The following is a 144,179-nucleotide window of genomic DNA, read 5'->3' on the forward strand; positions in this document are numbered from 1 at the left end:
TGTGCGGGTGGGTGTGTGTGAGTGTTGGGGGCGGTGTAGACTATACTCTGCCTCCCCACGGAGAACATCTATCACCACACACGGCTTGTGTCAAGATAAAAGCTAAAGCCAACGATTCTTTTCTTCAGCACCAACATATCTTCCTCTTAATCTCATACAATCTTAAGCTTTCTTCCTTAATTCCAGCTTCGCTAATGGTGTCGCCGTTGTCGATAATATCCAATTATCAAGTTAATAGTTAGCAATTTGTAAGGTGCCTCTTTTCTTTCTGTTCTTTTCCGTTTAGGAAAGTTGGAGCCAAAATTTCCAAGATGAGTTTACCCATCAAGCTTGGGTATATGAGGAAGTATCATCTTCAACTACAGCTGATTTACTATGCCAGGACAATGTACGCAGCCATCATCATATGTGTCGAAAATAGTATAACAAGTGCAATATGGTGGAGTCAGGATCTGTGGCACTCAGTGTATTGACTATCTTTAATTCCAAAAGATTTCTTAAATTCTGGCTAAATTTTGTCAAAGTCTGCTTGACCCGCGTTATATATGGGGAGTATAAACATCCATTATGTAGGACACGTTATTAAACATTTTACCAAATTAATAAGCACTTGATAACTTGAATACGCTGATAACAAAGAATTTCATTTTTTGGGATGATATAGTCTTAGTGCATTATACTTCTAAAGCATACCGAATGATATATGGATGAAAACTGTTGGACACTTAATTCGAGCAAATAAAGATTGAAACCAAGTTAAAAAAAATCCCCTTTAAAAATGCACCAGTCTACCACGACATTCCAACTGGGAAGAGAAAAAGCCATTCTTTCAGACAACGATTTTAATTACTTATAATTTGTATTATAACCGATGAAATCCTGGCTTTTGTCAGTTTACCTCAGTTAGGATTTTATTCCAAATGTTCATGTAAATGCTTAAGACGTAACAACCAGCACTACAACCTAAGCCGAATAAAAAATGCAGTGCAATGTGTTAGACGCCATAAGTCCATAATCACTCTAAATGCTGTGTTGTCATCGCATTTAGTAAAAATGTACCAAATTAAAGGAAGCAAGTCCTGACGGATCCAAAGTTGTATAGTATGACCGATGGGAGCTGGGTTCAATTCTGCTCCCTCTATGGAAAAACGGGATAGAGAACTTCGGACAGAGCCATTAGCTACGCTGATTAGGTTGCCAGGCAAATAGAAAGATACAATATTCATCTTCGATGTTAGATTTTGTACTAAGATACGTTTTTTTCATTACTGTCTGGGTCTGTATCTATACCGCCTACACTGCATGCATGTTTCATTTGGATACAAAATCGTGGAAGATGAATCTTGGCCTCTTTTTTATGCAGCAAAGCTCAAAATATCCTTACAAATTTGGCCTAATTTTTGATACACCGGTACTAAGGCACATGTGTGTAAACGATTATCTGCAACTAGTGGCTGTTCTCCAGGGTGAAGACACATTTTCTGGCTCGGTCGTTCGCATTGAGGTATTTGTCCGATTCAGAGTTTACAGAATGAAAGTTGTTGGAGGCTGTATGTCTAGGCGGTATCGTGTATAATTCGTCATTGGGCGGGCGTGAGCTAGGCGTTCCGGGTCGCTTCATTCTCCGTCTGTATACAAATCCAACGAACGTTGTTTCTTTTTGTCCGGTAACCTATATCTATCAATGGATCTCTTCTGACATCAAAAAAGAGTTTTCACAGTCTGACTATAGAAAAAAGTGGGAGTTTGTCGAAAAGCTCTCCACTGATGATAAGCTCTGTCAAGACGATGTTCTCGCAAAAATGGGTTTAAAAAGATTATTTCCTGACGGTGAAACTGAGACTTTTAACCTTGCAAATCACAGAGGGCGCCTTTTATGAAACTCTATCCTACTGAGGAAGGGGCAGTAGCTAGAGGCAATCCTCTTTAGGTTTGTGCAACCTGCTACGTTCAAATGTCACAACTCTATATAACCTTTCAATATATAACAAAATAATTCGAATAATAAAGTTCAGCATCGATGGGCTGGACTTTTAATGGCCACTGAATGTAGAATATCATACACAAACCGTAAAAAAATGAGGTCTTTGTTCTCTCTTTGAGGTTGCATTCGTAAGTGTGCAATGTGTTTTCTGTGATAAATATACGATCATTTAGAAAACAAAAATTATAAGACTTGAGAGTGAGAAAATTATACAATACAATACGCACGGGCATGTAAGGTTGTACCTAATTCTGCAGGAGCCGTTGAGACTACTTTCCTACCTTTTAAGCGTTTACATGAACAGTTAGAATAATACCCTAACTGCAGATTTCATCGGAGATATGTGATCGTTTTGCCTATCATACTGTCGCAGCTGCTCTCGTTTTACTGCATGTTGTAGCTTATTTGTATCGATTTGTATGTTGCTACTTCATAAGCAATTACATGGACATTTGGAACAAAACCTTGTATAACTGTAACCTTTTCCCAATTATCACACTGTCGTCCCTGCTCAAGTTTGACTGTCTACATCTGTGCTAACTGCATGGAATGTTCCACAGATTGCCATGTATGTTTATTTGAAAAGCGTTCAACGCTGTACCTACTGGTAACACTTTTTTCTCTTGCACGAAGGCTGTCAGGTTTTTAAAGATGTTGAACCACGACACGGTCCTGAGAAGGTCCCCCGCCCATCGCCAGCTACATGACTAACCTCGTGGTACGCCGCAGGGATTTGAAACTCGCGACCTCGTTGATTAAGGTTTGATGGGTTAAAGCAAGGGCAAATGAGGCAGCTAGTGCCATAGAGTAGTTAATCAATGTTTGATCGGGTAAAACAATAACGAATGAGGCAGTTGCCATGGAGTGGTTGATCAGGTTTTGATTGGGTAAGCAAGAGCGAATGAGGCAGTTCTGTTTCTTATCCGTGTTTGTAATTCCACTTAACACAGGGTTATAGAAACTGTATCTGTGTTGAAAAAATCTCAAAATTGAAAAAAAAAATGCATTCAAAGCATAACTGGGATATACAATTTTGCTTAGGGGCAACTTATAGATTAACTCCTTGGTACACGATTTGGTTACTGGTTAAAAACATACGCGTCTACAGAACAGAGTGACTTCCAGCATCATTGAAAGTGTTAATTATTTCTCTTTTTATGACTCCATCCTAATGTCTTAGTTTCTTAGTTCATTGGCGGTTTGAGCTGCACACACTCTAAGATATGTGTGAATGACCTAAACACAAAGCCCCACACAATCTTGCTTTCACTTTTAAGCACATAGTTGGCTAAACATGTAATGAGAAAAGGTGTTTAGGTGGAAATGTGGAGGCATTAAACCTGTTGATGGCACAAAATATTTTTTCTCCGTGAATCCTAAACATGTTTATCCACAAAAGCTAAACATGTTTTATACCTATGCACAAAGCAACTGCAAACCTCCACGCATTACCCCCTTTCATTTTTTTAACATGTCATGGTCTAAACATAAATAAAAAGAAGGTGCTTTGCTTGTTCTACTGTGGAATTATCTTCATTCAAATTAGTATTTAAGGAAGGTTTGTAAAAGTATGCAACATTTAGCCCTTTAATATAAAGCAATGAAGTAATGTTGAAAATGACATTAAACCGTAGCTAACAAACAGATCTCTTACAAGACTTACAACCACTCTACGTGAATAGTACACCACTATTGTACTCCAAACAATGTCCAATCACAGGATTGTTTTTGCTGTGAGTTAGTGTTTTCATATAATAACGAAATAATTAATGCAATAGGAAAATAAAAACGGACCAAAAGATATCATGAATGGAACTTTTAATCATGTGAAAGTAATGAATAAACATTTGCACGGAACCATATTACTATGGAAACAACGATACTAACGAGGGATACATGCCTACTCTGTTCACCTAAACTGAAGCTTAAATTAATACATTTATATGCAGTAAACAGAATGTAATAATGTACATGCATTTTGTGCACAATCCCTAACCTCAATAGGTGTCAGTCTGCAACTATAATGTTTCCAGACATATTTCAGAAACATATAACTCGTAGACATTGTCAAGGAAAACATTATTTGCAGGTAATTAACTACTGAAACTATAAGTCTTGTCCTGATATTGTGATAATGAACTTTGTATGCCACAATTTACCACCCTCACAAATCCTACATCACGTTCGCTTTGCTACAGTAGGACCCTTGGTTGAGGTGAACACTGCAGGTACGTGCTGGTTGACTCAGTTACAGGTTAGCCTTCACTAGGTCAATCACTGAAATCTCTCAGGCTCAGCGCATATCTTCAGTCACATGTCATGTTGTTCCTATAGAAATCCTAGGGTGATTGTCGGTCAAAGGTGCTTACTTACGACGGATAATCAAATTAGCCACAGCACCGCCTTTGCTCTAGCACTTCATTAGTTGAAGTGTACTACGTATATTTGAACTGAACCCAAATTACCGATGAAAGATGCCGGAGCCAACCCTGAAGAGATGAAGAAATGTGACGTTAAAAACTTTCAACACAATGTATGTGATAAAGAACAGCCAATACAAAACAAGATATAAACACTGAATATTGTAATCCATGAAATTATGCTATAAACATGTGCCAAAGCAGTCACCAGCATTAAGAATTAACATGTTTCTGGTATCTGTTGTTAGATGGAATTATCAGATGTAACTTACTGGTAACATACAGTAAAATTGTTTATTGTTGGTAAATATCTTACTAATTTAAAGAGCCATCTGGCATGGAATTTATTAGCTTGTATGATTACTGTGCGGTATATGCACAAATAGCATCTCACAAAATTCTCAATCTTCAGTAAATTTTGCTTATTCATTATGTGACCTGTCAAACCCTTTCATGTGTCTCCAATGTGTGCTAATCATCCACCCCACATTTAGAGTGTGCGATATTTTATTCGAACTACATTGTCTTGCAGTTATTCAGCTGCTTGGAAAATTAATTATGGTTGATTATTCTAAATCGTTTTGTTTACATGAAAGTCACTAGATCCTTTTACAATTAACGGGAATCCAGATGTTAGGATTATAATAAGTGATACTCCTTACAGCACTTCTGGAATACCTTTGTCCCATTCATATAGATAACGTGTCACATTTATTAACATAATTACAGAGCAAAACAATGAACAAGAATGGAATTTTTTGCGCACAGGCTCTGTGGAGTTCTCTGTTGTATGATGTGACAGAATGCCAAGTCGGGACAAGTTGACGCGCCTACGTTGTGTCTTGTCGAGGACAGGGTCGACCCGGGCCATTTTAAGGTTGAGTTGAGGGTAACCTTCATTAATGCCGGTGTCAAATCTTACAGAACGAAATAGCAAAATCACTTGACACTAGATCTCTCCTGTTCATTGAAGAGCAATGAAGAGAAAAGCAAAAAAAAAACTGAACGAATACACGGTTGACCGTCCCCATCGGTAATGAAGTCACAGAAAGGCAGGAAAATCATCGTCTTAACTGTCCTGGGGGGGCTTGCTGAAAATTGAATAGCTCCTGGAGTCGAATTACTTCCCCTGCCTGAGCTGGCATAGCTTTCAACCAATCCATGAAACTAAGACTGCCAACAAATTAAAGGGAAGTAAAGTAAGAATGAACAACCGATCAGTCGGAACGGGGCTAGTTTCATAAACCTACGTCAAACTTGTCAAAATCTATAGAACGTGTCAGAAATTTATGACCGCCCCTCGGGAAGATACCGTTAGAACGCTGGTGTCTTCTCGAGGAAATTGGAAACCAGAAAACAACCACTGGGCCAATTAATAGTGGTAAACCTCAGATCCACGTTCTGTAAACGTTTTCTTTTGTTCTCCGTGTAGCGATTCACCCAATGAGCGCATAACAGCACTAAGTAAGAAACATTCTATAGCGTCACATCACTCGCAACAGCACGCCGCTTAATCCTGAAGCAGTTTCTTTTCTGGCTTTAACTTTCTATAACGAAATACTTTTTGCAAAGTTTTTGGTAACTTTTGAAGCCATTGATTACATGTGCCAGCAACAGCAACTTAAGTTATCAGTTGTTTTTATCCTCAGCGAGAACTACCTTTAGCAGTCTTTGGGACCAACATACATAGCACATTTGCCATCACTCATAGGACATTTCTCATTGACGACAAGTGCTGCCGCACGGGGGAAGCTTCCAGTTACATATTAATTGGTAAGAAACCTTCACGTATTTTTCTTTAATTTTTTTTTCTTTTTTTACATATGAGCTCTTCGTGTTGCAGACTATAATTATAGTCATTTGAGAACAGAACATCGTTTAGAGTAAACTACTGTTGCTATTGCTTGCCGAGAAAAAACAGGATTCTGGAGGCTCTCTCTGATTCAAAGTACCGGTAATGATTTGGTTTTGGGTACCGAATAGGTCATCACTTTTTCATCACAAAAAAATTTAGACCACTTCATGTCGATTCGGTGTTAACCCATATCACAAAAGTAGTATAATGGATTAAATTTTTAATATTCAACGAACGTTCAATATTTTAAGTGATCATACACATCATATATTGCTTATGAGTTTTTAAGTATCAAAAATTACCATGTCTCACAAAGAATAAGTAATTTCCTTTGGCATAACGTTTATTAGTATCATATGATGAAGTATATCGGTAATTCCAGCCAAAATAATACAAGAATCACACTTCTTAGACACGATCGTTCCAGCCGGAATCGCGTTATATGTTATACTCAATAAAAAGTTCAACCAACAGTTTCAGCTTTTTGTAAGAAAGCTGAAATTAATCTTTTCATCTTGGAAATTTTCACTGTTTGTTAATTTATTTTTGAGACAGCTACACATACGTTTCTCTCCCACTTTGAAGAGAAAACTGCTTGAATACGTGCCCGGTCATATTGTCCTAATTCGGCTAATATTTGACACGTATAAGCGCACAATAAGGTAAAATCCGGCCAATATTCGGGCTTTTAAACGTAATGGTAAATGAATTAAACGTCCTTGCAGACGGCATATTGTGACATTTACCATGCCATACACGCATAAAGCCCAGCTACTTTATCCACGGTTGAAGATGGTTTTTAGGTAACGAGTTTGTGGCGATTTCGTGCTGGCAAACAACTAAGATCTGGGAAGAGTTGATAAACAGAGTGAGTTTGAAGTGTATAATACCGCGTGATCTTGTAAACGGTTTGCACGACAAGTGCCTTCAAGTCTCACTGAACGTCATATAGAGGCACTCGGAATTCGCATTAGGAAGGAGAATGCAGGGCTGCGGGCGTGGAGTGGCAGGGCGATATTCCCGTCGATCCTCCATGCGAGAATGTAGTGGTGATTTCCCCTGACATATGTCGTGTCGATATCAGTCGCCGGAAGTACCCTTCACACAACCGAATCGAGGAAAACACTCGCTTTGTTACCATGGAGACGTTATCGAGAACATTTCCTGTGAAAGGGTCGGCGTGGTCAGACTCGAGTCTTTCTCCATCTGCGGGATTAATCCGCCATTTCATCTGCAAGTGAGAATTGTAAGAGAAAATTTACAATAAAGATAAAAACAATAATGTCCTGTTTTGTGTTGAGTTTATTATTGCTTCTTTCCAAAATAAAACTGTTTCTGTTTTGTCAGGAGTGAACAATATATACAAGCATTATAAAAGTAATATTTCAAACATTGTACATGTAGAAGTCCAGGTCCCGGGATCACGAAGCGATCTTAGACTTAAGTCAAAATTTCAGATCACTTTAAAATTGTTATTTCTTACGTAACAAGGTCACAATATTGTTTAACCACGTAAATCGTGAGTAAATTATTGTAAAACAAATTTCAGCTAAAATAACGGAAAAGGACATACCAAGTTTTATGACTGAAATTTTAATTTTAGTCTAAGATCGCTTCGTGATCCCGCGGCCTGAACATCACTTTCAGGTTTTCACCTTTAAGTTTAGGTATCTACTTTTACTCTAATTAGTATGAAGAAATCTTTCGTCCATTGTGCGTGACTGTACTACAAATTGTAATTCAATTTTCAAAACATCTGGCTTTTGCGTCCTCTCTGTTTGCATAGAGAAGACATTATACCGGCCAAGCTGTGTTGAGGCGTAAGCCTCCATATAGGACCATACATCAAAATAACCGTTCAAGCCCGATGATCGAGTTTACATTCCGAAATAAAAAGAGAAAAGATTTGCCTCGCTTTCTACAAAGCAAGGACTTCATAGAGATTACCTACCCAGAAATAAATTGACAGTGTATCACCCCGATGCCCCCGCACTGTCCCTGTTCCAGGTAAGCTGCCTACCTGTAGATAGATTGATGAGGTGTGCTTAAGCCTATATATGGACAGGTGAAAGCTATATTCCGTGATAACATGATTAATATAGTGGGTCAGTTTGTAAATGCCAAGCATCTGAGGGGGGGGGGGGGGGCGCAAAAATATGTATTAATTTACATGGAATAGACGAATATATATACTTTTATTTATCGTCTAACCATATATTTCCTCAACCATCTTATGTTCAAATAGACTTATTTATTAGCCGCATTATTTATCATGCTTTATTATTTTCATGTTTCTAATGAGCCGTTATTGCGCTAGCAAGGGCAACAGAGGTGATCCCAGTTATGCTAAGGTTATCCACTGAGAGCTTCCTGGCGGGTCGAAGAGCCGTGAATTCCACAGTTAGTCCCCAAGACGGGTCGACTTAAACACAACAAAACAAACACTCTTAACTATTATTACCTAACGCGTGTGTATATTTATCAGGTCTTCTTGTCATATACAGCCCTAGGTAATACACACGGAGTAAAGGAATGTCCATACCACTTTCAGGATGAAAACACACTTATAAAACCTGTCTCTTATTTATAACCCTGTTCCCTGATGTAATTTTGTTCTCCATGGGACCGAAGGAGAAAGCCGAAGAGCCCGAGGTTAACAACCAAACTTTGGCAATTTACCGACAAACTTTCGGATTATTCTCCACGATGTGGCGAACAAGGCATTTATGGTTTTCAATGAATGTAACTTATTCAAAGACAGGGTAAATTAACCAACAATGCAATCATGTTTTGTCACCAAGTCTCAGCGAACATTGTGAGTTGAGAGAGACATGAAGTTCCCCGGGATTGAACCCCATCTTGTGTGTACGATTGAGTGGCTACGAATTGATCGCACAACTTGCCACAAAAAACCACAAGCAGAGATCGTGTCTAAAAATAAGTGTCTTAAAAACATTTATGCCGTTTGGAAAACTTGCATTGGAACCAAACAACTCCTCCCAACATGCTTATTTAGTTTTTCCCAGTGCCATTCTGCGCTTAAAAATATAGTCCTCGTCTTAATAGTGTAAAAATTACTTCATTATGCATATGTTGTATTAACAAAGCTCATTATGCGAACAAAACACGAGAGCTCATCTGTGGTTGTTTTACAGGGTCAAAGATCAGATAACGATTTTATTGGCAATTTTGTTTTGACAACACCTAAACAGTATGCATGTGTTTAGCAGACACAAAGAGACACCTTACTGCGCCCTCACTGTCACTTGCTTCAACGGACATACTCAACAATGTCAGCTTTAACAGTGGATAGCTGTTATCGCGCTTTTCGCCTCTGTATAACAACTATATCCACAACGATAGCAAAATTGTTTATAAAATATCTTTTATTATTAAGTCTGTGTCGAGAATAAGACTGAGTCAGGTGGGAATGATTCGCGGGTGCAGTGATAAGACCATACTGTGGTTAGGAGGGAGTAAGCTATATGTCGGGGAGTGGCATGGCATCAGTATTGGTATTCCCTACCATTGTAGAGGAAACTCAGCACTATCTCCCCCATCTGAAAAGCAAAAGCCCCTATGTGGACTATAATCATATAATTCGACATTTTTATAGGCGTGTCAAACACTCTAATTGTTTCTTCTGTTCTCTGCCAGAAAATGTTGCAATAATTAAAACACGCAACAGTATTCCAACTCACATTAAACATCTATTACAGTATACTGTGATATATTACAGGTTCGTACAATACTGTACTGTATACTCAGGTATGCAGGCAAGAACGTGCAACACGGTATCCCGAGAGTTTAGTGCGGGAACGCACAATATATGTGCTGTATACTCAGGTATGCCGCAAGAACGTGCAACACGGTATCCCGAGAATTAGTGCGGAAACGCACAATTTATGTGCTGTATACTCAGGTATGCAGCAAGAACGTGCAACGCGTATCCTGCGAGTTACAATACGTGTAGGGATGAAGCAAGAACGTACAACAGAGTATGTTATGTTACATACTCGTACAAAACTGTACACTCAGCTGGAAAGCACCACACCATGTGGAGACAAAGCAATCAATTGAGCAATATAAATAGCCACTTATAACGTTTCCAGTGTTGTTTTCACGCGTATTAATCACATTGGTTTTTCCTCGTATTTGTTATTTAACCATTGTGACGTAAATGGCTTTAATATAAACAAGTATCATTTTACAAGATGTTGATTATCTTGTACATTTTCTGCAAGATCTCCTCTAACTTTTTGAGTACCTCACCAGCCTTTCAGTTTTCCACAATTTTGACAGCTCTGATAAAATTAATCATTAACGAGATAAGACATTATTTAGATGAAGTTTGTTGACATGATAAGATGTTGAATCCCGTCATTGTAAAGTATAGACAGTGTATTAGTGTGCGTGCGTATAAAGGCGTGTTGTATGTTGTATTGTAAGTGATAAGTTTGTATAGTGACGGGGACTGTAAAGTCGCCCACATGTCGAGTGGCCGGTTACCAAATCTCAAGTGCGTATAATGTCAGACTGATCACCGGCATGCAGGTAGACAGAACGGTTACACTTCACCTACAGCCCACGACGGACGTGCGATACTGGACTGGGAGGACAGGGGCAATTTGCCTCTCGCGGATACAGGAGGAGGTGTTAAGATTCCCACCGTCCCCTCCCCGCCGGCTTTTCTGGAGGGTGTCAAAGACTACAGAGATATAGATAAGGACGATAAGCGCGCTGCAGGGCTGTGACAGGCGGGTGGAAGGGGCACCAATCGCTGGCTTGTTTGTACCTGTAATCAATAGAAAATCAAGCCCTTTATCTCCCCTCCGTGTGGATACGGACAGAGCCACAGGACGGCCCAGTGAAAACAATTATGTGCCTTATTGACAGGGAATGGTTAAGACCAAACCATTTCAAAGTTCAGTTTACTCGGTGATAACCGGCACATCGACTATTCTTGCTTTCTGGCTTGTTCGAGTGTTAGTTATTGTCAGGCGGCACGGGAACAGGTAGACGTTTAGGGAGGGTGTCCTGGGCGACCGCAGGGCGTGTACAGAGATACCTACAGCGTATGGGGCCGACCACTGTGCGCGGGCTTCTAAACCATAACTGATCCTGGGAGAAAGGTGTAGTATAAAAGTGACCTGCCCTGCAGTCTGAGCTCTGATATGGCGATTTGTACCTGAGGCTATAGCATCACTCGCAGACAATCCGACCAAAGCGGTAACCAATGCGGGACAGAGGTAAAATTTCCCCTTATTATTACACTATAAAACAATTACAACGAATTATGCCCGAAAATGTAAAAAAAACAACAAGCTTTCATGAACCCTTTTTGTGAAATTTTGTCTGATTTTGATTTTTGTGCGATGAACGATACTACTCATAGACGATTAGGGCATTGCTGAAAACCTAGGCTAAATTGTAGTAAATGAAAGTGCTTTTAGGTTTAACTTAATGTTTTGTTTCATTATCTCACTTTATCAAATTTATAAAAATTTCTTCTAGTATTATTTGCAAACAAACTTACGCAATTTTCAACATTTCATCACAATTAAAGTTAATGATTGCCTTAAAACCGCCGGTACTAATTATCCCTTATATAATATGAAATATTTATTTGAACTCAGAATAAATGGCTGATCAGAAGTGGAGAGTAAATTTTTTATTCATATCATGTCATTTCATAAAATTTTAAAGAACAAGTTTTGAGAATTATTGTTTTGTTTTTTGGGGGGTTTTTTGTTTTTGGTAAGAAATCATTTATTGTAGTTTAACAATGCCCACTAATTCAAGGGTATGTTGATTTTCATCTGGTTGTACTATACCGTTTTGTTGTTTAGCCCTGCTGTTGACGCTTTTATGATCTTTCGGTAGCTACCTACCGTTAAAGATGGCTTTTTAATTGCCAGCCTCTGAGGATTGCTAAAAAAAATGTTAAATTAAAAGATTTGTATAGGAAAGTCTGGGAGCCAAATCTGGTGGACTATCTTTGGTTATTGATGTTGGAATCATTGTCGTGATGCTGTTATTGTGGGTAGCGCGTGGTCTCCAGGGATTTGATTAACAACTCTATACAGCCAGGAACAAGAACTATCTCTAGTCGGCATCTTGAAATCGCTGATGTTCAAATTAGATTTTCTCATACTGGCCACGCTTTCCGTGCAGACCACCTCCATTTATCGCAAATGTTTATCTCATTCTTTTCACCTTCGATCATGGATGAGAAAAACCAAAATAACTCGCCTTTTATTTCTTAATGACCCACAACAGCTTGATCGGCGTCACAAAACAAGTTAAGTGTCGTTTCCTTAGTTCAGTAACATATGGAGGGTTGGAGGGCGTTTCTTTACCCTGACTGTCCTTGTGTACCCCCATTGTCTCCATAATACGGCTTCACCCCTGGGGAACGGTTAGGGTACCACTTTAAGGATCTTCGTTCTCTGACTGTGAACTTTTAACTACTTACATAACACATCATTTGCAAACGTGGGAAGTTCGCCGAAAATCGTGCACAATTTGTTATAAGTCAAGATTTCCTTTTTATCAGAATGACACCTCAAGAACTGTATATTACATGTATGTAATTATGGGTTACTTGAGTCATTAATGGATAAATTTCTTTGTGTTATCTGACTTCCTCTGAATGGATGTTTGGCTCCAATTCACAGATCTGTCTAGTTTAATAGGTATGTACATGTGTAATTAACCTCACTGCAAGTAACATGGTATGTGTAACCTGTCACTGGTATTACTTCAGGTTTTGAGAAAAAATAGATGTCGGCTTAATACAGGCCAAAATAAACTAATACTGCTCAATAATTTGGGTTACCACGGGATTTTTGTCCATCCGGAAATTTGCTAAACCTGAGCTTCGTCATACTTGTTCAACAAATTAATGTTCAACAAATAATTTATTCCTAAACTTGTGTCATAGGGGAAACAGCATTCTATAACCTTACAATACCATTTATTTTTCGCATAACACTAAATGAAATATAATTATGTATTATGTTTTTCTGATTATATTATTCCATTGAACTACTATGAAAAATGCTCTTAAGATTTATTGTTAAGATTTTCATAAATACACTGACTCAATTTTGAATCAGTACATTTATATTTCCAACTGATTTTTAAGAATATTACAACATGTAAATGGCCATTCATATATATTGTTGTAGGAATACACGATTACTTTCGAATAATATATAAATATAATACAAAATGCCAAAAACTGTTTGAATATGGTAAATCTATTCTTACAGATTTTAAGACCATTGCCGAAATTGAAAGAGTGCAAATACGCTGTGAAAATATATTCTGCTGCATTTACCATAATTAATTATAACTTCACAAATTTGAGGACTTTGTTGACTTTCTTCTGTAGTGCTTTTTCGGCTAACAGGATAACGGTTTGCACAATGCAAGTGATTCATTGCCATGAATTTTCAAAACACTACTTTTCTGTATGACACAAATTGACGATATTTGTGACGGGATCAGAACTGTTATAGAGGCAGTCCCCCTCGGCGCCAAGGAGTGTGCACAAAGCTGTTACAAAATGGCTGTGTTCGTTGTGTGCGGCAAACATAACCCTTTTGTCAATGACTTAATCCCTGTGTTGGTAAACTGCCTTCCCACATACACACACGTGCCACATCCCACCAACCGTGACCGCGTACAGTAATTAATTATCTATAGATTAAAGAAATAAATTTACATGTGTCGAAAATGATGAAAAAATAAAGCATTTTGACTGACACCGTAGTGGTAAAATTGAAATAAAATTCCAGCTTATCGTCACTGCAGATGCTGTGCTCCCTTACGCTTAACGAGAAATAATTTCATTTGACGGCGGTCAGCATTATGATTGGAAGAAACCGGGCAGAGACCGAGGGAAAACCAAAACTTCTGCAGGGTGCGGTGGTTAAACGTACCGTACATGCTCCTTGCGATATGCTTATTGTCCTTGAGATACAACACATGTTTAATTCTGATAAGTAATCATGAATTGAACAGGTATTTCCTATGGACATAAAGCCATCTCCCGTCTACAGTAGGAAGAATATAGTCATGTGATAAATATAAGGAAGAACCTGATATACATAAGCACTGTATACTTATATGACCCGGATTACCCGTAAACACCTTTGTAATCTGCTTTTGCGAACTGCATTTCATCCAGATGTACAATGTTAAAGTCAATATAATACAATCTGCGAATGTAAACTATGAAAATGGTTTAGTAGTGAATACAAAGTGATGGGTACGGCTGAATACACACGACTCTCCTCAGAGACAACAAACGGTGATTCAAACCATTGATCCGTGTATCGGTGCCCCTAAGTAGGGCTGTCCCACCCGCCACATGACGTGGGCCGGCACTCACCTCAGCTGTCCATGAGCGAACGCGAAAAGTTTAAAAAAAACATGTGAAACCAAACGTGCCAAATGGACTGAGAATGTTAGTCAATAAATACCTTCTGTTTTCTTCGGGGCTTTTTAGATCATCGCCGTGCAATGACATCACGAGATGAAATAAAATATACAAAATAAAATGAGTTTTCTCATGACCGAGACTTCAAAATTCCCAGTTACGAAACCACTTTAAAATATTTCGATCTGATTTTTTCTAGTTGTATTATATCGAAGTGTTTTGTGCTAAAAATTAGAAGACAGTTGTGCTATCTCAGTTGTGCTATCTGAGCTAGGGACATTCGGTCAATTACTTGTATTTATTTTCATAGACTTAACTTAATATGTCATGTGGCCTAAGTCGTGAAGTTACAAAAACTGGTTTTGGAAGTTGTACGGAATGGGTCACATGGCGTATAAGAAAAGGAAGAAGATACTAGCAGGAATCGCATCTGAAACTTATTCTCTTTAATATATTTAATAAATAGGATTTCTCATAAGGTGAAATAACATTGTATAGGCAAACTACTTTGTGAAAAGGGTTTTCCTATAATACATCCTTTTTTTTACTTCCCTGAATGCTTTTTAATTATAGGCCTTTATTTCTGATTCACCGTTGTCTCGTCGTTGTGATTGATAATAGTACACATTTTCGCTGATATAACTAACTGTGTCATTCCTTCTAAGTGAATGGGTATATCTTCCATTTTTTTCTTTATACTGGGAGATTGCGTTGATAAATTTTATATTTGTAAGTAGATCTGGTTATTTATTTCTGGCCGACAATATTTATAGGTCAGCGTCGGTTTTGAAGGCGGAGGAATCCGGATATGGTAAAGTGGTAGCATCGCCCAGTGTCAGTTAGGTCCTTGTTATTCCCCCTTAAAATTCATTCCGAAGATGAACTTGAAAAGATTCGAACACGAAATCTAACAATGTAATTGAGCGCTGGTTAGTGGTCTGAACCCCCACGGAGTTCCCGATCCGGAAAAGCCTCGTACGCCGTAAAAAAATCACACTTCTCCACCTGTTTCTGTTGTCCTGTCAGTGACGATGGGGGACGGTTGGGAAGCCGCCACTCTGAAGGAAGATGAATTCGAGGAGTTTTGCGTCTATGTTGTCAATGACAGACCATGTGACCGGGTGCTGACTAATCGAGCTCAAGCTTCACTCCCCAGAAACCTTACCCTAAAGCCATCGCAGTACAAGCCAGATGTAAGTAAATCCTGTTTTGATATGATATTCTCTGTATTATATTGCTGATTATTTGTTCTCAATACGTAAATAACTGCTGAACATATATTCTCACTGTTTAAGTTACTTCTCAACATTTATTTTCACCATTGAACTGACTACTCACTATTTAAATCACTAATCAGGTGGCTGGCATATAGCAGTGATACCTAATATGTAAACATCCCCGCACAAAATATGGTGTATATTTATTTAAATATAAATATTGCAGAAGCTGTGATCTTTTTTCTAATATGTATTCTCCAGATTGTTATAATAAATATCCATGCGACCTCTGGGTCAGCCGTTAGTTGTAAGTGCCCTAAATTATCTATTAAAAGTGTTTTGACAAAATCGATATCACAAATAACTTACTAAACTAACCATCTCTTTTGACTAAAGTGTTGTCACCCTGACCAATGGGGTCGCGGTTCGAACCAGCTCTTGTGCATTGGGCTTCGGGTTGAAGCCAAGATGTTGGTGAGTCAGGTTGTACTCCGACGACCACTCCGGCTTCCTCCATTAATAAAACTGCCCGCCGTCGTGTAATGTGAAAATTCTTCCATACGGTACTGAACACCAATCAAATAAATCAATGAAGAGAAATTAAAAGAAACAGATAAATAAGTGCTGTTATTCGTGTTTGATATCAACGGTTAGGACATAATAGCTACATAAAATATGAGAATATTAGATGTATTACATTAGTTAGAGGTCATCTGAACTACGGAGCATTCAAATTAAATGAATAGAATACAAAGACAGAAAGGAAAATGAAACTACAGTTAGTGAAACAAAGAGCAAAGACAATACAACGGTTGCTATGGTCATGAAAAGTAGATGAGAAATGTAACCACGTGGCCCGATTTCAGGAAATCGAAAGTTAAATTAATATATAGAAAAACTGGGAAGATATATTTGAAGAAATTGAGAAAACATATCTGTATATACATGTATGTCAGGAAGGCACTTCAGCTATGAGTGTTGACCTGAACAACCACAGGAGTCGAGAGAATGTAACAAACAGTGCAAATTCACCATGAACGGCCTTAGTTATCCCTTCAGACTTCGAACCCTGTAGACATTGATCTTGTGCTGTCTCATCTGTTATCTTGATCGTAGCCGTTTAAACTTTTTTATTGTTTCACATTTTAGATTTAAACATTTCTCAAGAGATTCCGGTTTAATTTTCTTTTTATCTTCTTTCTTGGATGTATTGTGAATATAACTTTATTCTGTTTGCCAAGATTGGTATACACGTATTGTTAATTTACCAAAGACTCGCTATTAAAGGGTCTCTCGTAAAACGCAAGTATAAACTTATCAACACCTTCCAAGTGTTAAAATAATATCTCTTATATCTGTGTTGTAAAATGTGATTGACAGTATCTTAAAATGTACGTCACGCGATGACTGTTTGCTAGTTTACAAGATTTTTAACATTTATAATGTCCGACACAACATATACAATTGTTCATCTGACATAAGATATAGTGTATTCATTTTCTCTTCTTGTTGTAAAGTATTAAATTTTTAGCACATTACAAAGTGTTAACCAAACATTACAAAGCCATTTTCTCTTCCACTAATATCAGTGTTTATGATTTAACATTTTAAAAGTTATATATGTATATATAACATTTCAGTTTTATGAAAGTATGATATACCGCTATATATTGACTATTTATATATTTACTGTATAGTGTTTATGGTAAATTAGTATGAAGTTTAATTGTGCGGAACACTTTCCGTTATTTATATTTTTTGTGATGTCTACAATATAAACTTTACAATGTCAGTACAGAATATTATCAGCCGTACCCAAGTTGCCAGTAACGTTTGCAAAATTGCAAAGTTCCTTTGTAGTACCTAACCTGTTGTCGATCATAACTTTTATTTCCAAGATAGCAATGGCTGTACTGACTTGCTTTTTGCACCAGGCACTGTTTTCACACCATATGCATGTCTTTTTACCTCTTTATAATTTGCCGATCTAAACTGGTTTATCATTTTAATAGTTTATATGTTATGGATTTGAGAGTTGGATTCTATGTCGTTGTTCTCTGCCGGTTTTGTCGCTTCTGGGCACGTTTTCTATACTCCGTGCGTTAATTATAAAAGTAAAGCAAGTGAAATATCTGATTTTCTTCTGGCTGGCTCGCTGTTGTTATGCTACTGATTGCTTTAGGTGGTGATAATCACTAGAGAGCTTGCACAAACAATGAAAAATTCATAAGAGAGAGCTGTAAAAATAGCTGAATGGTTTTGAATATTTTGTAACTACTTTCGAGATAATACCCACAAGAGTGCAACGCGTCTCTTTTCAAAGAGTATACCTGTCTGGCTAAAATAAAATACGGGCTTCACCTCTTTGTCAAGGTTAGGCTACATGCCGGGTGTTATCGCCTCAATCAGGACAGAGGTTACATGTCTCACCCGTGTGACGTCATAACCTGACCACACGGTTAAGACGCCGGCATTGTCGTAGGGATGGATATGTGTGGACACTTTTAACATCGCCTGGGAAGTTTAGCCATAAATCCCGTTCATAGATTTTGTCCTGTATACGGATCACTCAAAGCTTAATCGTTAAAGTAGATAGGATCAGCGACTGCTATATTAATACACGTATTAAAAACATACTCAAAGCATACAGAAGCACAACACTTGAACTTTTAAATGCAGTGAAACTTTTTATCTTGGGCTGTTTGAAGCCTATGCTTACAAACAAAGCAGCCACGGCTTAAACCACCTTATCTGCAAAATGGCAATATTCAGCGGTTGGAATAAGTTAATTTTCTCTCTTTTCACACGTTTTCTTAACCTCTTAGTTGTTGAAAGATATAAATCTGTAAAATGTCAATGGCAGTGTCAAATTTCGGACCGTTTTGTGCCGCGTTTCCTCTCTAGTGTTAAAAAAATGTTTTGTTGGTTGTAACTTATTTGTTTTGTCTTTTAGAATCCGCGTTTATTATTTACATGCTTGACTGCGTATCTAGGAGAGAGCGGTGACGTGAACAGACTGAATAGAGAAAGTTCAGCTTTACTTACAGTTTCCATGCATTGCCCCAATGTGAATTTTTGATCTATTTGTTTGTATCCGGTGTCCTGGTCCCATCATCGCTGCAGGAGACTGGGTGACTCCCAGCTAGCTTGGATAGGCCACAGTCTCCCACAATCGTCTTTCATTTCATGGGTCTCGTAAAGTATCTCCTCCTGAAAAGCTACCCAGCGGCTTTTCCATCCGAAAAACAAGCCCGTGTTTTGACCCTCTGAAAACGATCCGAAAGGCGTCAGAAACCCCATGAACGGTGTGAGAAATAGAGATGCATGCATGACGATCATTTCTTCACAATTTTTGTTAAGCACCTATGTTCTGGTACTTCTTCACTGGTTAGGCCTCTTCTATAGTCCACCATGCAAATACGAGTGTCGCTTACGTAAGCATGTTTTACTGAAGAAAAACGAAGCCATGCACATTTTCTACGGTATCACCGAGTTGCGGACTTATACTGTTACAGTTTGGCCCAGAATATGATTAAATGAAAGTATTTAAAACTACAGGTAGATCGTAGAATTACCGATAGTGGTTTTCTTAAATTAGACTATATTCGATGTATTTAACTCATTGTCATTCCGTTTTTTCATCAGCAAGTTTTGCTAAGTACTCTATCTACACAAAACTGCGCTATTTTGAGTCTGTCTGTCCGGTACCTTATTTACAATAAGCTAGCGTTTCCATATGGAAGTACATATTATCCTGAAAGGAACATTTTGTTGTATGTAAAAATAAACTTTCTTTGTGATTGGTAAGGATTTAAACATGAATAAAACTTCAATAGAGTTTTATTTGGAGCTGACATCTCCTGTAAGGGTCAAAAAAATTGTGTTGCACTTCAGTTTTCATAAATTGCGGAATTAATTCAGTTGACTGAATCACTTCAAAGACGTGAATAGAAAACCAGACATAGAGCTGTTGTGAATCCGCGGAAGCCAGTGACAAAGAAAAATTGTACATCCATCTGGTGTCTTGGTACTATGCAAAGCGAGCACTTTTCCACCTTGTGCCTCCTACTTGAGGAAGCACTCAGTTCTTTAACTATTAACTTTCCAATGGTAAACTGAACATACACGGTGACTTTATAATCATGTCATTATTTCCTTAATTGCTGCTTATGTATTCTTAAAATAAGCTGAAACTGCAAATAAAAACGTTTATGGGAAATTATCATGGGTATATACATTTGTAAAATGTCTATCATCGCATGTCATACATAGATTTAGCAAAAGTACCACCATTTTCCAACGATTGGATTTGAGTTATCTCGAATGGCGTCTTAAGGCTTGAACAGGGATGAGTCTCTTCTGCTCGGCGTTGGTTGCGCTTCCTGTAAGCATATAAATAAGTAACCCAGTGTCAAGTGTGTAGAGATGCCCTTATTTGGAGAATACGTGTGCTAGGCTGCGCTTGGCTGGTTGTATTATCTGAGACCTTCATATAAACCAAGATAGGACGAAACATCTTATAACGCCGGCATTGCGCTGCAGACGCCGTACACGTTTTATTTTATTTTTCCTTTGTTGACCACATACAATCAAGTCTTTAAGTTAAGTCCAAAATATACCAATGTCTCGGTCTAAACAAAAACTATGTTCTCCTGCGAGATGTGTATTGTTTTCAACAGCCAGGAATTTCAATCCTTAGTATTTGACGTTAGAAAAGAATATTTTTTCTTTATATATTCAAAAGTTCAAACATTTGAAGCCGTGTTTTTGTAGTAAAACCAACAAGACAGAGCGAGAACTGAGTACAACAGAAACAGGATTAGACTCGTAGTGGAACGGGAAAGGTAGTGTTAGACGTTGAGCCGAGCTTTTGGCATCAACAATACACCTTCAAGATTAATTACTTTAGTACACAAACGTTATACGATATGTTGTGAGCGCATATAATAAACGAACCCCTACCGCCTATTTTACTCAGCGTGTGGTACATACTATATGTGCATTACATCGAGCTCAGTACATCAGCCTAGTCAAAGTGGTTACTGGATGTGTAAGAAATAGAGCTACCTGAAGCAATGTGTCTGTTTTATTTACACCTTACCATCTGTGACGGAGAATTTAAAAAATGGTTGCAGGCCCGCAAACAAATCACACTTCCTTCAACAATCAGTCCCGTTTTCTTTAGACTTAAAGCTGCCAACTTTTGACAAAGGTGAAAGGAATTGTTTGTCGAGGGCAAATCGCTTGGTTTCAACTCTCCTATTTCTGTTGCTTTCATTGTACAAACCCACTGTCTACAAAATGAAGCCCATTCTGTCAGGCTTAACGTTAAATAAGGCCCTTCCCTCACGTTCCCAATATTTCACTCTGCTTGGTCGTAATTGATACATACTTGGATATGTTTGTCATGAATGAATATCCCCATACTATTTTTCCTTTGTATAGTGTCTGAACACAGAAATATCTATGATGTTATGAAAGGCCATCACATCATATCTATTGTACTTTCCAAGATGAAAAATATAAAGGTTTGCGGTTTTTGATAAATCGACTTTGGACTCTATAACTGAGGTTACTCAACCGGAGTCCAGATTTCACCGGTTACATGTGGCCATTTGCCAGCAGTCATACTCTCTATCCTGTAGTCTCTTATATCACTCCATTTGTTGTAGGTTTTTACAATGTAAAACCTGCCAATGAAATCATTATTAAGTCTGTTCTGGAAAGGTAAAATGATTGGATCAAAACGATTTACAAGGCCTTACTTTGCTGGGTATGGGTAAGTTTTGGATTCATGGCAAACATATCCAAGGGCGTGTAAAAATGTGTATGGTATCTATTTTTGGGTTATCTCAATAAAAAGTCACACACTCAAAATACCCACGCTGATTCGACTGCGACATTTAATTTTTTCGTGCATTGTCTGGTTACTTCCACCGACATGGCGTCGTCGTATAACGGTTATCGAGTGCTGTGTATAGAATCAGTCATTATGTGTATATATATATATATATATATATTATGTGTATATTATGTGCATTATGTGTATATATATATATATATATATATATATATATATATATATTATATATATATATATATATATATATATATATATATAGTGAACGGAATAGGTGTGAATCGAAGCATTTATATTATATTATTTTTACTTTTTATAGTTATGATCAGTTTGTTAATTTCCTTATTGACGAACGCGCAGGGCGTGATTCGCTGTAGAGATTCTGTCTACTTGTGTCACAGTTATTTAATGAGGCTTGGTTGTTCAACCAAGCCATGTTAAGGTCCATTTTATTTGCTTACATATACATATAGTACTGGTGATGGTATAACACGATCGCAGTATAGTATACGCCTTGTGTACGGTATCCGGAGTAACGTTTCTCTTACAATCTATGGTCCTTTGACGACCAGCACAACAATATGAACAAAACCATTTAAATCGCGATGCGTAAAAGCCAGCACGGTTCAGTTCATTACAATCACTTTTTTCATGCCTTCCTACTGATTAATTACAAGGTATACACATCACCTTTAGACCCTCAAATCGCGTCGCTTCGACAAGGCGCAAAAGTTTAAACCTGTTTTTCAAGGGGCGCAGAGCTAGGAGGATAGGCAAACCGTTACTGACACGTTTAATCATCTTTCCCAGCAGGATTGTGCCGTTATTCTCTTCTATTCAAGTCTAACGGAGTTTCTTTGGCCGTTCAAGCGAATATTTAAATGTCGCTATATTCATCATGCTAATATCAATCATACTATCATGCACAATGAGAACTTTACCTGTTCTTTGTCGGATATCCCATAAGCGTATCTTCTCGCCCATATATGACCACTGATAAGAAGATTACTGTAACGGGTTCTCTAAAGTCTGAGAAGCGTGCTGATAACATTCATTATGTTCAGGCGAGATTTCTACCCCCTTTATTCCTTTTTTCATATCCTTTGGCATGGTGGATATGTTAGGGGCGTGACAAGGCATCTGTAATGCAAAATTCCTTAGAAGTTACTCTTTTTTAAGTATCTGTTTTTTGATGAATCAGCAAAAATGTGTTTAATCGATTATGACCTCTTCGTCAATATCATTATTCTCACTGTTTTTTCCTCCTGAAAATGACTGAAATCACTGAATTCAATTACACTTTTCTTTGATTTGGTATTCTGGTTTGTATGTCCAAACAGATGGGTACGAAGCTTTCTTAAATTTGCTCCTTGAACACTGTTTTGAACATTTCATTGTCCAATGTTCTTCTTGTTCACACAAGAGTCATTGAGATTTGTTTGTGTATTTATTTGCTACCGACTTATATCTTATCAAGGGAGAAACTTGGATGCCTTAGCCGTCCCAAATTCACCAGGACACAGTGTTTATTTAACGGGTCTGTATATGTGATAGAAATCCTGCACAGGTGTGAAAAAGATTAACGATTGACAAGATATCTGTCAAACTTGTCCACTCTGTGCACCTGGTTTTCACTTGGAGATTTTTATGTCCGGCTAATAGTGCAGCGCAGTCAATATACTAAACAATCTTCACTTACTTTTGTAACTCACTTTAACAATTCCTGATAGTAGTGGACTGTGAATAAGGAAGGAGGAACCATGGTACGCTGAGATATGCACAAGCGCAAACAGACACTTTGTGAGGGATATATCGCAATGATCTTTACCTTTTAAAAAAGTATGCTAGAGTTAATTTAAAGTTGTGCTAGAAATTATGATATGCAAATATTTTCTGCATATTGTTTGAAACAAGCTTATTAAAAGCTCAGAAGTATAGTCTATCATCAATTGTCTTTATGGTTATCTCTTGATGGCATAGACTTTGTATTGTCAACTCTTGCAATTTTGACAATGGTCTAATGATCGCTGACTGGAAACAGATACGGGAAATATTCTGGTGTCACTTAGCCTGACAAAACGAAACTACTCAGAAGTTAAACACTCTTGACCGGAAAGGTAACGAGTTGACCCTAGAACGGATCTTTATTGAGTAATATGGATATTAGAAGCAACAACTGAAACGAGCTGAAAGATTCCTTGGTAGTTTAATGGGTGAATAAATAACACTTGGAGTTGAAAAGCAATTGCATGGGCGGATAGATACTCTTGCCAGTGACGTGCTCTTATACAGCAGGTCCTCTAAGGTCAGGGATATTACTATACAAGACGACGATGAAAAAACCAATACACAATGGGGTACCTCACACACGATTCCTCATTATTGTCCTTGAGCGACCACGTCAAAATGTCGTTAACTAGGCAGTTTTATGTCCGCAGGATTTGTTCGGAAATCTATCTGCTCTCTTTAACTGTAATTATCTAGATATCTGTTTTCTAATGATCTGCCACCAACGAAACCTTTCCGAGAGGGTAATTTGTTCAGAGATGCCTTGTTATTTTAACTATGTGGTATCTGCTCAAAACATGTTAAATTCATCAACAGAAAATGTGTGTTAATCCGCAATAGTATAACCCAAGGTCTTGTTATACATATATGTGGAGGCTTTCGTTTCTCAGAGAATGAGTAAAGGATCGTCAAATCTGTAACATGACAAACGACGGAGAGTCAATTTTATACTGTACCTGTGAAGCTATCGTCATAAATTGACCTGAATATCTTTTTTATTTTAGACCATGGGCGTGTGGAGTGTCGATCATATACCACGTGGTACACGATTCGGTCCTCTGATTGGAGAAATCATTTCCAAAGACGACCAGCTCCCCCACTCACACAAACAGTATGTTTGGAAGGTAAGCGTAACCAATATCTCGCCTCTGAACTTCCTTGGCGTTATCTCAACGATACTCAATGACGATGATTTCCATGACATTCAAAATATCTTTGGGTCATGTTAATAAACTGATAATAACTTTCTGACAAGTTACAGGTATCCGCTTCTCTAGATCGAGTGTATTTTTGAAAACTGTCTCACCTTAATCCTTACTCTTGACTTACGCATTTGTACAGGAGTATTCTTGTCTTACGCACTGTTTGTAAGGAAAGTAACTTCAGAATGAAGCGAAGTGTCTATATGATTTACGGGCATTAAGCGTCTGACTGACACACTGTTGTGCAGACAGAAACGCTAGTTATCTGCTTATTAATGACACCATTGTGGTCTCGCAGAAAACATCTGTGCAACGCTGTCCACAAAAGAAAGGATTAAACCAACCATGATTAAACTTTTAAGTACGATTTGTCTTTTTAAATGGGGAACGCAGTAACGAACGTGATGATTTGAACGGAACTCAAATCCACCAGGCACGTCCGGGAAGCGCTTCGTCCTGCAGGCTATTCAACCGGTTATCGCTGAATGCGCGCGTATAGGCCACATGACTACGAGAGTGCGGTTTTTGACATCTCCTATCTGAGTTTATGATTGATTTTAGTCAGAAGTAGCAGACAAGAGTCCTCTTTGTGAATGGAAAATGATAAATGAAACTTGTTATCAACATTACTCTTTCCTTTGGACATTTTTTAAATACTGGTATCTTGAATTATTTGGCAAGAATCGAAACTTGATGTTGCTTGCACAGCATATGCTTATCTCACGACGTGTTGCTCCTTTGGTCCGTGAATCTGTGATGAAAAAGAGAGTCCGCTTAATATGCAAATACGACTCAGAGATTCACTATTTTCATAGTTTTACTTTTTGTAGGGGTTGTAAATATTTAACGTTACTGGCTGAGGGGATGCCAGTGAGTATAACATAATGGAACTACAACAGACAATCAAATGATTTTAGGCATATACTCAATTTTTTGCACTAAATCAACAATAAGTCATGAGTTGGAGTGGTTAGATTCGAAGTAATGGAGAGAAAGATTCATCGCATATTGCTTTTACTCATTTTCTAACCTGATTTAGTACTGATGCTAATTTGCGGACATTATGCAGAAGTTGTTTGTACATTGTGAATTTTGGAAGCTTCTACTCATGCACATTTTAACTCCTTTTTTGCTCGATGATGCATTTAAATGTCATATTTATGATTAGAAATGTGTAAAAGAATGTTCCTGAAGCTCCGCATGTACTTAATACTTTGACCAAAAATATTGTGATTATAAAACAGTACTACTAATAGTAATGTAACAATGTTATTTCTGCTCTGTTTTAGGTCTTTAAGAACAACTGTCCATATCACTGTGTGGACGCCGCGGACGAGAGCAGAAGTAACTGGATGAGGTTTGTCACTCCTGCCACGTGCCCGAATGACCAGAATCTTGTGGCATGCCAGCTAGACCTCGACATTTACTTCTACACCACCAAATCCGTGCCCCCGAATACAGAGCTGGTGGTGGGTGCATGTCGAGAACTGGAGGACCGAAAACACCAAGTGAAGAAAGGCTTATTACAGAGGGACAGACCCAGTGAGTTTGATGACAGGGGTCTTGCTTAAGCCTTTAGCACCTATAATTTTGGCTTGTTTGCCGACTCTGACGCAAATGATAGTTTTAGAAATGTTCCTCTCTTAACATCATCCAAGCACTAGCTAGTGAGTAATTCATTGCTAGCACATTGGGTGTCAGTGGAAATTCTGGCAACTCTATTCAGTACGACTTTGTATGAAACTAAGCGTTGAGTCCGACATTCGTATGCCACAGTCCAGATGTGACTTGTCGAAAAGGTGTTCTTCGTGACCCAGTAGCAGGCAATTGCATAATCTGAAAGTTAGCAAACGACACTCTGATCAGATGTGGATCAAGGGATACACTGCCACGTTCCCACCAATTATGACCACGTGACTGCGTCAGATGTATTGTTAACATCCCAGTTCTAAACTTTCATTCTCGTGCGTCACCAGGGTGATCTGAAGTAAACCTATACCTTTACAATTGCGTGTAGACTGGCTTACTGATTTGAACAGCTCTCGCCGCGCACTGCTTTCAGTAAAAACACTTTCAAAAGAATTTTATTGCTGTAACTTACCTGTTTTGTCCATGATACCACACTGCCAGCAGTTTATGCTTTCTGGTGCGAAAGTTGTTTTTGATTCGGCCTCGTTCAAATTCGTCTGTGCGTTTTCTGAAGATCATCTTCATAACACGAGAACACGCAACGTTAATCCACCGAGCCGTGGTGTCTCAGAGAAAACAACAAATAATACTCAGAACAGGATGTGTCTTTCGTAAATTCTATACCCGCTAGTATTATATAGTCGAAAATAATCTCTCAACTTTCTACTACATTGTCAATCGGTGATGCGAAAGGGTTTCAAATATCATGCCAGCATATCACGGTTCAGAATGTTTATGAAGGCCTGAATGTCTGGTTTACTAGTCATATATGTTGTGCTTACAGAGTGATATCTTAAAATGTCCACTGGTCTAGAACATGAGCCACTGAAAGTGTCGTTTGAAAAAGTGACATGAAAGTGGCTTTACAAAAGGGTGGTGTATCCTTGCGGTTGTTAAGACTGTCACGCCCTTCGTAGAGGCAAAACTGTAAGGCTTACAGGTAAACGTTAGGATGACTATTAAGTTTTTAAGCCAGTGTGTACTGTTGTAGTACTGTTGTAAGAAATTCGGGTAACACCTGAGGGATATTATATTGTAGCTGACAGCTGATGTCATAGTTATGTTAATGTTTGTGTCGTTACAGGGCTACATATATTCCCTCGGATCTCCTCAAGGTTTCAGCCACCACAATTACCAGGGATGTCGAGTCATGACTGCCACAGCCTTGCCCTTCAAGACAGTGTGTTTAAAGAGGACAACAGTGATGGTAGTATAGACAGCGAGGGCAGTAGTAGTTACGTACTAGACTTCAGCACCAGGAAACGGGATGGCAGCATTGGCAGTGACACTGACATTTATAAAGGCTGCACAACAGACAATGTTAGTCCAAAGAAGGAGCAGTCACTACTGTCGTCCGTTCTTCTCCTCCCAAAATCGCGACGCCAAGGTCAAACTTGGAACGGCAAGCCGAAAAGATGGACCAAACCATAAATGGCAAGCGTGGTCATTCAGCTTTCCTATCCTCGACACCAAAGTCTCATTCTTCCGGAATCATTGAAAATCTGCTTCTGAAGAAAATGAAGGAAAATGGTGAGAACACTGAGCAGTTGACAAGGAAACCCAAGTTACCCAAAACTGACAAGGAGAGTTTGCCACTGGTTGAAACGTAATGATTCTCATGAATCAAAACTAGCTCATGACAATATTACGAGTAAGATAACACTTGGCTCACCTAAGAAATCCGACCGTGGCCTTCCTCACCAAGCTTTTCGTGGATCCATGCCAACGGACATTTTTTCAAGCGGACTTCTTTCTCACAACCTCGGGTTCTCAACAGCCATTCTTTCTGCCATCTCATAAATTAGAAAGTGGTATGTTGCCGGGGTTTTCCAAAGACTCTGTCCTGCCAAGACTTCCTCTGCGTCCACAGTTCAGTACATCGCAACCACGATGCTTTTCCCTCCACACCCTTTCCACAGTATATATCCTGTGAACCCGATGTTCCAGTATTCGTTTTCCGGTTTCCCGCCTTACCCGTGGCCTTTCATTCCCCCGAATTTCCAGAACGCTCCCGTTCCCTCGGCTTACAAGCCTATCCCATCCCGGCAGCTCCATCCGTTCGTCAGCCCCACCCTACGGAACAAGCCCTGAACCTGACCAAACCAAAGATCGAGCAGTTCTCCACGACAAGAGGCTACCGCTCACTCCCGTACCCATTACGTAAAAAAGATGGCAAAATGCACTACGAATGCAACGTGTGTTACAAGACATTCGGTCAGTTGTCAAACCTAAAAGTGCACTTAAGGACTCATACCGGCGAGAGACCGTTCAAATGTCAGACATGTGGGAAAGGCTTCACCCAGCTGGCCCACCTGCAGAAACATCACCTTGTTCACACAGGTGAGAAGCACTCATCAATGCCAGGTGTGCAGTAAGCGGTTTCAGCAGCACAAGCAACTTAAAACACACATGAGACTCCACAGCGGTGAGAAACCTTTCCAATGTAAACTATGTCCAGCGAAGTTCACACAGTTTGTTCACCTGAAACTGCACAAGAGACTACACACGAACGAACGACCATACGAATGTCCAAAAGTGTCATAGGAAATACATCAGTGCTAGTGGTCTGAAAACTCACTGGAAGACTGGGAATTGTATCCTCCCTGAAGGGTGCTTGGACTATAACAGTTCCTTATTTGATGCTAAACTCGCCAGCATGTTTTCAACTGATGAAAATCCTTTGTCAAGTCTTCTTCAGATGACGTCAGAATCTGGCCCAGGTCATAACTTGAGCGACTCGGGAGATGAAGGTGGAGAAAGTATTCGAGGCGGCCATCATTCCTTACCAAGTTCACCGGAAGTGACGTCACACTCACCTCCGGATCCGCTCAGTTCTCCTTCAGATGGTTCTCCAAGCCATTCGGGGCTATCTCACTAAAAGACACACGGACGCTATCCGTATAAGGAAGAATCGCTATACTTGCGGAGATGATTTGCCTGTGCTTTACAGCCAGCTATGTTCCATACAGTTTCCACCCTAAACTACTATGCTAAAACAAGTGGATATTTGTGCGTTATAAGATGATGGTGTAGATATAGTATACCAAGGAAATGACAAAGATATACCTATCGTCTATATGGGTGAAGATCGTTTTCTCTTTCCAGAGCAAAGACTGTTTGAAAAAATATTCTTACAGACAGTAAAACAAATAATCTGAACATCGCAACGAGAAGACCTGTAGCTGTTTGAAGTCCCCCTCTGTCACTGCCTCATTTTTATGTCTGGGGATTTTGATTTCTTTGAAACTTTTATAATGGTGTGCGTGTGGTTCTTTTTATATATTTTGTTTAAGTTTCGTATTTTGTTTGTCTTCTGATCTCGTTCGCTTTCACCTGATTATGAAATTTACTGACATTGTTAATACGGAAGCGCTAACATCCTATTTTTAGTGTTACAATGATGGTGTGCCTGGTCATAAAATACTTATCAAAACGACAAAATCATGTCTGATTTAAGAAAAGCCTCTCAATTATTGATGCATTAAAGTATTATTAGTATTTTGTCTGACAGAATTTTGCTCATATTTTGAAGAAGTGGGAATTCTAGATCCGTCCAAGCGAATCTCCAGCGGCATTATTTCGTCGACAAACGTCGCTAGCAATGCATGTGACAGGCTAATAATTTTTAACACTGACTTCGACTTACCGTACTAATTGTATTACATGCCATTAACTGCGTGGTCCAGCTATTATGAGCGACATAATTAGTATATCAATTTTCTGCAGGCAATAGTATTTATTTGTAGACTACAAAAATTGTGTGGTGTGCTTTATGGAAGGTTAATGCCGCTTTTCTACTGAATGGGTAAGTTTGTGTGCTTTGTCTAAATAAACTGTGTTTTGTTTGACAATAAAGTTTATTTTTAATAATTGAAAGAAAAGTATGTATCTTTGTCACTATTTTATTTAATCCATTGAATAATTGTCAACCACCAATCTAAGGTGTAAGAGCAAATCCCGGTGAATGACCATACACAAAGGACTTATCGTTTAATCTTATAAACTCTGGGCGCTATGTTGTTAACGAAAAGAAGGTTAAGTTTGAGACAGAACAGCATGAGTGGTACCTGCACATGAATATCAGATGGCGTATGTTGTGTAAGAGACTAGTCTCAATTAACCAATGGAATCAGGTAGCGAGTGCCTGTGATCCGAGGGAAGATGACGCTAAATAACAATGTTCAGACCGCACTGTAAATCAACAAGAACCGCTTAGAACTTTTGACAAGGGATTTTTTTATAGCTTGAAGAGTACAAGCTGTGTGCAGCGTTTCTCGTGTTCACTTTAATTACAGGAGCAGATGTTATTATTTCTCAATTTTCTCATTTCCATTATATCCACCGTGGTAAATATAGGTGTGGGTACCATGTCCCATCAGGGCGTTGTCGACAACAGGCCGCATGTATATGGGGCCAACCAAATGTCTGCCCGAAATAAGTTCGGAAACAAGGGAATTGAGATGTCATTAAAGGCCGTGTCACTTTGATAAATTCTCCTCCGAGATGAGCCTTTCTCTCTTCTCTGTGTGGAATGTTCGGGTGAAACCTGAGCACAGCCATAAAGCCCGCGTGTTATGCCGGGACGGGCTGAGCTTGAAGTGACCGCGGAGAAAGGATACACTGTTGGCCACTCACCTGGCCTGTTGCTAAGGGGCAATCAAGGAAATCGAGTGGAATTCCTCCCTCTCAAGTGACGCCATCATTTGCTGTCAGACCGCTTCCACACCGGGGTTTACTTTCATTTAAACCCTTGACTCTGAACTCTTGCATGCGATTGCACCATAAATTCTTTTGACAGCGACCGCATGCACGGTTAATTGAACAGCGTAATAGTCAGCGGGATTGTACAAATAATAAACTTTAAAACCTAGGAAAGCATGAAATGTCCGCCAAAATACACGATCATTAAATAGTGCATCTGCCCAAATACGGTGGAAATCTGTAAACTATCAGTTGGATTCGTCGGCCCATTGTAGATCACGCCAATATAAACTGCTCACATAGACCAAGTTCACTTACGTCCCACAAATGGTTCTCTCCGACATACACTGAGTGCACACTGACAGGCCGTATGGCAGCATAATGGCGGAATTTTATCTCGTTTCCTCCTCTGAATGGTTTTATCTGAACGAGTAATGCTACACCAAGTTATTATCAGTTCAAAATTATCCTAGAAATAAAGCGAATTGATGAACAAACCGTCGAGTGAAGTGAAAAGATAACTCAGAGAGTTGACGTCAAGACAAATCAGAATCATAACCAAAGCAGATGGCCTTGTTGCTATGGATTTCTGTTGTTATTTTTTTTTATTTTCACGGGACTCTGTAACCTAGTCCCGAGATTACTCATGAATTGATTTTTGAGGTTATTGTAATGAAAGTGAATTTAGCTGCTACACCGTGATATGGTTGACAACCCCAGGTAAGTTGATATAGCATGGCTTTTAGTCCATTGGGGGAACGGGGTCATTAAGCACAGCGTATGGGATACATACTGGTCCGTAGATGGCAGCAGCCTCTATGAAAGGTTAACCGGTGAATACCCCAACCGACTTTTAATTGACCTATACGCGTCACTCTGTGTAGTACGAAGCCCATTCCAGTAACTATCTCCTAGAAGACTGACAAAAGTATAACCTGCTATAGACACAGATTTATTTAAACAGCAAAGAAATACTGAGAGAGAAAGAGCTCATGTATTTTGAAAAGGCTAATGGCACTTCAAATCTGTACGTGTCATAACAAATATGTATATAGAAGGAATAACAATTAGACCAGAAACACAGAGGTCAAGAAAACCATAAATAATCCTTGTAAAACATACATGTAATGATATTATGAGTGTTCGTCATCTGATTTTTCCTTGTTAAGACCATATCTAGTTGAATTACAATGATGTAGCTGGTTACAAAATGGCATACATTGTCTAAAGCAATACAAAAACAGCACACTGTCCCTACCTCCACCAACTCCTCAAAACATCAAGAATATAACTTTTGTGGCTACACTGCCAAAGGGCACAATTAGGTTGACAAAACTTCGTGGATATAACTTTTGGAGAAAAAAAAAACACAATTATGATCGTAAACATCGATATAACTTTTGAAATCATAGTGCCAAGAGGATAAAAACGTCGAAGATATAACGTCTGAGAAAGATACAAAGATACTCAATGAAGATGATAAAACCTCGAGGATGTAACGTTTGGGGCCATGTTGCCCTGACACAAGATTATGAGGATACAGCGTCAAGAATCTTTTGGAGTCTTTTGGAGTCAAGTGCCAAGAGTGCCAAGAGACACGTTGCTGCAAGAAAACGTTGTGGTTATAACCTTGCCAAAAACGGTGCGCAGAGACACAGTTATGAAGATAAGACGTCGAGGATATAAGTTTTGGGGTCACCGTGCCAAGACACACAATTATGAGGATAAAACGTCAAGCATATAACTTGTTGTGCCATATTGAAACAATTAAGATGATAAAATACCGAGGCCTATTTTTAGGGGTCACAGTGCCAACAGGTACAATGATGAGGATAAAATGTCGAGGCCAAACTTTAGGGGTCACAGTGCAAAGGGGTACAATTATGACCATAATTCATTGCGTATTTTTTGTCCTAGGAGTTCTTTTTTAAATATAAATATATAAATATATAAATATAAGCGAAAGTTTTAATGTAATGACCATGGCAAAATGTCTGTTCATGGATTACACTTTTGCCTTTCACAGCATATCTTCACCACCCTGGGTGTAAAACTAAATATTTTACACTCCAGAAACAAAATCATCAAGCACTATTCTAATAAATGGAGCACACAAAGAAAATAATTTCAAAGGCATTTTCAGTCTTCCTTTTTCTTTCATGTTCTGCGTGTCGCCTGTCCCATATGCTACTCACTCAAAGTGGTTAAGATTACAAGGTAAAGCTCACGAAAGACACAAAAGCTCACAAAACCTGTAATTTATTGGTTTTCTATACATCGGTTTAGTAACCTTGTTCACGCCATGCTTACAAGGTTAAGCCGATGTGCTCCTAGCGTTGGAGTGTTTTCTCCGTAATATTTCATTTGGAAAATGGTACATTCAACCAGCCAAGCGTTACGTGATTTGAGGCTACAACTGAATCGTTGACGTCCGAGCCGGCTTGATTTAGTGGAGCCACTGTGTTGGAAGCCTGCAAGGTTCGCTGAAAAAACACCATGATACAAAATACGGTTTTTACTCGGGTGACCCGAATTGCCCTTTTCTTGGCTGGTATGTGACATGAAATATAACTGAAACAGAGAGAAGTCACAATGAGGGCATTATTGATTGATTTTTCTCATGGGGGTTGTTTCGTACACAGTAGTTAAATGTATGAACATCTTTGGCCTGATCAAGACATAAACCGTTAGCCTTCAGTGGATATAGACAGTTGGTAAGGGCAATGGCGTGAATGACGGTCCAAACTTGTACCAGGTCCAATAAAGGTACTCCGCCTGACATGTTCAAATCTGACCGCAACCTGTCTCGTTAAGAATGTCTAATAATGCGGCGTGTTCAAATCAGTCTACGGCTGGATCAGAAATGCATGAATTTATGTGTTGAAAGGTTTTTTTCAGGTTTGGTTTGTCACCAGTTTTATCCACTGATATAAGAGAAATATCCTTGAGCTCGATCTAAATCATGAAGAATGAAATGTACAAGTATATCAATCAAATCTTGAACACACATAAAATGAAAATTAGAACAGCCTAAAAACTGTACACAGTTTATATTCCACACAACTCTGGCTTACAAATGGGTTCCATCAGAGTTTAAATTGAGGTCAAATCCTTTCATCACCACATTCATCACTTGTAAGATAAAAACTAAAAAACCCGACGAAATTAAATCCAACCAATCCAAACCAGGAACTCGTTTTAATCTGACAAAACACAACCTTAAAAACTGATTTTAACAGACTAAATATCACAAAATCTGGCCTGGAACGGGTTTTGGAGTCACCACAAACTTAACATTACAAACCTAACAAAACCGTCACAGTTCATATCCGACAAAACCCAGTCTGGAAAGGGTTTCATCACAGCTCAATAGATGACAAAATATAGCCTAGAAAGGGTTTCACCACCGTTCGTAACTGACTAAACCCATTATCAGCTTTCTTCCTATTTTGAAGTTGACAAAACCCAGTCTGGAGACGGCTTCATCACAATTCAAAAACTAACAAAACTGATTGGGTGCGGTGCAAAATATTAAACAAATAAATTCATTAATCAAAATATTTTATTCAACGAGAGCTCCAATATATACCCTGTACTCAAAATGTGTATCTGTTCGCTTTGACATTGAAGTTTTACGCCGTACTCAAGAGTATATCTGCCTGTTTGTCGATCCTTTAATTTTTTTTTTAATAAAACAGTGTTAAAAAAAATGTTCATTTACACGACGGTGGCCAGCATTATGGTGTAAACCGGAGAGGAAGCCAGCATTAGGGAGAGGGGATTAATGTCGTACTTAAAACTGGTCCACTTAACAAAAGAGCTTCACCAAAGGCAACAAACGTATATTCTTAGTGACCGCCATCGCACTTCATGCAAGGCTTCATGAGAAGTCTTCATGCAAGCTACGAGACATGGCTGGCAGCCATCAAAGCCACTACTCTCTAAAAAAAACAACGTGTACCAATGATATCATGATGATCCAAAACCTCATGTTTTCTAGCAATTAAAAGACAAGCATCTTATTCATTGGTCCATGACCGGGAACTAAAATATAAAATGTTTTAAAATAAAAAGTTGAACCTTTAGCCGCAAAGGGAAGATGAATTATCATCTCTATTACTCTCGTTAAACAGAAGTAGAGGTGTAGGTTCACATGGTATTAAAACTTTTGATATATGCTTTAGAACGTACGCATATCGTACATAGTAATCGCGAGGGTATACATCGCGTAGAGCAACATAGAGCAGATATTCAACCGTTGACAAGACATATATCTGCACGAAGATTCACAGCTTTTAAAGAAGCTATACGTGAGATTTTTGGCAAAAGAAAATCAACATTCGTTGATAAAATCAAATTTCCTGTCATTACATATCAGTAAATAGCAGACGCTACTTGTACTATTTACAGTGTTAAAACGAGTCTTAAATTTGAAAAAGTTTATATGCGACCCGTTTTATACTTTATTACCGTTTTGGACGGCAACACGTGCACTGACGAGGCTGATACTTGGTGAAAGGTAAATATTTTGGTTATTCCAAAATAATGGTAGAGATTGATTCCAATGGATTTGTACTGATCGATTTTTTGCCAGAAATCTTCGGTATTGCTTGATTAAGTATAACATAAAATAATCAAACTTAATACCATTGCATAGACTCAACAATACAGAGAGTTAATTTCAAGTGTCAGGCTAGAACACGTCAATTTCAAGTCACACTTATAGAATTTATCTTTATTTGTACTGTATACTTTCTACACCGATAAAGTGCCTTAATGGTGAAACGTTATTTTCGTGAAAAATGGGGGGTTTATGAAAGTCCGATTTCACGCCATTATTTTTGCACAAAGAATGCACAAGAGAGTCACGTTATCATACTCCATATGGCCTCTGTATGGACATATTGTCCCGCTGATATGAACAGATGAATATCACAAGGGGCGTCTGTCTCGCACCTTATCACCGAACAACAGCTCATGGTCATCACAGTTTGAAGGGAAATCATCCCTTTCCAGATTTACCTTCATAAATCAGTCTTCTGCCCTTGCTATTTCTTTCACCTTTCCGTAGTTTTCAGTAACTTGATGCGATTTAAACAGAAGGGCTTGTTTATAGCCTGTATGGACACACAAAAGAGAAACAAATACATTGCGCCCGTGGCAAACCGCGTTTAGCTTCATTGAACGATGGGAGAATGTCTGGTCCAAGTTAAGAGTCAGAACCTATAAAAGAGAAAACTGACATGGCGAAGACTTACTGAAACGGTTTCAGTTACAAGCTGTGTGATTTATTTCAATTTGTTGACAATGAAGGCGCTGGAATACGTTACATGTCAGGTTGTCCACCCGCAAACACGTGTGCTCATCGTAAACTGGCCCGCCTTTCCTATATACCTACGCCCATGTACTAAGCCATCACAAAATTGACTCTCGTGGAAATATGTCCAAAACATGCCATGCAACTTTCAACCATTCTTTAAAGGCAGAAAACAAAGCTTCATATAGAAAGTAAGGCATGCTTTGGCTACTATTTTATTCATCTTTATCTGGTTGACGATGCGCTTTTTGATAAATCACAATTACAAAGTCTACCGATTCATAAGTACCACGAGAAATCTGTGCGATTTTTGCCCTTGTGAATGTATCCATCAGTGTGTTCCACAGCTGACTAGTAAATCTATGAAAAAAATCTAAACTAAACTATGTTTATTAGCAGAAAATTTATTATTACATGTACCTAATTGGTAGTATACATGATAAAATATCTGATAGCAGTGGGGTGTGTGAGTAAGGTTCGATATGCAAGAGTATGTAAAGTATTCAAGTTTTCATTACTGTAGAATTTTAGGGTATAAACTCTAGATTAAATCAAAGTGAAAGTTAATTTTACATACAGATGTATGAGGCATAGCATTGGGTACACTCCCTCCACGATATTCCATTCGAATTTATCGACCCGAAATTAGAGCAGAAGTTAGGCTAGGGGACTACTGGGTAATGTATAGCTCTATACCCTTTGTGTCAAGGGTTTCGTTTCTATATTACTTAATTGTATTCTGTCTGGGCTTAGCTGTCAAATCTATCTTTTCAATATGACTTATCTAATGTTCTAAATCGTCTTAAATATCGATATGGGAATCTGTTGCATGTTTGGCAGAAAGGTCAGTTGTAAATGAACACCTTTTTATGTGCATTTCGCTTTGAATAAAATCGCGCTCTGTAATTTCAAAACAAAATGACTTCATAATGGTATAAAATTTTGTGATTCAAAAGAAAACACCACACAGGTAATAGACAGACAGATTCGTATCTATATAGCGTGGGACTGAAATCACGCTTTCCAGTCGTTGAGAACTTTATGCCATGTGTGGGTATGTCTTCATTACTTATGGCATGGTCTGTGTATTTATGTATAAAGACGATGATGTTACCTTTTTCAGGCGAACAATACACCTGTCCTTCTACCAAATAAATGACATCGGGTATGTCCTGCACGCCAAAACACTGATAGTTATCGGACGAGACAGATAAGTTTATATCACGCGTTTTGTTTAGCTGTCGTCTTGTTTTCTTGTGCGTTGTACCCAATATTTCTTTCAACATGAAACTTTGTACTGCAAAAGTTTGCCCAAGACGGATAAATTTACTGTATCATCCTGGAACTTTTAAGAAGTAAGCGATATAGTGACGTAAAACACACACACACACACACGCACACACACACACACACACACACACACACACACATATATATATATATATATATATATATATATATATATATATATATATATATATATACGACGCAGTTTTAATATCCGTTTTAATATTGTACTCTAGACCTATACATCGAACATCATATTTTACTTCACAACCGGACACGCCATATATATAGATGTTCGCCTGCTTTTTAATACCAGTATCGGATTCGTTATTATAGTGTAATTATGTTCTAATTTGTCTTACTCGTAGTCGTGTGGTCGCCAACGCGATTTGCTCGCCCTGATATAGCTGTACACTAAACACGTGCAATTTGTGGGAAAGGCCAATAAACTAACGGCTTCTTTTTAAGATTCCACCCACATGTACTCACAAAGAACACAATGTGAAAAATATAAGGCTTGAAGTGTGGTGTGTATATGTTACATACATTTTATCTTTTTTTGAGAGAGAGAAAAGCGTACAACATGTTCACTGATGCATTGAATTCTGGCCGGAGACGTGACACCTAGCCCGAGACACGTAGTCATTGCGCACGTGGTGTAGCATTGAATTATGGTTAATATTGTAATACAAGTTAAATGGAATTTGGTGAATGTGGAGCCTGGTGTATGGTGTGACCTTGTAATGCCCTTCACTATTTACCCGTATATATCGCGGTCCGTTAATTTAGAAAAAAAGTACCGTACTGTTCTACCGCACCGTACTATGTTCTACCGTACTATTGGTTTTGAAGAGTTCGTTTGGGGAGAAAAATTTGATTTCACCTAATCTGCGGATGAAACATGAATGTAAAGCCTTGCTTTCAGATTCTGATTGACGGAGCACTGACTTAGCCTCGATCTAAAAAGACATTCTTAACGTCGTATATTCAGAGGCTGATTTGAAGTGAGAATAAGCTACAAGAAAAAGTATACTAGGCATAAAATACATTAATATGCAAGGTCAAACTATTTTAAACATTTTCAGAATTTTAAATTAAACTTCTATGGTATGTCTATAGGGCTGTTTGGCTTTTTGGAACTGCATGTAAATCACATAATCACAATACACTGCATCTGCATAGTATTAATACCTAAATATTTGTTAATTTTTTACTTATTTGATGATGATCAGTTCCATAGGGGAAATTATTATTAATGAAATGTGTGGCTTCCAACAAACGTGAGACTGCATAAGCTCACCAGACGAGCTTCGTCGCCAGCTTATTTTCACAAAGGTCTCCACAAACAGTGACAGCGCGGAAATCTAAGAAGTCCTGGTCCAGTGCTAGGACTGAACCCGAATCTCATGTTCAAGTGGTTACCGAGGTCGCGCATTTTATTTCTCTTATGATTACAGGATACCAGGCTGAGCTCGAGGAAAACCCAAGATCATCTGCTCGTTGCTGGAAGACCTTCCCATGTAAGACAGGAGAGGAAAAAAGCATGGACTCACAGTGACCGCATTGGTGAGAGGCTTCTGATTCATTGTGCTGCGCTAGCACGCTTAACTACTCGGCCAAGGATGTGTTCCATGTATATTTCTCTGGACACACTGTACAGACTTCTCCGTTATTAATTCTTTGTAATGTTAAAATGAAATATAACCGATGTGCTAACTTATATGTGCTATATGCATTCTCACTCTCAGCTGCTATATACCTAATTATAGTAAACACAAAGCACATGCGATATAATTATTTGCAAATATAAAGTATACAAAAGGTTATTTTTCTCATTATTATTCCTTTTATCATGGACGAATAGTGTAACACTCCAATGCATAAATTCATACAGCTTCGATTTTAGCCTTGAAATTGAGGCCGAACTAGCTGTTATTTGTCCTTCCTGTGTGCGAAAACAAGACGTGAAGGTGAAGTTTAAAGCCTTTATATTCACTGCTGAGTCGACATTCGTCCCTAATCCGACCATGTATTTTTACTGGGATAAGTCGCATACATCCAGAGGGCGTATCAAGTCCAGTGTATATACTTAAACTACAAATCTGTTGCAAGAGAACTGAATTAATAGGCGTGGTTTACCTATACTATGACATTGTGGGAGGCATCGGGCGTGACTGTCCACTAGCCTACAAATTTACAGCAGAGTGACCGTGATGTCTTTGGATCTAGATTAATCTTTGTATTTTAAGAAGCCACCATGCTGGATTAAGTTAACACTTAAATTTAGGCCAGCTAAATTGAAATACTAATATGCCAGGCAAATCAATGTATTAAATGCAACGTGAACCTTTTCATGGAACCATGCATTGAAGATTTCTAGTCCGAGACGGTTCCACATACAGGCTTATAATAAATTCCACGGTGTCAGAAAAAACTTGCATCAGCATGAAGACTCAGAGTATTTATTTATTTATTTGATTTGAGTATTTGGCCATACTCAAGAATATTTCGCTTACACGACGAAGGCCATGGAACATTGTGGCGGGAGTAATCCGGGCAGAGTGAAGGATAGTCACATACATCTGTTCCCACCATCGTATAAGACAAAAATTCTTCATACGTCATAAGGATCATCTATATCCCTTTTACTGCCACTGTTCGCTACTGTCACTCTAAGAAATAGCTTTTGGAAAGTTAACTGGGTTCTTCAGGTTGCCCAGGCGTCTAATGAGCTTCATACCTGAAGACCATTAATCGAATTCTACTAGTATTAACTCGGCTACGACTCGCCAGGTACATATCAAGGTGCATCACTTATACCAAAAAAAAAAAACAACATTTATACCAATCAAATAAGCAAATAAAATCTAACATAATTTAATATAAATGTAAAATATAATGTACAAGGAGTAGAGCAGTTAGCATTTCATCGACTGAACACACGAGGTCGACGCCAGTCTTCGATTTTTTTTTTTTTTTTTTGATTGGTGTTTTACGCCGTACTCAAGAATATTTCACTTATACGACGGCGGCCAGCATTATGGTGGGTGGAAACCGGACAGAGCCCGGGGGAAACCCACGACCATCCGCAGCTTGCTAAGAGACCTTCCCACTTACCGACCAGTCTTCGACAGGGATTTTCTAGATTCCCCCGCTGTGTGGCCGTGGTGACAATCATCGATCGACAACGATCGTGGACATTAGCGCAGTCTACTTTCCAACAATATTTCTTGCCAAAGGTCGGTGGTTTGTCTTGGGCATCCCGTTTTCCTCTGATGCTATCATAGGGGCATATAATCCAAAAAATTCAAAATGTAGATTACCAATTAGAAGCTGAAACATAAGGAAACCTATTGATGTGAGAACACTATTGCCTTTGTACAAATAAAACTGACACACTGTCACTTTTATGTACAGTTTAATACGTCTGTACAAAAATACGTCTGTAAAAAATATAAAATGTAAGAAAACTTTTGTAGACATCTTGGGCATATCTAAAGAAACCACTGACAGGTGAGTGAGTGAGTGCTTGGGGTTCAACGTCGTACTGAACAATTTTTCACTCATATGTGACGAAGGAGTCCTTAGAGTGCATGTTACGTGCCTCCTTTGTTGCAGGGCGAATTTCCACCGCTGTTTCATATAGTGCTGCTTCACTGGGACGACTTACCGAAGGCAAGTAATGCACCCCGCCCGAGCCATTATACTGATACAAGTAAACCAGTCGTTGCACTATCCGCTTCATGCTGAACGCCAAGTGAGGAAGTTACAACTTCCTCTTTTAAGGTCTTAGGTGTGACCCGACCCAGGATTGACCCTGGATGTACGGTCCCCCGAAGCAGATGCTCTACCTACTCAATGCCAGGTTAAATGTGCATGATGAAACCGTCATTGCTTTTCTAAGGACATAATTAAGACGCCATGTATCGCGTTTCTAAGAAGATAATTGAGAGATGGGGAATGATTATGTTTTAACGCGACATCATCAGCGATATATATATATGATATGATATATATATATATATATATATATATATATATATATATATATATATATATATATATATATATATATATATATATATATATATATGTGTGTGTGTGTATGTATGTATGTTTATATATTGCCTACATAGCGTGGCAAGAGACGTGACGAACCCGCCATCGTTTATGCTACTAAAATAAGTGACAGGTGATGAAAAGGCCAGTAGCCTATCACTTTTTAAGGGTTTATGCATTCGTTAGCTTGCTATCACAGCACAATAACTCAGGTGCCTCTCAACACATTGGTACTGTGAGTAGCTGGCTTCCTCTCCTGGCGTATAAGGGTAGCTGCCCGGTTTCCTTCCATTCTAACCGCCGTCGTGTAAGTAAAATATTCTTGAGTACAGTGTAAACTAATGAAATGAATAAAGTATATTTCACTGACATATAGTAAGCGGGACATGATGAATGGCTCATGGCGTTTGCCAATGGAGATAGGCCAATCTGACAAACGATGAACCGCCATCGCTTTTGTACGGAAATACGTCACTCGTGATGAAATATAGCTTTTGTGCAAACATAGGTGACCACAGGCACGGATGGAAGTGAGACACAGTGAGCCACCATCGCTTTGTACGGACATCGGTGACACATTATGAACTACCATCGCTTTGTACAGACATCAGTGACACATTATGAACTGCCATCGCTTTTGTACTGACATTGGTGACACATTAAGAGCTACCCTCGCTTTGTACGGACATCCGTGACACATGATGAACCGCACGCGCTTGTTGTATGGAAAAAGGCGAACCACCATTGATTTTGCAGTGGTACGGACATGTAGCTGACAATTAGTGATGCGTCACTGATTTTATACGGACATAGGTAACACAGGATGAAAGATAATGGTATACTGCCATTCTAGGTCGGACTGCAGTTGAGCAGTTAACGGCTACCGGTACAGTTTTGGGTCGGATTTTCTCTCGAGGTGACCTCTTGCTTTTGGGTAAAACAGAGGACACGTGGAGCGGTAACAAGATCATGATATTTGTCGGGACGTTCTCTGCCCAAATACTGAGAACAATTTCTGAATATATAAATAATGTCAGAGTTACTAAAGGCTGACACACCTCTACCAATGGTGCTGATGCTACTGTATATCATATGCAGTTACCAATAGTAAATACAAGTATATAACAGGCGAACCGGTTTAAGCACTGCCTTGTCCTATATCACAAGGACGCAGTGTTTTCAACAATGACAACCCAAGAGGTGCATTCGAATAACAAATAATTACAAAAATGTAAGCATACGAGTATTAGAAGCTTAAACGTACATCTACCAGCATTCAGCAAACATGCGATTAAGGGGAGGCAATTGTGTGCCGTGCGCTAGACAGACATCGCAGACAGAAAAATATTCTTCGCCATGCCCCATGGCCTAGAGCGGTCAGACTCGAAGTCGGAAAACCTGGGATCAAACCCGCAGGTCGGGTCATATCAAAGATTTCAAAAATGGTACTTGTTGCTGCCTCGCTTGGCGCTCAGGACTGAGAGGTTAGAGCAAGGAAACGGGTTTGACCAAATGTCAGTATAATGTGACTGGGTGGGGTATCATGTCCAGCTTCTTTGGTGACAGACAGTTATGTACACACGCCTGCGATTACTCCTGCTCGTCATATGAATGAAAAGTTGTTATGCATGACGTAAAACCCCCAAGAATACATAAATACAACCTTGAGATTACCGTGTGTGACTTTAAGCTGGATGAATGAACAGTTAGCTCACATTTTATTAAGTTCTATCAGTATCCAGTTTTGCCAGCTAGAGTGTAAATGCAAAGGCCCATGTTTGCTCATTTGCTGTTTACGCCATCCTCAAACTTTTCTTATACGATGGTGGTCGGGTTTAGGAGTAGAGGGAACCGTAGTGTCCAGAGTAAACCGTCGTTGAAATTATATGCATCCATTGGTGTTTATCCTTCAGGGCCAACAGTTCCAAAAACGAGCCTACTTGAACACTATTGACGAGTTGTCCTGATAAACCTGTAACTTGAAATTCTTCAACTTACTTATTTATTTGATTGGTGTTTTGAGCCGTACTAAAGAACAGATTTGTTGTATTGTTGACACAAGTTGTAGAAAATATCATACTGCAAACAGGCCGATACTGTAGTAATTAGCAAAAAGATAACTTCAAGAATACAACTTATATAATAACTAGTTAGTACATACAAATAATTACATATTATGAAGAGAAGTCATACATGTGGTCGTACTCCTTACTCTTCCAAGCTACTGTTATAGCTCTTAATACTGAACTTTCCGGATAGCGTTTTTCGCCGGTTTTCTAGAAAGTTGCAGACGCTCTCCATTAGTCGGATATATGACATCATAAAAAGTTTTGCACGTTTTATGGAACTTTTCATGCATCGCAGTGAATTTTGGGCTGTTAATTCCGGCTCTGCTTTTGTACTTTGTCTATGCAATTTTTGAGACGTTCTCAAAAAAAAAGTTTCAATAGCTTGTAAATGGAAATCTAGGAAAGCTAGAAATTTGTATTTGCGATTAATACTCTTCACGAGTGTTCAAATGATATTTCAAATCCAAAAGACAACACCAGACCAAATGTATACATGCATCGATAGAGCATTCCGAATGAAGTGTAACTTTTTGTCTTTGTAATGTTGTATCGCTGTTCACGGTAAGCAAAATCGCAGACATTGCAAAAATCGAAAGCACCGTCATGTTCTCAAATTTGATCAATAAGGCACGAGTTATCTCCATAACCCTGGAACGCTGCTGTTTCCGTTCACGTCACCCCAACCCTGGTTTTCCTTTTTACTACGTGCGTGTGTACTAGTGATGCGACATCAAGTTTTCGGTTGCTTTAACCTGGCGCATCCCATGGCCTCATAAGAATTCCAGAATAAAAACTGATTTATTGTGTCACCAAGCACGTCACAAAAAAAAAAAAAAAAAAAATGGCTGCGGCCGTTCAGGTCTTATATATCCTGGTACTCCTGTTATATTTGTTGTATATTCTTTTAAGCCCATTCATTTAACACTTCTCCGGCCGTACATGGGATGGTTGTGGGTTTCCCCCGGGCTATGCCCGGTTTCCTCCCACCCTTATGCTGGCCGCCGTTGTATAAGTGAAATATTCTTGAGTACGGCGTAAAACACCAATCAAATAAATAAATAAACTTAACCTGAGGGTAATTAGACGATGACGTCCCCAAACGGACTGTGTATCTTAATACCAATATTGCGGTGTTGCTGAATGACTGTTACAAACACTGTCATATGGCAAACTGCTCTGTATTGAAGCAGAAGCTGAAACCCATCATTGCAGGCTGCATGGAAGCCAAAAAACTTTTTGTTTTCTTACTGAACTAATTGAATGAATGAATGGTAGTGGATGCCCAACACCACATGGGAAGTGTTTCAGCCATATCCTACAGGGCAGAGAGAATTTTCACTCCACTACATCTGGAGGGCAGGGGGCTGCGAGACATTGGCCAGGGTTAAAGCTCCTCCAGATTATCCATCATTCAACTTTTGTTGACTCAACAAGAGTCAACAGCAAGTTGAATGCTATTGAGGTAAGTTGAGTGTCCACTACAAATCAGATTGGTCAACTTTGTCCAACACTGTTGACGTGTCCAACAGCTGTGTATTTTTTTTTTTTTTTTTTTCGATAAGTTTGAGGGAAGTCTCCATATTTTCTATCCAAAGCATGATACACTATGGCGAGCAGCAATCGTGTTGTGGGTTTATCGGCTGGTCTCGTTATTTCTACACGCCCCTAATTGGCTACTTTCACTCAACTTCACTCAGCTTGTTGACAAAAAAATATACATGCACATTGCCGATTCAACCGTGTTGGATAGTGTTGAGTGTTGTTGACAAAGTTGAGGAACCCGTCCAGACTACTCAACACGTCTCAACTTTAAGTTGACTCTTGTTGAGTCAACAAAAGTTGACTAATGTTGGATAGGTCCAGATGGGGCTTAAAGGAGAAGAAAATGTAAATATCAATCAAATACAATTGAAAAGAGTATGCATTTCCTCGCAGGTGCATGCCATGAAAAAAATTCTATGTACCTTGAGTTGATAAATTATAAACAAAGTAGTGGGAGCCTACATTTTGCCCAAGAACTAGTCCTGAAGTCTTCTGTGTTAGAAGGAAAATTGCCATCGGAAACCGCCGAAGTGCAGTTCGTACATTTCCGGTAGAACTCTTCTTCCCAGAAGCTAGCGAACAGTACAGCTAGTTTTCCGCTCGACAATTGGGAAACCGGAATGTTAGACGTAGGTTTTGAGTTCGCACGAACAAGCCGACAGTTTTAACGACTCTCATTGGCTGAGAGGCAACACATCCCCAGCATAAATTACAAAATGTTAAAGATGGAGGACGTGATGGACTCAGCGATTTATGTCAGCTTTGCCGTTTTCAGGCTTTACGTGTATGGGAATGAAAAATCGTAAAATTATGCAGCAGGCAACACCAGATAGAATAAAATGTGCTCTTTTCAACCTATAGTGTCATTTTTATTTAAAGTTTTCTTCTCCTTTAAGGGACAAAGAGCATCCACAAAAGTACCTCAGAAAGTGAGCCACAAGGAGGATTCCTGCTTACTCCTTGGTTATTCCTGTGTCCTTGAAATGGATGTGATGGCTCAACATTTCCCACCCCGACAAGCCAGCTCCAAGACTCTATCATTTTCCAGTGTTTGGCTACAGTGCTTGTGAACTACTTCTTTGCATTTCCAGCACAACCACATAATCATTGACATATTACAGAAAACAACAAAGGAGTACATCGATGTACACTGCTTTGTAAAGCTCCGTAGTACAATTCATAAATGTTATCATCAGATTACCTCATAATTGTTATAATAAGACATAAATGTATCTAAATTTCAACAAAAAAACTATGAACTTGTGATGAGGTGCCGAACATGAGAATGGATTTGTGGAATCGTCATATCATAATTTAGCATTACTCAACACATGAACAGTGAGGACCAAATAGACCTTTGACATTTCCAAATCCCTCTGACTACATATTTGACTCTGGAGACATATCTGGTGTAAAAGTAGCCTAAAAATTAGCACTGTGAATGAAATCTGAGGACAGATGGCACATGTTTTCAGCCAATTACAATCTTCAATTGATTGACAGTGGTTTACTTTGGATACAGTTACAATCACAAAGATATTTCATGACAAACTCCATCCTATACAAAAATCACAAATCCAGAAAGCATCCTTTACAAACAGCAAATTGTTGTAAGATAAAACGGATAAAAGTTCATGATATTTGACAAAGTGTATTTTGAAATTCTAAGATATCTACAAACACAAGGTGATTGAAACATAATTATTATCACTACATTCGGTTTTCCTTCTTTTTGTCATAATGTCTTAGTTTTAACTTCCTGACAATCCGCCCTCTCCAGAGACGTTTTTCATGGTCTGGATTTTCCTGCTCTCCAAAGTTACACTCTTGTTCCGTCAGTTTACACGGAGGAATAAACCCATCGTCTTTCAGAACAACTGTTGGACGGACAATGTCTACATCCCTATGTAGAAAGTCAGACAGTTCAGCAGGTAAACTTGGAGAGCTGTCAAAGTTCACAATGAAATAGCTGGAAAATTCAAAACAAAGAAAACCAATTTATAACTCATGATACATATCTCCTTACCAGTTGTTTGTCTCTAAATGATGTGAATATGTGGTGAGACTTTTTATACCACAACTAATCTTAAAATTTGACAAGATTGATCAAACTCATACCCTATATTATACAATTCACCCTGCTGAACTAGATGTTAATATGCATACTTTTACCTAAATAAACTGTTCGTTGAGGTAAAAAATGAGACTCCCCAATTTTACGTGTTGGGTGAGCTGTGCACCACCCTTGGGAATAATTGGTCAGTAGATCAGAATAAAACGTTAATGGCTTTCTCAACTAATGAAAAAGTTCTGATTCATAGACACTTTGATAACACCCATTTTTCATGAATTCAAATTAAAAGGCTTGCTACATTAAGTTATTTTTTTATTAATAATGTAGATATTTATTTCACACTTCTTTTCAATATCAGAGCAAACTGTTTGAAATATATCATGCTAATACATTAAAAGTCAAGCAGCAAAATTTTACCTAAGAAATCAAAACTTTGATGGCGCGTCCATGAGAATACCAAAACAGCAGAAAATGGTGCAATTCATGAGAAATGTAAGCATTCAAAACAAGTTAGCAACATGACTTTATCTAACAAAATATTCACAGACAATAGGGTAATTTAATATGGACAAGATGAAGGAAATTTCATCTGAACAATTAACACATTACATATTTAAACCATATAAAAATTATTATTTCAAACAAATGAAAAGATAGTACTCACTTTCCTGTAATATGCCTCTGTCCATGTTTAGACATTTTAAAAGGCAATGTCCTGTGGCCAAGGTTCTCAAGATTTCGAACTATACCTCCTTTCTGCATAATATTTTCACAAGTTCTTTTTAACACAATGCCGAGTTCAGGCTACAATAATAAAATCGATACAGCACACAATGATTATGTCAATGTCTACCCTTGTTTACCAAGTTCATTTTTAAGATGCCTTACAGTTCGATCTGTTTACCAAGCTTAAGACCAAAAGTGTGTTGTATTTACCCTTGTTCCATAAAACGAACAGAATAGATCTGTCTTACATGTAGCATGAATATTAGTTGGATAAAAACACATTTTGACATTTTCGCCACAATCAGCTTCTGAACTACTGTATTTCAACTCAAGTTTAGAATGAAAAAATGCACTACATGTATCAGAGGTAAATAAAGCCCTTAAAATGACACCTTTGTTGCCAACAATTAATTTGGCTGATTTGGCAAAGCACTTTTATTTTTGGGTTGCAAGTATTAGCCGTCTTTATATATTCTGTAAGACAGATCGGAAGCTAGAGACCACGTGATCTCCATAGTAACAAGCAGCATGGGTGAAGAAAATGGTCCTCCCAACGGTATTGTATAGGAAAATGCCTATTATTGAATCGCTGTCAGCGATCTTGTATTCGTTGGACTTGTATAATTTTCAGCTTTCCAGATAGTCTGAGTATTTCTACAGAGCTTCTGTGATGCTATTTTTTACCGCTATTGACCTTCCTGGTCAATAGCGAAGTTGCAAAAAGTGAATTTTTCCCTAATGCTTTAACACTAGGTGGCCATTTTGTTTTCGACACAAAAGGGTGGTCACATGACCCCCAACTTCCAACCCATCTTACTACTAGTACTATTCTACTGATCAAAGATCAATATAAAATCCGGGCCACACCACTTTAACTTATGTCTTTGTGTGCTAATTTTCTTCCTATTTTTAACCTTGTTAACTTGTCCTTCTGTTCCACGTAGAAGTGGTAAATGAATTGATTGATTGATTGACTGATTAGTGTTTAAATCCATAGTCAAGAATATTTCATACACATGATGGAAGTCAGTTTTGTGGGCGTAGGAAACCAGACAGCCAGTAGTGAACCATAGACTTTTGCCAACTAACTGACTTTCCCCATGTGCCTCAAAGAGAGCTCACTGATTGGTTGGAGAAATGTGATCTCTAACCCACTTCATGAATGGCAATGTTTCAGACCCAGCAGGGCTCCCAATTTATTAACACTAAGGCACTTGGATGTGGCCCATGGAAAAGTCAGCTTAGCCCTACAGACTTATTTAACAGGCATGACAAAGGCAAAGACTGTAACTGATATACCGCAGATAACCCTACACCATAGATCAGTCACTTATTTACTCAATTCATATCTGAGTATTTCACATATTATCCTGGCAGGACTTCCACAACACTTCATACATCAATTTTTCATGACTTGATTCATAAATCAAGTAGCTTTATGGCACCATGAGGAAGTTATGAGAATTTCATGAAGTTTTGTGAAAGTAAGCCCTTGCTGTCAAGTCTGTCTTTTAGCACCCTTCTAGCTAGCAGTTTAAATTCTTTACCTGCATGTATTTCTGTGATAAAATGAATTTTGACAGCCTTCACATGGTTGTGTGCTTTGTAAACCCAGAGATCTTTGAGTACACCATCACAACTCTCTGTTCAATTTACATTTGAGGATGAGGATCGCCATGCCTTCCATAGCGTTTAGATAGATTATGATGTTTTTAGAACACCAAAAATTGGAATGATTCCATGTAGGCAACTATCTACTACTCATGTATGGCACTGGTACACTTTGGTACCTGTATACTTTTGCTGCTACGCTGCACTTACCCGGCTTAAAGCCTTAACAATCAACGCCAGTTCGTAAGATGGCATTGTATTCACACCAGAAGATTTTGATAATCAGAATGTCATTTAACTTCTTTCTTAAATTCACGCTTTCAACACATGTTCTCAACGTCATTGGTTTATGCCAAATGATAACAGCTCTCTATGATTTCGGTTTTCCCTGTTTTTACGTAGTGTTATAAGGCTTAGCGTGACAATGACCGGGGCTAGGAGAATACCCTTCCAGTCCCACAATTCCGTGGCCATAAAGGCACTTCCTTCACGATCATGGCTTCGTTCAAGCTTGGGCAGTTGGTAAATTTAACCGGTGTTTGAAGTCTTGTTTGTGAACTATTTTGTCTACCTGCTTTTATTTTCAGCAAATAAGGGATATATTCGTTCAGTGCAGCTGTCTCTTGTTTATAGCTGCTAAAGGATATATTACTGACCTTGACTGAACTTCACCAGTGTTGTTGTTGCATTCATGTCAGAAAACGAAGTGATGTTACCGTCAGTACTAGCCCACTGTTAATACATTTAATTATTTCATGAAATTTTTAAAGTTGCGGTTGTTGTCACGTGGTAGAGTTGCGTCATTTCATTGAAGTACCAACTTTTCACAGTGAACATACGAGAAGGGGTTCATTGCCCAACTAGTTCAGTTAAATTAATAATCCGAGTAAACTGACTGTTGGTTGAGAAATATTTGGATACGCCATATAACATAGCTGATCAGCCTACAGTCAGGGAAAAGTGCATTTGGCTAAATTGTGTAGTACAGGTAGTGGCCTGAATAATCACTTCACCTACCTGTAGCTGGTCAAATCCACAACGTAACATAACCCCTTCCAATTACCACACAAAATTTTGTAATAATAATCCAATAAAGTATCGTTTCACGTGTACAATGCCTTCAGGCCATGTGGTACCCTCGTGTTTTCAAGACGGTCGCTCAGTCGGTTAGCGCGCTAGCGCAGCGTAGTAACCCAGAAGTCTCTCACCAATGCGGTCGCTGTGAGTTCAAGACCAGCTCATGCTGGCTTCCTCTCCAGCCGTACGTGGGAAGGTCTGCCAGCAACCTGCGGATGGTCTTGGGTTTCCGCCGGGCTCTGCCCGGTTTCCACCCACCATAATGCTGGCCGCCGTCGTATAAGTGAAATATTCTTGAGTACAGCGTAAAACACCAATCAAAAAAAAAAAAAAAAAATCAAGGCGGTCGCCATGTATTAAAATAGGCAAATACAAAAGCAGACTTATTTTATTTTTGTATATTTTTGTAACAGTGATAACCTTAGTTCAGTGCAATATTTTTGCAAATGCAGAATTTAATTTTTTGGAATTGGGTATCTGAAATAAAGTCAACTTTGAATTATGGAGATCAGGAGTTCAATTTGGTGACGATTCATGTTTTCATGTGATCCGGTCGAACGATGAGGCAAATGACAGTTATGTTCAAATCACTGGTGACAGTATGGCCTGGTGGTATTTTATGTGTGAAACGATACTTTAGTGGACTATCATTAGAAAATTTTGTGTGGCAATTGGAAGGGTTTATGTTGCAACGTGGATTTGCCCTGACAGAGGTAGTTGAAGTACTTATTCGGGACGCTACCTGTCCCACACCATTTAGCCAAATGCACTTGTCTCTGACAGTAGGTTGAGGAGCCATGAATATGGCGTATCCAAATATTTCTCAACCAACAGCCAGTGTACTCGAACTATTTAAATTAAATGTTCAGGTCTGTTTTGAACAATTTCTGATATTTACCTGCACCAACGTTTAATCATTGAACTGAACACTCCAGTCAATCCTTTCCTCAAAGTGAATAAAGTGGGCCTTTTAAATGTTCTCTAAAACGGCTGCACATGTCAATTTCTTGTGTCGATCTACTGAGTGGAAAACGATCTTTCCAATCACTCATAAACTTGTAAATCCTTTTCAAATTCTGTTCTAAACCATGGTTCAGTTCATTGAATAAATTTGAGGCTGGTAAATATCAAACATCGATGAAAATACACCTTAACATTTAACTGAACAAATATTTTGTGTAAATATGTTCTTGTAGATGTAACTAAGTACTATGTTCATGCTGTGCTATCACCATTAAGACGTCTTCACCAAAGTTATTATGAGAGTGGCATTCTTAAATTCAGGTCACTGGCTCAGATAGCACAGTTGGTAGAGCGTCCGCTTCAGGAGCGGTAGATCCATGGTCAATCCTGGGTCGAGTCACACCTAAGACTTTAAAAGAGGAAGTTGTAACTTCCTCACTTGGCGTTCAGCATGAAGCGGATAGTGCAATGACTGGTTAACCCCTATCAGTATGATGGCTCATGCGGGGCGGCTTACTTGCTCTTGGTAAGCCGTCTCAGTGAAGCAGCACTAGATAAAAGAGCTACGGAAATCCGTCCTGCAACAAGGAGGCACATTACATGCACTCTAAGGATTCCTTCGTCATCATATGACTGAAAAATTGTTAAGTACGTCATTAAACCCCAAGCGCTCAGTGAAATTCAGGTCTCAATGTTTAGTCTGCAGTATTAAGATGAGGCTTGTCAGGTACCTCACTAAGGCCAGTGGTTCACTTCAAGCATTTTAGATTCCTGCACCACTGAACCTGCATGCTATCGCATAAGTGAAATATTCCTGAGTGCGGCATTACACATTATAAATCAGTCCATCATGATGAGCTATCTTTTTCAGGTGCGCCAATTCAGCACGTCCTCTGTTTCCAGAGCCCTGGTGAATGTAAGTAAGCCAAGCCAAATATTGCAATGGACTCGAAAATATTTATGTTGAAAGATAAGTAAATAAAAATTTAACCTGGTCAAATTAATTGCTATTACAGGGTAGCTGGTTAAGTTTTGTTACCTGACCTCATCACATTGTTAGAAGTAAGCCAAAATTTGTTTACGTGTTGAAAAGTGACAAAATGGAAGCCCTGGTCCCAAAAGTTTTAAATGTAATGCTCTCCAAATAAGGTGTATGACATCCTATGTTTTTCCATTTTAGCCCTTGGGTTCTCACTGGATTAATGGTCTAAAGGCTAAGTGTCCATTTCTTGTTGTATTACAGCCACCAATCCAGGTGTATGGTATAGAAGGGAGATATGCCACTGCATTGTTCTCTGCTGCTGCCAAAGAGAAAAAACTGGATGCTGTGGAGAACGAAATCAAATCCTTTCAGGTAAACCAGGGGTATGACTGTGGATACACGTATGTAGCCAGATATTAGCTCCTTTTGTAGCAGTGTATACTTCCCTTGATAGTTTTATCAAAAATGAAATTTCAGTGAATTCCAGTATTAAAGGAGAAAAAAGAATATAAGAAACAGTGTAACTTTCTACTGGGAAAGTGAATTCATTTTCCTGGCTGTTCTGTCCATATCCTGGCTTAATCCTGATTTATACTTACCTTTTACAGAATATATTAACAGTTATAGTTAACACTATGTGATGTAACGTTTACAATTGTCACTTGAAGACAGTCACTGTGAATTCAAGTCCGTTCAGCTGGCTTCCTTTCTGGTCATGCATGGGAAGGCCTGGCGGAGCCCGGGGGGGATCCATGACCATCCGTAGTTTGCTGCTACCATAATGATGGCTGCTGTTGAGTACAGTGTAAAACACCTATGAAATTGAAAAATAAATGAAATGTGAACAGTAAAAGAAATTTGTAGTTTTGTAAGGTGGCTTTTGTGTTCTTATGTTTTATAGAATTTATTGAGGAAGGATGTGCATTTAACACAATACATTCTTAATCCTTCTCTGCAGAGGCAAGAAAAGAAAGGTAAGCGTTCAGATTTTTATCTGTGTTGGAATGTATTGTGTTCGAAGTATGGCAAATGACCTAAAGTTTCACCCATTGGTGACTGTCATTGACTCTCGCAGGGTCTGATTAGGCAGAAAGATGATAGAAGAGTGTGAATAGCCCACCCGTTTTATTAGCCTGAAGCGAAGTGCGCAGATCTCCCAACTAGTCAAGTGTAGATCTGGCTTCTACACTGAAACCAAAGGCAGTAACTGACTTACACAGTGGTTTCATTGTTTGCCAAGTGTCATTCATTTCATGAAATCACTGTTTTAGTGATTAACATGTGACACATACAGTATGTACAGGTTTGTAAAGCTATATATGTCAATAATTTTAAACTTAAGTAGATTTAGGAAGCAAAATGTTGAAACATTGACAGGATATAGAGCGAATACATCATATGTGTATTTCTTTGAGGCTGTACTGTGACTATTTGCAATGTGGTCTTATATGAAGCTCTTAAGATGTTATCCATAACACTGGTACTGTGACAAATTACACAGGTATACGACATGCATTTACTTTGCATTATCCTTTATTTTCGCTTTAAACAATTTAGTAAGATGTTTCAACAGAGTTTTGGATATCAGGCTGTTGTTGTTGTTGACAAGTGTCAGTAGTATGGGAAAGTGAGTATGATGGTACAATGGTACGGGAGCAGTTTCTAGTACTTATACTAGCACGAGCATGGGAGAACTACAAAATAGTTTAGATGGTAGAGTGTTGGTGATTGAGACCCATGTTCAAATCCTTGTGAGTGAAGCAGCTAGTTTTCAAATGGAATCAGTGAAATTAGTAATTTACTTGAAAACCTGTTATAGGTAACTTAAACACCCAGTGCATGACACTTGAACACCTGGTATGCATTACTTGAACACCAGGTACATCATCTGAACACCTGTTGTCTGTTGACAAATGGGTGGATACGTCGGATGACTCGTGGCAAACAAAAGAGCCAATGTGTAAACTTGTTAATTACATTCATGAGCTGCTCATGTATTCCCCTGGCCAACCCTGATGCTCTCTCGCAGCACTCAGTAAGAACGACAATTAACGCAACAAATCCTGGCCATTATGGGCTGAAACTTTGGGTCATTTACAATATTCTGATTTCTCCTTGCCATGCTATATTTCACCAATTTTATCACTTAATAAGACAGTTTTTAATTTGATGTGTAAAGTGTGCAGTTTTAGAACTGAACTTTTGCCTGAAATAAGTGTTGTGGTGTCTTGTTGTGTTAGTATGGTTCAGATCTGCTGTTATGTGTCAACTCAAGGTGTATTAAATCTTGCTTTTGCAGCTGTCCTGGGTGACGTACTTACTAAACAGAAGATGTCCAGTCTTCTTATCAACTTGTGTGGTGAGCTTTTCAATCTTCTCTTGTGTTTTAATAACCTTTGATCATACATTCATATAAACATATTAGATTAGATGCCTTGAATCTGAATTTGTTTTCTTTTTTTGGTTTTATTTTTAATTCAGTTACTATGGCTGAAAATGGCAGGTTGAACAAACTACAGGGTGTCCTGGGTGCTTACCAGAAAATGATGAGTGCTCATCGCGGAGAGGTCACCTGCACTGTAACAACTGCCAAGGTTTGTTTCCCAAATTGGTACCATTGCTAAACCGGAACCTGTCCACTCTGAATGGGATTATAGGGCATTGTGTTACGCAGAATGAAGTTTTTCATGTTCAAGCCTCCATTGGAACTTATTTGTACATTCAGTTGATGTACAAAATCCCTTTCCTGTGATGTGTCGAGTATTATTCTTCTGTATGGTGCGCAAATAGATACTGTTCATTTAACTCTTTAAGGATAGAATTAGGAATATGGTGGTACTGGTTGATCAGCATGGTTTGCTATAGGTGAAAAGCAAAGATAAAGAACTAAATTTATTGTTTAGTAGTTTAAGGTGAGCATAATTTCTTAAGCAGATACACTTACATAATGCTGCTATTGTAAATTCCACATTGATCTCGTTCTTTTCATAGCCCTTGGACAGCGGAAATCTAAAAGACCTACAGTCAGCTCTACAAGGATTTCTTAAGAAGGGAGAATCTTTACAACTTGAGTGTCAGGTAAATATACACAATACCCATTGTACGTGTAAGTTTATGAAAATGAATTTCACTCATTGAATGTAAGGATGGCTTTGGTGGCCTAATAGGGTTTCAAGTTTGAACTCTTCTGTCAATGAAAGTAGAAAAAGTTCATCTGTATCATGTGACCTGTCAAAAATATTAGGCAAATATTTTTGATCACATTCACTATAACATAGACATCAGAAAAAAGTGTCATAAAAAGTTATTTAGTGTAGACGAATGATGAGAAAATTGAGAATCTGAATGTTTGTGAACTTTAAATGTTCCTAAAGGAAAGAGGTATCATGAAAAGGGTGAGACAGGTGATCAGTAAATTAATGTTAACAAATGGTGCCCAATATTTTTGACAAGACGCATGACACAGTAGGACTGTTTTACCTTTGACAATAACAAAAATCCAACTCGAGACTCGCCTATTACAGTGTCTGCCTCGAAGTCCGGAGATCTGGGATAACACCTAAGTTGGGTCATACCAAAGACTTACTATATTACTTGTTGCTGCCTCGTTTGGCGTTCAGCACTGGGGTTAGAGATGTGGTGTCATGTCAAGTGTCTTTGGCTTGATACTTCAGTGGATGAAGCTCACCTTGCCACAAGAAGACACAGTATATGTACATACACCTAATGACTCGTCAACATAAAACACGAAGCATACATACATACAATGAATGTAGTGGCACCGCATTAACAGTCATACCCCAAGGTTTGTTGGGCTATGGTTTAGATTCTTCACAGCAGTGTTGAGCTTCCTTCACATATAATAATGATGTCTAATAGAGAAGTGAAATAATCTGGGGAGCTGTTGGAAACTCTAATCAAATGCTTGATGAATGGGTGATGAAGTATTTGAACAAGATTCAATGCACAAGGTTGGCATTTCTTGAAAACTGCGTTCACAATTTTTTTTTTTCTTTGTGCATTTAAAATCACACTTCATTAGAAACATCTTCTCCATTCAGATTTGATTTTTGTTGAAGAGAAGTGATATAGGCAAAGGTTGTGGGGTATATTTGTGGATACAACATTGAGGTTTTTCCATCATAGTAGATGAAAAGATAATTCTTCCCATGTACGAAAACAAATTTTTTCAGTTTGTTTGAACTTTTACAAACAAATAATTCATTCTGATGATGTTACAAAGATACAATTCTGTTCTTTCAAAAAACAATTTACCACCTGGCCCACAAGGTTACTTGTAAGATGAATTAAAAATGCCAAGCCTCTGCGTTAGACTGGAAATAAATGCATATGAAGTGCTTATAGAAAAACAGATACATGTACTTTTGATTGCTGTTTTAAGGTTGATCCCAGTCTGATTGGAGGCATGGTGGTGAACATCGGTGACAAATATGTGGATATGTCCATGGCTACCAAGATAAAGAACTACACAAACCTCATCAAGGAGGCAGTGTGATGACAAGGCCATTAGTCTCCAGCATCTCAACATTTACACTGTTACTGTGTTTTATTGGACAAAAGTCTTTATACCTGACATAAGATTTCATTTCTAAAGGGTTCACGATGAACATAGAGTTTGTAGGCAGAGTGCTATTATATTTGACAGACCCAGGATTACTGTGATTGACCAACTTGTGTGCATTATTCACAATAAAATAGCCAGGAAGTGAAAACAAACTTTAGTTGCTTGTTTTTGTATGGTTGAAATTGTATATAAAAATATAATTGTATATAAGGTTGTGTATAGAGCATTGTCAAGTGGTTAAAGTGCATGCCTTTCAACCCAAAATGAAGAATGCATTCAAGCCTGGCCTTGCATAAGGGGATTAGTAACAAGCATAATTTCACAATAACTGAGAATCCTGCAAAAGTCCATGCCATCCAGCTCCTTGTTAAGTCAATGACCCATCTTTAGATGTTTCACTTAATCGACAGCTATATGGTTTACAGATGTTGGAAACCAGCTTAAAATACCACCTTACACTGATACGTAACAAAGCTCCTGACTGAAAGCTGCAGCTGACAATCACTTGATCACTGTGGAAGCAATCATTATTTTGCTTGACAGCACTAAAACAGAGCAGCAATGATGTGATCATGTTTGCAACCACAGCTCAAGAGGACTAGAACAGCAATGACACGATCACAAGGCCTTGCTAAAATATGGCTGTAACAGCACTGGTAGGTTCACACAGGGCCTCACTGAGTACCATAGCTGAAATATGGCTGTAACAGCACTGGTAGGCTCACACAGGCCTTACTGGTTACCACAGCTGAATATGGCTGTAAGAGCACTGGTGGGTTCACACAGGCCCTCACTGGGTACCACAGCTGAATATGGCTGTAAGAGCACTGGTGGGTCGACGCAGGGCTTCACTGGGTACCACAGCTGAATATGGCTGTAACAGCACTGGTGGGTTCACACAGGCCTCACTGGGTACCACAGCTGAAATATGGGTGTAACAGCACTGGTGGGTTCACGCAAGGGCTTCACTGGGTACCACAGCTTAATATGGCTGTAAGAGCACTGGTGGGTTCATGCAGGGCTTCACTGGATACCACAGCTGAATATGGCTGTAACAGCACTGGTGGGTTCACACAGTTCCTCACTGGGCACAGAGGCTGAAATATTGCTGTAACAGCACTGGTAGGCTCACACAGGGCCTCCCTGGGTACCACAGCTGAAATTTTGCTTTTACAGCACTGGTGGGTTTACACAGGTCTCACTGGGTACCACAACTGAAATATGGCTGTAACAGCACTGGTATGCTCACACAGGGCCTCACTGGTTACCATAGCTGAAGTATGGCTAAAACAGTGCTGATGTGATCACACTGGACCTTACTGGACCAACAGTGATGAGAACCCACAGCACTTCACTGGACACCACAGCTGAAACATGGCTGTAATAGCACTGATAGGATTGTACAGGGCCTGGCTGGACACCACAGCTGAAATATGTGTGCACCAACACCGCAAGGAACTTTGCTGGACACTATAACTGAAACATGGCTCTACCAGCAATAATGTATTAGTTATAAACTTTGGTACAACTATTCTTAACAAATGTATTTGTAAAACTCCCACTTAACTGGAACTCAGTACACAGTGTTCAACATCATATATCTTTTATAGCTATATGTTACATACATGTACATATAAAACAGGACAGTGACCAGCTACTAAGATTAAGGTTTGACAACAACTTTCCCAATTCTAAAATCGTTCAGCTTTTGAAGAACTTGAACAGCATTGTCCAGGGACACAGTCTGAGCAATTTTCACCCTGAAAGCAAATATTTTGATACTTCACAAGGATGGTCTAATAATGAAGAAATTGTTCATCTTCCATGCATTTTTATTTGTCACAAAATGGTTGGGATATTGCTGATGTGGCGTTACAAAGCCCTGTTCTATAATAATTTCTTTAGTCATTGTTTACTCACTGTTTTGAATAATAAATACCCTAAATGACCCCAATTTTTGCCCTCAAAAGCGCATTTTCAGAGGAATACCATAAAACATCATTTTTGGTGCTGAAACATATATTTTTCCAACAGGATATGATAATACCATCCAAACTAGCCTTAACACACTTGTCTAGAATCATTAGAACTCTCAGAATACAGTAAACTGAGCAAGTTAAGTCATAAGCGAAATTTTAAGTCACTGAGAAGTATGAGCCTTAACATCTTTATCACTAGTCTGACTTAACTGAGTACAAAAGTTTTGGAGGCTGCAGATATATTGAAACAAAATGAAACGAAGAGAACACCTTTACAGATGTACCAAGTTCCCGATTACTTACTTGATGAGGCCTCTGTCTATTTTCTCTGCAGCGTCCTGGAGTATATCTAAATGTGATCAAGGAACTAATTCCATTACAACTATGACATCTTGAACTTTTAAACCAGGACCATATTGGAGTGCTGGACCCACTTTCACTAACCTCAAAATAATTTCTCATCGAATTTTCCTAAATGAAGTTACAGCATTATAATAATTGTCTAATTCTATTTGTCAGGTGCAGACATCATAGTGCAAGGATACGCTGGTAGCGTCCATGCTGAGCTCGGGACAATGTCCATATTTGGTCAAACAGGAAACAAATATTGGCCCCTCGTAAAAACAACTGCTGGGAATTCGGTGGGTCAAGCTGAAAGGATAAATAATTCATCCATAACACATAATATAATACACAGTTTCACATCTATTACTGCAGGACGGAATCATTGCCCTTTCTGAATACCTCAAAAAATAAACCCAGTGGAGATGGGTGCAGAGAACTTGTTGCATTTGGTCAGCAAATAGCCTCTATATGGATACCAAATATGACAATGAAGAGAATACAACAAACATGATCTTGCAAACTATCTGACCTACCTGCAGAGACATCTGACCAGTGACCCAGCGAGACCCAACAGCCAGGCAAGATATCACATCATTCTTATGGGGCACTGGATATTTGTACCGCTCACCCATGGATGTTATATCTTCTTCTGTGTTGAACAGACGTACTGTGGAGAGAACACAAAAAGTATTCTTGACAAAAACGTGGTTTTATTTTTGTTTTGAAACATGCCTTAATACTCAGTTTTCTTGAATGGATAACAATACATAAACTTCAGCATAGGCTAGAAATAGCCCAAATCTGCTTTTCTCTCACACCAGCCAATTAGTACAATTTTGTATATATGTAAGATTTTTTCACCTGTATCACACCTGCCAGGATAACAGCAGACAGAGGGCTGGAGAAAAATCAATGGAACTTGCCACGTGCCTGTCAAACTTTCACTATAAAGTGGAATCACAGCCAGCATGAGACAGATCCAAACTTCACATTGGTCATTAGTCGTAATGTTCATCATTAGAACTCATAATGATACGTGTGACATTTCTTCTCTGTAAGATCATGACCTTTAATTTAGACAGGATAAAGAAAACAATCATGGATTACATAACACACAGGTCTCACCTCCATTATCTATAAAACAGTCCACCCCCAGCCCTCCAGTCTCCTCCATTACACTGCTTACCAGCATGTTACTTTTATGACCCAAGTCTACAACATGGGCTGAAACAGAGAAATAGTGAATTTGTGTTAATAGTAGAGCAAACATACAAACGAAGTAAACCTCAGACAAAAGAATATGAAGAGTTATTTGTAAATATAACCATCAACATTATTTCCAGTTTTTCTGGAAAAAAAAACACTCGGAAATTATTCTTTTTCAATTGTCCCAAATACCCACCATACTAAAGTTATTTTCAAATGTCCTTTTCTCCAGAAGGAAAAATGGAAAAGACAATATCTCTTCAAATGACTGTTAATACTAAGTCACAAAAAAGAGAAAAAATTTGTTATGCTGTCAAACCTGACTGGCCTGCTAAATCTTGGGCCAAATAGTAGCATATATGCATATATGCCGTGCTCTTTGAGACCTACAAATACCAAAATGTTTCACTAGGGACATGTTTAATCTAGCTGCTGACCAATTTAGGAGTTTTGAGTTGTGATGTTCCACATTGTGGTGACATCCCTTTCTGAAGTGACGTCATGATGTGATGTTGTCACTTTACGATTCGGTGGAGCAAATCAGTGCATTTTAACATGGATAGGTATATACAATTATAGATTGTCCATAAAACACAACTTTAATTACCTGATTTATCCCCTAAAATAAATATTACAGGTGATAAAATTTATCGATTATGGATAATATTAATTATTGTACATACTCGCACATTAAAATGCACTGATTTGCCCCACCGTGCTGTAAAGTGACAACATCACCACACAAATGATGTCACCACGATGTTGTAACACCACAACTCGAAAGCTCGGTATTGTGATCATCACAATGTTAATTCATAATCAAATACTGACCTAAAGGAGGCTGGAAACTGTTCAGATAGTCCTTTTCTGCCTGTGTGCTTGAGGTGGCAAGGACCTGCCATAAAACCACATGACAGATACATGTATCACAAGTATGTAGGCCTATGTACATTGACAGGCCGACTACCAACTTTTACAGACCTTGATAACAAATTTATTATTTTTGTCAAATTTACATAAGTTACAGCATGTATGACTGATAGCAGTTTCTCATGCATAGTATTACTGAATCTCACAGCCGTTGATGAGTATTGGAAAAATGGCATTCCTTTTAAAATTTGAAATAAACTCTTTTCAGGCCAAATTATTTAACATCAGCACTTGAGGATTACATGGCTGAAGTAGATACAAACAGCTTCACAACATACACCATGGTTAGAGTTTCTCGTTGAATCATACATAAGAGACTCATACTGAACAAAGATTTATTATCTGTTTGATTCTTGCTTAATGACATACTCAAGACTTTCCCTTCAAATGATGGCAGTCAGGTTTATTGATGTATCTAACTGGAGAGCTCAGGGTAAATCACCAATGTATGGCACAACACCGGCAAACTTTCCCATGTGCGACATAAAGCTTTCCATGGCATACTGGTGAAAGACAAGTGGTCTTCCATGGATGACAGACATTGCAAACAGCCACATCAGAATAGTAAACAGCTTAATATTGTCAATGAGGCTCCAGCAAACTGCTCTAGCAGTGAAATATTTATGTATTTGATTGTTCTTTAATGTCATACTCAGAAAGTCTTCACTATTCAAGTTTTATGGTTGGCATGCATGGTGGTTGGAGAAGACTGGCGTTCAACCCACTAGTACCAAGTCATTGAAAAACTTTACCACATATGTCATACATTCAACAAATGTAAAACAGTACACATGGGCCCCATGAGCGTGTTGCCAGCTTATCGTCACCAAGATCATATGAAGAACAAGAGAAGGTGAATCTACAGACTCTGTCCAAGGCTGGGGTTGAACCCATATCTTGTGAGCCTTGTGGTTAAGAGTTGCACACCTTTCTCACTAAACCATCTCTCCTAACTCCCTGTTCAGTACCAAGGCAGGACATACTTGTATAATACTAGCTCTACATTATGCAGTGCAGTCCTAGGTTGCTGATGGTTTACCTTGGCTCCCCAGTGCTGGGCTAACTGTATGCACACAGTGCCAAAGGGAGTGGCCCCATCCACAACCAGTACTGTATCCCCACCACAGATGTGAGCTGAATAGTGCAGAGCTGTGTATGCCTTCACAGCGTCTCCCAGCAACCCCGCAGCATCTTCAAAACTCAGCATGTCTGGCTTCTTCACTAGAAGGTAGAAAACATCTTATAAGAATGAGACATTTGTTTGTGGATGTATACCAGCCAATAAGAGAATTATGCATACTGCTTTCAGACAGCATAACAACAATAAAATGCTTGAGAGAAGAAATTTATCCAACAGTTCTTTCTGGAATACATATAAGTAGTTTTCAGCTTTTTTGTTGATTCCATTATTTCACTTTAATAATACCATGTGAAAACACTTCCCACATAAGTTTAAAAGAAGTACATTATTCTTATCTTTGCCCTTTACTGTTATTACTACACGAGAACAGAACATGGCTGATTGCCCCTTGTCTAGGTAGTACAATGGAATGTGGTTGCCTAATCCAGTGGCATGAATTTTCCTACTAGAGGAGATTGTAAGCCTTCAAATGGCTGGCTCCATAGGCTTACCCACATCATGTTCCTGGAAAACTGTGAATTCAGCACATCCACTGTAGTGACTGTCAAGGGACACAATTCCTACAGAACAGTCAATTGGGAAAGTGTCAGACAAAACATTCAGACATCCCTCACATAGCTAATAAAACTAATAAATACAGACATCCTAAGTCATATGAGTTGGTGTATCATATTAAAATGTGATCTATGCTTTTCAACTGCTGTGCTTGTTTACCTACAACCTCCTGTCCGACCTTGACACTGCTGACATTTGACCCCACCACAGTGACAACCCCTGATACTCCATGACCCACTGGGTATTGCTGTCTAGGGTTCTTCTGAAAGACTTCAGTTATTACCTGAAACATGGTCAAAGAGAAAAAGTAAATTATATTGTCCAATCTTTGAGAACCAAACACAGACATATTTGGAAAGGTGAGCGTATAATATTGTAATGTACATGAGACACTAATTGCGGTGGCTGGAAGAAGGGGAATAACTCTTCATCACATAGTCCTCTGGGTGGAAGAAGGGGAACAACTCTTGGTTATAAATCGTTCTCCAATAATAATTCAAATATTAAATTGCCAAAAATAATTGAAATATTTAATTACTTGTTTAGGGTCACGTAAAGTGCATGCATATGAACTCTTTGAAAGATCGGATTATGAACGTTCCAACCACTTGACCAGATACCAGAGGCCAATCACTTACAGATGAATATGTCTTTTCAGCATCTGATAAAAATGGGACTGTTTTTAAGGTATTATGAACTTTGTAACTAAGAGTATTTTCATTAACTTTTCATTAAAAATGATCCTATATTTTATGCTTTACTTTTACAATGTCCTCGTTTTAACTATAATTAATTGAGTGTTAAACTTACAGACAATTAATCGAATCTACACACCCAATTTTGACAATTTAAAGTAGAAGAAAACTTTAAAAAATGACCACTTTAGGCTGAAAAGAGCACATTTTTTTCTATCTGGTGGTGCCTGCTGCATAATTTTGCGATTTTTCCTTGCCATACTCGTAAAGCCTGAATACGGCAAAGCTGGCATAAATCGCGTCCTCCATCTTTAACACACTGAAATTTATTCTGGGGGTGTGTTGCCTCTCAGCCAATGAGAGTCATTAAAACTGCCGGCCCGTTCATGTAAACTCGGACCCTACATCTAACATTCCAGTTTCCCGATCGTCAAGTGGAAAACGAACTGTACTGTTCGCTACCTTCAGGGAAGAAGAGTTTTTCTGGAAATGTACGAACTGCACTTTGGCGGTTTCCGAAGGCAATTCTCCTCCTAACACAGAAGACTTCTGGACTAGTTCTTAGGCAAAATGGACGCTGACTTTATTTATAATTTATCTACTTGAGGTACATATTAGAATTTTCTCATGGCACGCACCTGCGAGGAAATGCATACTCTTTTCAATTGTATTTGATTGATATTTACATTTTCTTCTCCTTTAAAATTTGAATTATCTCTACTACACTACAATGCATATGTACTACTTTCATTTTGGGTGAAGACAGGTGAAACTGTAGGTGAAACAGGGATAAATCTGATTCCGCATACTTTTTGTCAGTGTTCACAATTTTACATCGTAGGGTACAAAAATAAGTATTAATATCACTTTAAAAACTTTTACTTCTATGAAAAATGTCTTTGTGGACTCAACATTTAGCCTCCAGACAACTAACACAGGGATGTCAGCTTGAGATAAACCAGAATGATTGGTAATACTATATGTATATTTATGCCTTACCTTTACGTTAATGGGTGACAAAGCACATGCCTTAACTTGCACAAGGACATCATTTTTCTCTGGAACTGGCTCCTTTATCTGACAACATAATATCAAGCCCATTTAATGCATTATATGAAACAATTTATTTACTTATCAAAATTGGAGTTGCACAGCACATAAAATTTATTATTATTTGATTGTTGTTAATGGCATACTGAAAAATTTTTCATTTATATGATGGCTGTCTGAAAACTGGCCTCAAACTGCACATTGTTGACAGAGTATTATCACTATTAGGCCTCAAAGGGGGGAATCTACAACTCCCTGTCCAAGTTTGGTTTTTGAACTCACACCTCATCTCTTCTAGCGACTGAAAAGCAAGCACCGATTTGCACAAGATTATTCGCTTTTTTGCACTGAAACAGGAGGCTTTCATTTTTATTTTTACATTTTTCTTCCATAACAAAAATAACAATACTCCAGCACACGTATGCTGATTAGTGTGGTTTTCTGAACATTACCCATGATTTCTGGTACCTTAATCCATAAACCTTTTAACATAAGCGCAGCTTTCAGTTAAATTTAAGCACATTTTCAATTTGATTTTTTAGACAAAACTACACTGTGTGGATTGCCCAATTTCAGGACTTCACAAAAAAATTTTCAGTCCACACAGAATAATGCCTTCTCAATATGATTGAATAAGCACCTTGTAAACATGAGAAAAAGTCAAAGAAATACAGTCAGTGTCAACCAGCATTTATTACAGACCTGGGACCAGTTTCACAAAGATATCCTATATGTATGATAATGGCACATAGAGGACGATGGTACGGTAATAGTAACGTACAAAATATTAAACGACAAATGTACGATGAAAAAATTTTTTTATGCCACTTTGTGAAACTGGGCCCCATACTTGATTTCTCATAAGGGACAATTATATAAATACAGCCGTATACATAGAGGGTATTACACAGTAGGGGCTGAATACCGGTTCCATAAATCTTGTTTGGCATGTGTGTACTCTATTTGATTATTTGGCTACCTACATTTTCAAATTTTGGCCTATTCGTCAATTACGTTTGTTTCCTGTATAACCTCAGATTGAAATTATCAGCTCTCAAAATAAAATAAAATTTTGTATCAGTTTAAACAACTTTATTTTCCTAACATAGACTACATGCATGATGCGTTGACGTTCTGATTTCAGTAAATGTCAGTCATGTTCTCAATGACAAGAAGCTCGGAATACATCATTGATAACAATCATGTCTTAAAGTTAAACGGCTTAGTTACACTGTCTTTGAGAACAAATTTCACCACGGTTGAATCTGTCCCAATTTCAAGGAAAACACTTTTCATGGTTGTTGTATCTTCATGAACTTGGCACCTCCCACGTCTTGACCCTCCCACAAAATACGAAACGATGGAGAATGCAGGATAGATAATTAAGGAAAGAAATAGGGACAATTTTAATACGACTGACAGATATATGAAAATTAAAGATAACTGATGCGTATTGAATTTAATATTCTCCCGTGAAAAGCGTACCCAGTAGATTAAATAAGTACGAAGTAGAATGCAGACTACGACTTCCGGTCAATCACGCCCCCTATCAAAAATTAATGTCGGCGAAAATAATTATTTTTTGTTTTCCAAGGTTTGGTCTAAAATGCGTATTTTATCCTTCGATGTTTACGTCTGAGTGGAAAGGGGGAGGCACGGATGTACAGTGATTGTCTTGTGAGGAGAATTCCTGTATTATTTGTATATTCTTGGTAGTAGATCTCTTCGAGAAGCAAGCCGAGGCGTCGACGACGCGCCAGTCGCTCTGACCTGACTGAAGATGCAGTGCACTTGCGCTGCAGCATAATTTGATAATGATGTGATTTCATCAGTGAGTATGCCAGTGTGTAGATATTCATGTGCACATGTAAGCAAAGTAATTATTTAGAAAGTTTTTTGGCCTAGTGACTTTTACAATGCAATGTAGGCGTGTGCTGTAAAAGAAAACGTCACCGCACAAGCTGGATGAAAAATTGTTGGTGACGAAAAATGGGTGCTGGTTAATACCAGTTTATTTTGACAGATTGGCACAGCTGTGTCCCTTTAAACAGACAGTGTGCTGCTGATCTGGGGATAATAAGTTGATTTCTGTTGTTGCAGCTGGTTATTTCCTTTAAATAGTTTGTACACCACTCACTGCGTAGTTACGTGTAAGATATGCAAAAAAGCAGTTTAAACATGTCTTAGCTGTAATGCCATGACCATTGAGAATTGCATTCAGTTAATGATTATTAGTAGTTACATGGTCGTCTGAAATTTAGACCCAGTATGGCTTTTTCGTGACATTTGTCGCTTTGCTTTGTCGATTTGTAGCTTTACGGGTTACACAGGTGAACCTGTTGTTTGAACTCTGGTTTGACAGAATGTCAGCTCAATGTAAAAGATCCAATTTCTCTTGAAGTAGAACCCAGCACTGGACTTTCCAAACTTCTTTGCATTTGTGTTGAATATGTCCCCTGAATCAATTCTGATTGCCTAAAAAGTTGAAAACGGAAGAAAAATGGTGGAATTTGGTGACCAAATGCCAGAAAATCTACTCTACTATGATCGAGCCACCATTGACCTTGTGATGTCACGGTAGTACATTCGCTGCAGGCATTGAGACTTCCGTGTATGTATAAGCACTGGAGACAGTCGCTATACTTTTACAGCTAATTTCGAGAGTATTCCATGCCCAAGTGTGGCTTGTGACTACAACGCAGGGTACTTTAAAGTTACAAACATGGCCTGCAAATGCCACAGATTGGGGAAATATGGAGCAGATCTCATTATAAACTCCCTCCGATTATGGAGGACTCGACCGTAGTGGTATGAGACTTGCTAATTCAGCCATTCCTACTAAAAGAAAAGGCCGATGAACAAGGCTTATATCCCTATTGTAATTCTTCACTAATCTGTATGAATTTATGTAGTGAATGGTCAACATAATGTCTGTACTGTCATTTTAACCACACTCTACAATAGGAGCTCTCATCTGCTCATACTCTAATTTGATCTCTCAACACATAATATTCATACCATAATTTGATGTTTTTGTAGTAACAAGATGAGAGCTACTGTGAGCTAGACACTTTCTCTTACACACACTGCTGACTACACCTGTCAGAATCACACATCAAATTTTTCCATTGACATAAATGAAACAAAATATGGTTCGTTGTGCCGTAAAACCAATATAACATTTCACTGCAAGTAGTTCTGTTATAGTTCAGGTAAAAATATCTCCAAAGGCTGTACATTTCTCTATGCCTTTCCTCGTCTTTCATTACACCATCATGGCACATCAGGTAAAATGTATTTGTATTGAATATCTCTGGAAGGAGTCCATGGAAGAGAAGGTGTTACTACATAATCTTTCAAAAGTGAAAAGTGATGAAATTGTTTGAATTATTGTCTGGTTAGTGTTCATTACTATCTGTTGTGACTAGAGTAAATTCATGTATAATTTCTATTTCTGTATTATACAAACTATAGTACAAAGGGGTGATTAGTGTCTGAAAAATTGATCAACTAAATTTTCGCACAACTTTGGACAAGTTTGGAACAGCAGAAGAATAATTTGCAAAAAATATTCCATGAAACTATAAGTGGTTTTATGTATATATGTTTGATGCTTGAACTGGGCCTACCCAAACTTTCAGTAACTCCATATGAACACTCGCATCTACCATCTGTTAGTAAAACATTAGTCACTGATGTGATCAGTATTGTTGCAGTCAGCAATTTGTCTGTTGTTTAGTTCTGCTTCCTGCTAAATTGTAGATCTGTTTTATGAGTAAAACCACTCTTAAAATGCTGTTGGTGCTGTTTCTTTGAACATACGCAGAATTTGACATTGAAGTTGGCTTTCTGAGGACAGACTTCAAGATGGCTGGAGGGTCACAAGGTAGATGTTCATCTTGTCAAATGTTAATTGTGCTTGCCAGTCTTGAATTATATAAACAGTGTTGATATATGTTAACACTACCTTAATTTTAATTTGATTGCATGTAACTGCTGAATGTTTGAACTGTGAGCAATCATCTTTATAATGGATTTTGTTGTGATCCTGTATGGGTATGATTGAAGTAAAACTAAACTAAAACTTTAACTTTTTCACTTTTTAGTTATTGCTGGAAAATCACAGCCAACCTTAATTTTAGGTAAACAAATGAGTTTGTGAGACAGGTATTCAGAGTGGCTGATATCTCACATTTTTCTCATATTTAATTTTGTTGTGTTGTATTATATTTTTATACTGCAGTGATCTTGTCAGTCAGATGTTCACTACTTCTGTAGAACACAATTATTGATTATTTTTTTGGGTGATCTACATTTTGCAGATTGTTTGTTGTTGTTTGGCTGGAGAAAGATGTTTACAAAGAGCAGTATGAGCAACATGAAAGTGCTATTGTAATTTTGTATTGTATATTGTTTGTTATGTATTTACAGCTGATTGGAGGGTGACAGGTGATGAGCGAGTCAAGCATGATGCACAGTTCTTTACACTGAAGCCTGTTAATGGATTTATCAGTGGTAAGGATACAACATAGTTTTTTACCACTATGTTGACTTCTTATTTGAAAAATGTAACAGCTCGCTCTGTACAAATAATCTCCAATTTGAAGAAGGAACACTATTGTTTTTGTCTTTGTTCTATTAAATAATATGAATTGGTAACATGATATATTATAAATGGGATACTTGTACAGATTTCAGTGGAATTTGTTGATGGGACATTTGACTTTCAAGTGTGTTAATGCTAAGCATGATATGTTAAAGAGAGGTGTCATTTTAAACTTGTTTATGCATTCTTTACCTTCAGGGGAACAAGCGAAAGGATTCTTCATGCAGTCTGGGCTTGCCACTGCTGTTCTGGGTCAGATATGGTATGTCTAATGACAAGCTTTGTGATTTCAAGTAAACTCTGCATGTTTAAGTGTAACACTGATATTCTTGGTACATACGAATACAGGGTAGATGAAAAAGGATGAATTACACCTGCCTGATGAAGAAATGTAACTTCAAATTCCTCTTTGAAATCTTTTTCCTTCACATGCCTTACATGTCTTTTTTACTTTACTAAAGTAGAACTTTTGGGGATAATATTGTACTTCCAATAATTGCAGGTTTTGTATCACATGTTCTAATTGTAGGAATCTGGCAGATATCAACAACGATGGGAAAATGGACAAGAAAGAGTTCTCCATTGCCATGCACTTAATCAAAAAGAAACTGCAAGGCTATGAGCTTCCCAAGACATTGCCTGCATCCCTGAAAGCTGACCCAAGCCCTGTGATAGGATCTTTTGGAGCACCTGCCCCCATGGCAGCACCCATGGGGGGAATGGGTATGGGAATGGCCATGGGGCCAGGTATAGGAATGTCCCATGGCATGGGTAAGTTTTGGATATCCATGTATCTGTTCTGTTACTGTTCATTCCTCGTCCTTCCCCTTGCCTCAGAATATTATAGAAAACTATGTCTACCATTCAGTTTCTTCAGCTTTTTTGTATATTTAAGGGCTATTTTTGGCTGCAAACCACAAACCTGAAAGCTGCATTTTATTTTGAAACTTATGAAATGCATTTTATAAAACCAAGATCTTTGAAGGTTCCAGGGAGCCTCTTTTTGGTCTAGTGGCTAGTGTACTAGCACAGCATGATTCAGGAACCTCTCACCAATATGATCCCCATGAGCTCACATCCAGCTCATGCTGGCTTCCTCTCTGCTCCTACATGTATGTGGGTATGTCTGCCAGTAGCCTGCGAATAGTCAAGGGTTTCCCTGGGCTCTGCCTGGTTTCGTCCCATCATAATGCCTGCTGCCATCGTAAAAATCCAAATCAGATAAATAAAGAAATAAATAAATTTAAGGTTCCAGCCAAATTTTTTTTGTAATAATATACATGTATACTGACTGTTGGTTTTTATTTTTTTTTTCTGTATTTTGTTTTTTTGTGTGTTACCTTTATTTTTGTTAGTGCAATTTGTTTTTGTTAGTGCATTTCAGTTCTTTGGTGTTGTTTTTCACTCGTAATTCTTCATTTCAGAGAGAAGGCATGAGTGTATTATGTGTTTGTATATTTTTGATGTCTTGTATATTGGTGTTGTATGATCTGTGTTGTTACATTAGGGATGCCCCCTGTGGCTATGGGGATGGGGCCAGGTGTAATGGGTATGCAGCCTGGAATGCACAATGGTCTGCCCCAGACAGGCTATTCGAGTGAGTATTCACCGATATCACAACATGCTACTGTATAAGCTGCAAATCTTTGACACTTTTGGCTTCTGTCATAAATGCATGGTGCAGTGTACACATTGAGATCATTTTGTGAAGTTTGAAAATAGCTTTTGTATTCAACATCATCTGACAACAAGGTTGTCAGATTTAATTGTGTTTTTAGAAGTATAATACATGCAGTATGATCCTTTTTGCATTTCATTATGAAGGTTGTAAATAGTACAGTTGTCTAAGGTTACTAAGCTGTTCACAAAATTGCTTTATGCCTCTGCTTGAGTATGCATTCATCATGCTTCAGATGTACTTCATTTACCAGATTTTTCATTAAATATCATATTGATATCATTCTTTGAAACATACATTCTTGCACATGTCATCACTGATATTATATTGTGTCAAGCGTTGCGTGTGGCTTTTTTTCTTTTCATTCTGCATTATTGTGATCGTATTGTAATCAAACCATAGTACTGTTCTTTGAATTTGTTACAGGTCTGTATGGCTGTTCTAATCAGGTTGAATTTGGCAATGATTATTGCATTTTTTTATGGCTGAATTATCTGCCTGTGTAAATCTAATAAATAATTATATTTATTATTTGATGCATGGCTGAATAAAGATTTACACAATATCAATACCTGTATTCTTGTTATACCTGAGTCATCATGGGTTTTGACTTGAGTTCTCGTGCTATTTATAAGTGGGGTCTGACTTATGTTCCATTTGCAGCCATGCCAGGAGGGTTTGGTGCAGCTCCTAGCACTGGATTTGGCCCAGCAAAACCAAGAACAGACTCATTTGGTGCTGGTGCAAGGTACAGCATTGTTCCACAGTCATTGATTCAGTTTATAGCTATTGTAAATATAGAAATCTGTTGTTCATAGTACCACTTTTTATCAATGAATTTCAAGTATTTTAAGATTGAAATACCATTGGTTTTCTGGCAGCAGGCTTCTGACGCCATTTTATTCATGTCAAACATTCATTTCCAAGTTCATCATGATGATGTGATAAAGTTCAATGTTACAGGAGAAACTGGTACATTGTAACATTGTAAATGTTACACTACAATCAGTTTTTGATGTAACTCAAAGACCCTATTAAAGGGATTAAAGATTAAAGGTTATACCTCCTTGTTGAAGAATGATTAATTATGGGCTGTATAGTGGATCTCACTGGTTAATCTGGAACTTTACGGCAAAAGGTTTATTGGTCCAGTTAGCGAAGAGAAAAGTTCTTTTGTACCATGTTGAACTTCAATAAATGGAAATAAATATACTTTTACAGACCTGCTGGAGATTGGTCCATGTTGCACCAAAACAAACTGAGGTTTACACAGATGTTCAACATGCATGACAGAAACAAGAGAGGATTTTTGACAGGTGAGCCATTCTGCGTTGTCAGAATCAATACAGTGGAAGAGACTGACATCACTATCAAAGAACAAAAGGCAAACAGTATTGTTTCAACACTTTATATGAAGGAAGAATATTTCAAACTAAATTCAGTAATTGAAATAATGTTCTCATAATTGCAGTGAGTTGATGTAAGATTTTTACATTATTTTTAAGCCCCCTGCACATTGAATTGTGCCTGGTCACATGCAGACATTTTAGGCTTACTTGGACAGTGGCAAACTGCTGGCTAAAACATTTTACTCCACTTTTCAGGAGTTGAGGCTAGAGCAATACTGATGCAGTCTGGACTACCCCAGCCCATCCTGGCTCAGATTTGGTAGGTTTTTGTTTAGATGTTCTTGAACTGTCCAATACTGAGGCCAGTAATGATAACTTTTTTTTTCTTCAAAATTTGATAGAATGTTTTCAAGATAGCTAAACATACTTTTGCATTAAACAAGCAGAATAATAAATAAATCAAACAACAGATACTTGATATGATTTAAAGAGTAATAATCTTTGTTTTTAATATTGTTTACTTCTTTTGATCCTGTTTTTGTCGCCAGGTACATTTACCGTGTCACAGTACTGTTTGTTATTATAAAACATAGTGTTTACGTATTCCCAAACAGGACACTTTCAGACATTGACAATGATGGGAAGCTGACATGTGATGAGTTCTGTATATCCATGCACCTGACTGAGCAGGCTAAGGCTGGTCGCCCCCTGCCCTCCAAACTCCCCCCAGAGCTGATGCCCGCCAGTGTCAAGTCTCGCACCGGTAGCTTCAGTGGGCCGGTCATGGGCTTTCAGCCAGCCCACAGTCAGCAGCAGATACATGTACAGAGTATGCCAGGTATGTCAGATCTGTAGCAGATACAAATGTACGAGTGTTGAATTCACATTTCTTTTGAAACACAAAAACTTGTGTCAGTGTTCTGATGCTTGGATAAATAATGGATATTGGCAAGATGAAGAAGTCTTTTAGCTCAACCGAGGAGCCTCTCACCAATGCTGTGGGGGAACTCGTAAAACTCATTCTCGCCTCTATCAAGACGTTCAATATATCTGATGTCATTAATTCTTCCCTTTGTTACTTCACAATTATCTCCTCATCATTAAGTCAGGTATAGGGCACAATGTTATAGTTTTCTGCAGCTTTGAACTAGTGAAGTAGTATTGAAAACAATTCGATTGAGCAATTTAATCCTCATGATATGTTAGTAAATCATTTTTATCCCAGTTCAATCATCTTTTTTTTATCAAGTCCTGTCTAAGTAGTTCCTTGGGGAATCAGGACTCGTACCTGAATATATTATGTATAGATTTGAGTCTAATTTCTTTGAATCATGTAGCTGTACATCTGTGTTCTATGTACTTTGTTTACACTGACAGTTGCTGCACCACCTGCCCAGAAGGACTCGTTCGGGGATCTGTTAGGAACTATGGGATGCCTCCTCCTATGCCTGTCCAACCTGCCAATGGGGAAGCTCAGCCAGAACCAGAAATATCTCCAGGTGTGATAAGCTCAGAATCTCTCTTATAAGCTGTTTGACAATCCATTTGTCAGTGTGAAATGCATGTAAATCATGTTCCTTGAAATATAGCTCCCAAAGTGTGTATCTTGAATGTCATCAATTGCTAAACATCGGCTTTATTAGGAGAAATTACACGTTAAATTTAAAATTCAGATTACTTTGGTCCATTTTCCAGAATCAAAGTGAAAGAGATTTAAATCCATTTAAGTGTTTAAATTCTAAGATTGGCTTTATGGGCCATACGGCTTGTGTCATATCACTTTTTTATTTTATAATGACCTACAAGCAGATCTTTTGAGAATATTATTTAAATAAATATCTCCCTGTGATTTAGTTGAGCTATTCCTACATTAAAAGCAATGTTCAAAGCAGAAAAAAATTCTTTCATAGAGTTAAAATAATTGAATGCATTTAATTCTTTAATCTAAACAGGTAAATGAAAGTATTTTTATGCACAATTTAATTGTCTTAATTTATTTTTTAGCTTTCCTTTGATTTAAGAACTCGTTTGATTTACTGACAGATGTCAATGCATTAGAGACATGTACTGAAGTGCAAGCCTTGTAGAACACTTGTTTTATCTGTATTAGTCTCACAGCTGTGCATTGATAAGATTCTTTTGTGTTAACAGCGACATTTGAAGACAAGAGAAAAGAGAACTTTGCCAAAGGTCAGGCTGAGTTAGATCGTCGTCGTCGTGAGCTTCAAGACCAGCTGAGACGAGAAGAAGAAGCTCGCCTGGAGAAGGAAAGACAAGAGGCAGAGAAAAGAGAACGACAGAGGTGAGACCGTACATTGGTTTACAGCTGTGGTGATTTACTTATTTATTTATTTATTTATTACGCCATACTCAAGAGTATGTGAGAATTGAGAGAGCTGTTGGAAAACTTTCAACATTCCTACCCACAAAAATTTACATTTACTCAGGCATCAGCAAGATATAGTTTAGATCAGCATGGCTTTGCTTCATATTGCAAAGCGAAGTCATTCATTTTCTTTTTAGCTATAAAGTTATATTTGCACAGGTACTAGTTAAACTGTTGAAAGAAACTCTAAATTGCGAGAAAATTTGTTTTAAAATGTTTGCGTCAGCAAATGTGAATTATGGTGTAGTTTTGCAACTCTTTATGCTTTCATTTCAGATTGGAAAGGGAGAGGAAGAAGCAACTCGAATTAGAAAAACAGATGGAAAAACAGAGAGCCATTGAAAGGGAACGAGAAGAACAGAGGCAGAAAATGATGGAACAGAGAGAGGTTTGTCCATCTGTTTTAATCATTCCATGTATGTTTTGACAAATTCTGTAACTTTGGCAGATATATTTACCAATGAAATAAGCAGATTTATCAGATTGTTATATCTGTGTACAGTGTTAACCAATAATTAGTTTGGCACTCAACTCCTGTTTCCTTTTATTTGCAGGCTGCCCGTCGTGAATTGGAACGTCAGCGACAAATGGAATGGGAACGACAGAGAAAGGAACAATTGATGGCTGAAAAAGTTCGTGAATATCAGGAACTGGAAACCATCAAATCACAAAATGCTAACATTAAATGTGAGCTTGAAGCTCTGGTGAGTGATCTCTAAAACTGGACTACGTATATTTACTAACAAACAATGTATTTTGTATATGTGAGTCGTCCCCCTTGTCTTTTAGGAATGCTTCACAACACCACACAGCTTCGTGAATAGTAGGACATGATTAATGCATTTATTGGAATCCTCCCCACCAGTTCTATCCGTAATCTCCACTCATTGCAGAAAGCTTTGAACTGTGGTTTCTTATAAACAAGTTTAAAAATATTAAAGAGTTGAAACTTTAGTTTTTTTAATAAATATTTACGGAATTTATATTTATGAGGGGCCTCCGTGGCTCAGTCGGTTAGCGCGCTAGCGCAGCGTAATGACCCAGGAGCCTCTCACCAATGCGGTCGCTGTGAGTTCAAGTCCAGCTCATGCTGGCTTCCTCTCCGGCCGTACGTGGGAAGGTCTGTCGGCAACCTGCGGATGGTCATGGGTTTCCCCCGGGTCCTGCTCGGTTTCCACCCACCATAATGCTGGCCGCCGTCGTATAAGTGAAATATTCTTGAGTACGGCGTAAAACACCAATCAAATAAATAAATAAATATATTTATGAATTATGATGCACAATATGATTGCTTTCAGGCTTTGGGAAATTGAGTTTTTGATATTTCACATGTTAACGTTGTCTTTGTTCAGGCAAACATTCCATTGCACTGATAAAATTCAGGTTTTTGTTTTAAAATTGACCAACCCTGCTTTTTCAGTTTTATCTGAAAAATCATAGTACTGCAGATAATTTGTGCATGTAGTGTCCATTTATGTTCAGATATATATAAACAGCTAGAATGATCAAGTGAGAAATGTTTGAAGTTACCTGCCCATTTACCTTCCATTTAATAGGATGGTAAAAAGACCGAGATAGGCACAAAGGTAACTCAGGTGAGGAACGGGGTGTCAGAGATAACCTCAACCATAGAGAGGATGAGACAGTCTCGTGACCTGAAGCTGGCAGACATTGAGAAGTTCCAGGTTAAGCTACAGGTAAGTTAGCATAAAGAACTCTGCATAAGGTGTTTCTGTTTGACAGCTAATAAGAATGCAAGAAAGAATGAATGGTGTGTGGCAACACATGCATATTCCAAAATAACAAATACAATACCTTCAACAACAGGAACAACATCAACAACTATGGTATATTCTGATAGAACAGCTCATTGCCCAAACATCATTTGATAGAAACATTAAAAGAATGACACTTCCCAGTGGTGCTGTATCAGACTTCAAATCCGACAAAATGTTGCTGGTAAATGTATGTTATTTTGAAAGTCGATTTGTTATTTTGTCATCTCTGTTTTACTGAAGATGTGAAAGCATTAATTTATGCTGATGATCTGTATGTATTTTTAGGAACTCAGCCAGAAATATCTGCTGTTGCAACAATCAAAAGAGCGTACAAACATTCAGGTGCAGACCACTATACAGAGTAACCCCCTGGGTAAGTTGCCATTCCAATGCACCCAGATGAGATATAGTTTAGGTGATGCTTGACTTACTTTAGGTGGAATATGCCACACTATTTCTTGTCCGATGCCTCGTATTACATCACGTAATCGTATGACTTAGGGCACACCTCCAGTTTGTGGCATCTTGATCAAATAGATGCACAATAAAGTATACATCTGTCATAGAAGGTACTACATGGCATAAAACATCCATGGTACATCGGCACTATGGACCACTGTGGCTTTTTCATGGAGATGAGTTGGAGGTAGGCACTAAGTGGTGATGAATTGGTGTTTGTTGTTGAACTTACTGCCAGCTGAGGCACATTCAGTGGACACAGTGGAAAGTCCTTGTGAATCAAGTTGAACGAGCTAAGATTATACACAAACACAGGCAACAGGCTTCACTAGTGATAGACTCTACCAGGGAGCACATAGGATGTACCTATTGTTTCAACACAGAACTTGCTGGTTCCTTACAGTCATTTGTGACATTTACATATTTGCAGCTGACACACACAGAACAGTCCAACACAGTATTGACCACAAGAAGACCACAATACAGAAACTAAAGAAGGAATTAGAGCAGATAGAGAAGACAACAGCCAAAAAGCTTGAGGAAATAGATGAGAGTAATAGCCAGTTAAAGGTGAGTGTACCATTATCAGGAAAACGCTGTCCATGTTTGTTTCCCGGCCTGATTGTGGTAATATTAAAGTGAAAGAAAGCTAAAACATGAAGTAAGGTTCATTGTACAGACAACTGAAAACAATGCATAAAAATACTTTCATTTGATTTTTCAGAATTTTTTTTTAGAGTGTTGAAAGGCGTTCAAATATTTGAATACTGTGATGGGCTTTATGTGCCATACTGATGGTATCTAGGAACTGTGACGCCACATCACCATTTTTGCTGATGTTCACGTAAAAGAAGGAATTTTTGGGAACATTATTTCAGTAATGTTTTACTCATGCATAAAAAGAGTTGTTCTAACCTGAGCTCACCTTAGAATTAAAATGTTTAAACACCTCTGACTCTTTTCACAAAAATTCAAAAAAATAAGTGAAAGTATATTTATGCATAGCTTTAAGTGGTCTACTTAATGATGAATACTTTGATTTTTTTAGGTCTTTCCTTTAAACAGACATTTTATCTCCGCTGATCTTACACTTTATTAAGTAATGAATGATTAATGGTCCACTTGTAAACATTGTAAATGATGAATACTGTTGTTTGTCTTATAGGAGGTGGGAGAAAGAATAACAAACATTGACACTGATATGAAGCAACTACAGGTCAAACAACAAGAGACGAAACGTAAACAGATTCTTGAAGCACAAACCCGACAATCTCAGGAGAAAGAGAAAGCCAAAATGAAAGAAACAAGTCAAAAACCTAGTCTTAGTAAGTTTTTATTTGCCTTTGACTACATGTAGAATGTGTACAAGCATGATTGCATTTACGTAAATTATCTTCCTGGCCTGATTTTGTTCAGAAATTAGAATCATTGTGTTCAGTATGAATGAACCAGTCAGAACCAGTCATATGTATACATTGTGTGGATGTTAATGATAATCATAGAAGTGGTAAATCCTTTCTCTTCCATGGCTTGAGAGCCTATTATTTATGCAGAGACTAGTAGTTTTTTAGCTCTCTTTTTATGTGCCGGAAAGGACAAGAGAAACCTCCTGATTTTGTGCAATTCAGTAAGAACAGAAATCTACCCTCAACTATGTAGTGTCCTCCCACCATAATTCCGTCTGCCAACGTATAAATGAAATATTCTTGAGTACAGCATAAAACATCATTCGAATAAATAAATAAGCTTTCTTTTGTATGGTCAATAACATCAGTTGAACAGTAGAATCAACTTTAATCTACAAATCAAGACATCACAATCATTTTAAACATTTTAAATTTTTTTTTTTTACCCCAGAAAAAGATAACAGTAAGTCTACAGATAAGTCTGATTGGTTTGATGATGCGTTCAGCAAGGCCGCCAGTAAGCCCGTCTCTGGTGTTTCTAATGATGCCTGGGCTTCAGCGTTTGGAAACAGTTCCTCCACTACACAGAAAGCTGAGGACAAGTGGGCAAATGCCTTTGGGTCAGAAGCCAGTCCATCTAAAGGTCAGTGGATAAAGTAGTGCAGGTACAAGAAGCTGGGATTGACCTTGGTTTCTTTCTCCACACCAGCATGATAAATTGCACTCTGCCTGTGAAGGTGTTTAGATAAGTAACACAAAATGATTAAATAATCAAATTAATACTCGTTATATCAGCATGGGTGGTGATTTTAGGTGATACGACTAAAATAGTGCTGTGAATGAACTGCATCCTGTGCTTGTTGTGACATGAATGTTCAGTTTTCATTACATCATTGATGTTTCTTTCTGTTTTAGCTCCTCTACAAAAGGCAACAAGTGTCAGTGGAGATAAGACAAAGTACAAGGCACTTTACCAGTTTGAGGCTCGCAATGCTGATGAAATCTCTTTAGCACCTGGGGATATTATTTTGGTAACTGATTTTTGATTTTCCATAGATCAAGCACAGTGCAAAGTTTTGAATTTTTGATTTTGTGTATATTTGAAATAAATGCTGTTCAGGTTTGGATGAAATCAGTTTCCTCCATTAGGTGTTCAAATCCAGTACTTGCCAGATTAACTATATTTTGTGAAGTTTGCCTGGTATCGAGTGAGGTTCTGATATTTCAGTCAGGTTCTCATTTCCAACAACTATAAATCTTACCTCTTTTGTGAGATGTCCTTGCCAATGAATTAAAAAATGAAATGTGATCCTGGAGTGTTTTTAGTAAGTAAGTTGTTCTTGCAGGTGGGATCCGACCAGACTGGGGCTGAGCCTGGCTGGATGGGGGGAGAGAAGGATGGCAAATTTGGCTGGTTTCCGCAAGCCTATGTTGAGGTGTACTCAAACACCTCTGCAGATACCAGGTAAAAACCCAGACTATCAACCAAGAGTGTAAAAACTACCCAAACATCTTGGAAAAGAGCCAATATACTTTTTTATCTTTTAGACCTTCCTGCATTGGCTCCATTATCCTGTGTCAGATTTGTGAATGTACCTGTTCATCCTTTGTTCAGCATTCATTGTTGTTAAATATCTGGTAAGCTGTAAGAAGTTTGTATAGGTATCAGGAGTGAATGAAACAAGAGGATATAGTTCATACATTGAATATAAGTTCTGTGGCCTGAAATTGTATGCAAATTTACCTTCTTAAAGATCACAAAGTGAACCACAGGATTGTGTGCTTTGCTGTTTCTGCAGTGATAGGACAAGTGGTGAGCTAGACCGGGCGAGTTCCCAGTCCACAGGCTCGCTGTCAACATCTGCTGACTCTTCATTTACAGCTGTACAGGCCAAACCACCCTCCATGTCACCCACTCCAGAGCAGGTCAGTCAATATCACAGGAAATATGGACATTTTCTCTACACAAAGCAAAGATAAGCAACACGGCATTCCACAATAAAATCTGATGACAGTGGAGTAGTTTCTGTACATATAGTTGGGTGTGAATTTATTTGATATAGCTTTCCTGTAAAGCCAAGGGGCATAATGCACCAGAAGTGATGTTTTGCCTTAGGCTGAACACATCCACAATCAGCTGTGTCAAAGATGGACAGGTAACCCCTGCATTCATACCTGCCCATATATATTCTGGCCATTTAAAAAGTTGGCCTTTTCTGCTTTCAGTATAGAGAATGTTATCAGATCATTGATTTAATGCTCAGAAACTTCCAGCGCCATTGGAAAGAAGCTCATTTTAATTAGGTCATTACACCAGCATGGGTAGCAGACAGCAGGATGGTTACAGAAGCCATGACAGTGTCAGTACAGATATAAATGTGAACTCTGTGGAGGTTGCTTTTGACTTCTTTATTTGCTCAGTATGAAATATGAAACTAAATGTACATATTGAAAAGAGGATTTTCTGCAAAGTTTAAAGAAAAAGTACAAGCCATTCAGTGTCACCTTATGTAAGTATTCGACATCTTGTAGTGGTGCATGGTTAAGTTACAGGCTACTGGACTGTTGTATTTGTAATTTGAAAGGCTTCCTCCAACCAGATTGAATTCACAATGTTTCATATTTTCCAGAGTGAGGCTGCACCAGAGGGTTTATTAGCACAAGCATTATACCCGTGGAAAGCGAAGAAGGAAAATCATCTAACATTTAACAGAGGTGATGTGATATCTGTGAAGGAACAGCAAGATATGTGGTGGTCAGGTCAGCTGGATGGAAGGGTAGGCAGTTCATTTACAGTCTTCATATCCACATTGAATATAGACATAGTTTAAATTATCTAAAATTTCAATCAGAAAAGTGCATTTTGTTCGGCAAATAAATGTCATAAAATAGTACTTTTGGTTCTGAAAATTACATTTTTGCAGTAGGATCTGAAATCAAAAATCACCTTTCTAAAATTAACACAAAATCTCAGAATTGAGGAAAATGAAAAATTAGTCATTGACAAAAATTTTAGGTCATTTAGGTTAGCCTTTAGTAATTGATCCTTTTTCGAATGTGAGAAGCTTTAGTACAGCACAAATGGCTTTATTTCTGTTAAATTTGGAGTTTGATGATGTCCACACTTTTTATGTGATGGTCCATCTTTATGGGCTGACTGTGTATCTCTGGAAGACTTATGATGTGGTGTTTTCTGTGCCTTGCAACAACTTTCCTCTTAGAAACTGAACAACAACTGCATAAAACATCTGCGTTGTCATATTCTTGTGCTTAGGTTGGCTGGTTTCCCAAATCTTATGTCAAGTTGATAGGAGGACCTTTGTCAGCAGTTAGCAAAACAAGGTAACGAAGCGATATATTGTTTCAGTGCTAAATTCTGATTGTTTAGGTGAATTTCAACAAATATGTTTGCTCTTGTTTTAAAGATTCTCTCTTCAAACAGATTTTTTCCCAGATAGCCCAAATGGGGAAAGGGACTAAATTACTGTGTACTGTCTGTAAATCAGTAATATACAATATGAACTAATACATGACTATGCTTTTCCCACTTTCTGCCCACCATAATGATGGCCATCATCGTAAGATTGAAATATTCTTGAGTAATTCGTAAAACAACAATGAAATAAATATATGCATTACTGAATGCATGAATAAACAGGTATTGTTTCTTGCTATCAGTATGTAAATAATTTGCTGTGATAATGTGTTTTGTGTTAACAGCACACCTCCTCCAGCTGTGGTGGACCAACCCCTAGATAAGGTCACTCCTCAGCTTACAACAACAACAGAAACACAGGGAGGTAAGCTCATCAAATCATCAAATGTTTAACCACTAAATGGCTGTTCCATCATAAACTGGTGTTTACATGTAAGTCTTGGAAAGTTTTGAAGAGGTCTTTAATATGTCCTTTGGCTTTATTTGACTATTGTTATCATATGTGTGAATGCTTACCTGGTGAAATTGGATGACATTGTAATCAACAGAATACTATGTGGCAATGTACAACTATAAATCTGGGGAGCCATCAGATCTGACATTTGATGAAGGGGAGGTAATCGTTGTCACCAAAACAGAGGGAGACTGGTGGACAGGCCACATTGGTGAACGATCAGGCATCTTTCCAGCTAATTATGTGAAAAAGACAGAATTACAGGTACTTTTTCAATTTTTGGCCGAATTTCGTATTTCGTTTTCATATTTACGAGGTTTTGGGATGCTGTAAACTTTGTGGGTTTTTAAATTATCTTCATTTCTCCATTCTTATGGATTCTGCATATTGGAGAAGTGATTTACATTTTTTATCATATTCACAATTTATCTTTATGATGGTATAGAATGGTGTTATTGTGAACTTTTACTGCTGCATCAGTCTACATTCTCAAGACATTATGAAAGTAAATGCAGTTTACATTTTATCCCTGAACTTTCATTTTCATCTTGCAATACCAAATTTAGCTTGTTGCTTTGTTGCTCATATACTACTCACGCATGCTTTTTTTTTACTAATTAACGTTAACAATAGGTTAACAACTCTAACCTTTTGACGAAACCATGTATCTTAGGCAAATCCCAGTAACAGTGAACATGCTTTTACCAGCCAAACTGGTTAATTTAATATTTGCTGAGTATAGATCCAAAAGATACATGTACATTTATAATCAAATATTCTAAGCTACAAGTAGTCTTCATATTTTAATTTACAAAGATGGTGGAATTGTTATGCCAACCCCTGAACAAATCAGTTGCCATTGGGTTCATGAACAAATTTTGGTGATACACACACACAGAAGTGAAAGTTATAATCAAGTTTGTTGATTTCCCGTGATCATTGCATGATTAATCATTCCCATATGTTTTGCTGACACAGTCAAAAAAGCCCAAGCTTAAAAAGACATGTAAGGCAATGAAAATAAAAATTTTTTCCTTGGTTTTGTAACTAACCAGTACATTTTGAAAGTAAACTTCACGGCTGAGTTTATCTGTATATTTGCTAAACCATTAAAACACAGCTTCGCCTCCCCTTCCCACAATTCACCTTCATCCAATTACACAGCCACTTGAAATTTTTTGTCATGATAGCCTAATTTAAGATGATGACTGTTACTTCATTTTTCTGTTTAAGTGGCTTCAAATTTTAATAAGCTGTCTTTTTTTTTTTTTAAATTGAAGATTTAGAATTGTAGTGTTGCAAACCAAGATTTGTTAAAGAAACAACAAACAGTACCTAATGATATTTCCTGGCATGAGTGCATGATTTCTCTACTTCTAACCTAGTTTTCTCAGCCTGACTAACAAGGCTGACCAGCACACTCTGCTGACCTGGCCCATGGGTCTGGGATGATCCTAAGCACTAAGCTAACCCGATCCCTTACTTTGTGTTTGGTGCTTCTGGGATTGTATGTTTGTGTGTGTCTTACCTGTGCTGTGTTTTGTCTTGCCCTATCTCTGGCTGCCCATAAGGAGGTGGAGGTGTTAGTGGCTGAGACTGAAGCACCCCAGGCGGCTGTACCCCAGGAGGAGGAGCCCTGCCCCACAGACATTAAACCTCCTGATCAACTCCTATCAGCCATGGCTCAAGTACGAACATACACACTTTCTTCACAGATCCTTTCTCAAAACTTTTGTAAACCTAGCTTCTCATGTGAGGTCAGGTGATTTAAGTTAAAAGTTTACATAAGTTTTGTAGAGAAGATTACCTTGTCTTCTATGTCCCTGTCTACTGTGAGCACTTACATGTACCTACCTGATATTGGTTATCTTTACATATAGAACTCCAGTAACTGAAAGAGAAGTATATGAGGGGCTTTTTGGCTAGTGTGCTAGTACAGCTAGTACAGCAGTGACTCCGGATAATATAGCCTCTGAAGACTCTCCGCAATTCCGTCATCGTGAATTCAAATCCAGCTCATTCTGGCTTTTTCTCTAGTCATATGTGAGAAGACTGCCAGAACATTCTTGGGTTTCTCCCGGTCTCCACTTGGTTTTCTCCAATAATAATGCTGGCCGCCATTGTATAAGTGAAATATACTTATTTGAAATACAACGTAAAACACCAGACAAAAATTTGTTTAGAAAATGCATGCCCAGTCAAATGCATCCTTTACATGTATTTATCACTTTTTATCTGCTCAGCCCTTGTTCTGTATTGCTTGTTTTAGCATTGGGCATGTGTTTTAAAGGACAAGGCATCATAAACATGTATAGGAAGAATTACAACCTTAAGATGATTTATACATATGGAAAAAACCTTCTTCTTTCAGTTGAATTTTGCCTTTATGAGGTTCTTGTCCTTTAATATTATCATTGATTAAGGGCTAGGTAGATTTTTGTTGATTTGGCAGTGCTTGCATTTTTCCATTTGTATTAGCATAGAATTAAACCACTATGAAACATTTACATTAATATGCCTGATATCTGCAGTGTTTTTTTTTTTTTCGTAGAAAGTTATACCATTAACGTTTTGTTTTTTTTTCACTAATATAAGTACATGTACATGCATCTAACCAGTATCAATACTTCCAGGCTAGAATCTTTCTCTTTCACTTCCAAGTTCCATGACCATGTGACTGTCATCAGCTTGTATGCTATCGAGCTTGAAAACAAAAATTAAAAGAAACACCACAAAAATCCTCATAGTTTAGGTGTCATTTACATGTCCACTGAATGCAACATAGCGTACTAACAGATGTTATGGGTATTCCTGTTAAGTGTGGGTCACATATATGTACGTGAACGTTTGCGATAAGAACCGCTAATGGATGTTGACTGCAGCATGCAACACATATAATTTACATGATATTCTTCAAAAATAAGAAGTATGCCTCTTCATGTCAAGTTATGCTTTATGATTTATCAATGTCTTGCATGTCTCATTACTGTTAACTTTTTTTGTTTATGTGTGCTCATTTTCAGTATCAGTATATTTATTTTGATATCTTGAATATTTGTATATTTTCCATTTTGTGTTTGTTTCCACTTTTAGATGGTTTTTAGCCATCAACTTCCAGTAACAGTGAAAGTAATGTTAAGTTAAATGTTATGGGTGATCTCTCAATAAGTACTGCATATATTGAGCTCAGAGTTTGCATACATGTACTTGTAAAGCGTAATAACATAAAGGGCTGCGGTGTTTCATTACAAAATTGAAGACGTCATCTCGCATGAAAATCAGTATTGAGGTAAATGTAATTTACCTCATCTAATTCTAATTTTCAGATGGTCTAACCATGTGAGAAAGCAGAATCTTAATATTCTGGCTAAAATTACGTTGGCTAAAATGTTCAGACCAGAGGTCCAAATTATTGGAAGAAATAGGGTATCTCAAAAAGTAATGCCTGTGTTGAGCACATTTTTTGCATAAATTTAAGGGGAATGTTCCAGTGCCGATGCCCTGCATGTGTGTTAATTACTGAAAATTACTAAATTCCTTACCTCCACATTTCTTTTGTGTATTAGAATACCTGTAAAGGTACATATTTAAGTCCTTTATGTACAGAGCTGAAATTTTGTGTTCATACAGGCTTTGTGATAGCCTTGCTACCAAGTCTAAGTCAACACATGTAGGGCTGAGCATTTCATGCAGATTGAATTACATGTGCTGTAATGATGTAAATTTCACAGAAAATACTTCCTGCTACATATATGTACCTGTAGCATGTTTCCTGTTAGAAACACTGGCTTATTCCATCCTTTTGCCAAAAGCAGAAAAACTAAATGAGAACAAAAATGTAGTTTAATGTAATATAACATTAACAATAGCAAAATTGGGGAAGGCAGGCTCTTACTCTAGTGGTCAGTCACTGTATGGCCTGTACAAACAAGGTAGCAAATGTGGCAAAAACACATTAAAATGAACTTCACAAAATTTTTCCTGAACTAATCATCCTGCAGTACTAAGTTGGTGAATAATCTTGCACAATTTTATGTGATTGACAGTTTATCACACGTAAGTGGGAAGGTTTTCCAGCAACCTGCGGATGGTTGTGGGTTTCCACTGGGCTTGCCTGTTTTTTTTTTCCCACCATAATGCTGGCTGATGGTTATTAGCTGCTGTCGTATAAGTGAAATATTCTTGAGTATGGCGTAAAACACCAATCCAAATAAATAAATCCCCAGCTAATCATGCTTCTGTACTTGAGTTGATACAGGGATTACAGTGATTACTATATGGTACGTTTGTAGTATTATCCTCTTCTGCTCTACAGCAGCTGGCTCTCAACAGCGGGAATATATTGAACAAAATTTGATTTCCTTCATTTAATTTGCAGCCTGCGCAAATAATGAAGACAAACAAGAAACCTGGTAAGTGTTTGTTTCTGTAACTGTTTTGAAAAGGAGTTTAATTTCTTTTAAGATTAAGCATGTTCATTATCGGTTGTATTGGGCTTAAAAATGAAGATCCAGCCAAACAAGGAAGTTATAATAAGTTATGTAAAGTACTTACTATTCGGTGGAATTTTATTTTTGCATATTTATTTTAAAAATAGGTTCACAGGAAATAAGTTTTGTGTATTTAATCAAGGCAGTACTAAAAAAAAAACTTAAAACAGTTTAATTTTCCTAGTTATAATATGTCTGAAATTACTCAAGCACAGGTAAAACAGGTGAAACAGGTATTATCAAGGAGGGTTTTAATCCTGTAATATAGGATCCAATATTCATGTTTTTTTTACACTGAAGCTTTTTCACCGTAAATTATCGACCACAAAATCCACAAAAATTAGTTCCACCTGAAAAATAAGTACTTCACAATAATCTGATTGTGAGATGAATAATATTGCCTCTAAAACACATTCTGTTACAGTGATAACCTAATATTTTTATATGTTATAATTAGTTTAGCACCTACATACTTTTAGCCAGTATCATGTGTAGTAAGTAGGAGTAAAAAATTTGTCAGGTTTGCATTTTATTCGTATATATGCATCAGTCATTCAGAGTACGAATAGTTAAAATTTCCCACAAGGTTGAAATGCATAATGACCAGTTGGTTGACAAGTGTTTCTGTCCATGTTGCATTCTTGTAGAAATCGCATCTGTGATAGCAACATACACAGCAACAGGGCCAGAGCAGTTGTCCCTGAGTCCCGGTCAGCTGATCTCTGTGAGGAAGAAAAGTCCCAGTGGCTGGTGGGAGGGAGAACTACAGGTAATCAGTCTTCATGTACATCGTAGTGCTCCTGTATCCATATGTAGAGGGCTGTGATCAGGCTTAAACAAATAATACTTATTTATGTTACTGAATTAAATACAGCCATATATTTGAATTTTAAGGTGGGCTTTATTGACAGTTGGTATTGGTTGTCTAAACTAACGTAATGAACTGAATCGGCTACAACATAGATATGAATGATGTACAGTATGTAGCCCTCGGGTTATAATGTGTTACAGGACAGATCATGTGCTTCAGAATATATATGAAGGATGTACAGTATAAAACCATTAGGTGATAATGTTCTACAGGATATATATGAAGGATGTACAGTATATAATCATGGGGTAATAATGTTCTACAGGATATATATGAAGGATGTACAGTATATAACCATGGGGTAATAATGTTCTACAGAATATATACTGTATGAAGTATGTACAGTATATAACCATGGGGTAATAATGTTCTACAGGATATATATGAAGGATGTACAGTATATAACCATGGGGTAATAATGTTCTACAGAATATATACTGTATGAAGTATGTACAGTATATAACCATGGGTGAATAATGTTCTACAGGATATATTGGGTGGGCATAAAAAAATGGGCCGTACTTTGATGCTTCATTGCTCCATTATCCTTTGTTCAAACCCTTTCAAACTTTATACATTCAAATGGCATGATTTTGTTAATATATTGACCAATTTTCAAGGCCATAGCTTGAGTAGTCTGTACACAGTGTTAAAATGAAAACATAGCCTCAAAAATGCGCATTCCGGTGACCCACATTGCATCAGGTGTCATGAGTAGAGCACGCGCTGCACCTGTGTGACACACGTCAGTCAAGTGTCAGGACGGTTTTCTCTGCGGTGGACAAGGAATTGATCACCTTTTCAAGTAAAACAAGGTAGAACATCCTTTTGAATTTTGATTTTGATTTTGGTCCCATGAACATAAATCTTAAAGGATGAAATTGAAATTTGGTCTGTATACTTAGGACATAATGGCTTTTGAGTGTGTAAATTTTTAGAAGCTGACGTAAGAGGGTTTCGGAGATATTGAGTCTCAAAGTACGGCCCATTTTTTTATGCCCACCCGATATATGAAGGATGTATAGTAGGTAATCCTCAGGTAATAATGTGTTTCAGGATAGATGCTTGGATATTTGATGAATTCTTAATATTCATTATAAATCTACCTTCTGATAATGCCCACTAGTATCCATCTACATATATGTTTCTATAAAATGTACTTGTGCCAACATACATGTAACATGTTTTACTGTGGCAGGCTCGAGGACAGAAGCGGAAGATCGGCTGGTTCCCGGCTAACTATGTGAAGTTGTTAGGGTCTTCTAGTGCACGATCTACCCCTGATGCTCAACAGACACTATCTTCCTCACCCCTTACGATTGTCTCCTCACAGGTACTGCATATGGATGTACTGATACATGTAATTGTTTGTCACCAAGAGAACAGTCTGTTTGGGAGTTATTTAGGTGCTTGCCTTTCATTTGTGCAGACATATCTCTCTTTCAAACAGGGTCTTGGACAGAGAATTTGCCAGCTCTGACTGTTCACAGAAAGCTGTCCATGATACCATTTGCATGGTTTAACGTTTTTTGAAGACCACATGTAAGAAAGTTTGTCAGTAAGATCTTACGGAAAGATGAAATATTTACCCTGGGTACTCTTGTTTTCTTGAATCATAAAATGACTGCCATTGTTTGAGGGAAAAATTCAAAGCATTAAATAACAATGTTGTACGTGAAAAGGTCAGCAACCTACAGATGGGTGTGGGTTTCCCATGGGCTCTGGCTGGTTTCCTCCCACCATAACCCTAAAACACTCAATAAATAAATAAAAAATAAATTAACCCATGCAACATGTGAGAATTCTGGAAAACAATTTCAAACTCATTTGAGAAATAATTAATTTTTACATGAAAGAAGCTCTGGACCTAAGGTGGTATTTTTCTTTTTGATGATGTTGTTGTCTGTATGTTAAATGGTAGGTTTTGTGTGACTGATGGTTTCATCGAGTGTTTCTTGTCTTTCCTCAACAGGAACCAGCGAGTAGCAGCACCCCCATCTCAACCACCCCAGTACCCACTACCACCAGCCAGAACACTGATGTGGGTAAGTCTTACTAAAGTGACTGTCCGCCAGAAAAAGCAGGCTTACTTTGATATCAGTTATAAAGCAACTCACATTGTAAATTTTCAAACTTTGGTAGCATGTGCACAGATGAGGCTAATACAATATTAGCAAAAAGTCAACTGGATCAGTTTTTGGCCAAAAATCACTCACATTAAAGACAGAAAGCGGAGCAAACAGACTGGTTGGTGTAGTCAGGTGTTGAATTTTACATCACACTTTAGGATTGCTGTAGCAAGGTATCACAGTAACATTAGCATTTTGAACAGGTGGTTATTAGCTGACCATGCTCTGACTATTGTTTCAGTGGAGCAGGTAATAGCTCTGTACCCATATGAGGCTCGGAATGATGATGAGCTGACATTCCACAAAGATACAGTGATCAACGTGCTGAGTAAGGAAGATGCCAGCTGGTGGAAAGGCGAGGTGAACGGCCAAGTGGGTGTGTTCCCGATGAACTATGTCGGCCCTCTAACAGACATGGGTGAGGTGAAATCTGAAGACGCAGCCACAGAATCTTGTAAGTATCGTAAGCGGTAATGCAGACACATAGAAACAAACATATTTTGTTATCTTACTACTGTGGTGAACGTCTTGTTAATGCATCTTGGATTTAGATTTACAATTTATCATTTACCATTATTTAATATGATGGTAAAAATCCCATCCATCACTCAGGGTAAACAAACATTTAAATGGAAGCCCTTGTAAAGGTTTGGTGTATCGTGGAGTTGTTTATCACATGCAGTTAAAATATTTTTGTGTATAGAACTCTAATTTGTTTGTTACTGTGTGTAGTGTAAAATACGTAGCTAACTTGGCAGCTCAAAGTACCACAATATTTAATAGTAAAACTCACATGGTGTGCAACACCAATACCATGCATGACATTATGGCATTCTATATGTGTGCTGCATTCAGAATCACATTTAGGGTCTCAGCTCTTCCACAACCAATTATTTTGAGCTTACTAAAGCTTTTGCCTCAATCCTATGAACCAAATGAGTTGCTTATATCCCTGCTAAAATCTTCTGATTTAGATTACCTGACCCCGGCTTTAGGATGTTGGTGTAACAAAACTGTAATGTCATATCAAGCAGGAATTGATCATTTGGCATTGATAGAGCAAGTGATGATATCTTAAGTTATAACTCTTACAGGTATCATCAGGAAATTAAAACAAAAATCTTTCAGGTAAATGTCCTGAGGAAAAAGAAATATTCAAAAGTGTGATGACAATTTACATGTGTATTTTAAATGTGTTCAATTTTATATATTTTTCTCCTTTTTTTTAATGTTTTACAAATACACTTGTAAATTCCGCCGTTAAACTTTAAACATCACCCAAAAATTTTAATCATTTTCATTTGTATTTTGAGTAAAAAAGGAGGATAAAAAGATATTAAATTTTCAAAAAGAAGTCATCGTAATTTACATTTCGAATTTAAAAGCCCAATTTTGTTACACTGTGCAACCTAGTCTACCAGATCAACTGGATAAGTGGTGCGTGACTCTAATTTCCATTGTGTCTGTTTACAACAGGACAGAGTGGAGTGATGCGGGCCTCCGTGCTGTCATGTGACCTAGTACCAGCTGACCTTGCCAGCGGGGATGTTTTGGGCGGCACTCAGTAGATCTAACGTAGTCCCAGTATAGACTGGGGTAGTCAGGGCAAGCTAGGGACAGTCAGGCCTTTATTCTACCATATTTGCTATAAACTAACCTGGTAATGACCTGGTGCACCTATGGGCTGTCACTCTGTGTTGGTGATGTGCTCAGATTGGCATGTCATTCTCCCCCTTTACCTTACCTTGCTCTACGCTGAACGCTTTTCTTACCTATCTTTGTTATATGGCTACTAACACCTGTAACTTGTACTAGTAACTAACATTTGTCAACCCACTGCATTGATATTTCCCATTAAACCTGAAATAAGCTCTTTATCATGCCTGAAAGGTGTGGGAATTTGTAATCTGGAGGTATGGAAATACTCTGTCGCCCCTTAATTCCTTCCTTACCTGTCCTCCAGTATTTTTGAATAGCCTACATACTGTACTCTCTACTTACTTTGACATACCGATGGATGATGGTATCCATCACACAACAGTTGAAGAAATGCTGTGTCTTTACAGCCAGCCAAAACCTCTATACAAATTCTCACTATCTATCTGGATGCCAGATATTTGTCTTAAACTTTGGAAACTGCGTACATTGCATTTTTGCAGGAAGCAAGGTGATAAATCAATGAGGGTCATTTTGACACACCGTGTACTATATTTAAGCAATGTTCACAAGCTTTAGTAACATTTATAGTCTAAGTGCTGTTGGAGATACTTGTTGTGACAACCTGGTAGTGGTAGTGGTAGTGGTAATGTTGCTGTTGTTGTTGATGTTGTAACTCTGCTTCTAGCTGACCTCTGTCCTCTCTTCTCACAACCTTAGGGTGATGAGTTATGCCCCCTTTCCTGAGCCCCTTGCGATCAGGTCGTGCAAATATGGTAGTATGAAGTGGGTGGATGGTAATATGCTAGTGATGGTGTTAGCCCAGGACTACCACAGGCAAGTTTGTATGGTAGTTGGTCACTGGCACACGACTTAAGCCTGAAACATTTCCACTCAACAATGACTTACGTCGAAAACTAAGTAAACAGCAAGATTTTCACTTAAACTTAAGCTCTGTTTGTTGGATTCCAGCTGATTTTGTTTATACATGTCCTCTCTTGGGTACAATGCTCAAACTGGCCTTGCTGGGGTCTTTGCAACCCACACTTGCATATTACCGCCATATTTTCTAGTCAAAACTTTGCCCATGTGTTTTTAATGTTGTACCAGCAGGTAATTTACTGTTAGTGGGTATTTGTGCAGGTAAAGCATTCCTGTGAGATGTTTACACGTATCTGCAGTGCTGTAACTTGTACTCAACACTGATGCATATTGTGTTTAGATGAACTCATGTGTACAGGAAGAAGAGTATTGCCAATGGTTGCTATGGCTACTGAGTAAAACCATGATATGATGACCGTCTACTCTACATTATCTTGTGCTGTAGAAATTTATATGTAACTTTGTACCATGGCATAGCCAATTTTAGTCAGATAGTGTTTAGGTTTTTAGTCATAAGCAAAAGAGGAAGGGATAATAAATAACATGTGCATGTGATTATCAAATATAATAGATAATAGATATTGAAGACAGTAGATATATTGGCCTCTGTCATTATTACATGTATAAGTTTTGACCTTTGTACTGATGAATGTCCATTTAACCCGTCTTTAATTTTTGCGGAGAATCAAAGAGTGAAGTTTCAAATGAATGATTGATGGCACAGTTAAAGGAATTTTGCCCCATTTCATGTGATAGATATATGTACACGCATGTACACTACAAAAATATGCAAATCAAAGTATGAAATAGAAAAGGTCTCTTTGATATCACTTGGGCTAGGGTAAACAAAATATTACAGAACTGTGTAAATCCCAAAGTGTATGTATGGAATGAAATTTCATAGTGTATAATACAAGAAAAACATGTAGAACTGAAAAACATATGGATGACCATGTTTTCTTTAAACTAAGGAGAAGTAACATATACTGGAGTATATGTAAGTTTGTCTGATAACCTTCATGTTGCTTAAATTCTATTTGTTTTGCATATTTTAATGCAGGCAAACTTGGTGAAGCCTTTACCAAACTGTTTAATTTTATGATTATGAAGTTTTATAGTATACATACATACAATCCCATTGTAACAGGATATACATTTAGCATATTGACTTATCACAAACTAACAAGAAGTATACTCATAATATTTCATATTTAGCATAATATTCTCCAGTATGTGCCAATGTTAATTTCAAAATTCTCATTTATTTATGCATCAACATCTCAATTATTGGCAGTATTACAGAAGTAAATATTTTATGTTTATGCATGAGGGAACTATGAAGTTTTAGAAGCACATGAGCATTTCATTGTGAGTTGTGTTTCAATGAGTTTAGATTTTGTTAAAAGATATTAATTTCTACCCTTGAAACTAATGTAGTATAAAAATTAAATTTACTGCAGAATTACATAGAGAGGCATTATTTTATCAATTGAAAGTATCATGAAAAATATGGTTGTAACAGCTTTCACGGGCTGTTCCTTAGGTTTATACTGGACAACATTTCACAACCTAAAATAAACACTAAGAAGAAGATTGTTTCATAATTCTGAGAAGGTCACCTTCCTTGGTATACAGAATACATTTTTTACTACCTGTTGTGAGGTGGTCTGTAAATAGAATAATAATGACATTCGCAAACCTATACAGAAATAGTTGAATGTGACAGTGTTTGAAGTTGTGAAAGATATTAATCTCTGAACAAACAACATTAACATCCTTGTTAGGAAGAGTTCTTGATAATTGACTAATTACTTCCTGGTTAATTTGGGTACATTGCAGGCTTGCAGAATAGACATATTTGTTTCTGAGAACATTGAGATCCTATGTAGCAGATTTTATCAGGAAAACTGTGTGTACTGTGTTCATATATATGAACAGAAATATGTGTATATTTGTAGTAATGGAGGGTTTTGAAGAAAAGATAAACTGTGTGCTGTCAGCTGTCTGTGCAATAGACAAGCTTTGTATAATTGCAAAATTATTGGTGCATGTACAAGCAAATTCATGTACGTGATAAAATGTTGGTCCTTTTGCCTGATTTGTGAATAAAGTGAAATTTGAGTTTCACCTTTTGTTCCTGTATAAGATTTCATCTGGAGGTTTATGTGTATGAATAACTAAGTAACATCCTAGTCAGATTTGCTATGGGTTAAAAAGTGTACAGAGATAACGTGCTTCATGTGTTGATATTTTCAGGGCTTTGTTGTTTATTTGAACTGTAAAATTATTTGACTGCTGTATTCCCTGCCTTTGAATATTTTATGCAAGACCATCTTTGTTGTTATTAGTGAACTTACCCATGCACATATGTAAGATATCTCTCTTTTGGTATATTTCTCTTTTAAATATTGTTAAAGTGAGAATTCAGTCAACAGAGTGCCATGTGCTTTAATGTAAGTGAGAGAAAAACTTTCACCAGATTAGTGTGTGATACTAGCCACCCTGTAATTACGGAAGATTGGTTTATGAGATCAGAGTGTGATAAGGTACCTACAGCCTGGCTACAGAACCAGCCTTCCAGCATTAGACCTGATTTAAGGTGGAACTGTCAAGTGTATTTGGCTATGGAATTTGCTGATTTCTTCTCCCGTTAATTGTTTGTTTTCCAGTAGGCTTACATTACCATTCTATTGATATAATGACTGCAACTCCATAACACCTCACATGTTAACTACATGTAGTTGATTTTGTCTGAAATGACATTTTCTGAATGACTCAGCCAGATTCATGTTATTACGTTCTCAAGTGCTTTCCCATTTAATTTCTCAGTGAAATTTGATCTATCTTGATGAATTCTTCCTTGGAATTGAAAATGTTCACCTTCTTTGGGCATTGCCTCAATGCCATGGCTGCTCTCATAGAAAAATTACCTTATCCACACAGAAATGAAACATTTAGTGAAATTTGGGTTCAGAATGTAATTTCTTTATGGTAGAAAACACAAACAGCGCAAGTATGGTTAAATCAGTTTTTTTTTTTCACAACTACATGTACATATAACTCATGACATAGTTCATGATGCTGAGTATCATGGAACTGCGAGGAGGTCCCGAGAAGTAATTTGCTGTTTACAACTACAAAATAATACAAAAGCTATGTGCAACCTGTGATGTTTACAGGTGTTTTGGACTTCTTAGTAAAAAATTTGTGAGTGTTTAGTGTCGGCTTCCCCACAAAGACCTCTGCTTGTGAGATATTTAAATTAGACCTGAATTTACCTATGCATTTTCTTATACTTTTCATGAATATTTCAGCAGGGATTTTTAAACATTTTGTAGTCAGGGGTCACTTTTCATGAAACTGTATTCCAAATTTTAATGACCCCATTTTTTTTTTCACATTGGCTTTTAGGAATACACAAAAGAACAAGTCAGAGGTTTATGAATGTGGCCTAATATGTGTTGAATATGGATTGAAATGAAATTATAAACAGTATGAATTTATTACGTAAATGACAATTGTTATTTAAATATATCAGAAGTAAGTTACATGTGTAACTACCTGTCACATGCAATGAAAACTGCATTTCATTTATATACTTGCAGTAAAGTACTAGCATAATGCATTCATGCGCTGGGCACTGACCTGCGGACATCAATAGTTGTATCTTCTCTGTATACAGAAAATAAACTTTGTTGCCTCTGGAAAGGTTGAATGTAGATACATGTAGGTGCCCTGGATACATGTATATGATAATGGGCACCAGAGAGGTAGCCATACATCATTGTCATGTGGATTTGTGTACAAGTAAGTTTATGGCATAGTACACTAAATGTGTTCAGCATTTAGTCATCATCTAGTCGTAATTAGATGTGTTTTATATAATGACTGTTGTGAAGCTGTTGTCATGTGTCTAGATGATACTCTTTAGTGACATGTACATGTAGTTATAAGCCATAGCTCAAATGCAACCTCAGTGTGGTCTGTATATTAGGATAATTAAACCAGATCTGTAGGCAGATGATGTGGGGGGTGGGTGGGTGGACTGGCTGAAGCTGTCATCTGTGTACGTGTAGATTCAGAACTAACCACTGGCTTAGTCCTGACCCGCATACAGATGCGCTCACTCACAGTATAGTTAAAATCACCTCTTGTGGAACAAAACAGTAATAAGGATTACTGTGACGCCTTGGATTTTACATTTAGTCCATGCTCAGCCATGGCCACCCAGATCTCAGAAAGATTCCTATAGTATGGAAGCCCAAGGAGGTATCAGTATTGTGTTTGCTCCATTCATTGTAACAGCTGTAGCCCAGGTGGCAGAAGCCGTATTATTTGTACCTGTCTGGTGCAGTGATATTTGATGTGCATGTGTATGTAGACAAGGATGATTGTGCAGTGAAGTGCTGCAAGCTAAATAGGGGGTTGTTTTCCTGAACAGCGCAGAATGTAAACTAGCATGTTGCTGCAATGATATTCCTGTAGATTTCTGTAGAAACCAGGATTTATCTTGAATTTTCAAACATCTGTGCATCAGATTGCATTTCTTAGCCCATGAATGAATAGATTAGATTAGCTGAAAACATCACTGCCGTAGTAGATTTCCAGTGTTAAAGGTAAATGAGGCAAGGTGCATGTGCATATGAACCAAGGATCATTTACGCCAAGCTCCAGGGCCATACAGTTCCAAGTAAAGGCACTTAAACCTTTCCTAGAATTGCTCCTTGCTATTACTGTAAGCATACTCACTGAGACTGATAAAGTTGTACTTTTTGTGAAGCCCTGAAACTGGGCAATCCAACCAATGTAGTTTTGTCTCCAAAATCAAGTTAAAAATGTGCATAAGTATATTTTGTCCTGTTATTGAAGGAATTCTAGGATTCCTGAAAATTCGAACACAGTGTGATCACAACCATGACAACACGTTAGTCCTTTCAGTGGATGTAGGGAGGCATTATGATAGTGGACCAGGATGTCAGTAGAGTTTATAGGATGTGGCCTGAACTATTAGGGCTGACTTAAACGTACACTAACATACATTGTATGTAGGAGTGTACCGTCCCACAAGTGTGTTGCCACTTAAGTATAATGAGAAGACTCATCATTCTGGTAGTATAGTACATTGATTGAACTGGAAATTCATAATTACCTTGGAAATGCTAGTTAAACAGGAGTGGCGTCAAAGGATCTTTCATAACAGAAGTACAGGTAATCAGATACTGTTCAGTCAGGTTTTCATTCAGTGATATCTTAATATGAAGTATAGCGTAGTAGCGTAGTACTGGTTTAATTTAACCTGATTAATAGTTTGTGTCAATTAATTCCGTTAATCCAAATTATAGGTGAGGAATACTGAAGGTAGTGCATGTGTTGAGCATTCTTAACACATGGATCATGCACACTGTCATTTTGGTGCGCCACAATCTGCTTCTTATAACATATCTGAAAAACAGAGCAAAAAGTCGCTATTATAAGATATGTTCCAAGTAACTGGCAGTGTCTGACCACTCATGTAATGAAATGTAGTTTTATCTCTAGCAACATGTACTGTGCACAGAAGGATTTATAGGTGTTTCACTCTGGGATATTATAGACTACATTGATTGTAACTGCAGTACCTTAGCAGGTTTCAGCCAAATTGTTCCAAATACAGGACAATACATCCCTACTGTATACTAAGATATGATTCCGTAAACTGGCAATTTCTTCCTGCACATAAAATGAAATGCGATTTTTTCCCTAGAAAAGTGCACTGTGCGCAGGTTGACTTGTAGGTGTTTCCTTCTGGGTTCTGCTCCACTACAAGCTATCGTAGGCATAAGTTGATTGTAACCACCATAGATACATGTGTCGTTTACATGTGTCATGTTATACTAATTATAACCTACTTAGCATATGATAGCTTTCAGGAGCAGGACCCTGGATGTTCTCCAGTACAAACTGTGTATGGTATCTGCAGTATAGCCTTACCCAGCAGAACTCCTCTATGTATAGTTGTCAGCTTTCCTCGGCTGTATTTTAGCTGTATTATTTGTTAACCCTATATACTCAACTTTTTTAAGTTGCTAAGCAATAAATATATAACACTCAAAATACACCTGCCTTGTATTGTTTTGTTTTGCCGAGACTGCTTTTGTCTCAATTACAAAGCTCTTCTCCTGTATCCCAGCAAACAGATTTGAGTTTAGATAGTGTGTTTGAAAGTTTGTGCATGCCATCTAAAATTTCAATTTTGAAAACTCCGCCAGGTTCAAGGAGAATTTGTGGACAAAAGTCTTCATTGGCTCCAACAGACTTTTTTAGTCTATAATTTCTCCATTGTCATGTTATGATACATGTATTTCAGTATTTCTAGTCATTTGTTTGGCTTTCTGGCCTGTCTTCAAGTCTCCTGCTTCAAGGGTCCATGGTTTTGATGAGTTGAGCAAGTTTCCTTTTTTGCTAATCATGGTAGGAAGTCATGATGTTTTACAGTGGGGTAATAAGCTGCGTTTCTAAAAAATGATGAAATGGACATGTGCCCTTGTACTCTTGAATAAACAGAAACACTGTATCTTGTATGCATTCCTCTTGTGAGAAAAACTGCATATACAATGAAAATCTGGAACACTGTCTGGAATATATTGCACACTTGACATGCAAGGAATGTCGTACATTTGTGTACAGTGCATACTCTATGATATAGGATCATTCCTGATTGGCTAGTGTGAGTGATAGGCTTGTCCAGGCTATGCATTGCCTAAGTTGAAGTTTAGGCATGACATTTATTCAAGTGTGACCCAGGCTATTGGAATTACCAGTATAAACCCACGATATCCTATCTGCACACCAATCAGTGTTGATTTTGCATGGTTTTGATGATATATTTTGTTCCCATTTATCCATTTTGAATGTCAAGTGCATATACACATTTCAAGGCACTTTCTTTACAAATAAGTTCTCATCATGAAGGACTACGTGTTGTTCGAGAAAGCGATTATGGGCAAAATTGAATATAAATAGCATGGAAACATATAGGCCTGTATCTTGCGGTATGCATTTTCATGGTAGTTACAATCGACTTAGCCTACAGCCACTTTGTGGAACAGGTCCCTGATACAGAACGTGCAGACCATAGCACACAAATACTTTTCAGTGTTAAGAAACAGAAAACTTTAACCCAGTAGAATGGGATTCATTTTGTCTCTGTCTGTCTTTCTTCCCTAAGGGAGGGATCATCCCAAGAACACTGAACGGCAGAGACTGATAGCTGAGCTGATATCTACAGAAGAGACTTACATGGAAGATCTCTCCACAGTGGTTGATGTAAGTTCAACACTATCAAGGACTGACTGATTCATTGATATGTAAGATCCCAGAATTGCACCCTTATCCAAGAATTATTTGTTCATACGGCTAGGAGAAGTTTACTAAGAAGAAAGTGAAACTGTTGTGAATTGTAACATTTTATGTGTTTGTCTAAACAAGGCAAATGTTCTGTTTTCTCAGTCATGGGAATAAAAGAGTATCTACACGAGGACTACAACAGAATTGTAGTTACTTCAAAACAATTCAACAGTCAAAATAAACTGTGGATTAGCATTTCTGGGAACATACACTCATCTTTGTTGTTGTTAATAGGAAGAGCCCTAAATGACCCCAAGTTTTGCCCACAAAAAGCATTTTAGAGGCAAATAAATGCCATAAAATATCATTTTTGGTACTGAAACATACAATTTTCCATTAGGATATCATAATACCTTCCAAACTAGCCTTAAAGCACTTGCCTAGAATCATCAGAGGTCTCAGAATATAGTGAAGTGACCAAATTTTAGGTCATTTAGGGTAGTTTGTTTACACTGTTGACACGCATGTGTCTACACTTATTTTTGTAAATGGACATCAGGTTTCCTCCACCCATTAACCTGACAAGGGAACAATTCAGCAGTCAAAATAAACTGTGGATTAGCATTTCTTGGAACATAAACTCGTTGTTTTTAAGGGAAAGTAGTTTGCTTATACTGTGTACATGCACTTGTGTACACTCTCCTGTATAAAGTAAACATCGGGCTTCCTCCACCTATAAAGACAAGGGACCAGGGGCAGATTCCTCAAAGCCATTTTTGACAAGTCAAAATTGGAAATGAGACCTTGAAGAAATTTTGTCCACGTCATCAATATGATCTTAAGACAAATGTGTCCAAAGTTCAAATGCCACTACCAAAAACTAAGCCTTGTGAAGAGGTTTGAAATTTTGACTTAGGTCGGAATTGGCTTTGTGGAATGGGCCCCAGTTCTTGAGCTCAGCAGTTAATATTAATCAAATGAATAAGTGAACTAAATTATATGACTGAATCAATAGTTTTTCTGATTTTAATCTATTCCTTAATCTGTGTTTATCTCAGGTATTTTATCGGCCTCTGTCGTCTGTTCTAACGGCTGAAGAACTACAGGCTATCTTTGTCAACTGGAAGGACCTAATTATGTGCAATACAAAACTTATAAAGTAAGTCCTTTAAGCCACTGGGGCAAAATAGTAAGTTATTCCGTTGTTCAATTACTATCAGACTACCACTTGCCAGGTTCAGCAATGTTAAAATTAACTCTGGATTTACTCTCACTGAAGAAGAGGTTGTAATCTTGTGTTGATAAAATGACAAGTAACTTGCAGTCTATTTAAGAAGATTTTTCTTATGAAATTATTTTCAGGGCAATGCGGGTCAGGAAGAAAATGTGTGGCGACCCACATAACATTCAGATGATAGGAGACATTTTATGTGAAAATGTAAGTCTGATTCAGATGTATTTTGTGTTTGGTTACATCAGGATGTTTTGAAGAACACTCAGGATAAAGAACCTGAGAAAGTATGTTACTCTTTTGAAGAGCAGGCATTGTGGGCTAAGCGGACTAATTTATAACTTGTAATTAAAGTTTCCTAGTCTATTTAAAGATGAAGATGCCCATGGTTGAACCCAGTTATCCCAGTTTGTGGCCCTACGTCTGTCATCGTCTGGGTTGTCAGGTACACATGTAGGCCTACTTGGAGAAGGGAAGTGGTCACTTATAGTATAAAGATATCCATTTTGCTCTACCCATAAACCTCATGTTTATCTTTAAGTAACAAAAAAAAGGAATATAAAGTGAAAAAATGGTGAATTTTGTTAACACAATAAATAAATGTTTATGTATATCTAATCCACGTAAATAATATGCGTACTGGTAGCTGAAAAACTGCCAGTAGATTCAGTGATTTGTAGCTTGTTTGTATCTGAGCCATTAATATCACTCCTTTCAATTTCTGTGTTGGGAGTGAGATCAGAGTTAATATATCTGATAGGAAAAAAATCATATCATATGTCTTTTTTTCCTCTTACAGCTTCCACACATGACAACTTATATACGTTTTTGTAGTGTACAGTTGAATGCAGCTGCTCTCTTACAGCATAAAAGTCAAGATCCAGAATTTAAAGAGGCACACAGGGTAAGGCTTTTAGTAAAGAGGCATGATAATGATTTTACTCAACATTACATGTATCAAAATTTTATCTATGTGGTGACAAGGGGCTGCATTTGCCATCATTTATATTTTACAGGTTGTAAAGTGGTACATTTTGGCTGTGATAATGTTACACTTCTAGTTCACATGTGACATTTGTTTCACATGGGCAAAGAAATATTTAAAGTTTTCATAGTGGTTTTGATGAACACATTTTAGAAATTTTCTGACACTGTTTAAAGTTTGTATGTGTCCAATAATGTGACAAATGAATGTCTTTTGCAGCAATGCATACAGGACAGTCGGACAAAGAGTATGCCGCTCAGTAGCTTCCTGTTAAAGCCCATGCAGAGGATCACGCGCTACCGGCTGCTGATTCAGAAAGTAAGAGTAGTACATGTAGATAGTCATCTGGTTCAAAGTCGGGAGACCCGGTGTCAAATCCTTGTCAATTGAAATATCCTTGAGTTTGGCATAAAAAATCAATCAAATATATCAAGCCCAGGTCAGGTACTAACAAAGACTTACAAAATTGTACTTTTTGCTTCCTTGTTTAGCGTTCAGAACTGGGAGGCTAGAGCAACTGCAAGGAAATGGGATTGGTTGGCTCAGTGTCAGTAAATTTGGTGTCAATGGCTGGGTGGGATGTCATGTCTGGTGTCTTCAGCGTGTTACTTCAGTGCTGGCAGTACTTTGGCGGCATGGACTTGCCCTGCCACAAGAAGACACAGTATATGTACACATACACCTAATAACTCTCCTTGTCATATGACAGAAAAATTATTTTGACATTCAACCCCAAGCTTTCATTCATTCACCTCCTGCCTGGTTTCCTCCCACCATAATGCTGGTTGGGGTTGTATGAGTGAAGTATCGTTGAGTATAGCATATATATATATATATATGACTGTGTCATAATTAACACATAATTAAGTTACGTGCAAAAATAGTATATGATTCTGCAGGTCATCTTTTTGCTTTTTTTTTTCTTGTAGATTTTAGATGCGACCCCAGAATCTCATCCTGATCATCAGAACATTGTGGATGCCCTATCTAAGGCTGAGGAGCTGTGTAACCAAGTGAATGAGGGGGTGAGGGAGAGAGATAACTCTGATAAGCTGGAGTGGATACAACAACATGTCCAGTGTGATGGGCTGGCAGAGGTAAGGGGTACCCTGCTACTACATGTAATACTGTAAATTCTTACAGTTAATGTAAATTTCTGATATAAAACTTTTTCAAGCATATATTTTTTTAAGAACTGCAAATATTTAAAATCATGTGCATACTTTAATGCTATCCAGAATAATTATGAATAGCATTTAAAACTCTAATTAGATATCCAAATAAGAAGAAAAAAAATCAAAGAAGACAAATTGGAAAGTTTTGAATACAATTTTATTGTGTAATGACTTGCGATTTTACATACATCTTAATTATGTGTTTGTTATTATTTTTGATTTACAGAAAATAGTTTTTAATTCAGTAACAAATTGCTTAGGACCAAGGAAATTTATATATTCTGGGACTTTGTATAAGGTTTGTACATTGTTTTTTTGGTAAATTGGCTTCTTTGCTTTTAGGCTTGACCTCATAATGTACATGTACATTGCCAGTGTTTTCATGTTGATTGCATTCATTGAAGTACAGAAACTTAGCAAAGTGATTGAAAGATTTGATAAGAATAAAGCCTTATTTACGTTATCCAAATAATAATTCTAAATTCTAAACAGAGTATTGTTTTATGAAGATGTTGTAAAATGTCAGCAGTGGTTAATTCATTAATTTTACTTTGCAGGTTAAAAGTAACAAGGAATTAGTAGCATTCCTGTTTAATGACTTTTTGATACTGACTCAGCCCATTCGCCCACTGGGAAGTGTAGTCAAGGTGTTCAGTTTCGATCCCAAGGGGACAACACAATACCGAATGTACAGAACAGTGAGTATGACATAAAGATTTCTTCATTCATTTCAGCATAGGGCAAAGATTGGGGGTTTACTCTGGGCATTCTGATTTCTTACACATATAAACCTGATTGCTGTCCTGGGCCCAGTTGTTTGAAAGTATATTAGCGAATAGTGGTATTAAGTTGTATTTTATATGTAAGATTTTAGCCAAACTCGGCGGTCAGTGCAGTTCCCCAAAGACAAAGTATAACAGCAGCAGTTTTAGTTCATATTTAATGTACTGGTACATAATCTCTGTTAGGCTGAGTACAAAATTGAAGACTTGGTTTACAGTTAATTCTGGTATGAAGTTTTAAACCAGTTTTGAACAATGGGGCCCTGTATAAAGAGAGGGAAAAAAAAAGAGTGTAGCATTAAACAACAATCATTCAGTCATTCATTTCACATCTGACACCAGGATCATACAATGTGGCAAGAACAAAACTGTAACGACCCATAGATACATGTATCAATTTTCTTCAGTATCTGATGTAACTTTATTATCTGGCAAACACAGTTGTGTATTTAGGTATGTAGTTCAACTTCTAGTACTGGGAAATGGTGTTCTTCAAGATGAACCAAAATGCTACAGTATTTCCTTGTTTAGAGGATACAGCACAATGGCTGGAAATTGCTGAAAATCCCAACACGTACCAATAAGGCTGGATGTCTGAATCCACCTACTGTACATATAGCTCATGGCTTGTGTGGCATTTTTGGTATTTATTTATTTATTTGATTATTGTTTGAGGCCAGGCAACTTTAGTATCATGATTTCCCATATGATTTGTCCGGTCTCTATTCCACTTTTAAGAATGACAATACATTCATCAGAAAATAGAATAAGTAATCCTTTAATACTGTAAGCTTTGTTCAGTCAGTTTGTGAGTACAGAATCAGGGCTGATTTCTATGCTGTTTGTCTAGTCCATACATCTACATTGTGTCTACACCAACTTCTGTGTTTATATTTTGACAGCCTATCTTTTTGAATGAGGTGATAGTGAGACGGCCTCCTGAGACGGAGGCAGACCCCTGTGTGTTCCAGATATCTCATATAGACAGGGTTTACAGTCTCAAGGCTGTCAGCGCTGTGGAAAAGTGAGTACCTGGCAGTTATGTTTTTATCTGTGTGTAATCATTCTTGAGTTTGAAGCTTTTTAGAGTGTGTCATCAAGAGAAGACTGCTTAATACATGTGTCGTGGTTATTGAAGAGCCATTACCCACTAAGCAATTGTGTACATGCATGCATTATTTTGTGTTGCTCATAGTTTGGGGTAAGGGCCTTTGCTGGCTCAGTAGATGCTCTCATTGGTTTGTTTGCATCGACAGTCTTATGCAGTCTTACTTCAGGAGGTTTGTCAGGTTCCTCATTGAAGGAATGTGATTTCCACTGAGCTCACATCATCTTGACTTTTAGCTGTCTTTTAAGAGAAATATTCTGGGGAGTAGCGTTATATTCCAGTTGAAGAAAGAAGTCTTTTATCAGCGTCATTGTTGATGTGTTACAGAGAGAACTGGATGAAGCACATAGATGCTGCATCAAGGTCTTATCTAGACACTGAGAGGAAGAAGAGAGAAAGGGCACATTCCAGTAAGTTCCTGTTTTATTATGAACAAAGATAAAAAATGTTCTCCTCTCAATAACTTGTTTTGCTACTTCAATACATATTGAATTAAATTTGCATCTATTATCATGCTGAAACAAATTTCAATAATATGTACACATATTTTGATTATTTAAGTATCTTCAGTTGAGAAAAGTCCTTAACATATGAACATTATTTCAGGTTAGCGCCTCTTACGTATTTTCTTTTTTGAATAATATCAAGTAATATCAATCAAATATGTAGTCAACATGGCTATTTTTCTTCAGTAGGGAGATTTTAATATTGTATTACTAAATTACCAAGTTTTTTTGTTTTAGGACGTCTGGAAACTCTAGACACCTGACACTGTCTCCCTTTCCTACCCTAATCCTACCTGAATGACTCTCTTCTTTTTAGTCTTACCTGTTATTCATTTTCCCGTTTTGTATTAAAAGTTTTGTACCGTTTAGCAAAGGCCAAGTAATAGGAATTTCAGCACAGGAAATGGGTGGAGTGCTAAAAGTGATAGTCATTAATAAACCATGCGCAATAGAAAGGTAAGATCATAGAGACGGATCATAAGATGTAGGCTTTCAACAATCTAAAGGTATTATCAGTATAATTACTGGTAGGTTTTTCTCTGTTGTTTCCAATGTGACGTGTTTGTCTATTTCTGCCAATGTGAGTCTCTCTTACTGTTTTTCCATGTGTTTTTGCTGCAGCACAAAAACGTTCGTTTGTCGTAGGCAGGCTTCTGGTTATAATTCTAGAGGGTGTTAACTTGGCCTCCTCTCATGGCAATGGTAAGACAGGCATCTGATCGGTGCATGAGAACTGTGCCCTGGGCCATTTGTTGTGTCATTAACCAATCAGACGACAGCATGACAACTGCTATACTGACTCTGTTGTCTGCATACATGTATATTTGGGTAGTTGTTAGTTCTATTAACACAACTGACATGAACGATATCAACTACAAGGAACAAAAATCTGAGCTCCAGTCAGGACAGCATGCTGAAGCCTGTTGTCTCCAGGAAGAAACTACTAGTTGGCAAACATCATCAATAACATAACAAACCTTATTAACAGTTCCTCGGGAGACAGGCATGCTGTTGCTGTTGAATGGTGTCTACCCTGGCTGATTTTACCTTTTCCTTTCATCTCCTCTCAGGCTTTACCGTGTTGTTGTTGTTCCTTGCACACTATGTCGTCTTTCATGAACATCTTTTTTCTGTTACATTTTCTGTTGTGCTGTTACTTGGGTCCACTCTGTTCTTGCCCCCTGCACCCCAGCCCACCCCCCTACCCCACTCCTGGTTAGGTTAACCACATTCCCGGGTCAGACTCCAACCTCCTGCATGACTGGCTGATTGTGTTATGTTTTTTCTTTGATTGATGCATGTACTGTTTTTCCCTCCCAGTGAGGAGAACAGCGGGTGTTGGCCGTCTGCTGGTTGTTATCCAGGAAGGCTCAGATCTCAAAAAAAGTGACGAAAATGGTAGGATAAAGGCTGCATGCTTTACTCATTAACCCTCATGTCCATTGAAATGTGTCTCCGTAACTTTAATGTTTTGTTCTGCTTTACACATTTTCATATTTTGCTACTTTTTTTATTTTAGTTCTAAGTGTATATATAAATCTAACATTACTTCATGTTGTCTGCATTGATAATGTAAGTTTGTTGTATTGTGTGTAACGATTGTTAGAAGTAACTGTTACTGTCTTACATGTGCATGTTCATGTATGTGTCATGGCAAAGACTTATTATTTTCATTATGCTTTCACTTTCGTATTTTAACTTGTGACCACCAACATTCTATTCTCAGTTTATTTCTCTTTTATCTATATTCTGCAATTGTTCGCTAAATTAATTCTAAATTTTTAAAAGTTTGCAGTACATTGATATTACATTTTCATAAAAAAAAAAACGTGAACTGTTGGTTGTACCTTGTTTGTACCCTGGACTGAGTGTAATTAGCAGGTGTAATAGCAGTGTTACCTGTGTGTTTGATGGCAGGTAAGAGTGACCCTTACTGTGAGGTGAATATGGGGTCACAGGAACACAAGACCAAGGTCATCAACGGCACCCTCAACCCCAAGTGGAACACCTCCATGCAGTTCACAATCAAGGATCTACAACAGGATGTATTGTGCATAACAGTCTATGATAGAGACCTCTTCTCGCCAAATGGTAGGTGGTAATTTTTAGTGGGGTGACCAATTTAAAAGTTTTATTTTAGGTCATAGATTAAGTTTTCAGTTTAAAAATTTCTTGTGTTAAAAGTCAAATCGCTGTGTTAAAATCAAAATGCTGAGTAGAAAGTTAAAATGCTGTACGAAATGTTCTGGCCTCATATTTTATTTCATTGCTAATACAGCATCAAACATATCTTTGTGATCAAGGTGAAAGTACTGAAATTAGCATCAGTAAAGTGCATAATTTTAGAAAATTGCAGGATGATGAAGTTTCACTGCACTCAAAAAAAAAGAGAGAGAGAGAAAAGGGAACAACAGTAATTTGAATGAATAAATGAATGATTATGGCTTAAGGCCAAGTGGGCAATATTCCAGCCATATCATGGCGAAATGCTATTTGATACACAGTGTATATGCATTTAACGAAGTAACGTCATCATCAGAGTGACTACTGCCAAATTCTGTGTTCTTTGTTGATCAGAATGTACTGAATTAAACTTATGTTTCATTGAACATGCATAAGTGTCTTCTGACTTTGCGTTTCAGATTTCCTTGGACGTACAGAGGTGAGGTTATCAGACATCATGTCAGACATGCAGAGAAAGAAAGGCCCATTGACAAGACGCTTAGTTCTCCATGAAGTGGACAGAGGGGAGGTTGTGGTCAAGCTGGACCTTCAGCTGTATGATGGACACTGACCACTTGACTGCAATGGTCCTCACCCAAACCAGGCTTCCCTCACCCGCTTACAGTGATATCATCCCACATGTTAACTTATTGACTGAGCACATTCCTTCCAGAATTACCTGGAGAACGAGTCATTGTAGAGGTATATGGCACTTCCAGTATGTTGAGAAAGCTTGTTAGTGCAGTGTTACTGTGTTACTGGTGCAATGAGCACTTATTTCGACATCACAACGTGGATTAAAAAGTAAAGACTTGTATGGCAGTCTCTCAACAGATGTGTTCATGGTGGAGCAGATTCTTAAATTCATTGACTGATGATGGGACGTGATGTTTCACAACCGTTTTAATGGCTAAACAGCCTGAAAGTTTATTAACTAAGAAGACATGGCCATAGACATCAGAGATGCTCTCAAGACAATGTGCAGATGATTGATTATATTGTGACGTGCGACATGTAATTGTAACATTGGAAACTTGAAGAATGTTGGTCAGGTCTGTGTGGGGAGAGGCTGTTAAGACAAATGATGTGTGTTTGTATATACATGTAATGCGTATTAGCACAGGGGCCTCTTTTATGCAGCAGTTGCATCATGTGCCGTCGTAAAAGTCCATAACAGCATGTGTTGAAGAGAATTGTTAGCATGGTACATGCACTTGACATTTGTAATATGCGTCATGCGAGTGGCATGGTGAGAGGGGCTATCATGTCTGTAATGATGAAGAAGCAATCTGAAAGATTTTTGTGCACAGTGAAAGAAGATGACTTTGTAAATAGTGCACCTGGTGCAGAATCTTTCGGCAGTTTCTGCTACAGTGAATGAACTGCCATTGTCTGACAAAACAGCGTATTAGGAAAGTAGGACTTTTGTACATTTTTGAAGGATTAGTAGTGAACTAGGCACAGTGCAAAAATTTTATCTGTGTTCAGTCAGTCAAAACCAGTCTTTCAAATTTGCAGTCGCCATGCTTATATAAAGATTAATAAGTGTTGTTTCTTGCAGTATGCTGTAGTCTTGTAGAATTTATTTCAGGGTGGCTGCAGTTTTAACCCATGTACAAAATTATCACACATATACAGTGTACTATACTCCACAGATATATTTAAGAGACATGACCTTGTGACCTTGTATGTTCTGACCATATGGTATAGTGTAGGTAGCACTTAGATGCTTGCAGGAATCTAGGTAAAAGTGCTGTGTGTAGCACACTGAAACAGAATCTAAAGTTCTGTATATTATTATGCTTATGTGGCCCCATTTCATTTGTACAGCCAGAGTACTTACATGTACAAGATACAACTATTGAGATGTTTACAACTTAACAGAGACATTTGAAGACACTTCAGAACTTATCCCACATAAAACATTATATACCTATAGGAGACACATTTCACATACCGTCATTAGAAGCTTGACTTGTCCTTTTGTCTGGACAAACATTCCCATACATCTGTGTGTCCACTTTTAGCACCTTTTTTTCTCCTGAATGGCACAGACCCACCTTTATAGCTGCTGAACACAAAATCAACAAGCCATTCAGTGAGATTATAGTTTATACTGGATTTTCAGTGTTGAATCTAGTCACCATGGCAACCATGACCAATACATATGCATGTATTTATGACCATGTCAGTGAATGCATTCTCTTCTAAGTTCTGTCCTGGAATCTAGACAATCCTGTGAGAAAACTTTCTGATTATTTAGCAAGTGCTACTTTGCTTGCTGCTTACTGTAGTAAGACTGTCTTACTACTAAAGACTGTTGCAGACTTACATGTAAGCTAGGATGTGCACTGCTCTCCAGAAATAAGTGTGAGATACCCAAATAGCTTGACCTGAAACGCATAACTACTTAAGCAACTTGGACATTGAGCTGTTTTGGTCTGGAACCTTATAAATGCTTGACAAGTGTATCTTTCAGATTTCATTTTCTGTAAACTGATTCCAGAAGCAATGTAGATATTGTAAAGTTTCAATCGTTGTGTGGTAATCTTTTTTTCTGCTAACCTTTTGTGCTTTTTAAATGGTGGTTATTTGTCACAGTTCAGAGAGATGTCTGGACTTTTAGAAGTGTATTGCCATATGAAGATAATCTGGCATGCCAGTTTCCTTGTATAATCCAGATAAGGCTTTCAGCTTTTTCATGTCAGCAATATTTATAAGCGCCAGTCCATGTGCTACACAATGCACATAAACATTGGTGCATATGCAGCTACATGTATTCATTGCTTTAGGGGATCAGCTTCCAAAAGAACTTTTACATGTTTTATTACATATGTAATACCTTCACCAGTCTCTGCTTTATTAAGCATTTCTATCATAACAGTGAATGTAGCAAGATATTCCACATGTAATGAAGCATTTTACATGTGTAATGAACGAAAGTGATAATGTAGAGATGGCCATTTCACAGGCTACCAAATGTGATACATCAGTGCCACAAAAATGTTTGCCATTTGGCTGTGTAATTATTATGATGACGTTAAGGAACACAAATAATGGAATGAGTTCCAACTTAGCGTTAACATGATCTGTGGAAGGACTGAAAATGTGTATCCCATCATGTACATATTTATATTTAAAGGCTGGGGTTTTTTTGTTTTCTTTTTTATCTGCAATGTGAGATAGTTAGTTTTCCAAATGCATCATAGCTATGACATGCTACTGACAAATTAACGTCAAACTGTCCCTGTGTTAATTGGTTTGCATTGACATTCACAAGCTTTGAAGTGAACCTTCATTAAGGATATCATGAAGAAAATAAATATGACCTTTTCCAAAATATTAAAGTTCCTACATGACCATGACCCTGGGACACAAGACAAATAACAAGAAAGGTTTCTCAACTCTATACATTATTACCCAAAAGCTTGACATTATGCTGTGTTTGCAATGATTTTGAGCTTTGTCATCTCGCATTGATATAGATATGTAACTTTGGACAAGCCTGTCATTGTCTTCATCTATCTCCACCCACTTACCTTTTAATGTTGTAAGTGCAGATATTTGTGCAGATATATTATCACAATGTAGAACTTTTTGTGCGACCATGCATGCATTGTTTGTTATTCTAAGTATCTTAAGTATAAGGCTCTCGCCAAAAGTTACAGGGAGATTGGACTATATGTGAAACATCACAGTTCAGTCTTCCTTTAAAACTATTCCGCAGTTGTCTCAACTGTATGAAAATAAGCACACACACACATACACACACAAACACACACAAACAGAATTTTGCTCCAAGATGATGTGCAAGTTTGGTTTTCCAGGAACATTTGGCTCAGATATTGTTCATGTACAAAACGAAGAGGAAACATTGCTGCAAATATGGTGCATTTTTGATAACATTTCAAACTTGTTCTGTAAATTGATATGTTGATACAGATTGAATTGTTCCAGGAATTTGCATGTTTTTTTGTTTTGTTTTGTTTTTTCTCTCTCAAAAAGAAATTAATAAACATATTGTGTATTGAGTACCTTGTGGGTCAAATGGTAGGCTCAACATACACCATTGTAGATCTTATACTAAAGGCTGTTGAATCTGGCCTTTACATAAAGTTACCATGCACATCTATACCGGTGCTTCATCTCGTTCACAGTGATTCCAGATAAATTTAAGGACACTGTCTATTGCCTTTGTAAAACATGTTCCTTGTTTATGATTTAAACAGGCGAAGCAATGGTATTGTTCATTTATAATGGGTAAATAATTATGGCAACGACAGTTGATAGTTTGTTGAGTTTTATTGTTTTTTGTTCTAGTTTTGCTCAATGTTGACTTTGAGGGTGAGACTTGTTTGTTCTTGTGAGCTAAACACAGTTTAATGAATGGATATACTGGCTGAATTACCTGAGTGTATGTTTTCTAAAGGCGATCTGACAGTGTTTTTTTTTTTTTTGTTTTGTCAAGGTGTGATCTATGTTGTCCTGTTTGGTAAATTACCAGTTTGTCTTGTAGACTGTGTGCCTGTCTGAGGAAAAGGAAATACTTGTAATTTTAGGCCCTTAGGATTTTATGGAGATATGATTGAATTTACAGGATTAATGTTTAGGTTGTATGCATGAACATATATTCTCTTCAGTGTGAAAATTGTCAAACCAAATTTATTATGCCAACACTAAATGTTCCCAGTGTGCTGCATATAAAGATGCCTTTTGTCTGTAAGCGAAAGCGAGTTGCAGTGATAACTTTGCATATCATTACTTGGTGCTACATGTTATTTGTTATCATTGTCAAAGCCCGGATTCAGTTGGTTTGAACAATGCTTTTATCTTATGCTGCCACAGAATTTACTGGCCAGTCTGCCTCCACAGTTTATTCCTCCACTTTCTGATAAATGGTTTATTGTATGGTGCACGGTTAAGCAGCCTGCTAAAGGCTTGGCACTTCACTCCTTTATAATGTTATGTCTCTCTGGAAAATAAAAAAAATATAGGTTGTGCTAACATTTGAGTGTTTCTTTTGTTCCAACGGTGATTTTTCAATGCATGAGATGTGGGTTCAATGCTATTTTCGGAAGGGGAATTATCAAGATTATCCTTTCATTGTTATTGAGGCCTTGGTAGCCATAAGCGGTCGATGGTACTTGGTTTTGCCACTTTACCTTCCACCAATATGACGTGTAACACGTGAAAAAGTTTGCCAGTGTAACATGCCAAAGGTCGGTGGTTACTTCGGTTAACTCCACCCATAATATATGAACCACCAGCATATTAGAGAAAAATTTCTGATTATAACATTAAACAACAATCAGTGCATCAGTAAATGCATTTGTATACTGTAACTGATTTCCGGGAATTCTGTCAGTAATGGCTGACAGTGTATGATTTTGTTTAAAATCCAACAATGCCTGCCAACACGGCTGACTGTTACTTTATTGGAAACTGACTTGATTTGGGATGCATTGTATCCCAAAATCATTTGAAACTGAAACTTTACAAGCAAAGTGTAAATTTATTAGTCTCAGTAGAGTAGGAAGGTATACAGATTTATACCTCCATATCCTCATAATCTTTCATGTAATCGTGACAAGAAGGTGAATATCAGAAACTTTTATGTGTTTCCCAGTTATAATGGAATGCGTTAAAACATAAAATATTCCTTGTAGAACATAGGATTTGGATATTACAAAGTTAAAGCATGCAGGGGTGTTCAAGAGCTGCCTACGCTGTATAAGTCCCGTGTAAGATCGATCATCTTGTGGGTAAGGTGCACCTGTCTGCATGTAAATCCGTTGATAAGCATTTTGGTTCTTTTGAGGTAGTTTTTTTTTTCAACATAGTGAACGCCCTTGTGTTACAAACAATAATATGAAGGTTCATCGTCTGTTGTGAGAGTGGTCCAATAGTAATGTCGACACGCGCAGCTGACTGCCGAAAACTTCATTGATCTTCTTAAAAACAAGCTTCCGGGTTTTAAAATCTGAGATACGCTCACATATGTATGGAATGCTACACACACACACGTATATGTAAAATCAACATACCCTAAACGATTCACAGCTTTGAGGAAACCTGACCGGATCTGTAGCGTCTCTTGTCCGGTTTGTACAGTCACATATATGTCATGACCCATGCATTCGTGCGTAAAAACGCTATAGATTTACATATTATTGAAGGAAAGAAAAAAAATTGTCGCAAGACACATAGTTCGCCAACTCGAATCTAACGTTCACAGACTTTTCTTGACACAGCGGAATGTATATCAGGTTTTTCAATTTTAAAGGATGCTTGTTTCAGGTTATGATGAAGGAATCTTGAAATCGAAATACGAGGTTTGTATAGTCAGCGCATGGCGTGGATAAAACAGGCTCTGTTCAGCCGATTGTATCGGTATGAAGCCACTATCCCAATTTGTATCATGTAACCAGTATCTCCATTATTTTCCGTATACAGGCCAACAATATTTATACACACAGAAAGCTCGAAGCCTTTATTTTCAGCAATAATATCCGTATTGGAAAAGATAACGATTGCAAAAGCTGAAAAAGAGCAGAAAAAGAGCATGTTGAACAAAAATCTGAAAAAAAAAAAAAAAAAAAAAGGTTTCGCAAGGCACGTAGCAAACGCACTTCTTAAAAACCGGATTCAAACGCGTAACATCGTAGGTTAAGTGCCGATCGGCTACAGCGAGAGTGGTGCTTTGGACAAACGATCGAGGGTCCAGATATATCCTAAACCGGATCAACGATGTGTCAAAGAAAATAATAACAAACACAAAATTAGCAAAACAAGGATTTATCTTTATATAGGTCTGTCCACATTTTTATAAACGCGAAGCTTGCGAACCGGAATAAAACAGAACAAGCTTGCAGGAAGTTCTACACCAATTCTGTCCAACCTCACGAAATTTATTGATGCCGCGAAATAGGTGGTAGCTAGGGACAACGTATTTGTACCATAAATAGCCAAAGAGAACCATGTTAATAACCTTACATGGAACGGTCTAACCGAAGCGCGTTAACACGTACGATCATATATGGTAGGTGATGGTATATATAAATACTGAATAGCTATACGTTTCGGCCATAGAAGTCAAAGGGCAATCTCTCCAGCCTGATGCCATACGGACAAAAGCTCTACAGTCTATTGTTCATTCGTACCATGCAATGATGTTTTCCAGAAAAGGTGGCAACGCATTGTTCATGCAATGGTAAATTTTGTTCACTCTTAAAGTGCAATGACGATTTGCAGAAAAGCTGGTAACGCATTGTTCATGCAATGGTAAATACATATATTTTAACTTGGACTTGAGTCGCCCAAGATATAAGTAATGCATACTGTGTATATTATGAGGGTGATATATATTGTTGTTGAAATCTGCCTGGGCCTATATGAGCTTGTGTTCTCAGAAGTCGCCCACCAAGACAGCCCCGTTGCACATCTGAGGGAACCAGCGGCGGATGAGCCATGAGCAGTTCTGAGGAGGAGAGTCATTTCTCCGTGACAACGGACTGAAATTATACAGGGAGATTAATTTTTTATACGCGAGCGCGAGGAATGAAACTATAAACGATAACACGGATACATAATGGATTCCAAATGACGTGTACAAATCAATACATATAGTAAGTAAAACAATGGAGTGGTCACTTCGCTCACCTGCATACAGCTTTAAGTCTGGAGGATAGTCAGGTAGGCCCTGCATGCACTGTGAGGTGCGGTTGGCCCCTGTTTAAGGTTTCGTCAATGTGTGAAAGATTTAGCGAATCATGTTGCACGTCAATTGAAACAGCTTTTAAATGGAAATTCGTTTTATTACAGTTCAATGCTGAACTCAATAAAAGTTAAGATATAAATACGACAGTGGCCATAGACTATGGAATGGTGGAAAAAAAAGCCCGGAGAAAAGCATTGATCTTCACAAGGTATTCAACATCGTCCTGAATAAAAACCTCATCTGGTCAAGAGTGTTCTTTCAATTGTATAATACACTGGTTTATAGCATAACATGACTTACACTGTAGGCTGCACCCAGCTGGTATTTGTGGCCCGTCCGATCACGCAGCACGCCAGCCGTCCTCCTGCGTTTCCAGTCTTCAGAGATTCGGCATCACCTCCCTTTCCGAGGTCGTCTGCTCTTTCGTGCAACTGGACGTAAAAAATAGTATGATTAAAGATGGAGAACAGAAAAGAAAACAAAAACAGAACACATAATTAAGAAAGCAACGAATATTACCACACTGATGCATTATGCATATGTAAAATGATTCCATTTCCTTCTTGGGTTCATTGTATGTGTACAGGGATGCTTATGGAATTCATCGCATATAAGCGTGGTTTATAGCCTACTCGCCTGCTAATCACGCGAGGAAATGTTCTAATCGTGCAAGAAGTTTTACTGTCTGTTGCAGTGGCACGAGATAGGTGTGCGCAAAGTTGCAAATATTGAAGACCTGTTGAATGTGTGACTTTCTGGAAAATTCGGCCGCTGTAGAATGTAAAGGCACGACGTCAACAAATGACAGTCAGTCCAGGTGTGAACTTTGTATTAAACTGCCTGCGAACTGTACACGTTGTTGTACTTAGCAATACGATGCCTGTAGTGAACCAGAGTGAAAGTCTTAGTTTTCCAGTCCAGTGATGTGGATACCTACGCCTGTTGTGTTGTGTGAGCGGAGCTACAGGACATTCTGCATGCATGTCTGCTATCCCGACGGAGGTACACAATGTTGGAAGCAATTTCAGAATAAATCCAAGCGTTACATTGTTTAGCTTATCGTATGCGATTTAAGACTCAAACATCGCCTCGCACATAATATTTGTTTTGGTTGAGCATTTCAAAAAGTGTATGCGAACAAACCAAGCAGGAACCGGGAGAAACGCGCGACCATCGGCATTTTTGCTGACAGACCATTCCACGTGCGACCGGTAAGGAAGCCAGCATGGATGAGCTAGACTAGACCTCACAGCGACCGCATGGGTGAGACGCTCTTGAGGCCACGGAGGTCACGGAGGTCCCTGAAGTTAACTATATATATATATATATATATGTATTGAGTAACAGGGTAGGGAAACGCTTATTTACCACCATAGAACGACCCAACACTCCAATATTTCCTGTAATCGACACAACCTCGTCTCGGAAATACTCGTTGATCGTTCCGGACCCAGTGTCCATCACATTGCCCAGGTCCCCTACATGCCTGAATGGTAACATTGATAATGTAAGTGAAAAGGTAGCCTATATAGTAAAGTACTGGTGGCGAATGTAGAGTTATGTGGACGAATGGCCATATTAGGAGCAAGACTCATGCATGAAGTCAGTATTTTAGGGAGCAAGAAAATCCAAGTACATCTATTAAAATTGTTGTATATATACTAGTGCTCAAAAGAAAGTATACACCAAAACAAATACATAAAAATCGCGCAAAGTAAAAATTGAGAAATTATCCATGATGAGCCCTATTACCCGTGTAAACGCCGATCCATCCAGGGAACAAACTGGCCCAACAAAGCAAGATTTGCCTAAACTTAGCATAAAATCGAAAAATGGCCCTTCCACGTGTAACACGACATGAACGTACATTTTGGCGGTATAAATGAGTCGACGGGAAACGTTAGGAACACAGTCGTCAAAAAAACACCAGAGGTATGCCACGTTTGAGCCAAGTTGAGCGAGAGAGAGCTGTCGGCATGGCCCAGCAAGGAGCGACCAACGCCGCCATTGCCAGAACCTTTGGTTGCACAAGAGCAACTATCGTCAGACATGCAGCGACTCCGGCAGACAGGCGTTACATCCGACAGGTCTAGGAGCGGTCGACCACGCGTCCCCACCCCCGCTGAAGATCGACACATCCGGACCATTCACCTCCGCAATCGGAACGTAACGGCAACGTCAACGGCGGAGACGGCACTAGGGCACCCGATTAGTCGACACACAGTCTACCGTCGACTACGTCAACACGGCATTAGGGCACATCGACCGTATTGTGGAGTTTATCTGACGCCTCAAAATCAACGTCGTCGGCTGATATGGGCCAGGCGCGTTCTACGCCGGCAGAGGCGTGAATGGGCACGGGTAATGTTCTCCGACGAGAGCAGGTTTTGCGTGTACAAAAATGACGGTCGGGCTAGGGTATACAGGCGTGTAGGAGAACGTTTGGTGCCAAATTGCTTTCAGCAAGTTCGAGCGTTTGGAGGTGGTAGTGTGATGGTGTGGGGAGGCATCTGCGGCGATCTGAAGACGAGGCTGGTGGTGATTCATGGGAACCTCAATGCTCGCAGATACACGGATGAAGTTTTACGACCGGTTGTAGTGCCATTCATCCACCAACAGCAAAGAGGAATTTTGTACCAGCATGATAATGCAAGACCTCATACTGCAAGATTGACGAACAACTTTCTACAGAACGCCAACATCGATCTCTTACCATGACCGGCATGTTCACCCGACCTCAATCCAATTGAGCACTTGTGGGACCACCTGGGCAGACAAGTCAGAAGACTGCCAGTGCCACCTGTGACCGTTCAACAGCTGGAAGAGTGTCTCCAACAAGGGTGGCAACGAATCACACCTAACGTCATACGACGCCTGACGTCATCAATGCGGCGACGTGTTGTGGCCTGCATCAATGCCAATGGAGGCCACACTCGCTACTGAGCATGATTTGAATGACATTTCCAGAGGGAAAAATGCTTCATTTGAATTTTGCAAATGTGTAAATGTTCTGTTGACACCACATCTTTTTGACTGACCATCAAACCAAACCTTCACCATTCAATGAACTGTATGTATGGACGTTTCAGGTGAAATGGAATATTCTTATGGAATTAAAAATAATTTCAAATATATTTCTTTCCGTTTTTATTTGATGTCTGATCAAACAGCTGTATACTTTCTTTTGAGCACTAGTTTATATTAGTTGATATAGCTGTATGCATTCGTATTTCAGAGCTGAAAGCCCCCGTGTTATCTTGTATAATAATAAAGGAAGTTTCGGCATGAATTCCGAAGCTACATCTATTCCAGCATCCGAGTTCACATTGCAGAATTTATATAATATGTGTTGTTGTATAGTGCATAAAGGTTTGCATGAAGGAAGATGGTATACATGTGTACCAATTCGTGTTTTTAGTCATAGAATACGCATGTCTTGAATATACTTACAATACATCCATTATACATATTCATTTCATAAGACATCACCTCATAACACCTTTAATTATAGGGTTAATTATAGCCTTAACAATTAAATCTTTCTCCCCTATCCGCAACCGTAGTTATGTAGGAGTGCTGACCACAGTAAACAATCAGGCATGATCTTCAGAGCTGACGTGGAAAAAAATTTGAGTTCGTGTACAGTTGCAAGAAACAGGTGCTTTATTTTGGGACGTTAAGAAAGTAGGTTGACAATAGGCGAACATATCAAGTGAATGAAAACCTACCGAGGTTTGCACGATTTGACACAGCATTCAACATTATTTCATAATTTGTAAACCATAATTTTTGTCTATGCCGAGTACGAACAAAAAGATGCACAACTGGGTTGTCTTTTTATATATTTTACTGTTCATAAAAAAACACTTTAATGAAAATCACGTACAAAAGAGGGAGTCAGCAGTTTTAAACATTATAGCTCTGTGTAGTATATTATCCACATTTGCAACATTCTAGACAAAGCTATTCAAGGTAAGCGTGATGTTAAATCTTTTGCTAACGGTACAGCCTAATACATAAAATTATGAAAGGTTTCAGGTAAAAATCTGTGATGTCAGGCCTGTCTTAATCACAGGCGTAAGACGTTGCATGCCTTTGTCTCGAGACAGGATGAATATTGTGCTGGAGTACACACCAGTGCACCCTTGCAGGGATCTTCCGATCTGTCACCATTTGCCCTCGGAATTCAGAAGATTGTTTTAGAACAAAAAAAAAAACGGTTTTAACACCTTCTCTCAGTTTACAATTAGGATATTACTGGAAAGCCTATTTATCTGTCAATTGGTCAACGGAGTGATACGGATGTAATCATAATGCCAAACAAAATTCAGCTCAAAAACTCTCGTCAGAACGCTCTTTACAAAGGGAGTAATATATTTAAATGTCGACTTGCATAAGGTACAGAGCAAAAGTTCCCATTATCACTCTAGTGCTAGAACAAACTTTAAATCGACGGCAATATTAATTCATCTTAAACCAAAACAAACAATAGTGCTGTAAAATGGAGAGCTTACCTTACAGTGCTGTTTGGAGCGGCGTGATTTTTGTTGAGGGGATTGTAGTGTCCCCCAGCACTAGCGCATCCCCCAGACAGATCCCCAAACTCGTGCACGTGAAACCCGTGTTTATTTTTAATTACTCCCTCGGAGGGTTGCAAACCGCTAACAGTCACTGAAATTTCAACAGCTTCCTTACACCAATTACAACTCTGAAAAAAAGCAAACGTAATACAAGAACAACTATTTATGTATTTGATTGTTCTATTGTTTGTTTGCTTTTTTTTTGTTTTGTTTGTTTTGCACGCCGTACTCAAGAATGTTTCAGGGCGGCCGGCATTAGGATGGGAAGAAACCGGGCAGAGCCCGGGGAAAACCCACAACCTTCCAGCAGGTTGCTTTCAGACCATCCCACGTGCGGTCCGAGAGGAAGTCAGCGTGAGCTGAAATTCACAATGACCGCATTAATGAGATAAGAACAACTACAAAGTGAGTATAATACAACGAGTGTGGAAGGTGGAACTATATATTTCTCATTTAGCAACGCCACCGAACTTAGGCTTACCGTGCAGTGCAATTTTTGGGACCCCCTCTGCAGTGTAATAATTTGGAACAATACTCCTGCCTTTAGCAATGCTGTCCCCAATTTAATTATTTGAAACCATATTCATGCCTTTAGCAAAGCGGTCCAAAGTATATGTAATTATGGGTAACTATTTATTCCTGCCTTTAGCAAAGCGGTGGCGTTCAATATGAAGGGGATAGTGCAATGACTGGTTGACCAGTATCAATATAATGGCTCGGGCGGGGCGCCTTACTTGCCTTCGGTAAGTCGTCTCAGTGAAGCAGCACTAGATAAAAGAGGGGTGGAAATCCGTCCTGCTACAAGGAGGCACATTGCACGTACATGCTCCCTAAGGATTCCTTCGTCGTCATATGACTGAAAAATTGTTGAGTACGACGTTAAACCCCAAGCACTCACTCACTCACTTTAGCAAAGCGGTCCAAAGTGTGTGTGATTAGGGGTAACTATTAATTCCTGCCTTTAGCAAAGCTGTCCAAAGTCTGTGTAATTATGGGTAACTATTAATTCCTGCCTTTACCAAAGCTGTACAAAGTATATGTAATTATAGGTACCTATTAATTCCTGTCTTTAGCAAAGCTGTCCAAAGTCTATGTAATTATGGGTAACTATTAATTCTTGCCTTTACCAAAGCGGTCCAAAGTGTATGTGATTAGGGGTAACTATTAATTCCTACCTTTAGCAAAGCGGTCTAAAGTGTATGTGATTAGGGGTAACTATTAATTCCTGCCTTTACCAAAGCGGTCCAAAGTATATGTAATTATAGATACCTATTAATTCCTGCCTTTAGCAAAGCGGTCCAAAGTATATGTGGTTAGGGGTCACTTCTTAATTGTTTTAGCAAAGCGCTACACTCCCTAATTATGGGAAATTGTTTCGCCCTTACCAAGTATAATGTACTTCTGAGTTTGGAACAGTATAGTTTAGCCTGCCAAATCTCTAACTGGTGACAATTTACCCGCATGCATGCTGAACGATTTATTCTCACAGATTTTGATACTACATAAGATATTAAGCCTAATTTCCACCTACGCGACAAAGGTAAAACTGCTAAGAGCGCGCTTTATTGTGATGTACGCCGTGTGGAAACGGTAACATATATGTATACATGTAAATGATAAGTAATATTTTATATGTGCTGTTCTGGGTTCTGTTCACAAAGCTATACTGCAGGCTAAGATGCTTGTAACTACGATGTTTCTGCGGTATGTTTCTGCAGTCAAATCTTGTAGTTGTGGCCTCTCCCGTAGTGTTTAGTGGAATCTGGACTTTTCTCCACAACACGCACGCTGACCATCAACATCATTATCATCACCTATATATGTATGCACTTTATCATCAAGACCAGATGAACGCTTATACAGGTACAGGGAGAATTTTAGTTGTATACAGTATGTGACTATTCAGACGATCAAAGAACGCGCCATGTCACCAAGCGCGTATATAGGGAGACAGTTATTTGTATATTTCATCTGTGGGCATGACAAGTTTAGATATATAGCTGTCTATGTAGTCTGTACACGTAGTCAGCGTGAATACATTCGGCGGCAAAGACACATTGCTCAGATGGAGTGAAAGGTCATTTGCTGAAATGGCGTCTAATCGTGAATCCCTGTAGCTATTAGAAACTGGATTTGTGACCTTCTGAAAAAAAAAATTACATCTCACTTGGAGAAGATCGCCCAATTGACCCGTGTGTGAAACGTCACTGAGAAGGATAGTAGGAACAAGGATCCAGCGGGTCCAGATCCCTCATTTATGGTGCATTGTTTGAAAGGGGATGAAGAGCGTGCATATTGATATCTTCATCGATGTGATTCCCGTCCATATAGGTCTATTCTCACCCTCTGTCGCATCTTAATTCACCACTTAATTCACACCTACATATAGGCCTATACTCACCCTCTGTCGCATCTTAATTCACCACCCAATTCATATCTACATATAGGCAGGCCTGTACCCTCTGTCGCATCTTAATTCACCACCCAGTTCACATCTACATATAGGCCTGTTCTCACCCTCTGTCGCATCCTCATCACCCTGCCCACATCTACAAACAGGCATATATACTCACCCTCTGTCGCATCCTCACCACCCCGTGTACGTTTTGGCCCATCTCCATGCCTGGATTGGGGGTTAGCCGGCACGTGGCGTACTCATAGAACATGTCACTCCCAGGGAAACACCGGCATTGGTTCCGTAATTGACCTGATTAACATACAGACATTCCCTTGGTTAGGCTATTACCTGTAACTGTTTTACAGTAAAACTCGACAATGCCTTGGATGAAAAAAGGCAGAAAGAAAAAATCGGGCGTCGGTGATCGAGTGGTTAAAACGTTTTAATGGCTCCGAGAGTCTCTCGCCAATGTGGTCGCTGTGAGTTCAAGTCCATCTCATGCTGGCTACCTATCATGCTAGCTGTCCCTTTTCTTTCCACCATATAATGACTGTTGCTGTCGTATAAGTGAAACATTCTTGAGTACGGCGTAAAACACTAATCAAACAAATAAATAATAAAAACGACTAGAAAAGGACACGGCTAAACATGAGCGACTCCAACTTCATTCACAGACAGTTAAAACCTTGCCAACCGATAGTGAACATAAGTTTCGGTCAGGTCATGCAAGTGCCGAGTCTTAGGTGTGTGACTCGACAGATTCGCACTTCCTTTGATAAGATATAACCTAATGTCTGAATATAATGTTTATATGTTTATGTTTATTTATTTCGAGATCCACAAGACAGCGTCCCGTTACTGGCTCGATAAGAATAATGTCATTTTGACCTGAATATAAAACAAATGATTTGCTATCCATTTGTTCAGAGTAATATAATATAATATACCTAAAATGCTGGAAACATATTAGAATTTTCATTAAAGATGTTAATATATATCCCATCGTCATGTTGTTCACAAGTCTATAGAATTGTTACAACAAAGGTATGGAAGTCTCTGTAGACGTAGAGACTGAGGGGTCTCAGATTCATACACACGTAGCTCTGAACGATGTGACTCCCATCGGTTGTGGCAAGAAACAGTATACACGCGTATGCACACTGTAATCATCACACGAAAACGGGATGCACGCCGTCCACATACGTATATTACTGTTTGTTTACAATCAAACTGACCACCATCATATGCATATAAGATGAAAAGTAATAAAATGACTATGACGTTAAACAAAAAAAAACCTTGTTGGTTTCGTGTATTACGCCTGTAGATTGACACCGTACGTCACCAAACAAGCCTCCTAATTTAAAGAAAGCTAAACTATGAAATAATGTTCATCCTTTAGTCAACTAAAAGATACGTGTCAAATACTTTTATTTATTTTTTCTGATTTTTCTGATAAAGAGTGTTGAAAGACAATCAAATATTTGATGGAGATGGGCATATTTGATGGTGGGCTTTATGGGTCACACTGACGGTATCTATGAACTCTGACGTCATATCACCATTCCTGATGTTCACCAGAAGAAAAGAACATTATTTCAGTAATCTTTTCTTCATAGGTAAAAAGAGTCATTTCAACATTCAGAGTCATGATTAGAGTTGGATAAACCTCATGTGACGTCAGAGTTCGCAACCACTGACAGTAGCCTATGGTCCATCGGTCCCAATTACAATTCAAATATTTGAGCGCCTTAAACTCTTTTCACAAAAGTCTAAAAAAAAAAAAATGAAATTATATTTGTGCACAGTTGTCTATTGTTAGTGGTCTATTTAGTGATGCCTACTTCGATTTTTAGATGTCTTTTCTTTTACAGCCACCTATCATTCAACAAGTTTCGGTGTCTTTGCCAGATATCAATCATTTCTCCACACGTCAGTCAGAACATAATGCACATGTAAGTATCCAAGCACCATCATTTACGAGTTAAACACCAACTAATATACATGTAGTTTAAAAGTCTCCGGCAAACCGATGCAGTAAAAGTTAACGTTGTTCTAGACTCCAGCCAGTGCAGTGTAAACATATCCAGACAATAACCAATGCAGTAAAAGCCTATATAGTCCTAAACTGCAACGAAAGAAGTGAAATCGTATCCAGACTTCAACCATGCAATGTAGCGTAAACGTATCCCGATATCAGCCAGAAGTGTTTATTTATCTACTGCCACCCAGTTCAGTATGTAAACTTATGCAGACTTCATGAATTCTGTGAACAAAACACCAGTAATACACTACAGATTAGCGACACTATAACCAGGCCTGACAGCCGACAGCACAGAGCCAATCTCTCCTCGACCAGGTGATTGAAGAGTACCTATGAAATGTGAATGAAATCATTTCCATGGTGACTATCATCGTAAATACTTTGTGGCCTTAATAGCATGATATTGATCGTAAAATTATATTCATTGTCTGGCATGAAGTACTAAAGTGTCAACAAGCTACGCCCTCTGTTATTGAATGGTATTGATTTTATTACGTCAAGTAACAGTGTTCACTTTTTCTGGCAATTTAAATATAGATGAGAGCAAAAACACCCCAAGCCTGCCCGGGTCATTGGCAGTGGCTACGGGAACAATAGTCATTGTTCATGACCCAATGCCTGGGCTATTGTTAACAACTGTCTTAAAAGGTTTTGTGTGTCAGAAACTGCATATACGAAAGAAAAACAGATGGGGACATGTTAAAAGATGGTCCAAGTATAAGACTATAAAGAAGAGTCAAAGCAGTGTGGAACAAAGTGGATCAGATGAGTACAGTAACGGAGTTTGTTGCACGCGATCGTTGTGATTGTTCATCATGTTTTATTGGTATATCACATATATAATATGATATATAAACCAATCGTTTGATAGAGATGATATTTACGCAGTGCACTTTAGTGGTTCATTGCGTCTAGCATTGACCGAAAATAATAATCTGTTAATTTTAAACGGAAAATTCTGTTGTCTGAATGCATTTCCTTATTATACCACAATTTACTATATCATATTCAACATAATATCCTGTTAGTGTAATTAACAGAATAATATGCGGTAATAACATTCTAACATACATTCTAACATCACTCAAACTTTGCGCTAAAATTAACAGATTTTTTTTTTTGGAAATGAGAAAACGTAAAAACTGGATCCTATAACGACACGCATGAGTGGTTACATGCATGCTTATAAAATCATGATATATAGTTATACAAGATGATATTCCAATATTTTGAGCTGAGAAGTAAAGTAAAACATTCTGCGAATACAACTTATATGCCTGTCTTCACCCTTTGTAAAAATGTCTATCAATGATATTATCACATATATAATGCAGCTATACAATATAAACCTCTATAGTGCATTTGTTGTTGCCCTTTTCATGAGCACTAATAGTCAAATCTCGTCGTGAAAAGAAATACAATCTTACCTGATGAAGTATGAAGAAAGACGACGGCCGTCGCTACAAGTAGATATTCCCTCATCTCTGCGTTATCACCTGAAGTTGTCCGATCCAGTATATAAGGTAGGCCTATAACCTAGATCTATTGAAATGTGTGTTATATATAATCGAGTGAGAAAAAAATATGACTATATATGTTTTGTACGTCCCGTATACAGGTATGTTTACAATCACTGATAGCCAGACTGCAACAGAGTCGCCATGTTACATGTGACCATTCCTTATAAATAGTATCACTCCTGAATCCAGCTGTTACTTTCAGGTTTGCTTTAGTTCACCCTGTGTGTTGTGTTTTTATAACATTGAAGTGTCTCGCGATGCGCATGCTATGCGCAGGACAAATGCGCCGCGATATCCACATTGAGAACATACCATTATACAAACCAAAACGATTGGTTAATTGTTATTTACGCCGTTGCAGTGTTATTTTCTAATTCATGTATATGCATGTGTGATCGGTTGCGAGCGATTTTATGGGGGAAGGGGGTTATCTCAAACAATATTTGTACAAATTTTCACATCCACATTGACAAGCGATACACAGTCACGTGGATGTACACAATACACTTGAAGAGAGTAAGAAGGAAGGGCCATTAATGTAGTGTAAACGTTTCCACACACAAGCCAGGGTGCTGTAAGCGTATCCAGACATCAAGTAATGTTGTGTAAACGTTTCCAGACATAAACCAGAATAATGAAAACATATGTGACATCAACCAATACTACGTACTCAGGTGGTGTACCCGGACATCAACCAGAGCAGTATAAACGTGCCTAGACATCAACCGGTGCAGTATACACGTGCCTAGACATCAACCAGGGCGGTATAAACGTGCCTAGACATCAACCAGGGCAGTATAAACGTGCCTAGACATCAACCAGTGCATACGTGTATGACCGCCATAAACGTATCTAGACATCAACCAGGTCAGTATAAACGTGCCTAGACATCAACCGGTGCGGTATACACGTGCCTAGACATCAACCAGAGCAGTATAATCGTGCCTAGACATCAACCAGTGCAGTATAAACGAACGTACATATCAACCAGTGTATAATAAACGTACCTAGACATCAACCAGTGCAGTATAAACGTATCTAGACATCAACCAGTGCAGTATAACAGTGCCTGGACATCAACCAAAGTAATGTAATTCATGTAACTGAGGTTTAGAAGATTTTTAAGATGTCGTCGTCATATGACTGAAAAATTGTTAAGTACGACCCTAAACCCCAAGCACTCACTCACTCACTCATTCAGATGTAGCTTAAACGCAGCATATTAGACATTACTGGTGAAGAATTACTCAAATTCTATACTGCCATCACATCTAATACACAACCACAGAGCCCAGTATCACTGGAGTTGTTCCACACACAGATTATGAACATAGCAATATGAATATAACAATTTTATGTGACCGCCATCAGTAGGCATGTTGGTAAGAACTTAAAGCACACTCTCGTTTACCCGATAATTAGGTGATAAATCTGTGTTTGTCGTATCCAGACAACAACCAGTAACTCATTATAAACGTCAACAAACACTGTGTAACCGTTTCCGCGTATAAACTAATACAGTGTAAGCGTGTCCAGACATCAACTAATGCCGTTAAACTAATGCTGGTACGTAGACATGAACCAGTGATTTATGAAAGCATCTCTAGGGCCTATAACACATCCAGACATCAACCATATCGATGTAATGTGATCATGTCCAAACATCATCCAGTGTAGTGTAAGCATATTCAGACATCAACCAATGCGGTGAAGGCGTATTCATACATCAACTAATGTAGTGTAGGCTTATCCAGACATCAACCAATGCAGTGAAAGAGTATTCAGATGTCAACCAATGTGGTGAAAGCGTTTTCAAACATTAACCAATGCGGTAAAAGCGTATTCAGACGGCAACCAATGTGGTGAAAGCGTATTCAGACACCAATCAATGTAGTGTAACACTACTGACTTAAAGTGTCCCGTAAATATTGCCCTACTGAAAATTTAAAATGATATGTATGTACAGATACTAGAATTTTGAACTATCCCTGTCTGTTCTCTGTATACATATACCAAATTCCATGTCTGTTACATTCTGACGACTTACGAAACCGTTAAATTAATATGTCTAAAAAAGCAAAAACAAATTTTGCCCTACCTAATACAGAAGAAAGTGAATACCGACATCAATTAACTGGAAGAAAAACATCCCGACACGATCTTCTTTATTATCAAGGATTAAAGTTTAAAAAAATTCACACGTTTAATGGAAATGGAATACGAACATCTTTGACGAGTGTTGAAACATTAACACCTAATAACCCAGATACATGTAACTTTTATGAGTGCAGTCGTTTATCGCGATCTTTGTAGTGTTATTAGTGAACAAAACTAGTCGGCTTAACTTCTGTATATTTGTGCTTTGAAATACCTAAAGCGATCTAAAACTACAAGATGGAATTCAGAAGATTACCGTCATCGTTACGAGTTCCGTATACACTGCCACACATAAATTTGACCGGCTGTATTTAGACTGTTCGGAAGTTATTTTGTTGTCGCATTCTGTACCTATAGTATAAGGCAATAGCCTATCCACAGACAACCTTTAAGTGCGCCACAAACCTGAAGTGGTTTCCAGGGATTGAAAACTGCCTGTAGAACAGGCTACTCACCCACAGTGTCCATTATAAATCGCGAGGCCTGAGTTACACATCTTTCTGACTTGGGTTTCATGGTGAGAATACTCAATAGACTACTGCTATGCATATAATGGCCACATCCTCAGCTCATGATTGCTAGTGGAATCCTTGTGGAACGCTAGAAGTTTGCTCCGGGTCTACTAATGGAAGGCCATTTTGATTTATTTAAACAAAATTTTTTCACTTGGCATGATGGCAGGAAGTTTAATGTATGGAGGAATTCGGAGTGGCCGGAGTATACCACGAGCATTTCATGAGTTACTGATAACCTCGAACGCCTTGTGAGATCAAACCAAAGATCAAACCAAACAATGCCCTTGGCCACTTATTTTTTTTCCTTTCAGGTCTACCTGAAGTATAGCGAAAGAAGAGAAGAAAGAATCCCAGGTTCAAGAATGGGATTGGACACACTTAAATCTTGTGTGACATCTATCCAGATTTTTATTGCATCTCAGGCCAGTTTTATGACAAATGTTCAAGATAACATTTTGGTCACTATGAGAACGTAGATGCATGTACAGGTAACCTGTATCATTTTGCACCAGTACTGAATACTGATACCTTTTGCTGAGCGATGTTTCTCATTGTACTGTATGTCACTTTAACACATCCTCTGTTGTTGCAAGTAAAGGATTTGATGGTAAAGCACCAGCATCCACTCACAGCAACTGTTCGAGATGAAGCTTGCAGAGCACATAGATGTATTTATTTATCTGGTTGGAATTCTAAGCAGTACTAACAAGTATTTCACTTATACCACTTCGGCCAGCGTTATGATGGGAAGAAACCGGGAAGACCCTGGGGGAAACCCACGAATATCCCGAGATTTAGATCACAGAAAACATTTAACAATACCAGCACCTGTATTAGTATCATAACAAAACTTACTTCTTGAAAAACAGTGAAAATGGTATCTTTTTTATGACAAAACATCTTGGAATCATGTTAAAGTTTAATTTCATGTATAATCTGTAATATATGTATGAACAGAAAGATAAAAAGTAAGCAGTGACTGTACCCGAGCTGGTATGACATGAACACATGAAAACTGCCTATATAATTAACAATAAAATCAACTTCGAGATCAACATTAAGATACTGTAATTAAAATCATACCTACATACGCAACCAACATATCAATGAAGTAGTGAGAATTCTTTATCGCCCGCCACCCCCCGACTTTTGGGAGGATTGAACCAACTGAAAATGTATAATACTAAAGTTATCAGTGATTTGAAGCATCGGTAAAATCTCTGCCTCAGCCAAAAAAAAAAAATCTACCTAAATTTTTAATAATTCAAGATACAAAGAAGAACTGTTTTGATCTGGGTTGCTTTCACACAAGAAATGTTCTCTATTTTCTGTCTAACAGTGAAGATTCATAATTCATGTATCTAAAATTTATTTGTTTATTTATTTGATTGGTGTTTTACGCCGTACTCAAGAATATTTCACTTATACGACGGCGGCCAGCATTATGGTGGGTGGAAACCGGGCACATCCCGGGGGAAACCCACGACCATCCGCAGGTTGCTGGCAGACCTTCCCACTTACGGCCGGAGAGGAAGCCAGCATAAGCTGGACTTGAACTCACGGCGACCGCATTGGTGAGAGGCTCCTGGGTCATTACGCTGCGCTAGCGCGCTAACCGACTGAGCCACGGAGGCCCCTGTATCTAAAATAGTTGTTCCTACCCTTTTTCCTTTTCATAATCAAACAGATATAAAAATGTTATATCCAATGAGCTAACAAAGACGTTGCCTTTGATATTACTTACGTTAGGGCATAAAGTTAAGGCTAGGTCCAGCAGCCATTTGATTTGATTGTTTGATTGGTGTTTTACGCCATACTCAAGAATATTTCGCTTACATGAGAGCTGCCAGCATTATGTTGGAAGAAAGCCCGGCACAGCCTGGTACAAAACAATGACCATCCGCAGGTTGCTAGCAGATGTTCACCCGGAAGACCGGAGAGGAAGCTAGCAAGAGCTGGACAGCAGAACGGCAGTCAAATCACGCCATACTCCTTAGTGTCCACACTCTGTCTTGCACATCCATTTATTTCTTTTTCTCTCCGATACAAAAAATAGACCCAACAACAGGTTATATTTCCATCTGATTGTGTAAGGCTTGCTTTGACAATTTATCTTCTGCTAGCATTTCCGAGTGACACTGCCTTTCCTCCACACAGTATTAGTGTTAGCTCATGATTTGCCTGAGAAAAGTTCCAATAATTATGCCACTGTAGAAATACAATACTAAAGAATGTACACGTACTTTGGCACTGCATTTAGTTTATTGACCTTATCCACCATATTTCCTGGTGGCACTCATTTAAGCTAATTCTATCTGGGCAAATTTCATGCATGTCCTATCATATACCTGTATACACATTTGTTGTACAGCAAAAACTGGAGTAAAGCAAATATTTCAAATATTATCACCACTCAGAGTAGTTTCAGCGGGTTTTCATTGGTGGTTTACAGAGGATATATTTTGTGTAGGGTGTGCAATAAAATAAACATAGAAATACTCTAAGCCTACTCCATTTTGGACATGATAGCTGATATCACAATGTGATCACAGATTGGTTGGAGATGGGGAGAGCTGTTTAATTTTGGTACTCATCTTTTCAAACCAAAAGCAATTGTTCTGTGATTGTTCAATTCATCCAAAGTGAATACAAATACATGCCTCATATGTTTTCAACTTAAAAGAAGCCTCCAGCTGTGGCTGTTTTTTGTCTAGAGGGAAGATTCATCAGAGTGAATGGGACACAATACTGTTTCATTAATGCACGTTCTGGGCAGTACAGCACACATATGTTCACACATGCAAAATACTGTGGAGCTCTGGATAGGGCACAAAAAATTCTGTTGTGTTGCCACACATGCTCGGTGGATTACATAAAATGCTACACTATCAGCACATATTCTGGATTGTGCACATGTAACACTTCAGTATCAGCACACATTCTGGATTGTGCACATGTAACACTTCAGTATCAGCATACATTCTGGACTGTGCACATGTAACACTGCAGTTATCAGCAAACATTCTGGATTGTGCACATGTAATGCTGCAGTATCAGCACACATTCTGGACTGTGCACCTATAACAATTCTGTATCAGCAGATATTCTACAAAATGCACACATAGCACTTCAGTATCAGTACACATTCTGGATTGTGCACACAAAACACTGCAGTTATCAGCACACATTCTGGATTGTACACATGTAATGCTGCAGTATCAGTACACATTCTGGATTGTGCACATGTAACACTTCAGTCTCAGGACACATCCTGGATTGTGTGCGTACAGTGTATAACACTTCAGTATCAGCACACATTCTGCATTGGGCACATACAGTGCATAACTTCAGAATCAGCACACATTCTGGATTGGGCACATACAGTGTATAACACTTCAGTATCAGCACACATTCTGGATTGGGCACATACAGTGTATAACACTTCAGTACCAGCACAAGTTCTGCACATTCTGGGCTGTGTACATATACGCATATACTTATACATAAGCATGACTGTGCTTATCTAACACTTCAGCACACATTCTGGATTGTGCACATAACACTTTAGCATCAGCACAGTCTGGATTGTGCACATGTAACACTTCAGTATCAGCATATATTCTGGATTGTGCACATATAACACTTCAGTATCAACACACATTCTGGATAGTGCTCATATAATACTTTAGTGTTAGCACACATTCTGAAAGAATGAATGATTATGGCTTAATGCCAATCGGCAATTTTTCAGCCATATTAGACACCAAGGATGTTACTGCATTGCTGTTGTTAGACACCAGGGATGTTACTGCAGTGCCGTTGTTAGACACCAGGGATGTTACTGCAGTGCTGTTGTTAGACACAAGGGATGTTACTGCAGTGCCACTGTTGGACTCCAGGGATGTTACTGCAGTGCCCTTGTTGGACACCAGGGATGTTACTGCAGTGCTGTTGTTGGAAACCAGGAATGTTACCGCAGTGCTGCTGTAGGAAACCAGGGATGTTACTGTAGTGCTATTGTTAGACACAAGGGATGTTACTGCAGTGCTGTTGTTAGACTCCAGGGATGTTACTGCAGTGCCCTTGTTGGCAACCAGGAATCTTACTGTAGTGCCCTTGTTGGACACCAGTGATGTTACTGCAGTGCTCTTGTTGGACACCAGGGATGTTGCTGCAGTCCTCCTGTTTGACACAGGGTATGTTGCTGCAGTGCTCTAGTTGGACAAAGGGTATATTGCTGCAGTACTCTAGTCTGACAAAGGGTATATTGCTGCATTACTCTAGTTGGACATAGGGTATGTTGTTGCAGTACTCTAGTTGGACACAGGGTATGTTGCTGCAGTACTCTAGTTGGACACAGGGTATATTGCTGCAATACTCTAGTTGGACACAGGGTATGTTGCTGCAGTACTCTAGTTGGACACAGGGTATGTTGCGCCAGTACTCTAGTTGGACACAGGGTATGTTGCTGCAGTACTCTAGTTGGACACAGGGTATGTTGCTGCAGTACTCTAGTTGGACACAGGTTATAATGCTGCAGTACTCCAGTTGGACACAGGGTATGTTGCTGCAGTACTCTAGCTGGACACAGGGTATACTGCTGCAACATCTGTACACAGTTCCACCACCTGCTCAGAAGCCGTGATTTCATGGTTTTCTAAATACTTCCGACTGTTCTCCTCCGTCTGTTCTAAGTAATAGCGGTAATTAACCATCATGCCACAGGACTGCGTAATTCCACGACTACTTGTGTCCCCCAGCCAGTTTAACCGCCACATCACTGCCCCATTACCTAAATGGAAATTTGCTGCAAAAACAAAACAAGATAGCTCATAAAAGAATTCTCCAATCTTAACTGCACCTATACGTAAAGTTTTGGAGATCAAAACTCTTTGTACCAGAAACTTCTACATAAGTTCCAAAAAAAAGTTTAACCTATCCCTTAAGATATATTTCTGACCAATATGGACGCCTACACTTTGTTACGTCACAATACCTAAAGGTATGGGTTGTTTTAACTAAAACTATGAACAATTAAAGTAAACAGGTCAGGCATATTAAGGACAGACATGAAGATATGGTGTTGGCAGTGAGCTGTACGAGACATATGAATGCAAAACTTCAGCTCAATTCATACAGAGTTGAAATCGTGAATTTGGCATTTTCTGATAATTAATATGCTCAGTGATGGAACATTCCCCTTGTGTCATTGTGCTTTACATCCATGTAAAACTTCAGGTCAATACATACAATACTTTTTAAGACACTAACCCTAACATTTTGTTCAACAGTGATTCTAACACACTATACACTAAGTCAGGAATTCATTAATATTTTCAGGAATTCATTTAATACGCACACACCCACTCAATGATGGAAAATCCCTTTCGTTGTGCTCTATGTGTGAGCAAACCCTGAGCTCAATACAAGCAGTACTTTTTGAGACACCACCCCTAACATTTTGTTCAACGTTGATTATAATACGTAATACATTAAGTCAGGAATTCAGTAATTTATAGTACTAAATATGTGCACATCGAATCAACGATGAAATATCTCCCTCGTGCTATTCTGTTCTACATGTATGCAAACCCTGAGCTCAGTACATGCAGTACTTTTTGAGTGACTGAGTGAAGGCTTGGGGATTAACAATTTTTCAGTCATATGATGACAAAGGAGTCCTTGGAGTGCATGTAGTGTGCCTCCTTGTTGCAGGGCGGTTTTCCACCGCTCTTATCTAGTGCTGCTTCACTAAGACGACTTACCAAAGACAAGTAAAACACTTTACTTAACACTGATTCTTATACACACTACAATAAGTCAGGAATTCAGTACTTTACAGGCACCTCCAAGCAACGATGAAATACACACCCCCCTCCCACCCCTGCTATTGTGCTCTACATGTGTGTAAGCCCTGAGCACATTATCTGTAGTACTTTTAATATACGACCCCTAACATTTTGTTTAAAGTCTGCCACAATAATATATACGTAGAAAAAATGGTATAGGACACACTTATCACAAAACAACATGTAAAAAAAATTCTATAAAGTTTTGAAAGGCGAGAAAATGAAGTTCAGCATGGGGATGTGGCACTGTCGAACAATTCATTCCGAGTAGTCAAGTTGCAGAAACTCTCATGAACTTGGCCAATCACTTGCGCTGAAAGCATCACATGATAATTGACTGTCACATCAAAAAACCTATTAGCTCTGTCGGTGTGGTTTCTTACAGTGGACAGGCAGCCATGGAGGGAATAAAATTGATTTTGTGGTTAGTTTAAGTGTTATTCTGATGCATTCTGGACTACGCATTTATGAACAGGGAACTCAGAAGGGCTGCCCGTGTCACAATACGCACATGTTAGACAGGAAACTGCAGAAGCTTGTCAGGGTGAGTTGGCAAGAAACCCGCCTCTGGGAGAGTGATTGCCTGAAGAAAACTATTGTGACTTTGCCACATTTTTCCTTCGCAAAGTCAGATTTATTATGAAAATATCTTCCCAAAATCTGAATCAAAGAATCTGTTATCAATCACAAGGTCCTTCTCTGTTCCGTAAATTCCCTAAAGTTGGTAGTTAGCTAGGACAAATGCTTATGCCCATGCAGGATGAGGATGAGCAGGAACGCTAAAACCGCTAAAACATGAAGCTTGTGTCCACAAACATCGCCCAGACTGAACGCCAAACTAGAAGAAACATCAGCCCTTTAACACAGAACAGAGCTGATAATCTTTGGTTGGGTATCAGGCATTTTTATTTGTATTTCCTCCTTGTCACATTGTTTAATACCGATGGTACGGGAGAGCTCCTAGGTTTTGTGACATCACTCTAGATAGCTATAACATGGTAAAAGTGTCACCAAATCAGTGGCTAGGTACTGACGATTGATATCTTATTTTTAAATATTTTTAGAACATTTCTGGAATACTACTTTATTAATTACATGTAATTCAGCTTTAGTCACTGACTTTATGGTCATTTTAACATTGCTTTCTCCATTATTGGTCACCTGAGCTCAGGTACAACATAAGCTACGCCTGTGCTTTATACAGGCAAGCTAAAATTAAAGAAAATCAGACTTACCAACAGGGTTAAGTGCCCTTCCTCTTCTCTTTTCAACATACAAATATCTAGCACACAATCTCATAAGTGGGGTTTTCAGGTGTGAGCACAGGGGCTCCTTCTCCACCCATGTGCCAGCCTGGAGTATATGTTTGACACAAGCCATAGGGGGCTCATTTCCTCTCTCTGCATAGGCACTTAAATGGGATAACTCTTCCGCCGTAAACAATACATTCTGGGGGAACTCGCCTATATCTACAACATACCATAACAAGAGCTATGAGAACCCTGGGGAAGCTCATCAGTTAGAGGTGTGAAAACATATGGAGAAAATCTGATAAAGAAAGAAGTCTAACAAACTCAAAGGTTGAAAAAAAACTTTACACAGACCATACACAAACAAATACGACACTTCTTGCCTTACTTTGTAATAGTGAGCTAAAAAGTGATTGTAAAGGGAAATCTGAGCTGGAAAGTTGGCTTTTTAAAATACATGCATCAAATTTATATCTTGTAGGTCTGACTGATTATCTCCTAACACAGCTCTCTGTTATAAAAACTTACAGATAGTAAAATATACTATTATAACTTACTTGTTTCATGAAGGTATTTGTTAATCTCCGTAATCAGCCAGTCTTTAAACCCGGGTATAGGGGACAGACTGGAGAACTGGTTAAGGTGGGGGAACTCCGCCTGAAGTTCACGCACAACCCGTTTTATTAAATAATTCCCAAGGTCAACCCCTTGAAGACCTGCAACAAGAAAATTTCCAAAACTCATTACATGTGTAATCACTTTGTTTTAATTGTTGAACAAATTGCCTGTGGTTTAAGTTAATGCTGCAGATTCAAGACATTTTGGTTTTAAACCTTAATCAAAGTTGAAATCTAATTTGATTTATTCTTTCTTAATGAAACCAAATGCTACAGTAAATGACCAAAAACTTTAGTAAGTAAATATCATAAAATAAGACATTTGATTCTGAAACTTTCATTTTTGGAGTAAGAAATCATCCAAACTTCTTTCTAAGGTTACAATCTGCAACTCTCAGAATCAGGTGAACTGTGCAACTTGGTCATGGGTGCAAATTTAGGTCATTTCAATATGGTATTCCACCATGCAAGCAGCTTGAACTAAGATAACTGTGTTGTAAATGGACAACCTAGTTGGGAGTTTAATCTCTGTAACTGTCGTCAGAAGAACATCCACAAACTAGAGGAAAATGCCTAATATTTATTTATTCAATTGATTGGTCTTTTACGCTGTACTCAATAATATTTCACTTATATAACAATGGTCAGCATTAAGGTGGGAGAAAACTGGGCAGAGCCCTGGGGTAACCCACGACCATCTAGAGGGTGGCTGGCAGACCTGCCCACTTATGAGGAAGAGGAAGCCAGCTTGAGCTGGACTTGAACTCACAGCAACTACCTTGGCCAGAGGCTCATGGGTCATTGTGCTGTGCTGGAGTGCTATACCCTCGGCCAAGGAGGCCCCAAAAATCCTTATACAATCAACCCAGCTGTACATAATTTTAAGCAGAAGATGGAAAGCACATTCTACTTTCCTGACCAGTCCAACATCAATCCCAAAAAACATTGCTATCAATCCTCCTATAGTCAGGAGAACCTTGCTCCTCCACCTACGACAAAATTAACACCATTCATAACCAGAGGATAAGTTTATCATCAAAAGACAAATCCATGTATATTATCAACATTGAATGGAGCTAAATGTCAACTATGGCAAAAGTGAAATGATCAGTCCCAGCTGATCACCTCATGGTGGTTATATAGTCAGTTACAATATATACACATGGTATATAAAAATTCCACTTTTAGAAAATAATGGTCATAATATATTACTTTTGGTATTGACATTTTTCCTACAGGGTAATAACCCTCCAAATACCTTTCTAAGATAAATGGAGCTGTCAGAATCAGAAAAAAAGAGTACCTTAGTCTAGGACAAAATTTTAGATCAAACACATGCCTAATATACTTGTAGTATAAAATAATATGCACTTATTTTTTCCAGATAATTTTTGTGTTAAATGTGAATACATGATCTATTACTGAGTAGTGCAATAAACACTGAACTGAATGTCACAGTCCATCACAAAGACAGTAACACATACCATGTAGACTAGATCTGAGCAAACCCAACTATAAATCTTCGTAAATTTTCATTGCTAAACTTGTTGAACACAATGGCCAATACTGGTCAGTAATTTTCATTTTATTATGATTTATTTATTTATTTCATTGGTATTTGACGGTGTACTTACAGGTTATTGAATGAGTAAGGGCTGATGTGGGCTTGCTTTATTTTTATGCGGCACTGAAGTGTGAATGAGCTTAGGTCCCCTTCAGCCTGCGTTCATTCAATAACCTATTAATTATACACCAAACATCAATCAATTCAACGAGAAAGTAAACTTAAGACACCAAAAATGAAAAATTGACATAAAAATTTACGAGTGTAAAACATGTCGTAATGTAGAGAGAGACAATTTGCAGTGCTATCAAATGATGTGGTAGTAACTTGCATTGGTAGTGCTGACGTGCAATATGAGCGTTGCTAGGTGAGATGCCTGAGTCATTGTGCTGCCCTAGCACGCTAACCATCGGACCACAGAGGTCCTTTATTATATTATGATCAAGGCTGACCCTGGAAATTGTACCAAATGTAAAAATCATTGTCTGCTATACAAAATAATGCTTAATCTTTGTTGTGACCTACGCAACAGTCACCTCTTTGCGTAGACGTGATGGAGTAGAAAACAGCCGCGTTGATTAGGCTGGGCTCCTCCAAATCTCTGTCTGTATCCGTGGAGCTGGAATGTTTGCCATCCTCAGAACCGGCTACAGATGATGACCTTTGATACGTCCGGAAAACTATTGACTGAATACACATGTAAGTCAGTCACATGTGTGTTAGACACATGTATGTAAGGCACATGTACAAGTAGTCAATGAATAAATGAATGATTGAAGTTCGTCGTACTTCACAAATTTTTAGTCATGTGACAAGGAGGAGTTATTACATGTAGGCGTGTGTATATATACTGCGTCTTCTTGTAGTAGGGCTAGTTCATGCTGCCAAAGTGCTGCCGCCACTGAAGTGTCATGCCGCAGACACAAGACATGACACCCCACCAAGTCATATTATACTGACACCAAGCCAACCAGTCGTGTTTCCTTGCTCTAACCTCTTAGTGCTGAGCGCCAAGCAAGGCAGCAACAAGTATCATTATTAAGTCTTTGGTATGACCCCACCCGGGTTTGATCCCCGGTCTCCACACTTTGAGGTACTAGTAACAATAATCAACTCAGCAAAATTTCATAAATATAATTTCAACAGTTTTAGAGATCACAAAATTGGGCGAAACAGATGAAACGGGCCAAGACAATACTCCTTATAGTCCTAATGGGCTGTGCGTTAAAAACGGAAGATAACGTATCATAACTGGTAAATATTAACCATTTACTGTCAGCAAAAGGTTACAGGTCTATGCATCAACTACTGCTTGCTTTGAGCTTGTACATATACCAGTGAGAGTTGACTAAAAAATTGCGGCCCTCTGCAAGGCTTCTATGTCCAAAAAAACCTTAACTCACATGAATACTGTCTGAGATCTGACTAGCTAAAGCTGTGTGAAGCACCACAACAGGCTCTCTGGGCATACTGTTATGTGTGAAGACAAAACAACGTCGATAAGGGCCCACACGTTGCTTTAAATCTGCCCAATTCCTGATGGGGTGAACTGCTTCGTATTCTGAAATCTGTAACAACAGAAAAATATTTCATGAAATTTTGTGAATCTGTACAGATGACAAAAAAAACTATAAACTGTTGGGCAATTAATCTAATGGGGAAATCGCCATGTACAAGTACTTGTATAGTTAGTTGAATAGCAAATTGGCTAAGAATACACATAATGTCATGAAAGTTTGTTCATTTGTAGGGATGGCAAGAAAAGACTATAACTCATAGTGCTGTCATCACGTTACAGACAAAACAAAGTCCTAATTTTGTGTTTCCTATCTCACAGCCCCATTTGCCACCACCCTCACTGGCATCTCCCTGACCAGTCACTGACCTTCTGGACAACATCACAGGCGGATTCCCATGTGACCCGCTCCAGGTTGAGGAAGCCCACAGAGAACCAGAGGACCAATAGCTCCTGTAACATGCTGTTTAGTGAGCGGAAATATGGGATCTCTTTGTCCACAGAGGCTCCCGACAAATGACTCTGTTCAAAGAACAAAAAATGTATACTACTGCAGCCTGAACTTGAAAAAGGTGGAAAAAAGCCAACACTTTAATTTTCTTAATCTTTGTAGAACAAACAATTAAGGATTGCAATACTTTCAATATGTGCAAGTACATTTCCATATGAAACAATCCACAAAGAGTAACAAAATATAGAACATCCATATTCAAATATATTGTTTCCAAAAGTTTTGGATTTGTACATATTTAAATGGCTCTCTGAAGGAGGCCTCAGTGCTGAAGACAAAAGATCTTACCAATATGTCTGCCCTGAGGTCAACCAGGAACTTGACTCCTCCCTCAATCCGCCCAATCTGATGGAAGAGTTCTCTGTACTTTGGTGTGAGAGCATTTCTCAAGCGTTCCTCTGCCATTAACAAAGTAGCATCTCCTTTCTCCTACAAATTATACACATCTTCTCAGATTAACTAAGTAAAGCTCATTTGGAGCAAAATAGTTAAGAGCATAATGGACAGTTTTATAATTTATTTGCTAAACTAATTGGTATTTCATGCCTTCATAAAGACATTTGATTTTTATTTTCATTCAGTGTTAGTCTACATGATTTACAGGTAAACACTCTACCTGCCAAACCTTCTGGCATACATGAAGGGCTACAGCCAAGCTGTATAAGCATACACCACCTTTACAATACCCAGCTAGAGTCCAGGGATCTATGATAAACACCTGATCCATTTCTCATCGGTAATCTCATTTCATTATTACATTATTTGTTGACAGTTAAGAAAAGAGAAAAAAAAATATTTGGGCCCAGGCCTTTGAAAAATCTTTTGCACAAAGGGTTTTACTGGAGTTCAATTTTTATGAATGTGATTAGTTGACGGTGGACTAAGCATGTGTAGTCAGGACAAAAGCTGCATGTAGAGATTCAGTAAATGCGATTTATTATGTTTCTCATAGGTAATCTTGTATAACGCTTCCTGGAAACTAGGTTCTCTCCCCTTGATCCTCATGTTTGCTTACACTACAGGGTGTCCCAAAAGTCGTGCACCATCCTGATTTTCATTTTTTTTCTGTGTGTCTGATTTAATACTGATTTTAATTTTTTTTCTCTCTTTCAGAGTTAATTATGGCTAATAAACTAACAGTACAAGAAAGAGCTGAATTGGTTTTTATGTTTGGAAGATATGGGGCAACACACTGCTCTGTAGCTCAAGCATTCAACCTTAACCTGGATGGTGCACGACTTCTGGGACACCCTGTATAATTCTGCTTTTGGAGATAAATCACATGACTATTACTACATCACATCATGGTCTTCTGATGACAACGAAATCAATTTATGTTGCATTTTGAGGTTCCCCCTGCATCATATACAGCACAGTAATTAAGAAGCCGTCAGATCAACGGAAGCTGACATTTTTTTTAACAAACTTAGTTTCAGGAAAGGTCTACACCTGTGATGTGATGACAATTCCTGATCATGCCTGTAATGTGATGACAACCCCTGATCATACCTGTGATGTGATGACAACCCCAGATCATACCTGTGATGTGATGACAACCCCTGATCATACCTGTGATATGATGACAACCCCTGATCATACCTGTGATGTGATGACAACCCCTGATCATACCTGTGATGTGATGACAACCCCTGATCATACCTGTGATGTGATGACAACCCCTGATCATACCTGTGATGTGATGACATGGTGTGCCACATTGATCACATTGTCCTGATTCACTCCAAACTGCTGACTCAGCATTCTCAACAGATTGATCTTTTCCTCAAACACCAGTGCACTGTAGTAGTGACAGAACCACTTACATTTTTTCTAAAAAAACAAACAAACTGACATATCAACGAACAAAAACTAATCCACAGTCATCTCAAAGCCACCCAATATGATATTAAGGTGTGAAATGTATAAGATTCCATTCAGATTCATATAAAAACAACATCGAAGTGATGGATAAAGTACAAGAAACAGTCATTCATGTATCTGAAATTATGAATATTTGCATAATTCAAAATTAACTTTGTGATGACCTGGGCTTAACCTCTCGTCATCTTTTTTATTTTGAGTCCTTCAAAAACAAGAGAAATACCAATCAATTTTGAACTCTCAAGAGGGGGAACAGTGACAACAACAAAGCACAAAGGTGAGCAACATGATTCAAAGTCAAATGATGATGATGGATAAAGCTTGAGAAGTTCTTTCAGCTATGGCAAATTGTACCGTTGTGAACATGGCTTGCCGCCTTAATGTTGAAGTTCGAGGTAAACTTGGGAGGCTCAGAATGGAAAAATGTAATGTTATAAATATAGCTGCTAAAGCAGTGATGTTGGGGTTTATGCCAGTATTTACCGCCTATGCAGCATCACTTACGGTTAACTGAATTGTGTCTTCATGCATTGATATATAATCAACTTAATTATAAAGCATATTTTCTTCGTAGCCATTCATACATTGCATCACACTATATAGTATGTACATGTAAATGTGCGAAATCTGCCTATGGACATTATTCGAAAGCATGCGTGTCCTGTGTTTTTTGACACAGGTCAACGATTTTCATCATACATACAGTACTTGTACAAACCTTTATTCAAAGACATTTTCAACTTTACAGCTATAACAGTTATTCTCACATGACCTGCAAAAATGGGAGAAATTGCGCTTTTTCGTGTTGTCATTGCAATTTGCGACAAAAATATATATCACAGGACAGAAAAAAGATTGGATTCATGATTAGGACGTCAAACTATACCAGGTACCATGCTAAGAATGGTTAAATTTAAATTTTTGGTTTTCACATGATAGGACACAATCTCACCCTGAATGTGCCTAGACTTTGTGCAACTGCAGTTAAAATTTAAGCTCAATTGCATTGACAGTTCTGGAGTAGAAGATTTTTTTACGTTTAGCACAAAATCCAACATGGCCATCAAGTCAGGCAACCAAATGTTTCCGAAACATAAAAAAGCACAATTTCAGATCCTTTCTCAAAACATCCTAAAGTTTCCGTTACGTATCATTTGTTGTTTTCTCATAAAATGTATCACAACATTGTTGTGAATAATAATTATAATCCAAACACATTCAATAGGGACGCAAGCTTGAAGCTTGAACCCCTGATCATCAGTTCATAATTGTACCTCGGCAATCATCGCTCCTGCTCCAGACTCGGAAAATGTAGACTGAAGCACTTCATAAGTAGAAGTATTGGCATCCATGTTGCACAAGCTCGTCTGGAAGTACCGCTGTGGTTTATTTGAACTACATCGAGGGTCACAGAGAACCTGTGAAAAAAAAAATCATTGAATAAAAGACTGTACATATTTTGCCTACATGTATGTATCACCAGCACGTATCACCTGCACACTTAGGCAATACAGTAGAGCATTATTTCAATGGCCATGTGTCATTTCCTGGCTTGTCTTATTGTATTTCCCCAATTTTCAAGTCTCCATATGACTCTGTTCTAGGTTGTGAGGTTGCTCTGCCCAGTTTCCTCCCACCATAATGCTAGCGGCTGTTGCATAAGTGAAAATATTCTAGAGTAGGAAGAAATATCAATCAAATAAATAAGTAAATAAATAAATAAACATTTGATTCAACAGGAATTTAATCCCTTTGATAGAATGGCTATGACTGCAACTTTTCAAAAAAA

At 38.2% G+C, this 144,179-nt stretch overlaps 7 protein-coding genes across 11 annotated transcripts in view; 3 read left to right on the top strand and 4 right to left on the bottom strand.

Annotated features, from left to right (window-relative positions):
• Positions 1-10,984: 10,984 nt before the first annotated feature.
• On the top strand, positions 10,985-30,263 carry LOC135463574 (zinc finger protein 408-like). Its single transcript, XM_064740880.1, is given in 9 exon segments — positions 10,985-11,508; positions 15,732-15,898; positions 24,575-24,694; positions 26,062-26,314; positions 27,546-27,889; positions 27,892-28,059; positions 28,267-28,809; positions 28,811-28,993; positions 28,995-30,263. Coding segments are annotated over 9 exon segments (2,136 nt in total). The 5' UTR covers positions 10,985-11,495; the 3' UTR covers positions 29,340-30,263.
• A 14,628-nt stretch (positions 30,264-44,891) lies between these two features.
• LOC135482278 (small ribosomal subunit protein bS6m-like) lies at positions 44,892-50,193 on the bottom strand. Its single transcript, XM_064762184.1, has 3 exons — positions 50,058-50,193; positions 48,175-48,314; positions 44,892-47,405 (listed from the first exon to the last, which is right to left on the bottom strand). Exons 1-3 carry the CDS (start codon positions 50,100-50,102, stop codon positions 47,147-47,149), a joined length of 444 nt encoding a protein of 147 aa, XP_064618254.1. The 5' UTR covers positions 50,103-50,193; the 3' UTR covers positions 44,892-47,146.
• Positions 50,194-50,312: 119 nt separating this feature from the next.
• LOC135481770 (ATP synthase subunit O, mitochondrial-like) lies at positions 50,313-57,622 on the top strand. Its single transcript, XM_064761458.1, has 8 exons — positions 50,313-50,369; positions 52,759-52,803; positions 53,131-53,241; positions 53,771-53,843; positions 55,169-55,228; positions 55,351-55,463; positions 55,861-55,947; positions 57,272-57,622. Exons 1-8 carry the CDS (start codon positions 50,343-50,345, stop codon positions 57,383-57,385), a joined length of 630 nt encoding a protein of 209 aa, XP_064617528.1. The 5' UTR covers positions 50,313-50,342; the 3' UTR covers positions 57,386-57,622.
• An 873-nt stretch (positions 57,623-58,495) lies between these two features.
• Positions 58,496-66,666, bottom strand: LOC135482171 (quinone oxidoreductase-like protein 1). Its single transcript, XM_064762032.1, has 11 exons — positions 66,586-66,666; positions 65,305-65,382; positions 63,770-63,893; positions 63,547-63,615; positions 62,954-63,135; positions 61,816-61,879; positions 60,904-61,002; positions 60,312-60,445; positions 59,979-60,084; positions 59,737-59,782; positions 58,496-59,214 (listed from the first exon to the last, which is right to left on the bottom strand). The coding sequence occupies exons 1-11, from the start codon at positions 66,649-66,651 to the stop codon at positions 59,118-59,120; spliced, it is 1,065 nt and encodes a 354-aa protein (XP_064618102.1). The 5' UTR covers positions 66,652-66,666; the 3' UTR covers positions 58,496-59,117.
• Positions 66,667-66,922: 256 nt separating this feature from the next.
• Positions 66,923-109,525, top strand: LOC135482245 (intersectin-1-like). 5 transcript variants are annotated; one of them, XM_064762128.1, is made up of 45 exons: positions 66,923-67,186; positions 69,182-69,241; positions 69,787-69,870; positions 70,160-70,223; positions 70,491-70,732; positions 71,469-71,558; positions 72,303-72,387; positions 72,861-72,955; positions 73,244-73,307; positions 73,603-73,826; positions 75,140-75,290; positions 75,651-75,762; positions 75,929-76,078; positions 76,931-77,071; positions 77,438-77,525; positions 78,042-78,181; positions 78,777-78,936; positions 79,469-79,660; positions 79,933-80,048; positions 80,364-80,482; positions 80,817-80,943; positions 81,648-81,794; positions 82,292-82,359; positions 82,738-82,817; positions 83,002-83,171; positions 84,479-84,595; positions 87,286-87,319; positions 88,045-88,166; positions 89,467-89,601; positions 90,241-90,313; positions 90,639-90,851; positions 100,143-100,240; positions 101,320-101,420; positions 101,624-101,699; positions 102,292-102,396; positions 102,697-102,795; positions 103,407-103,574; positions 103,879-103,950; positions 104,210-104,350; positions 105,337-105,458; positions 105,870-105,952; positions 106,670-106,750; positions 107,369-107,446; positions 107,966-108,139; positions 108,691-109,525. In XM_064762128.1, the coding sequence occupies exons 2-45, from the start codon at positions 69,223-69,225 to the stop codon at positions 108,840-108,842; spliced, it is 5,172 nt and encodes a 1,723-aa protein (XP_064618198.1). In that variant the 5' UTR covers positions 66,923-67,186; positions 69,182-69,222; the 3' UTR covers positions 108,843-109,525. The 5 variants fall into 5 exon arrangements, with proteins under 5 accessions (XP_064618198.1, XP_064618193.1, XP_064618195.1 ...); XM_064762123.1 differs by lacking the exons at positions 66,923-67,186; positions 69,182-69,241; positions 69,787-69,870; ... (4 more) ...; positions 72,861-72,955; positions 73,244-73,307 and adding an exon at positions 74,366-74,487 and having other exon boundaries at positions 73,701-73,826; XM_064762125.1 differs by lacking the exons at positions 66,923-67,186; positions 69,182-69,241; positions 69,787-69,870; ... (5 more) ...; positions 73,244-73,307; positions 107,369-107,446 and adding an exon at positions 74,366-74,487 and having other exon boundaries at positions 73,701-73,826.
• Positions 109,526-115,070: 5,545 nt separating this feature from the next.
• Positions 115,071-126,695, bottom strand: LOC135481735 (superoxide dismutase [Cu-Zn] B-like). Its single transcript, XM_064761403.1, has 6 exons — positions 126,438-126,695; positions 123,142-123,275; positions 120,503-120,696; positions 117,357-117,474; positions 116,289-116,419; positions 115,071-115,782 (listed from the first exon to the last, which is right to left on the bottom strand). The coding sequence occupies exons 1-6, from the start codon at positions 126,490-126,492 to the stop codon at positions 115,677-115,679; spliced, it is 738 nt and encodes a 245-aa protein (XP_064617473.1). The 5' UTR covers positions 126,493-126,695; the 3' UTR covers positions 115,071-115,676.
• Positions 126,696-129,609: 2,914 nt separating this feature from the next.
• LOC135469387 (malonyl-CoA decarboxylase, mitochondrial-like) overlaps positions 129,610-144,179 on the bottom strand; it is an 18,930-nt gene continuing 4,360 nt past the window's right edge. Inside the window, exons 2-10 of the mRNA XM_064748026.1 lie at positions 143,665-143,808; positions 142,199-142,339; positions 140,798-140,938; positions 140,368-140,520; positions 139,886-140,050; positions 139,019-139,169; positions 136,859-137,017; positions 136,287-136,520; positions 129,610-134,009 (exon numbers count right to left, since the gene is read on the bottom strand). Of these exons, the coding sequence (XP_064604096.1) occupies positions 133,780-134,009; positions 136,287-136,520; positions 136,859-137,017; positions 139,019-139,169; positions 139,886-140,050; positions 140,368-140,520; positions 140,798-140,938; positions 142,199-142,339; positions 143,665-143,808 (1,518 nt within the window). The 3' untranslated portion in view covers positions 129,610-133,779. The remainder of the gene's footprint in view (positions 134,010-136,286; positions 136,521-136,858; positions 137,018-139,018; positions 139,170-139,885; positions 140,051-140,367; positions 140,521-140,797; positions 140,939-142,198; positions 142,340-143,664; positions 143,809-144,179) is intronic.

This window comes from Liolophura sinensis, chromosome 1 (genome assembly GCF_032854445.1).
Source record: "Liolophura sinensis isolate JHLJ2023 chromosome 1, CUHK_Ljap_v2, whole genome shotgun sequence".
Taxonomy (NCBI): Eukaryota; Metazoa; Mollusca; class Polyplacophora; order Chitonida; family Chitonidae; genus Liolophura; species Liolophura sinensis.

Excerpts from the sequence above, each read along its gene's own strand:
- LOC135482278 (XM_064762184.1), bottom strand. The coding sequence starts at position 50,102 with ATGCCATCTTACGAACTGGCGTTGATTGTTAAGGCTTTAAGCCGG. Across the intron at positions 48,315-50,057 it reads TTGTTAAGGCTTTAAGCCGG|CCTGAACTCGGCATTGTGTT; the intron begins GTAAGTGCAGCG and ends TTATTATTGTAG. Across the intron at positions 47,406-48,174 it reads CAGAGGCATATTACAGGAAA|CTATTTCATTGTGAACTTTG; the intron begins GTGAGTACTATC and ends TGAATTTTCCAG.
- LOC135481770 (XM_064761458.1), top strand. The coding sequence starts at position 50,343 with ATGGCTTCGTTCAAGCTTGGGCAGTTG. Across the intron at positions 55,464-55,860 it reads GCACTGTAACAACTGCCAAG|CCCTTGGACAGCGGAAATCT; the intron begins GTTTGTTTCCCA and ends TTCTTTTCATAG. Across the intron at positions 55,948-57,271 it reads CTTTACAACTTGAGTGTCAG|GTTGATCCCAGTCTGATTGG; the intron begins GTAAATATACAC and ends TGCTGTTTTAAG.
- LOC135482171 (XM_064762032.1), bottom strand. The coding sequence starts at position 66,651 with ATGAAAAGTGTTTTCCTTGAAATTGGGACAGATTCAACCGTGGTGAAA. Across the intron at positions 61,880-62,953 it reads CCCAGCACTGGGGAGCCAAG|GTCCTTGCCACCTCAAGCAC; the intron begins GTAAACCATCAG and ends GTTTTATGGCAG. Across the intron at positions 59,783-59,978 it reads TCAGCATGGACGCTACCAGC|ATATACTCCAGGACGCTGCA; the intron begins GTATCCTTGCAC and ends GATCACATTTAG.
- LOC135482245 (XM_064762128.1), top strand. Across the intron at positions 75,763-75,928 it reads AAATGATGGAACAGAGAGAG|GCTGCCCGTCGTGAATTGGA; the intron begins GTTTGTCCATCT and ends TTTTATTTGCAG. Across the intron at positions 106,751-107,368 it reads GGCCTCCTCTCATGGCAATG|TGAGGAGAACAGCGGGTGTT; the intron begins GTAAGACAGGCA and ends TTTCCCTCCCAG.
- LOC135481735 (XM_064761403.1), bottom strand. The coding sequence starts at position 126,492 with ATGAGGGAATATCTACTTGTAGCGACGGCCGTCGTCTTTCTTCATACT. Across the intron at positions 123,276-126,437 it reads CTTTCTTCATACTTCATCAG|GTCAATTACGGAACCAATGC; the intron begins GTAAGATTGTAT and ends TATGTTAATCAG. Across the intron at positions 117,475-120,502 it reads GCTCCAAACAGCACTGTAAG|GCATGTAGGGGACCTGGGCA; the intron begins GTAAGCTCTCCA and ends GTTACCATTCAG.